This window comes from Adelges cooleyi, unplaced genomic scaffold (assembly GCF_023614345.1).
Source record: "Adelges cooleyi isolate 19-005CV unplaced genomic scaffold, UGA_ACOO_1.1 ACOO_flye_CR_arks_rails_tigmint_CR_PRNA_247, whole genome shotgun sequence".
Classification (NCBI taxonomy): domain Eukaryota; kingdom Metazoa; phylum Arthropoda; class Insecta; order Hemiptera; family Adelgidae; genus Adelges; species Adelges cooleyi.
Genome location: NW_026095912.1, coordinates 313,438 through 457,616, shown reverse-complemented (window position 1 = coordinate 457,616; position 144,179 = coordinate 313,438). Strand labels below are relative to the sequence as shown.

At 30.9% G+C, this 144,179-nt stretch overlaps 10 protein-coding genes across 50 annotated transcripts; 6 read left to right on the top strand and 4 right to left on the bottom strand.

Annotated features, from left to right (window-relative positions):
* Positions 1 to 38,026: 38,026 nt before the first annotated feature.
* Positions 38,027 to 39,031, bottom strand: LOC126836917 (metalloendopeptidase OMA1, mitochondrial-like). The gene has a single exon (XM_050570638.1). It carries the CDS (start codon positions 39,029 to 39,031, stop codon positions 38,027 to 38,029), a length of 1,005 nt encoding a protein of 334 aa, XP_050426595.1.
* A 1,139-nt stretch (positions 39,032 to 40,170) lies between these two features.
* Positions 40,171 to 44,650, bottom strand: LOC126836629 (NADH dehydrogenase (ubiquinone) complex I, assembly factor 6). Of its 2 annotated transcripts, XM_050570199.1 has the most exons (6): positions 44,111 to 44,649; positions 43,168 to 43,390; positions 42,936 to 43,095; positions 42,624 to 42,859; positions 42,353 to 42,540; positions 40,171 to 40,962 (listed from the first exon to the last, which is right to left on the bottom strand). In XM_050570199.1, the coding sequence occupies exons 1-5, from the start codon at positions 44,236 to 44,238 to the stop codon at positions 42,361 to 42,363; spliced, it is 927 nt and encodes a 308-aa protein (XP_050426156.1). In that variant the 5' UTR covers positions 44,239 to 44,649; the 3' UTR covers positions 40,171 to 40,962; positions 42,353 to 42,360. The 2 variants fall into 2 exon arrangements, with proteins under 2 accessions (XP_050426156.1, XP_050426157.1); XM_050570200.1 differs by lacking the exon at positions 40,171 to 40,962 and having other exon boundaries at positions 42,281 to 42,540; positions 44,111 to 44,650.
* A 159-nt stretch (positions 44,651 to 44,809) lies between these two features.
* LOC126836628 (uncharacterized) lies at positions 44,810 to 58,472 on the top strand. Of its 2 annotated transcripts, none has more exons than XM_050570198.1 (8): positions 44,810 to 46,010; positions 51,537 to 51,639; positions 51,716 to 52,086; positions 53,160 to 53,285; positions 54,392 to 55,016; positions 56,181 to 56,388; positions 56,624 to 57,084; positions 57,710 to 58,472. In XM_050570198.1, exons 1-8 carry the CDS (start codon positions 45,456 to 45,458, stop codon positions 57,766 to 57,768), a joined length of 2,508 nt encoding a protein of 835 aa, XP_050426155.1. In that variant the 5' UTR covers positions 44,810 to 45,455; the 3' UTR covers positions 57,769 to 58,472. The 2 variants fall into 2 exon arrangements, with proteins under 2 accessions (XP_050426155.1, XP_050426154.1); XM_050570197.1 differs by having other exon boundaries at positions 44,811 to 46,010; positions 54,392 to 55,049.
* Positions 58,473 to 60,424: 1,952 nt separating this feature from the next.
* On the bottom strand, positions 60,425 to 81,215 carry LOC126837047 (myosin light chain kinase A-like). 4 transcript variants are annotated; one of them, XM_050570770.1, is made up of 9 exons: positions 63,917 to 64,289; positions 63,711 to 63,832; positions 63,458 to 63,631; positions 63,119 to 63,385; positions 62,915 to 63,039; positions 62,719 to 62,811; positions 62,309 to 62,512; positions 61,968 to 62,179; positions 60,425 to 60,840 (listed from the first exon to the last, which is right to left on the bottom strand). In XM_050570770.1, exons 3-9 carry the CDS (start codon positions 63,594 to 63,596, stop codon positions 60,507 to 60,509), a joined length of 1,374 nt encoding a protein of 457 aa, XP_050426727.1. In that variant the 5' UTR covers positions 63,597 to 63,631; positions 63,711 to 63,832; positions 63,917 to 64,289; the 3' UTR covers positions 60,425 to 60,506. The 4 variants fall into 4 exon arrangements, with proteins under 4 accessions (XP_050426727.1, XP_050426728.1, XP_050426730.1 ...); XM_050570771.1 differs by having other exon boundaries at positions 63,458 to 63,615; XM_050570773.1 differs by lacking the exons at positions 63,711 to 63,832; positions 63,917 to 64,289 and adding an exon at positions 81,097 to 81,215 and having other exon boundaries at positions 63,458 to 63,615.
* Positions 72,314 to 84,428, top strand: LOC126836451 (uncharacterized). 36 transcript variants are annotated; one of them, XM_050569854.1, is made up of 23 exons: positions 72,320 to 72,436; positions 72,515 to 72,775; positions 77,005 to 77,095; positions 77,517 to 77,654; positions 78,112 to 78,255; positions 78,374 to 78,517; positions 78,635 to 78,778; positions 78,897 to 79,040; positions 79,159 to 79,302; positions 79,421 to 79,564; positions 79,683 to 79,826; positions 79,945 to 80,088; positions 80,207 to 80,350; positions 80,469 to 80,612; positions 80,731 to 80,874; positions 80,993 to 81,136; positions 81,673 to 81,807; positions 82,113 to 82,256; positions 82,701 to 82,838; positions 83,156 to 83,281; positions 83,698 to 83,832; positions 83,923 to 84,215; positions 84,334 to 84,428. In XM_050569854.1, the coding sequence occupies exons 1-22, from the start codon at positions 72,376 to 72,378 to the stop codon at positions 83,975 to 83,977; spliced, it is 3,012 nt and encodes a 1,003-aa protein (XP_050425811.1). In that variant the 5' UTR covers positions 72,320 to 72,375; the 3' UTR covers positions 83,978 to 84,215; positions 84,334 to 84,428. The 36 variants fall into 36 exon arrangements, with proteins under 36 accessions (XP_050425823.1, XP_050425833.1, XP_050425831.1 ...); XM_050569866.1 differs by lacking the exon at positions 78,635 to 78,778 and having other exon boundaries at positions 72,314 to 72,436; XM_050569865.1 differs by lacking the exon at positions 78,374 to 78,517 and having other exon boundaries at positions 72,316 to 72,436.
* Positions 84,429 to 84,627: 199 nt separating this feature from the next.
* Positions 84,628 to 85,356, top strand: LOC126836916 (zinc finger protein 239-like). Its single transcript, XM_050570636.1, has one exon. The coding sequence runs from the start codon at positions 84,628 to 84,630 to the stop codon at positions 85,354 to 85,356; it is 729 nt and encodes a 242-aa protein (XP_050426593.1).
* Positions 85,357 to 87,867: 2,511 nt separating this feature from the next.
* LOC126836904 (ER membrane protein complex subunit 4) lies at positions 87,868 to 90,344 on the top strand. Its single transcript, XM_050570624.1, has 4 exons — positions 87,868 to 88,139; positions 88,455 to 88,605; positions 88,763 to 88,880; positions 89,813 to 90,344. The coding sequence occupies exons 1-4, from the start codon at positions 88,090 to 88,092 to the stop codon at positions 90,007 to 90,009; spliced, it is 516 nt and encodes a 171-aa protein (XP_050426581.1). The 5' UTR covers positions 87,868 to 88,089; the 3' UTR covers positions 90,010 to 90,344.
* A 3,110-nt stretch (positions 90,345 to 93,454) lies between these two features.
* LOC126836557 (protein CutA homolog) lies at positions 93,455 to 96,769 on the top strand. Its single transcript, XM_050570083.1, has 5 exons — positions 93,455 to 93,681; positions 94,904 to 95,009; positions 95,283 to 95,332; positions 95,431 to 95,473; positions 95,997 to 96,769. Exons 1-5 carry the CDS (start codon positions 93,488 to 93,490, stop codon positions 96,060 to 96,062), a joined length of 459 nt encoding a protein of 152 aa, XP_050426040.1. The 5' UTR covers positions 93,455 to 93,487; the 3' UTR covers positions 96,063 to 96,769.
* Positions 96,770 to 99,974: 3,205 nt separating this feature from the next.
* LOC126836558 (transcriptional adapter 2B-like) lies at positions 99,975 to 106,341 on the top strand. Its single transcript, XM_050570085.1, has 10 exons — positions 99,975 to 100,012; positions 100,883 to 100,983; positions 101,154 to 101,213; positions 101,305 to 101,446; positions 101,522 to 101,718; positions 101,796 to 101,865; positions 103,046 to 103,190; positions 103,277 to 103,482; positions 103,548 to 103,618; positions 105,919 to 106,341. Exons 2-10 carry the CDS (start codon positions 100,894 to 100,896, stop codon positions 106,042 to 106,044), a joined length of 1,107 nt encoding a protein of 368 aa, XP_050426042.1. The 5' UTR covers positions 99,975 to 100,012; positions 100,883 to 100,893; the 3' UTR covers positions 106,045 to 106,341.
* Positions 106,342 to 107,147: 806 nt separating this feature from the next.
* LOC126836665 (dual specificity protein phosphatase CDC14C-like) lies at positions 107,148 to 110,433 on the bottom strand. The gene is made up of 12 exons (XM_050570261.1): positions 110,250 to 110,433; positions 110,024 to 110,176; positions 109,730 to 109,932; positions 109,554 to 109,637; positions 109,364 to 109,443; positions 109,109 to 109,241; positions 108,963 to 109,050; positions 108,530 to 108,874; positions 108,322 to 108,460; positions 108,003 to 108,261; positions 107,615 to 107,934; positions 107,148 to 107,550 (listed from the first exon to the last, which is right to left on the bottom strand). Exons 2-12 carry the CDS (start codon positions 110,082 to 110,084, stop codon positions 107,484 to 107,486), a joined length of 1,779 nt encoding a protein of 592 aa, XP_050426218.1. The 5' UTR covers positions 110,085 to 110,176; positions 110,250 to 110,433; the 3' UTR covers positions 107,148 to 107,483.
* Positions 110,434 to 144,179: the final 33,746 nt, after the last annotated feature.

Genomic DNA, 144,179 nt, shown 5'->3' with positions numbered 1-144,179 from the left:
GTTTATACTACCATAGGAAAGAAAGATCTATTTTGATATTTAATTTTTCAACGTAAATAGGATCTATTTTTGTACAAAAACATATGTTAGTGTAAATATGCAGGTGTAGATATCCCCTCAATCAATAAAACACTATTATAAGTGTAAGTAATAAGTATCCCTCTACTCCTCATCCAAAGTACCAACTAAATAAAATGTATGACCTATAGACAAATTATATGATCTCCATATCTATTCTGTGTTCAGCGTCTAAGCTAAAAACAGAAAATATCACACAGGCAAGAGATACATATCTAAAAAATATTGTTTCATTATGATATGTCTTATTGGTAACAATGGCGACGACTTTTTAAAAGTACTATAAAACAATTATTAACACATTTAAAGTGAAAAAAGATTTAAATTTAAATAATTTTTACGAAAGTAGCTGCAGGTTCGCTTTGTCTTTTTTTTTCGTTTATTGTTTTCAAATATACCTTTCCAATTATTGTCATCTGTCATTCCGTTAATTAAAATAATGATTGGCGGCACAACACGTTTAAGTGCTTTGATTTCTAAATTAAAATTCAAGAAACAACAAAAAGTGATTTCTCAAACGACAAAAGTGAAAACAGGGTTTTTTTTTCAATTCCAAAGTTATCAAATGCTAATTTGTCAAGCGAAATCTAGTTTGAATCGGAAAAGATTTTAAAGAAGCCGAATTATGAAATGTATTAAAAACAACCATCACTTGGACGCGAATTAATATAGTTTTTTGATAACCGTTCAATTCTATTTATTGTTATTTAGCAATAAGAAACACTTAATATAAGATAAGGTAGAAATAAAATAGTTTTTTTTATTAGCGACTTAAAACATCTAATTAAACCCGTCCAACGGTTTTCTAACCCTTTTAGGCCTAATCCAAGTAGAGCATTAATTTTGGAAAAAACTAAAAGAACCACTAAAGATATTTGTTATAATATGAGCATTATCTATATTTAGGAATTACTTATCGAATGATCTTATGTCCAGTTCAAATATTTTACTTTTTATCCAGAAATCTGAAACCAATGTATTAAACAATGAGTGAATATTTTATGTATTTAGTCGGTCCCATAAAAAATAATATAAAGTAACTCACCGATATTTTTTTCTTTAATAAAAAATATTATCCAATACTAAAAAATATAAACTAAGCTAGCTATTATTTTTACAAAAATATGTTTTTTTTTTGTTATTTAAAATTTTTGTATCTGCATCCTCGATATTATCTTTTAATAAAAAACCGAACCGATTTCTTTATTCACCAAGTTTATAATATGTAGCTCAGAAATCGTAACTATAGGCTAATTTTCTTGGCCAACGATTTAGTTTAAAAAAAAACCTAGGGCCTAACGTTTAAAAATTAGACTGAAGATAGAATTAAAACGACAATTTTTCTCGAAAATTTAAATTGAAACTTTTTTTATATGGAAAAGTTAAAAAAAAAAATGGAAAAATTACACTTCCGGTCAATTTCTAGGTGGCCAAGTGTAAGTAAACAATCAACTCTGATAACATTGGCAACAAATTATCAAAGACAGACAATCAGCCTTAATTTTATCGCCCACCTTTACACTAAAAATACATTATTGTCGTTGCAATGCTTTTAACGGTATTGGCACTTCCACTGTCTACAGATTCGCATCGAAACGTTTATTCGGAAGAGATTTTATCACTTCCAAATAAACAATTTATTATTCCTATACGCTGTGATAAAATTTTAAGTATGTGTCCAATTCGCACGAGTTCTAAACTTAGTTTTTTGTTGTCTTGGTTCTCAGTAACGTGTAATCGAAAATCGAAGTCCAATTTGCCATGGAATAAGTCTTCCTCTATCCAACAAAATAAAAATGATTGTAATCCGACCAATCTACGAGGCGTGAGAATTTTTTTTTTTTCAATGCATGTTTCACCACTAAAAATAACTATATCTTGAGCAGCGAAAAATTCTTCTTCTTCTTAGGCTTATTACAAGTAGCAAAAAATGTAGGTTAAAAATTGTACCTACTAGGCAATACAAATAACCGTTCGACCGTACAATTCGGTAATTTTAATCTAATCGCTTGTTCAATTGTTTCATTGATACATCATTATATATCGTCCTCGCTAGTTTATCCAATCCATTTTAAATTACTATTAAATTTTGGCATTTTGATTGTTGAGCCCTACTGGAATATGAACAGGTCGACCCCGTCCTGCCCCTAACAGAACCTCCCCTGCGTCCCCCCCCCCACCCTTCCATCGTATACTAGCGATAGTACACTTGAAATACACTCACACACACACACAATAATTGTATGCAGTAAAGTAGTGTCCGTACAGCGCGAATGATATTAGTCTCGGCGAATCACAGGCTCTCGGGGGTGGTAACAGGTGGAGCCAGTATTTAGCTAGCTGTGGCCCTCCGCGTGCACTGACATTTCAGATGCTCGCATCTAACCTAACCAGCAGCAACTAATGGTACATGGGTACATGTAGTATACACAGTATACAGACACAGAACGTACGGGACTGTCCGTTCTGCTCATCGCCGTCGTCGCCGCCGCTTCGGTGGTCTTGTGAACACCGCAATATATTTCTTTTAGCGCTTTTTTCGTCGCACTTGACGTTGACCCACCGCCGGTTGCACACCATCGTCGTCGCCGCCGCGGTCCGCTGCGTTCTCCGGCCGACAGGTAAACGATACACAAAATTATAATATCTATACATAATTTTTGTTTTTTTTTTTTTAAATATACCAGACGATTGTACACACTAGTTTACTCTTAAATTAAAAAATTAAATAACTTGCGAAGACTGTTAAAAACTGGTTACCGCGACCAGTGGAAATTTTCGGCATATTATTCTGAATTCAAAAAATTATATTAAAATATATTAAGTTACTATTTGAGTTTTTAATGTTGATAGAGTCTTAGAAAATACTACAAATGTGTAAAAATCTGAATATTGCCTAATACAACGTGAACAAAAAAGTTTTCAAAAAACTACAATATATCAATTATTTTAAGAGAAAACTGGTGTAGGGCGAAAAAAAATGTTTTCATCAATTAATTTATAATTAAAAATACCGTTTAAAAAAAAGGAGTACTCCATTTTTGCATTTATCGAGGAACATTGTACAATAAAGGTAATTTATCAATGAAAAAAAAAATATGATTAAAACTCGAAGTCACTTTTTCAAAGTTTAACGTCTCCTCTTTTTTTTTATTTTTACAAGTGTTCAACATAAACGTTTATAATTGTAATTGTTTTGTTAGTATTGCTAACAAATCTAACTAAATTTCTAATATGTAAATCAACTAGCAATCGGCTTCTTCAAAAAGTGACTTCTAAGAAAGTAAATTTTTTTTTATCAAATTACGACCATATCTCGGAGAAGAGTAACTCTACAGATATAATACGGAGGCCTCTTGATAATGCTATTTCTGTGGTAACGTGACAGAAGCTGCGATTTGTTGCTTTTTGTGAATTTCACAGATGAGTTTTAGGTAAATAAGTATTACACAAAGTGTTATTACAAAATACTATTATGGTGTGGCGGGATGCTTTCGTTGTTAAGTTAATACACGGGAATACATTTTTAAGAATAGTGAAATTGTATTTTCTTGAAAGTCAGAAGAGGGATATCAGCTTATGCCATTATACCGCAGAACTTTGTGTTTATTTAACGGGTTACATTAAAACAGTTTTTTTATTTTTAATTGTATTGATGAGACCGGCACAAAACGGATTAAACCGTTAATAGTTGCAAATAAATGTAAGGGAAATGGTTAAGGAGAATTTCAAAAAAAATTGTTTCGATATGAAACCGATTCCATAAATTCCAAAGTTTTTTATATTAGAAAATATCTTGGGCGTTAAACAAAAAACAACATAGAAGAGTATAGATGTTGTTAATTTCTTTCTCCTAAAAAATTAACTATAGTTTCAATTCACGGTCTCGTCGATTCAATTAATGGTATCTTTATTAATAATAAGTTTTTTATAGAAAAAAAAGTTGCATGCATAAACCTAATGTTGTAGAAATTTCAAATACAAAAATTATTTTGTTTTTTGTGGCACCGATACGGCTTGTATTTGTTAGAGGGTAGAATGTGGGCAATAATCGACAAACAGTTACTTGTAGGTATTATTAAAAATCAATTTCACATCTATACTGGAAAAACAATGGTACAATAGGATCTGCCATTGAATAAAAAGTCTTTTTCTGTAGATAATCCCATAACGATATAGAACTGTAGAGTCTATGTCTGGAGCTAAAGTATTTTAAACGGATATAAAATCAAATCAAACATAAATGATAAACGCACAGGGCGAATTTAAGAGTAATTAGTTTTCATACAGAGAACCAGCAATGCCTAATGTAATTATGCAGTACATGAACATCTTGTATTAGCAAAAGTGTTCGGATTCAATTGAAATTTGTCAAATTTTGTTTTTATATAATCTATTTTCAATTATTATTTCATAGTTTTTCTAACGAAAAATCCAAAATTATAACATTATAACGCAATGGATTTTATTATAAATAATCAAACTTGAAGGGGATATGAAATTTCTTACCTTACAAATAGAAAACATAAACTTGACGACGATGACGACTTCAGCAGATGAAAATTAATTTCGCCGGAAATGAAAAAATGACAGTTTTTTTTGTTAATAATTGACACTATTGTTTTTGAGTTAAGTAGAAGGACGGGAATGTATACTAAAACAAATAATATTAATTCGGATGCTTATTAAACTAAGAAAATGAAACGTCGTTAGATTAGATTTAAATTCAGAAACAGATACAATTTAATCAAACATTGTTTGACATTTTCCATCAGAAGGTTCAAATCATTTAATTAATTTCATTCACAACACTCATTACATCGAGTAGAAGGACGGGAATGTATACTAAAATAAATAATATAATGTCTGATGTTTATTAAACCAATTGTAAAAAAATGAAACGTCGTTAGATTTAACTTTAGAAACAGTTACAATTTAATCAAATGTTGTTTGACATTTTTCATCAGAAGGTTCAAATCATTTAATTAATGTCATTCACAACACTCGTTACATCGTCTTAGAACCATCCTTTTTCTAATATAGAAATTATTTCAGTAAACATTTTTTGTACTTAACCTTTTTCAAATGGAAGTGTTCGAAAGATTGATTATGTATGTAAAACATACATAATAATTATTATTTTTAAAAAAATGATTCGATAACGTTGTTTATTAGTGATATTTTGTGGATATTGATAAAGATTAAGTGAAAAAACACACAAATTTTCCAAAAACAAATCCAGGAAAAAATTGGGAAAGTATTGTTTGAAAATGAATCTCACTTTGAAGAAATGTAACAAAAACATAATATTTTCAAATTTGTTGCTAAAATATTATACCAAAGCAATACAAGCACGTTTAACGTGTATTACAAAAAATGTATTCAATGTTTCATTGTTATTTTAGGTAATGTTGCATTATATAATATATTGATATTTTTATGCCTTCGGAAGGGTTGAATTTTCCTACTTGTTGCTCTGCCGTTGTCCCATTAAGCGATCCACTGTCGGTTTTCAGTGCCAATGTCATACGTGTGACCTACTGTCGAGTCAGCTTTCATTGCCAGTGTCCTGCTTGCATTGATCACAATAAACATTAAGTCTCGTTGCTTTTGTTCCAATAAATCCAATCATACCCCCACAGTTGTACAAAATAATTACTGATAGATGACTTCTTTTCTTTTAAATATACACTATAAAACACGAATCAAAAATGGATTTAAAAAAATAGTTTTTCATGTCAAATAATTAAAAGACATTAGAAGATCAAAGAATTGTAAAGTTAAAAACGATAACGTCGAATCGTCCAACCCTCTTTGCTCCACTTTCACTTTTATCTTTCATCCCATCCGACCACCCGCTAACCCTTACACCACTAACCCTTTACCGTCTACATCAACCCCTTCATCCGTTTCCCTCGAGCATTACGCAAATTTCTGTTTTACCCTAGGCCAAAAATCTTATCTCGTTAAAGTATCATTTTGAAGGGTAATTTTAGGTGGGGCTATAACGAAAATAATAAGTTCCAAGTGGGTTTTGTGTTGGACTTCATAAATTGTCGGATCTACCGTGTCTTAATATAACCGTCGGGCCGACTTTTGCATTGGTGACGTTTTCAGATTAAAATTATTAGGTACTCAGAAGGGCCAGCCAATTAGATTAAAAATAATCACTTTCAGAATGTGCCATGCTATTTGTGCTGATTTACAGTCTTGAGCGGTTAGTCTCGAAAATCGAGTTATCTCGAAGATCTTACCCCAAAATTAAAATGTAAAAAAGCGAGACTCGCCGTAGCAAATAAGGCCTAAATTAGTTTTAATTTTAACAATAATAAACTTAGGCAAACAATGTTACTACTACTGTAAGACTGCTATTTTCGACCATGTGTTATCTATGGAAATAAGAAATACTTTAATCGTTTGACAAAAATGACGGTAAATAATTATAACTAAACGACTGAAAGATTAGAAAAAAGGGCGTGGAAAAAAATGTTTTAAAAATTACAGTTGGTAAATAAATGCTATTATTAAATTTGTCAATATTGTACTTGATTTTCATTAGCTAAAATAAAAAATAACTGTTATCCACTGTAATTATTACCGTTGAACAAACAAAACGGTTATTGTCAATTCAAATAAAAACCGTCTCACTCATATTATATTTTCTATTGTTTAACGTAGTAAATCAACAACATACGCAATTGGTTGTCCGTTAGTCAAATCGACGATACGGTTTATTTCTAAAACAAACGAACATGTTATGGGCGGGGAGGGTGGGGGAGGGTACAATGAAATAAAATGTTTGTTAAATCAACCGTGATTTTTTTATAAGGGGTAATTTGTTTCAATGAAGTCTCCGTCCGAGACGATGCGAATTCATAACGAAATAATTAAGTTTTCATTCGGAATGAAATTACCAAACTCTGGTAGCAGCCTCTTAATTATGGACCCTTCAACGAAAACGGCCCAGCATAAGGAATTAGCCCGACGTTTCACTCGTTCGCCTTGAAACGAACACCGTCCAAAAAGTTGTTTTCCTACTTAAAAAATAATTCCACAATACTGGGTGATCGTTTCTCAAGTGAACCGCCCAAATATCTCGTGGGTTTTAGTAAGAAATTAAATTTTATTTTTTTTTTCATAATGTTTTAGTATGTACTATAAAAAATAAGTATAAACGTGAATAATTCAGTTATCATTTAAACCTAATACCTTGTATAGTCCTCGGTAAACTGTCTCGACGGTGAAATAGAGATAATAATAGAAGAAGAAAAAAACCGCGCGTGCCAATTGTGCAATGGTTGATTTCTGCTGGTTATAAAAAAGCAATAAGATTCGAAATAGTAGATTCGTAGTAAGTGGAATTTGACAAATTGTCCAAGTAGGAATATTCAGCCACGTGGATTGTAATATTTTTGCTTTCCCGCCACGAAACCTTTAAGAAAACGTGATAAATTTATAATCGTGTCAATTTTATCATCTCCACAACCGACGAAAATAGGTCATAGTAATATACGTTTCATATTAAAATATAATACAAATTGCACATTGTTGCATGTTTTTTTATTTCCTAATCGTCGACGATAACACAACGTGCCCAAATACATATTTAGTTAGTTTCAGATACTATTTTGAAAATGATATTGTGGATACCTAGTAAACTAGTTAAACATGATCCAGGATTAGGAGCTAAAATAATTTCAGACAACCAACGACAGTAATCATTTTTTAAAAGAACTATTGCCTTTTTCTTAATATTGACCTATCTAGTTGCTCCTTCTCTTGTTATTACATTTGTTGAGACATTTTTTTAATGAAAGCCGTCACTTTGTTCAAAATGAAAAGTATTTTGCCACTTCATTCATATTGGGCTATCTCAATACTGTCATAGTCTATCACTAATAGTTTAATCACAATATACTGTAAAATATAAGTATTTCGGAAGGTAATTAAATTAAGTTGTTTAAATTAAAAAAAAAACAACGCTCAAAAGTCTTATATTAAAGTGCAAACGAGAAATTCGTATTGCCACTTGAAAAATCCGTTTGATTCTCACACCCGTCCGTAAAAGTGCTACAGAGGCATTTTCGATTGAATGCAAAAGCAAACGCAGACTTCCGAAAGCACTCGGGATCAATGGCGAGGGTTACATATGTTTTGGGAAAGGGTAAACGAAAATCTTATCACGGCCAACCCCATTAGGTACTTCAAACCGTTCCAACTAAAATTTATTACTCAACAATGGTAAAATACGGATAGGCAACATGTATTTGACTTTTTTTTCCCCGGTCGACGTCAAACTGTTTTGTAAACCAAACACTTTGCCCCACTCATGCAGAGTACTTACCATTCAGTCGGCTAGACATGATTTCTATTGAAACTCCAATCAACCAACACAGCTATGTAAAATTCCGAATTTCGAAATGTTCTTCACTTAATTAGTCAAGATTTCTAAATCGGTTGTTAAAATAGTGTCCGTAAAATTTTAAACAATGCCTCACCCACCCTTCCCAATTAACTCGAAATGAACACGAAAATATCTTTCTAAAAATTGATTTTTTACTGTGTTAACACACAATAATAGAAAAAGTGTACACTTGATTCTTGAAATCCTTGAAATCCTTGAGATTCTTGAGAGAATATTCTAACAATTAATGAAGCTATACATTATATGTAATACAATGCCAGTCATGAAATATACCTAATGAGGGTTTTGAATGTTTTTTATTAACCAAAGTAAATTATTTCATAGAAAAAAGAAAACCGTGCTCCGTGGGACGGAGCTCATTGGAATCGGCAAGGTCACAGGCTTTTCGGGAATTATTATTACAGCTAAATGTCATAAAATCACTTTAAACGAAGCTGTAGACCATAGGAATATTAAATATTATTATTTACTAGAGATAATCTTATTGATTGAAATATTATTAACATGATAATCTCCGGATGTCTTTGGACAGTGTGAAGGTTGAAAAATGTACAAACGTTTTTTGGGTATTTTTCTTATTAACTTTCTATGGGAAGGCGGCGTGGACTTTTTACATTATCCGCCTAATGATAATAATCAAATTTCTGATCTATAGACTTACCGTACACGGAGGAGTCGGTTCAGTGGTTTGGAAGGTGTGGGTGACGAAAACAAAATAATAAAATTAAAATTCAATAAAAACGCATGGTTGTAAAAAAAAAACACCACCCTCTTAGCTCAGGCACACTGTGCTAAAGTTATTGTAACGTGAAAATCGAATAGCCCTCTGTATAATATATCATAATATTGTACGTTCATGGCCCGAGGCTTTGGACCAGAACGTTTGGTCTGTCGGTGTCGCTGTAAATTAGACGAACACGTGTCGATTGATGTTTGCGCAGCACGTTATTATGTTATATTATTCACAACTGTTCAAAGTGTGATTTCACCGGAGTTTATAAAGGCTAAGGGCCGTATGCAAATACAGCAATATCAATTATTGTTTGGCAATCCGAACACGTAATGTGTGTTAGTAGGTTAGAGAGTGTACTTACCTAGAGACTATGTGTGTTTTTTATATGTGAAAAAAATATTGAAACAAAGTGTCAATCCCCGGACAAAGCCAATTAATTATTCGACGTCACGCGTTCATTAAAATTCATTTTGATGCATTCCGCTTAATCAGACTGAGAGAGAGAGAGAGGGAGAGAGAGAGAGGACACTTCGAAATGCACGGATATTATGTTGTTTGTTCATTTCATCTGCCCCCTTCATTATTATGTCAACGGTGTTTTGGTGACGATTAAAGCCACCGCGAACCATTCGCAATAATAATAATAATAAACACAGTGTATAGTAGCAATAATTCCAATTTACATAATATATTATTGCCATGTTTATTGCGCACACTGCGTTGACACAGGGGGGACAAGCCACGATTGACAACATATTTTCTACAGTCAGCGTGTCTCCGGTTTAGAAATGTTAATAAAAAAAACAAATATTTCAGCACACAACATCATATACCATAGATACTGAATATAACTATTTTATTCGACTTGACTATAAATTATCGATTTTCTAGTTTCAAGTAATAATAATAAGTCAATTTTAAAATCTAGAAAAAACATTACCCTTTATCGTACAATTTATTCTTATTTCAGGTTATAAGTAAGGGGGAAAAAAAGGTCTTGTTGGGCTGAATTGGCCGGAAAATTTATTTTAAAAAAATGCCATAATTTTAAACTCGTATCCATAAAAAAAATTTTTAAAAGAAATTGCTAAAACCCGGTTTGATGAAAAATTTGCCAGAGAAAAATAAGTTTAATTTAAAAAATGTACAAGATATTTTTAAAATAAGAATAAGATTTTTTTGTCGATACAATTAACGATAAAATTTCAAAAAATAATTGCAATTTTGTTGTTTTTTATTTTTGCAAACACTTTTATGTCTAGCTCTAGAATTTACCAAAAAGTTGAAAATTGAAGAATAAACAGTCTTAAAATAATTGTACAAAATAATTAAAAGTAACTTAAGTGATATAAATGTTTTTTATTGGTCCCGTTAGCTTACTTTTTCAATCGAAAGTAACTTATTCAAATAAAATTTGGAATTCCTAAAATTTCAGATCTCTAGCTTAACCCCAAGTACCTAATTATTTTTTTTGCATTTGATAAAACTGGGAAATTTAAAATTTATGTTTGAAAAATTATATTTTGTCAACTGGTTAAAGTTTTTCCAATATTAGGAAAGATTCTAGAAAAGCTGAAACGAAGTTGTTTAATATAGTTCAAGAGAACTATATTATGTTTCATAATAAAAAATTGTTTTATCAAGATACATCCCATTGAAATTGAGCTTAAATGGCTGAAACTTTATAGTAACTTGATCTTGAAATATTTAAGAAAGGCATTTTGAATAGTTTTCAACATTTTTCCGAATGTTAAGTTAATCAAACAAAATCAAATTTCACAAGTATGCACTTCTTTTTGATTGTTACTATTGACTGAGTGGGGGTGGGGGGGGGGGTAAGCACAAATTTTTTTTTTAACACGATCTAATAGGTACAGTATAAGTTGATTTATGAAAATTACTATAAAATCCGTTTTAGAATAACAAAATGACGCTATAATGTTCTACAAAAGCAATAATAAAAAATTTAAAAAAACAAGAAACTAGAAAGAAATTAGCCAACAAGGTAAAAAGTAAAAAAAAAACATATACAACTTAATCGATTCGGAAACGGTCATTCCTTATTTTTGCAATTTAAGCGATTGATAATGTCTGTTAAGGCGGATGCAGCTGTCGAGTCGGATTTGTATGCTAACACGAAATGACGTATTCAGGGTGGCTTTCCGGCAACGTTGTTTATTGCTTCCTGCCGCCACGACGAGTCAGATCCTATTGGGCCTTTGACAGACGGGGGGAATGTTTTTTTTTTTTGGTTTTTGAATAAAAGTTTTTTCCCTCCGCAAAGCTATTCTTGCCACAAATCCTAATCCTAGTCCATCTAGGCGTTGCACACAACAAACATATATTTGTTTACGTCAACAACTTGCACGTGTATTAGGTAGGTATTGGACGGACCAGAGGCACGTCGATACGAGTTTTAAAAGCTTAAAAAAAACAAAATCCTACAAAAGTCTACTTGGACGGTTTGTTTTCCACACTCACACACAAAATCAAAATGAACAAGTCAAAATTTGTACGAAATTTTACCTGTCTCGCTGGCAAAATTTTACAATTCAATTAAAATTAAACGTTAATTTCTATGCTTTATTAGTAAAAAGAATTGATTAATAAAAAGGTATGATAACAACCATTAGTACTTACCTAAGTTTAAAAGTCCCAAATAAGTTTTCGTTAAGCAAAGTTTTTGGGGAAAAAAATATTTATCGGTTTAATTCATAAATGACACTTATAGGCTTATTAATTGATATTGATATTTGAGAATTCGTCTAAAATATTTCAAATTAAAAATGATGTCAGTTTGATGACCTTAAATAATTTGTCTAGTTCATCTACACTTTTTAGACCATTATCCCTTAATTTCATATCCATCTATAATTTTTGTAAGATAAATAGATATCTCTTAGATAGGGGCTTTTCCAGCAACGTGGGAGAATCACATAGTAAGGCAAACACTAAAACTAACCAAAACCAACTAAAACTCTTGTGGTAGAATAATATATAAAAAGGTAAAACTATTCTAGATGTTATCATAATTAACAATATCAATCGCACTTTAATAATGTTATAATTTTAAAAAATGTAAACAGATAAAAACAGATGTCACAATTAATTATTTTTCGAGGGCAAAACATTGTGTAGAACGAGACGAACAAGTCAACGCTAAAAAACAGACCTATGAAAATTACATTAAAAACATTTTATTTTATTTTCACCAAAAGAAATGAAAATGAGAGATGAATATGAAAATGAGTTTCATATTGTGATATAACTAGTGATATGATATACTAGTTATAATTGGATTTCAATTATAATTACACGAGTCCACAATAAAGTTTTCTTTACAATTATTTTATCAGCTGTTATTCATTTGGATTGGGTGTTTTTTTTTGTCAAATCAACCATTTTTCATTCGTCGAAACGCTTTCATTTTCAGTTCCATCGTGTTTTTCTTATTTCACCCAAGAAGGGAGTCAGTCCACCTACAAAATTAGTACCCAAAAATCTGCCATGTACTATCAAATTTTTCTGATGTAAGAGCAAAGTTTTAATTTTTCAAAATATTAGCGTTTTTTTTTTAGTGTTCTAGTTATTAAAAAAAAATATCTGTAGTATAATCAAAATTTTATGTCTTAGTGATTATTCCAATAAAATAGTTATGTAAGCTTAAAAAATATTATTTTTAACGGTAATTATTCTGAAGGGTCAAACATATCTCAAACAATAAACATACACACTTATAATTACTTATAAAATATATCATAATGATTGTAATGAAAACAATGTATAACACACATTTTTCACATTAAAAAATGTCTTCTATTATCATTTAAAAATTTGTTTGGAATGACACGTGTCGGAGCTGATGTCTTGATGAACTGGTATTCAAGCATTTTAGATATTTAGGTCACTCCGAAGTGATTATATAATTATGCTAACATTATATAAGTATGTCTATATATTATATTTATATAGAAAAAGGATTGGTGTGAATAGAAAATTTCTCGGAGACGGACTGGAATGCCTGGATTGTGCTTGATGATAATCCTTGTCCGGAAGATTAGTAATTAAAAATTCATAAGACAATATTCGTTTTAAAAACACTTTTTTTTTATGAATTCCGTGTAAAATTCGTTTAAGTCATAATACCAAAAAATAAAAATGTTTATGTTTCCCAAAGTATTTTCAACGCCTTTCGGGAACGGTCGGCGAGTGCCAAAACCTGTAGGACGGTCATAAAAAGTTTGAACACTCAAATCGTACGTCGTTATACATTCATAGATTCCAAAAGTTTCAAAAACCATTTCGATGAATGCAAAATTATTAATAACTTTCGTTTTACACTGAAATATATTATTATTATATTTTCATAATAATTTCAAGTGTGAATTGTGTGCAATTTAAGCGTGCGCCTCGAGTCTTTAGAGGCGTTATTGTTATACATATTTTAATCTCTAACGTTTTATAATTTAATCCCTACATCAAACAACTTAATAATAATTTTAATAATAACAATAACAATAACTACAGTAAATTATATACACAACAATCGAACAATTTAAAGCCGGTGTTTATAAAACAAATATAGCATCTCTGTTCCGCATCGAAGCTAAAATGGAACGACAAATAATTATTACAATAATGTTAGTTATATTAATTTCGCCCATTATTTTTATACAAATAGTAACCTCAAATGGACTTTCTGCATTTGTGTTAAGTGTGGCCAACACTAAAACCGATTAAATTCAATAATTCCGGACATTATTAGGCGACGGATTAAAAATGAAATCGAATGTCTTACCGTTTCCGGCTTGAGGCGAGGGAAAATAAATTTACACACACCACCAGAAGGGTTCTTCTGTACTCCCTTTGGGCTATATCTCGATTCGCTTTCTTTGACCGCCTACTGATTATATTGTACTTCAGACGACAGACCCAACGTTTAAAATCAATCTCACCGGAGTATATAACGTAGAATTTGTAATCAAAACTCGATCCCATAGCCTTTGGCATTGGTACAGATATTTTCAATGTGGCTATTAAAATATAGATTGGGAGAAAATGTTGTTCCGGAATCTTAAAAAGGATTGGTGTAAAAGTCCACTGAAATATTATTGGACTTCTTATATTTTATCAATAAATAAATTACGGTTAGCACCACGTCGTCGAATAAATTTCTTCGAGTCACTTTGTAGTATATGTGACAATTCACTAGTAGTTTTTTTCTTTTGACCTCTTGCTTTTTCTCTGTAGCGTTTTACTTTTTTTTTTTTTCACCAAGTTCGTTAATTTTCAGTTGTGTTGAAACTTGTATGGATTTCATAACATAACAAGCGATACAAAAAAAAAAAGTGGATGGTCGGTGTAAAACTTTTCCTTTTGTAGATGTTGGCGCTCTCTTAGAGGTGACACTAGAAGTCAGTAAATTCTATACAAGTTTTGAAAATATAATCACAAAACCTTATCACGTCTCGAAAAAATACTTATATGAATTCAGCTGAACACGTACTCGTATACCAAATGTGATAATCTAAAAAAGTCGCTTATTTCAGAGTTATTTTGGTAACGTACTTGGTTCTCGAAATTTGAATGGATTGTATTTTTCTCAACCGCGTTGTAGTATACAATAATTTATGGTATATTGTAGGTATACCTACATTTCTTTGCACAAAAGGTAAACGTTCTATCCGCTAATGTAGTATTGTATAATATAGTACTTAAGATAGGGCTGACAGTTTGGTTATTGGACAATAGCGGTTTTCTGCATTGCATTACCGCCGGCTTTAAAATACCGGGCCGGTTCGGTTTATTTTCCATTGGTCCGGATAACACTCCAAAGCAATGGATAAGTTAAATATATTTTACGAATGGGAGTTGTTGCGAACTACACTTGCACTTGTTTGAAAGTAATTCCAGAGCACCGTCATATCCAGGTTTGGGCTTAAAAAATCAACGAATCCAACGCAAAAAATTATTCCTCTACTCTAGTTTTAGTTTTAGTACTTGCCATTATCAACATAACTACCAACGCGTTTTATTATTATTACTATTGTCGTCGTTATTAAAACAAAAGTGGAAAATAAAAAATGCCAGTACAGTGGAGTCGAGGGGCATAGTTGAGACGGAGCATATTGCAAGAGGGAGAGATAAAGGGGAAAAACACATCATTGTACAACCGCAAAACCTTCTCAGCTCCGCATCGAGGCTAAGGGCTACTGTTATTACTCTCTTGTTGTTAATAATATGGGGTATACATTTTTCTAATAGATAGAAGTTATATTAACTTTTGTATTGTTACTTAATTTTAGTCATCCGGTAGATAAACAAACGAGACGACTTCACGGGTGTAGTATTTGTTTAAAGGCGATTACACCGAAATAAGATGGGGGGGGAAACACAACAATTGAGTTTAACGGATAAATTCGGGTCTTGGAAATACTACTCGAAGACGACGGTAATAATATATGTATAATACATAACGATTGAAGTGTTTGTGTGGAGAGTTTCAAATGCATCGCCGTAGGACGAGTGGTATTGTTACGGTGGCGAGAACAAATTGAATCGGCAAGTGGTCGCAGGGCGGAGCAGAGGTGGAGGTGAAAGGGAAAAATCACAAAAAGATTCGTTTGGTCGGTGGCCGCTTCGAGAGCAGTAAGGCGAATCGTTTAAGGGAAATTTATATGCGTTACGCGCAACGAGGTTGTGACTTAAATAATGTATAGCGTTATTAGTGTTAGGTGTGTGTAGGTACACATTGTAGTTGTACGATTTCGACATGTACCTACCGTTCGGATCGAATTGTTGTTGATTCCTCGGAACCGTCCTATGTGCGTAGCTATAGATTTAGAAAAATAGATTAAGAAGAAACGTCACACGTACGGTTTCCCAGTCAGACGACGTGTGCACACACATTTATCGCAAACACATGATTTCAACCAGAACGGTGACTTTATTCGATCTGAGTTCCTGAGAGGGAAATGGTTTTTATAATGATGATTTTTAAACAATTTTTTTATGTGTCTGCACCTACAGTGTCTTCTAAAACTTTAGAGTGCAGGTAGATCTAGACTTCCAACCATAAAACGTCTCCATGTTATAAAAGAAGAGAACACATTGATAGGGTCGAGATGGTCAAGAGTGTTATTAGTCACTCAGATAGATAGCGATACATTACGACACTTCTCAAAAATAGCTAATACACTAAATAACGAGTTGTGGATACAACGATCAAATATAAAATTTTAATTTTTAACTAGATCTCTGAATTTATTCTGATTGAGTTGCACGTTGACTGGTTCTCTTTTGATAAATGCCATCCAAATGTGCTCATAATAGTATTAAATTATGATATTTCGAGTAAAAATAAGTTGATTTTTTTAATTTTGTTATAAATAATGACAGCATGCGTTAACTTTTTTAAGTTAAGAATAATCTACTGGAAATTTTGAATAGTGATTTCCAATCTATGCCCACTCCGTCAAATTGCATTCCTCGGACTGTGTAAATTATACGTTTTATCTGTGTAATAGCCATCATTGTGGTAGACTACCCGCAGACCTTTCGCCGCGTGTTGATTGAAAACCAGTCCAATCCCTATTGAACCTCTTGTTGTATTTTCACCCTCTTAAACACCGTATAGTTATAAGAAATTGCTTTGTGCCCGTCACACGAATGGCGGCAAGGGAGGGTTGCAATAGTTAATCGAATTGTTTTGGCATCGAAGACGTACCTTGAGCTTGCGCTTGGACCATCGGTATTTGCATATTATTTGTCTTGTCACAACCAAAATACCAGCATTTGTGCACTCATTAGACGTTTGGCCCGGAGGCAAATTAGATATAATTTCCCTTGTCCAGGCACACCAAGGGCTTTGCGTCACACTTATAACCCTCTTACATAATAATGGTCTTTGTTTTTGTATTTTTGCATTAGAGAAAACTTTGTTTAATATAATAAAAAAATTGAAAAGAAATAACGTTTTTGAAATGACCTATTCGACTTTATCCGTTATCCTAATAATAATAATAATTTTCTGTGTTTAAGTGTTATTCCAGAAGATACATAACGGGTGGCCGGAGAAGGGACTACCGCGATGGATGGATGTGTGGGCCATCGATTGGTTCTTTGGAAACCACCGCCAATTGTCTTGCCTCATCCTGAGTACACACTGTCTACGCCTAATGATACCGAAGACGTCTGGATACGCAGATCGTTGGTCGACATCAACGCAGCTTCAACATTACCGGCAAAATCGAAAGCAAAAAGGCCTCGCTCAACTGTGGACAATCATTTAGTTCAATGTAAAAGCCAATCAGTTTCATTACCCCCTGCGGCGTTCATACCGTCCACGTCGACTGAACCTAAAGATATCTGGCAACGCACATCAGTGAACGGAGTAGGAGCTACCTCATTTAATGAATGTAGGGGCAATGGTGTAGTTTCTTATAAAAAAAACTCAAATCCCTCATCGACTCGCTCTTTTACTCGGCAGCTCAAACCGTCTACGTCAACTCAAACCAAAGACAACTGGATACCCGGATCGTTGGTGGACATCAACGCATCTTCAACGTTGCCGTCACGGCCTAAAGCAAAGAGCCATTCGGTTTCGTTTTCTCCTGTTGCGTTTATAAATTCTACGTCTACTGAGTCCGAAGATATATGGCAACGCAGATCAGTGAACGGAGTAGGAACTACCTCATTTAATGAATATAGGGGCAATGGTGTAGTTTCTTATAAAAAAAACTCAAATCCCTCATCAACTCGCTCTTTAACTCGGCAGCTCAAACCGTCTTCGTCAACTCAAACCGAAGAAATCTGGATACACAGATCGTTGGTCGATATCAACGTATCTTCGCCGTTACCGACAAGGTCTAAAGCAAAGAGGCCTAGCTCAGCTTTGGACAATCGTTTAGTGCAGTGTGAAAGCCCTTCGATTTCGTTTTCCCCTGTTACGTTCATAAAGTCTACTTCTACTCAAACTGAAGACATCTGGATAGACAGTTCAGTGAACGAAGAAATAACTACCTCATTGGATGAATATGTGGACAATAGTGTAGTTTCTTATAAAAACCACTCAAATCCCTCATCACATGTCTCTCTAACTCAGAAGTTCAAACTGTCTATGTCAACTCAAACCGAAGACAACTGGATACCCAAATCGTTGGTGGGCATCAACGCATCTTCAACGTTGCCGACACGGTCTAAAGCCAAGTGGCCTAGCTCAGCTTTGGACAATCGTTCAGTGCAGTGCAAAAGCCCTTCGATTTCGGTTTTCCCTGTTCCGTTCATTAAGTCTACTTCTACTGAAGCCGAAGATATCTGGCAACACAGATCAGTGAACGGAGAAAGAACTACCTCATTGGATAGGGACAATGGTGTAGTTTACTGTAAAAAATCGACAAACTACTTATGTCCTCCTCCTCTAACTCAGCATTTCATACCGTCTACGTCTACTGAAACCGAAGATAACTGGGAACGCAGATCAGTAAACGACAGGAGGACTACGTCATTGAACGAATATAGGAGCAGTTTTCGTTGTAAAAAATCGTCAACATCATTGTCTCCTGCTAGGTTTATACCGTCTACTTCTACTGAAACTGAACACGCCTGGACTCGCAGATCGATGATCGACATCAACACACGTTCACCGTTAGCGTCGAAGCCGAAAGCAAAGAGGCCTTGCTCGACCGCCAACTTGCGATATTTGGCAGTGGACTCGGCGGACGCTGCCGGTCAAAGGCCAGTGACTTTGCTTAAAAGGCAAAGGCCCCAGCTGAATAAGGAGCTCACTCAGTATGATAAGGAACCGAGAAGTTTAGGCTCTACTCCGACAGAAGGAAACCAGAGCTGTCCGTGTTTGGGAGAGGTTAGTAACTACATCCATTCGTTCCATCATAACGACCGTTTTGATTTCGGTTTCTCTATCAGCAAATAATCATGTTGCTAAGGGTTTCCGAACTCGACAGGGTAATATGTATTTATTTTGTGGTTTTCCAATACAGAAATGGCCGCAGCAGAATGAGGAGTCGGTGAAGAACGAGCCCACCAGGAATGGAAAGAAACCGAGTTGTTTGGAGTTTACCTCGAGAAAAAGATATCCGATTTTACCGTGTGTGGTTAGTGACCTATTCTTCACCTATTCATTCCCTCACAACGACCGTTTTAATTTTGGTTTCTCAATCAGAAAATAAGCAATGTTGCTTAGGGTGGACCAATCAATTTTTATTTATTTTTCTCTCCTGATCTTGGACGTTCCTTGGATTAATACATTTTTTTTTCTGGTTTATAAAATGATAATTAGAGACTGCAAGCACCATTTTTCGGAAAATAATGTTTGTTTCCTTTGTGCTTTAACTTTTTCAACGTATAAATATTAATTTCAAATAGATACTTTTTATATATAAAAAACCACTATTAAACTAAATTATTTTATTTAAAGTTATTAAAATGTTACTTTAAATACAGGTTACAATACGGGAACCCGAAGCTATTAGGAAAGCCAGTCCGATAAAACCGAAACCCAAACCGATAAAACCGCGACTCTCTCCGAAAAATCGTATTCCATACAAATTTGACAAACACACCACTGCCGATATGACGGATGTCAAACGAGCTTTGGCTGCTCTTCCACCAGTTGACGACAACGAGGCACCGCCAGAAGACGTTTCCTACGACGAGGAGGATGTCAACAGTTGTTTGGTAAGTACGGTAATAATTATCGCATTGCTCGTGTTCGTAAATGAAAATATTGTAAAGTAACCGAGTCCAACGACAAATTTTCAACCACACGAAAACTTAAAAATAATATAACGTATAACATAACTTAATCAAGTCAATACCTGTCACTGAAAATGTCTGTCCGTCGCTATTTAACATAGTACATTTTTCCTTTCGTCCACCACTACCTCAAAACCATTTACAGTCACAATGGTTCCAAATTGGATGAAAAAAAATTGAATAAACGGATATTTTTGTATGTAATATGTAATTTAGTACAACCCAACGGTTCCAAAGAAATATCGAGTTTTGACAAATTTAAGGGAATAATTTATAAGTGCTATATTACCCTAAATTCTGTAGGGAGCCAAAAGGTGAAAAAATGAAATTTTGAGATTTGTGGGTAGCTGTTAAAGGTGTTAGTTTTGTTGTGTCAAAATATTGTATCAGTAGCTACAATATTAAAGAGATATATTTTAATAATGTATTAAAACAGTTATATAGTTTTGTATGGTTTTTAATATTTAAAAATTACTCTCCTGAAAATTATATTTTTTCACATATCAACATATTGGCTCTTAGCCAACTAATTAATCGACCATATTGAATAAGAGTAAAGCGCTCTTTCACGGTTTTAAGTTGTAGCAATCGGTTAAATTTTTATTACTCACAAGTAGATTGTCTTAACCATAGTCAAACATAATATTTGATTTTATACTGGCTGTGTCCGTGCTCCTAGCGAATTAAATAATAATTAATATTATTTTAATCAATACTTACTAATCTAAATACCTAAGTGTTGTACAAATTAATACATGTTATAATAAATATACAGGGATTAAAAGAATTTTCTAAAATCGTTATCCAAAATATTCCATAGTCGTTAATCACGAACATGATGATCTAATGTTTTTTATTTAATAAGGTCAGATCAGATAGTTAATGATTTAATCAGATTGACAATTTTGTGTACCACCCACATTATTGAGTGAACAGACTTTGATAATAACAGGTATTAAATACATTGTTATAATATTACTGCCGAAAAAATTGTATTCAATAAAATAGTATTAATTTGGTAAATATTTATGCTGTTCGAGTCGACTGCTTTCAATCGGAGAACCAAATAATAATATTCAAGTTATTATTTACTTTTAAAAAACTTCCCAACAATATTACACTTTAAAATTATTTAAATATATATTTTTTTTGAATTTCTGATCTTATAAATTTAAGCAAAACAAAAATCTATTGTCCATGTTGGAAAAGTGGCCAACCCGTTTTTCCAGTCCGAAAACACGTTCGTCATTAATTGACAATATTATCTGATAAATTATAAATATTTTAAACATATTTTAATTGGAAATAACTTGATAGTTCTTCGGCAACGAAAATGTTTTAATTAAATTCGAGAGTTGCGGCTGATGGCGATCCATTGAAAGTCAAAAGAAAATGCAAATAAAATTCATTTAAATAAACATCACTTAAGTCATTTAGACGCCAATTACAGTCGGACCGATTGCCGAATTCTAATAGTTTTTTTTATCGAGTAGCCATTGAAAAACAGTAAAAACGTTTAAATGTAAGAAACAAGATATTTTTTTTGTTTAAAATTTGTAATTAATTTTTGGAATCAGAATTTCGAGTATATTATGTAGGTACAATATTATTAAAACATATTTTTCTTTCATTCTAACTTCATTTATCATTTATCATTCATTCTTTAAATTTAATTTCAAAACAAAATAATATAGTCAACACAGGCTGTAGGTAAGATTAGGATAGGTCTCTATAAGTCTGTACACTTACACACATATATATATATATATATATATATATATATTAACTAGACTTTTAGTCAAGGCTAAATTGTTTTATAAAAATATAATCTGGTAGTAAAAAATATCAGAGTATCTATGAAAAAAAAATCTAGAATATAAAAATTCTGCACCATAATCAAATAAAATACTAAATATGCTGAGTTGCATAATAACTCGAATGGGTCATTAAAATATAATGGAACAATCAAGGGTCACTAAATTATGTTTAAGGGTTCCCTTAAACATCTGTTGGTTCATTAAACGTTTAGTAAACGTTTGTGCAGCCTGCCGTAAAATAATTATCTTTGAAAATAATTTGTCGGTTATTAAAACTAACCGTCATAATAAATATCAAATAATATAAATGTGCATTATAACGTCGAACGTCACCAGACATTGAAGTGGAATTTTGAAGTGAAAATTCCTCATTTTTGGTTAGCTACTTTAAATAGTAATTTGTATGAATTTATTGTCTTGTAATAATAATAATTGTTGTACTCGTTTGTATTTTTAATCCGTTAGAGTACCCTAAGACGAATCCTAGAAGAAAGGTTGAGTGAATTGGAAGCCGTCCGAACATAATTAGTTTAGTTACAACGATTTAGTTAAAATTTAAATTAGGCTTATTATATTTTTCAGAAAGTAGGTGTTTAAATTTTCCAATTATTATGAGATAAACGCCAAAACTCGTGTTTAACCAAAATAAATCATAATTGGGAGAAATCTAAGTTTTCGGCCAATTTCAATGCGGGTGCTATAATATGCTGAGCGTCGGTTGAAATAATTGAAATGGAAAATCTGTTCTCTTTTTCTTTTTTTCCTCACAGCTACTTAACTTATATAATATTTATATTTAGATTATGATAAACACTACGAGGGGTACACACGGAAACGGAACCGAAATCAGGATTTTCTCGGTACAGACGAGAAACAAAAAAACAAATTTACATTGAAATTGTTTCCCGCGCCACTTTATTATCGTCGTAGTTGTTATTGGCGCTCATAAAACAAGCTTTCCGTATTTCTTTTCCCTCCCATTGCTCGACTAATTTATTAGCGATAATAAATATATATATATATATATATATATACATTTATACATACAAATAAGGTTAGGTAATACAAAGCGAAAAATATATAAACATAAGGTAGTTCATAAGGCGACAAGCGGTGTTTTTCGACTTTGACTTCGATGACTTCCGATTGCATTTCGATTGTTTTATTAAGAAAAAAAAAAAAAAAGGATAAATATAAAAATCGTCACGTTCAAAAGGCAACTATTATTATTATCGTACGGTTACGGTTTTAGCATTGAAAAAACCGTTCGAGTGTGGCTGTCTTGCGTTGATTTTCTACGTCTGTCATTGTGCATGTGTTTTTATTGGCAAATTATTTAAAGTTCATTAGGTGCACGCACCGGAAAAGGTTTCTCGGTATTTTCTTTCCGCCTCCGGATCCGAATAAAAGCCGAACCGTGTAGAAAATACAAAGAAAACATTAGGTACAGCACAATAATTCCATCAATATCGCAAAGACCGACCGATTCCGGCGCATTTAGAAAGCATATTGTACATTATGTAAAACAATTATATCATTCAAGCGCGATTGACATAATTAATAATAATTATAACATTCGAGAAAATGTCGTACGTTATTGCCCCTTTTTATAGATCTACCTTTGGTCTAATTTGCAGACCTTAAACCATAAAATTTCACAAAAAAAAATAAAGAAATAGTTTCCACTCCTTAGATGATGTTTTTTATTTTTGGTTGTCAACGTTTATCGATCTAGAACTATGTCGAAAGAACGTTCCATACAAACTTGGAACTTACTATACTGTTTTTAAAAAACACATCACAGTAAAAACAATATCTTCTCAGTTCCGCGTCGAAGCTTACATCAATAACCAAAACATTCTGATAAACGAAAATAAGCAACAAAAAAAATACGTTAAGCAAATCATAAACGATAAGATTGAAATAGTTAATATAAATAAATTAATAATTAATAATGATAAAAAATTATTAAATTTTAAATGCTAAATTTATAGATAAGATATTTATTAGGCATTTTATCGAAACAGGTATGTAGACAAAATTACTTTGTAAAAGGTAAACATAACATAATATAGTTTTGCGCTTCTCATAACCAATCAAAATTTAAAAAAATATCTTTCCTTCTTTGTATTCCACGCGGAGGAGCTACTAATTAAGAAAATAGTAAGTAATGTAATGTTAATTTATATATAGATACTAAATTTATTATTGATTATAAATATTTCAGATAGTCCACTGGCCGATTTCTCAGCAATACTTAATGCATCGTTGTTTTTAGTTGAACTTAACAACTTAGAATTGTTAGTTTACCTGGGTAATATATTTTAGTCCCTTGTTTAACATTACAATATTTTGTTAGGAAATACACTTTTTTTAAGATAGATGAAAGATTTTTTCGATTTTAAACATAAGGGGACGTATTTTGATACTTGAGTATGTTATTGAACTTACATATTATATACTATATTAAATAGTGATACAATTTTAGATCTTTACAATCGTTATTTTATAAGAATCAAATTAAAAGAAATCAAGACTAATATTTAAAATAGGTAGGCATTATTTCATAATATATTTTAAATGTTAAATATAATTAAGGTATTTTCCTCGTAACTTCATCCACTACAAAAGAAAACAGGTAAAGCCTCAAGTAGAATTCTGGTGCTACCTACCACAACCCTACAATTTTCGATTACTCTACACAAAATATTGACACTCGTGTTTGAACCTTCATACATATAGAGGATATGCATCAAACTAATGCAAAATACTTGAACTCTTTTCTCATTAACCATATCAATATCTGTCACTCGCCTACTCTAAATCTATAAAAACCATATGAAGCTTTTTCTTCATCTCTCTTACACAAAACGTCGGTTCGGTCGCCAATTTCCATACTGGGTTTTAGATATCGACGTATCCCCAGAAAACCGAGCGCTAAGTAAATCTTTAAAAAGGCGTGATTTTTATTTTTTAGGATTTGAAGACCATTCGACCCCTGACTTGAGAGATTTTGTTAATCAATTTTGATTTTTAAAAGTATTTGTGAATTTTTAAATCCAAATACCACCGCAGTTGTTGGCTTTTCTTATCTGATCAGCATGTGCCTTGTGCTTGAGTAAGTGCTGGCAGCGGACTTCGCCTAGTGGATGCGTCGACATCCACCATAAAAACTGTCGAGCCCTTGACTCGTGCTCAGCCATTTTAGCCCAGAAATCCATCGCCTGACTATAATCCACGCACGCGGCCGCTATTAGCGCCTGGCCGTACCTGTCAGCTTCCAGTTCTATGCGCCTGCTGCGAGGCAGATCGGCGGCCAACCAATAAGCCACCCCGTGCATCAATTTCACCAATAATATCTCGACGAAGTCGGACGGGCACGCGTAGGCCACGATCAACGGCAACAGTTTGGCCACTCTGTACAACCGTTGGTGACTCATCGAGTCCATTGTGTGCCGGAAAATGCAATGAGCCATTTCGTGGCCCACGCAGAAGTACAGCTGGTCCTCGTTGGGCGTCTCGTCCAACAGGCCACGGAAGAAGAACATGGAGCCGCGTGGCAGAACGAAAGCGTTTACCTCGGGCATGTCCAAGACGAACACCCTCCAAGGAATGGTGCCGGCCACAGTGGTGTTGGCCGAAACGATCCTCTCCACCATGCCGGCCACTTGCCGTCGACTCGCGTGGTTTTCCGGATAAACGAGCGAGCTGTACTTGTGGAGCAAGATTCGGGTCACCCAGTCGTCGATTTCCATCATATCGCGGTCGGTGTACAGGCTAAGGGTGGCGTGCCCCGTGCGAGGGTCCATCACGGTGTGGCGATTGTAGAAATCGACGGCAGCCGCCAAAGAGGCCACTGCGGCGAAGCCCAACAACGGTGCCGAGTTCTTCAATGTCTTCAAGTGACGTGCCCGTTGGTTGTCTGTCAACCGTTGCCACCAATACCGGATCCCTCTGCCCGCCAATATGGACGTCAGGTGCACCGCTATCGATACAAGTTTGTCGCGGACTATGAAGGCTGGCATATCGAACAGCTCCGAACAGGTGTCGTCGGACGCTAGGGCAGCCGTCACGCCCGTGGCCGTGGCCACCACGGCCATGCCTCCGTGCCGAATCATGGGCCATTTGGCAAACAGCAAAGGGCATGCTTCGGCCATCAACCAAAACGCAGTCCACTGCCACGGACCGGCCACGTTGATCCTGTACAAGAGAATTCCACGTGGCTTAGTTAATTTTATTGTTGGTTACCAACTTAAACTTAAACACGAATGCCAACTTAACAAACGATTTACCCATTTATTTCAAAGGGAATGTTTGCGATCAAATCGGTATAATACGTCATTCCCAAGTCCGACGCCGAGGTGAAATTTTTTTTTTAGTTTGTTACTGGTCAATTTTTGTTTACTCGCCATGCTTACACCCGATACGAGGTTCGTAGCCAGGGAATCATAACAATCATCAGATATTCCAATCGTCTCGACTAGACTGCAGGCGGTTTGTATCAGGCGTTCGAATTTTGATCTTAAATTTTCATAGTTGATGTTGACGCATCCACTCATTAGCATGTAACTAAATAATTTTATCGATATTTTTTTTTAATGAAACTTCAATATTGTTTAGATTTTTGGTTGTCATATTAACATAACTAAAAAAAAATGTTTTGGAGTCTACAAATTTAAGGTAAATTCGTCTGATAACAGCAAAATTAGTCTTAACTTTTACAATTATTGATCTAGAGAGTCGAACAACAATACTCGTCAAAACGATATACAATCAACGCCAATTTTAATCAGTTTATTGAGACAACCGAACAAACATATTGACCCACTATTCGAACACTTTTTTTCCAACGAGCCGTAGCTTCTTATTTAAGGAAGCAAAAAAAAACAGTATAATATGTAACAATACTCAATAGAAATTACTAAGACTACACAAAACAATTATAGTAATCATGAAATATGATTTTTGGTCAATTTAAAAAGCCCCATTGTGTAGAAAATATCAAATATTTAATATGTTTATCATGATTTTTATACATATTCTCTTCTGAAAACTGTCTAAAGACTAAGCCGACCAAGTCTAACAAGCTTAGAAAATATTCATGAATTCTATTATTCACATTCAGTTTTTTATTCCCAATTGGAGATTTTGGTATTCCTAGTTTTTTATAACAGTGATCACAGAGTGATAGTTCATTCAGTGATGTGTCAGCAGTTAGATGCTCCCAGCAGATTTCTTGTCAGAATATATTTTTCATATGAATGAAAAAATGTACTGATAATTTTCCTGGAGATGTACGAAATAAAACTTGTCAAAACTATTGTAGTTTAGGGAATTCGGGAAAAATCGTCATACAATTTAAGTTAAGTTTATTTAAACTGTCAAAAATATTTAAAATACTTTTCTTTAAAAACTAGGGTCAAAAGAAACTTGTCAAAAAAAAGGTTTGTATATTTTAATACTAAGTAAAATTTTAATAAACTAGAGTAATATAATCGTGCTTGTTAATATTATAAGCAAGATTTTATTTTTATTTGATTTTTTTACAGTAGGTACCTAAGCAATATGAAGACTTATTAGGCTATTACGAATAATTAACAATATGGATTATATACTATTATACTGGTCTATTACTCTGACACTTAACTAATCATGATCCAATTGTATTTTTAACAAATAAGTTTACTTTGTTTAGATAAAATTTGTTATAATTCTTATTTTATTTTATATATCATGTATTTTACTATTGGGGGTAAGTATTTTCATTTTACACTTTTTATTATTTTACAATTATTACAACCATAAGTGTGGTATTATTATCTGAAACATAGTTTAAATGGTAGTTTTTGATGATGTTACAACTGTTACATTATAGAAATCTAATATACAACGAGGCCAATAAGTAATGAAAACGGTTTGATGGAATTTCAAACTGCTTTCCTGAAAAACATCACAAATGCACTATACACATCTATGATCTTAAGGTTTCGAAATAAAATTTATCAACTAACAACAAGGTAAAAACATTATACAATTTATATTATAGAACCCGTGAAATAAAGGCGACAAAGCTATTGTGACAACAATTTAAATAATAATATATACGGTTATCATATTTTATATAAAATTTACAATCATATAATAGAACATTGTATAGTGTGCTTTGATTTTTTCTACTTGACATCGCAGTTGTTGGCTTTACTGATCAGATCAACATGTGCCTTTTAAAACAATCAAACAATTACTTTGTCTCTCCTTTCATCTTCTTATCATTGCTATTTTTACCTTTTCCCTCTTTTATGTGCCACAAAAGCGTCACGCGAATGTTCGGCAAACCAACCCATAATCATCAGACATTTTAAAACGGGGGGAGGAGTAGATTTATTGCCCCTGATTTCCAATCACGGTAACGCGTCTTCTCTTCTTCTTCTTTAGATTAAGGTCCCCAAGACCATCCAGTCTTACATCTAAGACACCGTCCTTCTCTATCTGTTGCCCACTCGTTCCAGTCCATACCTCATCCTACTAACTTAGGACCAGGTACATACTTCCATCTCTCCATCCTCTCTGGTCACCGGTTGTAATAATTATAATAACATATTTTTTTTTCTCGTTGTTGTTGACAGCCGAATTGGATGGCCAAACGGGTGGCGCACTTCGCCTCGAAACCGCGAATGTTTGTGCCAAGGTTCGTACGGCAATGGCTGTCCAGATGTTGCAGATACCAGGACGAAGGAGTCGTACCTTTGGACTACAAAGAAGATACCGAGTTGAACAGAACGCCGTCTTGCCGACAACGCCGGATAAGATCTGAGTGTTGTGATTCGGCGAGGGGAGATATTGGGTGTGTTAGCAACTGTAGTCTTAGAAATGATCACCGTCAAAATTGTTTTTCATCCCAATACCATGAAGATACAGCAGTGTAAGGATAGAGGATTTTCTAATATTTCCAGACCTTAAAGCACCCTCCCCCACCTCTCTTATTACTTAAATACTTTGTACCTCTGCGTGATTCGCCGCCGTCTTTTCTGGTTTAAGACATCCCTCGCCGAACTTAGCTTTTTATTTTAGCTGTTTACCATACATAGTTCTCTCTCTCTCTCTCTCAAAACGCATTGGGAAAAAAAATGAACAAACCGCCTAAACTTAACTAGCAAATAATATGGGACTTGATGAATTTAAGAGTACTGTGGTTCTAATCTCGGCAGAGGTTTTAAAAATAATGTTATTTTATTCAGAACGTTGCAAGAGTTAAGTACCTCAGGTTAATCTGACCGACTCTTCGGTACTTTCAAACTTTTCAAAACCGAAAACTTCAGTCGTACTTACTTGAATGTCAGGTCGAGTATGTTATCCGGATATAAACCGAAACCAGAAACAGTACCCCAATAGGTACAATACTTTTTTTTAAATATTTTTCTTAAATTCCATTTTTTGATTGAGTGAATAAAAATAGTTAACAAAATGTTGTTTAAATATTTTATTGATACTTAAACAATAATTTGTGAACAATGATGTTAAATTTCTGTATAAAAAATAATATTATAAAACTATACAGATGTGACTTTCCAACAGTTGGGGTAATTATTTAACTGAATAAACTATTTAAAACACTACTCCACAATATGTAAATATTTGCCACAAGAATGTTCGTTGAATGTAGACAAGACCATATGGGTGGTATTTCCAAGGTACGAGAACGCCAATTATGTATTCTATGAATTTCTATAAATAATGTATTAGGTATAATATAATATTGTACTATAAAACGTCTAAGGATAATCATGATTCGTGATGATATTTGTAAGATATCATTGGTCCTGTTTTAAATAAAAAACAATATTATAACCATCTAATATAATATTCTAAATTAATTTTAATACCTTTTAATAATATTATAAACGGAAACTAAAGGTCCAAATGGATTACACAGGTGTATCAAACTTGGTAGGTCTAATCGAATCCAACCGTCAAATGCTACATACAACCTTTGTACATTTTTAACCACTTGTGCTTCGAGTTTTGGTACATTTTTAAAAAAAATTGTCTTCATATTATGCAAAACCAATTATAATCGGTTCAGTTATTTTTCTTTGAATCTAAAACAAAAACGATTAATAATCATTTACTTATTTATTTCTCGCACGTTTCTCCGGCAGCCAAAAAATTGGTCTTTGATACAATATTTTTCATTTATATTTTTGCTGCTAATACATTTCCACCGGGAAGTCAGATATTTTATTTAAAGATAAAAAATAAATAAAAATTAAATGTTCCGAAATTAGAGATTTTTTTATAACACTACTCTCACAAATAAGTGTCTTTTGTTGGTTTCTTCTTTTATAGAGATAGATTTTCAGATATAGATATAGATTTGCATAGTTAAAACATTTTTTTTATCGTTAACACATCTTAATTAAAAAAATAATGGTTTTAATTTAATTTATTGATTTTTTGTTTAGTTTTTTTAGGAGTATTTTTTTTTGTACAATTTATAGTTAAAAATAGATTGAAGAATAGACAAGTGCAATATTTTTGTGGCCTAACTAAGATAAAAGAAATTTTATGGAAGACCTAGACCTAGTCTCAACCGATTTATTATATACTATTTTATATGACTTGCCGGGAAATCGTAAGAAATTCTAAATATTTGAGTTTGTGGCATTTGACGGCAATAATATGACATCAACATTAAAAAAACAAGTTCAATCATTTAATATTGCACTTATAATTATGCTTAATAACTATCACTATTATTACTTATACTTATTTATTATAATAATATATTTCTTCGTCTAAAATTAAGTAAGAAATTTAACTTACCAATACTTTAGTGTTTCCAACTAGGTTCATTTAAATATAATATTTCATTTTAATCATAGTATGGCGATTGTTGAACAGATTGGTTACTGATTATTAAATTTTACTTCTTTTCGGTATAAATATTTTAAGGCATTGTCATAATAAGCAATATACAAATATATATATAAAGGGTGTAACAGAAAGTTCTACTGAGCAAATGAGACATATAGGATGCTCTATGGGTACAATAAATGGTATTCATTTTTTTTTTAATTTTAAAATTATTTAAATAGAACTCGTATCTCATTAAAAAATGGTCTTACGAAAAAAAATATTTCAGATTTGAAATCAAGAGAAAAAATCTTGTTGAATTGATATGTAACATGATTTTTTGGTATCTGGCCACACATACGTCCACAGGGTGGCCACCAAATGGCCACTGAGTGGCCGGCATGTGACTAAAACTAACATATGGCATGCGACATATATTCAAATATAAAATAATACTAAGAACACCACTGAATTGAGAATTGAATTCTAACCCAAAATGATGTGTCACATTTCATAAGTTGGTTTTTGTCATATGCCGGCCACTCAGTGGACGTATGTGTGGCCAGATACCAAAAAATCATGTTACATATCAATTCAACAAGATTTTTTCTCCTGATTTCAAATCTTGAATTATTTTTTCGTAAGACCATTTTTTAATGAGATACGAGTTCTATTTTAAATAATTTTAAAATTAAAAAAAAAATGAATACTATTTATTGTACCCATAGAGCATCCTAAATGTCTCATTTGAAGCTCGGTAGAACTTTCCGTGACACCCTGTATATATATGTATATATATTAAAGTAAACTTAATTATTGTAAGTTACCGTTGAAATGATACAGGTTGTGATTTGATAGATCTTGGATGTTTATAAGAGATGGTTTTTGTTTTAAAGATATATCATTGTGTTTTAATATATAGCTACATTATATTCTATAGTCTATACAAACAAATATAGTTAAATATTACAATTCTTTCTAATGTTAACCATTTTAATGGTATTAGATAATTTAGATATAGACAATTATATTATATGCTTGTTTAGTGACGAATATTATTATATCAAATTAGTGCTATTTATAATATATATATATATATATAAGTGTAGTATATTTGTTAAGAGATTTACAACTGGTATTATCTAAATTGAATGTCACATTAAAAAATATATTATAATATTGAGGTGTTAAGAAAATAAAAAATTATTTCTTTAAATTTTGTTAAAATTAACACTCCCGTAACATATGTTTTACTAGAACAAAACAGACTGTGTTAAATAAAGCAGGTAAATATTTTTTTTAATCATATTATTTCAAATCAATTATTTTTATGTGGATATTCTACCAGTAAAATATGTCGACATTATACAACTAAAAAAAAATTCCAACAAACTACTCATTATTATCATTCAAAACATTATAATATGTGATATTCAATTTAGATCGGTGTTTGGCATAGTAGATAAATAAATAAGTAAGATAATGATAATAAAATATTGTAACAGCCGATTATATTCAAAATATTTAAATAATAGATACAAATTTTTGTTGTATAAAAGTAAATAGGGAAATGTTTTTTTTTATTAATTACAAATTACAAGTATTAAAAATTAGTATTAAAATAGTCATTTTTGAAGATTTTTCTTTATTATTTAAATATTAAAAAAAGTTCTTTTAAAATTTAATATTGATTTAATTAACTTCATTACAAACAAAGTAGTATTTTGTTTTTTACATTGTATTTTTTTTCAAACTGATTCAGATACAAATTTATTATACAGCTTGGGTTTCGTTACTAATCGTCATAAAATCGTCTACGGCTAATGTCATAACTCTACAAAAATATCATTAATATATTAAATTCTAAAACATTGTAGTCTATTGATAAATTATACCTCTTGGTTATATTATACAAGATTAATCATAATATTTTACACAAAATTATACCAAACTATAATCTATAAACATATATACATATAATACATTTATATTAATCTACATTATTGTTATATAAAACAATCATACATATATTATAATATTTACTTTAAATGTTATAACTTAATAAATTACACTTCTTTGAATTGAAAAAATATAAAAAGTCAAAAAAATTAATTGAATGGTTTTTATTATGATTTGTGATAGTAAATAGATTTAAAGCAGACCAACCCGTTTGAGTGAACTTTACATAAAATATTATCACAATTAGTTTACGGTAAAATTACTTTGTTTGTCATTTAGTTGTCATTTCACTAACGAATTCCAATGGCCAAAAAAGGTAACAAAATAATTATTATATACAATATAATATAGTATTGTAAAAAACACAATGTTCACTTGCCGAGAGTTACGCAAAACAAGATTGGTCTTTATAAACAAAAGATACAGTACCTAATACATTTAACAAAATATATATATCATTAAGTTTAATTTAAATCTGTAATGTATTATCGTTATAATAGTATTGTGTTTTTTTTCAAACGTTTTTAGTTTTTAACTTATGAATCGATTATTCGAAGGAAGGAAATATAAAAAAAAGTTTTTCAGCCGAGTCTGCTACCACGAAAGAGCATTTTTCATGTCTCGTTGAAGTACCGAACAAATTTAGAGTTGTGGTGGAATTATAGATAATGATATAGTATATTAAGAAGCAGTAACAAGCTAGTATATTAAAACATCAAGTTTCTGTCTAATATTGTAGTGTTTAATATCTGGCTTAAACAATTCATAGAGAATTTGGGCCCTTAAACTATTTTGAATTTATCATTTAGTTCTAATTTGAACGTTAAACGTACATCATATCTCTTATCTCCTATATCTTACCCTAATATCCTACCCCTATCTCCTACCCCTATCTCTCACCCCTTATCTCCCACCCCAACCTCATCTTCATCCCTATCCTATCCCCATTCCCACCCCCAACCCCACCTCTGTGTGATAACGCTTTTTTCGTTATAAATTTTTCAGTTATGTGCCAGAGCTAAGACATGAAAATATCAAAAAATATCGAATGTTGAGAAACCAAAAAAAACTGTTTTTTCTTTAAATTATTGTTTCACCGAGGACTATAGTAATGAAAATAGTTTGATGAACTTTCAAACTGCTTTCCTAAAAAATATCATATGTAAACTTAAGACATTGAAATAGAATTTATTAGCTAACAACAAGGTACAAACAATTACAAAAATCCATATTACTATATTAAAGCGGTACAATAAAGGCAACAAAGTTATTGCGACAAAATCATAATATATACGGTTATCCTATTTTTTGGAAATTTACAATCGTTCATTTGAACAAATCGTAGTGTGCATTAATAGTAAAAATATATTTAAAAAAATATAAAAAGTTTTTGTAGCGATTGACTTTACTGATCTGATCAGCATGTGCCTTGTGCTCGGTTAAGTGCCGGCTGCGGACGTCACTTAGTGGATACGGGTAATTCCACCATAAATACCGATCCACCACTGACTCCTCCTCGGAGAATTTAGCAAACACATCGAACGCCTGATTATGGTCCACCCAACTGGCCGCCATTAGCTCCTGGCCGTACCGGTCAGCTTCCAGTTCTTTGCTCCTCATAAGAGGCAGTTTGAAGGCAAACATATACACCGTCCAGGACACCAAGTCCACGACTCCCTCGGCCCATTCGGGCGTGCAAGCGTAGGCCACGGTCAACGGCAGCAGTTTGGCTAAATTGAACAATTTTTCTTGACTGATCATCTCCGCGTGGTGCCGCAGAATGCAATGAGCCATTTCGTGGGCCACGACAAATGACATCTGGCCTACGTTCTCCGCCATGTTCGACATTAGGTCGCGGCCGAACCACATCGAGCCGTGGGGCAGCGCGAGTGCTTGTACGACGTACGGCGTGTCCGCGACGCACACCTTCCAAGGGATGTGGCCGGCCACGGTGGGATTGGCCGCGACGATTAAACTCACCATGTTGTTTATTACCTTAACGAGTCTGTCGTGAAAGCCGTGTTTGGGATAAACCGACGAGCCGAATCTTCTTCGTAAGAATCTGGCTGCGAAATCGCCTGTTGCCTTCATATCGCGGTCGGAGCAAAGGCTAAAGGTGGCGCGTCCCGTGCGAGGGTCTTCCACGGTGTGACGCTCGTAGAAATCAACGGTAGCCGCCAAAGCGCATACTGCGGCATAGCACGACCACGGTGACCAGACCTTCAATGCCTTCATAATTCGTGCCCGTTGGTTTTCCGTCAACCATTGCCACCAACACCGGATCCCTCTGCCCGCCAATTTGGCCGTCTGGTGTATCGCTATCGACAATAGTTGGTTTCGGATTATGAAGGCCGGCATACCGAACAGCTCCGAACAGGTGTCGTCGGACGCTAAGGTAGCCGTCACGCCCGTGGCCGTGGCCAGGATGGCCATGGCTCCGTTCTGCATCATAGACTTTTTGGCAAACAGCTTAAGACATTCTTCGGCAATCAACTCAAACGCAGTCCACTGCCACGGGCCGGACACTTTGATCCTGTACAACAGCATTCCACGTGGCTTAGTTAATTGCATTTTTGGTTGCCAACTCAAACTTATACTTGAATGTCAACTCAACGAGCGACTTACCCGTTTATCTCAAATGGAATGTTTGCCATCAAACCGGAACAAAACGCCATGGCCGAGTCTTCCAGTTGAATTTCGTTCGTTTGTCAGTGATGAATGTTTGTCAAAATGAATAAAAAAAAAATGCTTGCACTCAGTCTTGCAATCATATGCGGTTTTTTTGCCAGGGATTCAAAACCGTTTACCGTTTGTGTTTGGCCAGCCGCATCTGTTTGACAAGACAGCCACTTTCGGTATGTTGACCACATGGCGACATTTTTTATTTACACAAGAGAACACTGGCATCGACCATTATGACCGATATCAGTTTAAATAAACAGAGGATCACGTACAAATGGTTATTCACAATTGGTGATTTTAGTATTCCTAGTTTCTTAGAACAGCGATCGCACAGAGTGACAGTTCCCTTGATGATGTGTTCTATGCGCCCAGGAGATTCCTCTTTAGAATATATTTTTTATCTAAAATTTTTCTTTTAGCTATTTGTCTACTTTTCCTTATAAATTTGGTCTGTATGTATGTCAATAATAAAAGTACAGACACAGAGAAGAGATTATCTTAAAAATCGATGGCTTAGTTCACAACTGCGACAGGTGCATTTTTGGTAAAAATGAGTTTAGTGCATAATTGTGTTAACCACACAAATCACGGTGAACAGTATTTGGTACAAATGTGATTAAGTGAACACCTAATATTTAGTCCACTAGATAGCATTAAAATTAGTGGTGTGTGTGTACGGACACAAATAATTATTGTGTCAAAACAAAATGTGTTAAACACACTTGTAATATCTTTGCTCATTTTGGTTTTAAAAACTGTGTGTGTTAAGTGCACTTATGACAATTTCGTGCCAAGTATTGATGATATATAAGTGTTCTTACCACAGTATTGTTTTTTATCGTTTGACGAACAATATAATATTATTATTATTATGGTGATTAACTGTTAATTGTCCGGTAGCCGAAATTTGGTTAATTTGGTATTTAAAAGTGATAAAAATTACCAAAATATTGGACCACGTGAGTATAATTTTATTTCGTTTTACCTGCTTACTGCAATTTAAAATTAGTATTCACAGAACTTACATTTTTCAAATAATTAGGTTTTTTCTTTCAATGAAAATCAACCTGTTGAAGTAAAAACTGACGACTGCTACACGTTTGATATTCAATTACTAGAATTGAAAAATATAATCATGGATATATTTTTATAATATGTACTTTGAATGTTAAAGCTTAATAAAAATTATAATATACTTCTTTGAATTGAAAAAAAATAATAAAAAGTAAAAAAAAATGAATTGCATGGTTTTTATTATGCTTTGTGATAAAAATAAGATGTAAAGCAGACCGACCCGTTTGAGTAAACTTTACATAAAATATTATCACAATTAATTAACGATAAAATTACTTTACTTTTTATTTTTTAAACATCTCACTAACGAATTCCAATGGACAAAAAAGGTAATCAAAATAATTGTTATTTATATTATAATAGTGATCCAAAAAATACAGGTCTTACGATACCGAGCCAAAATTATTAATAGTTATGACAATAATTTAATATAATATTGTAATTTTGCAAACGGATTTTGTGTAATGTGTAATAAAATGACAAAAATCAAAAAAGTTGTGAAGAATTTTCAACTTAAAGGTCTTGAAATTACGACTAAAAAACAAAAAAACTGCCCCCCCCCAGAGGAGTGAGAAATGGATATAATTTAAATTTGATACAACTGACGTGTGCGGGCATACCATATGAATATTTCTTATCAATTTCAACTCGACCGACTCTTTTTAATTTACAGAGTTGCTACTCGAACGAATTGGTCCAGTATTAAAAAAAGGTTACAGTGTATACAGACACAAAAAAAAAAGCCCACACTATAATAAAACCAAAAGCTTTGCAACGCAGCTAAAATGTTTTACCGTGGGCACGTTTTTTGTCAATCATATAATAGAATGAACGTTAAAGTTGAAACAAATACTCTCCGACAAAAAAAAAATAATAATAATGTTGAACGTAGATTAAAAATAACACAACATTAAGCAAAATATACAAAATATAACTTTTCAATGCGTTTAATTAATGTTTTTTTTTTTAAGCGCAAATTTAATATTGAAATTTCATTCAATTCACTTCGAAACAATTAAAATTTAAGAGTATTTCAACATTACCGAAAGTATAGGTTGCTCTAATTAAAATTTAAGTATAGTTGGTGCAATTCGCCATTAATGATTAATTTATGGTATTTAATCGAACAGATGGAATGCATTTTAGGTTTTCTGGATGCATAAAATTTGAAAAGTAACAATCGTCATTTTGTTTTTAATATGTGTTCTTGTAATATTATCACAGAATCAATATACTGTGCATCATGCAATTTACTATTGGGGGTGTAGTTTTTGATGATGTTACGACTGTTGAATTATAAATATCTACCTTTGGTTTGATGGTTTAATGAAATTTCAAACCGCTTTCCTGAAAAACATCATCATAAATGCACTGTCCAAATCTATGAACTTAAGCTTTCGAAGTAGAATTTTATCAATTAACAACAAGGTACAAACAATTTATATTATATTAAACCTGTAAAATAAAGGCAACAAAGCTATTGGGACAACATTTTAAATAATAATAAATACGGTTATCATATTTTTTGGCAATTCTCTATCATTAGTTTGGACAAATCGTAGTGTAATAAATTTCAGTGCATCCAAACTGGATTAATAATAATTAATAAAAAGAAAAAAGTAGATGCAGTAGTTAGTTGGGCTGGTCTGATCGGATGGCCGCTATTAGCTCCTGGCCGTACCTGTCAGCTTCCAGTTCTCTGCTCACGGTGAGAGGCAGTTCGAAGGCCAACGAATACACCATCGAGCATATCGGTTCCACGACAATATCACCGGATTCAGTCGTGCAAGCGTAGGCCACGGTCAACGGCAGCAGCTTGGTTACGTTGAAAAGTCGTTGCTGACTGATCATAACCGTGTGGTGCCGGCGAATGCAATGAGCCATTTTGTGGCCCACGATAGAGGATATCTGGTCGTCCGTGTGCCACCACAGGTCGCGGCCGAACAACATCGAGCCGCGGGGCAGCGTAAATGCTTGTCCCAAATCCACTTTCCAAGGGATGTGGCCGGCCACGGCGGGATTGGCCGCAACGATTAAACTCACCGTATTGTTTATTACTTCAACAAGGCTGCCGTCGTGGACATCGTACTTGTGATAATCCAACGAGCCGAATTCTTTGAGTACGAATCTGGTTGCGCAGTCGTCTGCGTCCTTCATATCGCGGTCCGAGCAAAGGCTGAAGACGGCGCGTTTCGTGTAAGGGTCCACCACGGTGTGATGCATGTAGAAACCCACGGTGACCGCCAAAACGGCCATTGCCGTGATGCCCAACAACGGTACCGACTTCTTCAATGTCTTCGTGTGGCGTTTCCGTTGGTTTTCCGTCAACCCTTGCCACCAATACCGGATCCCTCTGCCCGCCAATTTGGCCGTCTGGTTCACCGCTATCGACACCAGTTGGTCACGGACCATGAAGGCCGGCGTATCGAACAGCTTCAAACAGAGGTCATCGGACACTAAGGCAGCCGTCATGCCCATGGCCGTGGCCAGCATGGCCATGGCTCCGTACTGCATCATAGGCCATTTGGACAACAGCCTAAGACATTCTTCGGCAATCAAACCAAACGCAGTCCACTGCCACGGGCCGGACACTTTGATCCTGTACAACAGCATTCCACGTGGCTTAGTTAAATGCATTTTTGGTTGCCAACTCAAACTTATACTTGAATGCCAACTCAACAAGCGACTTACCCGTTTATCTCGAATGGAATGTTTGCCATCAAACCGGAACAAAACGCCATGGCCGAGTCTTCCAGTAGAATTTCGTTCGTTTGTCAGTGATGAATGTTTGTCAAAATGAATAAAAAAAAAAAATGCTTGCACTCAGTCTTGAATTCATATGACGTTTTTTTTGCCAGGGATTCAAAACCGTTTACCGTTTGTCTTTGGCAAACCGCATCTGTTTGACAAGACAGCCACTTTTGGTATGTTGACCACGTGATAAGATTTTTATTTTTACAGACGAACACACTGCCATCGATTTAAATAAACAAACTGTCGCGTGAAAATGGTTATTCACATTCAGTTTTTTATTCACAATTAGAGTTATTGATATTCCTAATATCTTAGAACAGTTGACCGCAGAGTAACGGTTCCCTTGATGATGTGTTAGATGGTCCAGCAGATTCCCCGTTAGAATATACATATATTTCACTTAAATTTGCTTTTTAGCTACTTTTCTATTTTTTCTTATTGATTGTGTTTGTAGACGTGGCAATAATAAAAGTACAGACGCAGAAAAGAGATTATCTTATAAAGCGATGGCGTAGTTTACAGATGTGGTAAAGTGCGTTTTTGGCTAAACTAATAAATCTGGAATGACATTTAACAAAAAGAACCTGAAACAGTTGATTGCTCTAAGCGTAGGCTAGTATTTTTTATAATACCCCATCGCACTAAAACTTCAATGTCATAATACTTGATTTAAATAATACTATTTTATAATAATAATTATTATAAATAAAAAATTGCTGACAATATACGCAGTACAATTTTTCAAAATTATTTATGTTTAGGGGATTCGGTGAAAAATATTATACTATTTAAGTTTTTATTTTAACTGTCAAAAATATTTAAAAAAACATTTTTTTTAAGCACAAATTTAATACTGAAAATATTCAAAAATAACCGTTTTTATTTTAAAAAATATATATTAAAATAGAATGTTTTATTAAATGAAATTTTAACTAAAATAAAACTTAAACGAGAAAAACTAAATTCACTTTGAATCAATTAAAATTTAAGAGTATTTAAACAATACTGAAAGTATAGGTTGCTCTACTTAAAATTTAAGATAGCCGGTGCAATTAGCCATTAATGATATATTTATCGTATTTTATTGAGCAGATAAACTCTAAAATTGTATACAGAATTATTTACGTTTGTTGTTATAACTACATTGAATTTTTTTAAATCTAACCTAACCTATGTGAGAGGAAGTTCTAAGAAAAAATCGTTAATTGCCTAAGAAATTGAATTTAAGAAAAAATGCACATTTTTCGTTGAAAATATCAACTTAAAGATTTCGGTACAATTATATTAGGTTTCTAAAATAAATAATTAAAAAAAAAAAAATTAAATTATACATTTTTAATGACAACTTGAAATTTCTTTAAATCTAATATAACGAACAATGTATTATCGTTATAACAGTATTGTTTTTTTCTTTAAACCGTTTTTAGTTAAATTTATGAAACTTAATATTTAATTAGTAAAAACTAAACTCGCATATGGTTTACAAGACTGGAGCTGAATTATTTTTTCCTCGTTTAAGTCGTACTACTGTTCAGTGTGGAACGGTATGCCTTCGTTGCTGGGAAACATTTGTTCGGCTCTATACACTGGCGGTACGGTCATGGACGGTCCGTAACACCTTCTGACAATGCGAAACTCATTGAAAGGTGGCCGCACTCGTCTAGGCCTGCCGAACACCATCGTTGAGTTTTGTTTGAGAACTTTGGCGTCCAAAAACCGTTTTGTCCATACGTCCACATCGGGCCAACACTGTACATTGTTTGTCGTCGTGTTCAATGAGTTAATCGTTATTATTGCTGGTGTTGTGTTCATGACTAGTTTAAAAAAATAATAATAACAATTTATTTATACCGTTGTCACGATACTGACAAAAAAAAAACACATTGGAATTGATCATTTAAATTTTTTAACTAAACAACAATTAAAAATTATCAAATGATCGTATCGATTTAATTTGTATTCGTTGAGATACATTACGAGTTCACAAAAATATTATGTCTCTAAGGGCCTAACTTTTTTACTGTTGCACGATAATATTTAAAGTAAATAAGTTATCGAATTAAAGAAAATCAGATTGTTTTTTTTTTTTTAATAATAATAATAATTGATAAAATAAATTGTATCTGCTTAAAGATAATAAACACTAATAACCAAAATTTAAATGAAAATATGGCTATCAATTTCAATAATCTCTAAAATATTTTGGCTAAACTGTAATAATTAATATAAATAAAGTAAATACAAATTTTACACATTAACTTTAATAAAATGAAAATTAGAAATTTTATTTTTATTTAAAAAATAAATTTAATGGTGTCCAAAGCCGTCCAAAGTTTTACATTTTAACACTTTACTTTAATTTATTTTGCGTTTTGTTAAATTTAAAATATTTTTATTTTAAATTAAAAAAAGAAGAAGATAATTACTTTTAAAAAAAATTAATTAATTTTCATAAACAAAAATTAAATTTGTAGTAAAATAACTTATAAATTATTATAATTTAATTACACAAAATGTAACAACCGATTTGACCGTCACTTTTGACACAGTTTACATTGACATTACACAAAGCGTGTAATTTTTTAAACAAATTAAAACATATTATTAAAATCATTCATCCGTCTCAAAATTATACAAAAAGATTTATGTGATAGTAAAATTATATACAATTATTTATAAAAAAAAAGTAATTTAACTGTTAACAGCAGAAAAAGATCATAATCAAAAATACTTATCAAATTAATTTACTTGTTGTGTTAAGTGAAAATATCAAATAGAACTGACGGTTATTATACACAATCGGTCGTTATAATTAATTGTTTAGATTTGTTTCAAAAGTTTATTATAAAAGTTTTAGTATGAAAAAAAGATATAATTTAATTTCCAGCTGATACTATAGAAAATTGTAATAATTTTTTTATCGGGTCGAAGAACGCCAATGTCACTTTCGGTAAACGAGTTATTAAGTTTGTCTTTTCCAAATAGAACAAGTCCACGATATATTTGATATAATTTAGACTAGAAATGAAATTTGGGATCGACTCAAGTTGTGGTACAAACAAAATAACTTGCGTTATTAGTTTTTGTAGGATAACGTAACACAAATTTTACCAAAGAAATAAAAAGGCTTAATAAAAACAACTGCATATTTTAATAACTAAATCGATATCGATACAATTTAAACTAGATTTTCTCAACACTTACAAACAACATCATCTTATTAATTTTCTCCACAAAAGTTTTATCGGCAACAAGCTGTTACGCTGTTGCAACTTGCTATCAAACACGTTGAAATCGGATTTCCTAAGTTTTTCAAGATACGATCCAAGCGCGACGGCGGGTAAAAATATAGATTTCACGTTTTTGTCCAAGTCCTTTTCGATCGCACAAGCCTGTGTGAACATAGAACATTTATATTTTAATTTAGTCCTAATCAAATTAAAAAAAAGAAAAAAACTGGTAATGTAAATGTCACCTTGGTTAAATGACTATTGGCTCTCGAAGCCACTTCGAAAATAGCGTCACGCACGTTTTGTTCGTTGGACTGTCGTATTATATTTTCGTGGGAAACGTTGTACTTCAACAGAATGTCTTGTGGCATCGATATGCGTCCAATTTTATTAGCGTACGGTAAACTTCTGATAATGTTGACGATCCCTTGACACTTTCCCAAATGACTGACTGCGTGGTCTGCGTTGACGTTTTTAATATCTAAAAGCATTACGTTATGTAATAAGTTTACGACTTAGGGTGAAGTCAAGTTTAACAACTTCAAATACTCACATACCCATCGCTTCTAAGAACAAGTAATTGATAGGTGACACGACGTTTTCCGCATAAGTTTCCAAGTGTTCGATCGATTTCATCGAAGAGCTCAACATGAAGCTTTCTCTCGCCGTGATCAACCGTTTTAGATACATTTTACTTAACTTATGACTTTTTGCCGCCTGTTGAAATAATTTTTGGTAGAGTAATACCTAGTAGATAAATACTATAGAAAAAGCAATGCAAATACTTACCACATAAAGTTCTATTAAAACGGGATGTTTAGGAACTTTATCTTCATAGATTTGAGCTAGAGAATTTTCCCAAAATTTGCATCGCATCTGTCCAATTTTTGTATCAGTAACTTGATCTTGAATGGTGGCCACCTCGATATTGAACGCTCGGACAGCAACGCCGGTTCTTCGAATCTTCTTGGGTAGCAACAACGTGCATAGATAGTTTTCGAAATCATGTTTTCTGAAAGATGTACGACAATTTCCTTGAAATGGAATATTAATTATTTCTTTAACGGTAGGGTAGGCGACATGAAATTGGGACAAAAACATCAATTTTAACCTCTCAACAATAAACTCAAATATTAACACAGAAATCTAATTTCCTAATAAGCCTATTTTTTAGTTTAATTATTCCTCTAAAAGCGTAAATTAATTCCCAAAAGTACTTATTTACTGAATCATTTCTGTAATTTGTATATATTTTTTCCATCATTGCGTCCGACATTTCTTTGACTAATATTAAAATATTTTCAATGTCAGATGTTGATGGCAAATTTTGTAAATTTTATTTTGTTAAATAACAAGTTGTTGTAATATTGGCCGTTATAAACACAAAAGTAGCTCTCCCCAAGCATATTTTTCGTCTGCATCGCAAGACTTCTAATGATCAGAACAAAACAGAACATGTACTATAACAGAATGTTAACAGTTTTGTTCTTTCGGATGCAACCTATCGTTGAGCGTGTAGTATGGTACATATCAAAAGCGTTCAGTGCCGTGTCGGTTGTTTTGAAGCGAATCCTAGATACGAAGCACAATCTAACGCCTCTGGAGTGTAAGATAATTAACTTAAGACCACGACGACCATACTGCGCCTCGATAGAAGCAAGGACACCGCCGTCATTTGACCGTTTCAGCGTTAGGTCGATAAAACTTCACTATAAGCTTTTTGCCCGGTTACCTGACTAAATCCATGCAATACTCGGTGGAAGTCTGCTTTTTCCGCACCCGGTCGACGGTGTAGAAACTGAACCGGCGTTTGTGCGGGTAACACGAGCCGACCAATCTCAAGAAGTCGTGCCGGACCATTGTTTCCAACGTACAGCCGTCAAACAAGTCTTATACTTCTCAGACACATCGTGACGGTCGGGCGAACTTCTTAGCCGGCCGACCGTTTTTGTTATCAGCGTCGCCGTTATCAGTAGGCGAGCCCGCGGCAAAAGATCCACAGGTACGTCCGCGGTCGGCGTCCACCGCGAAATGGCCGTCGGGCGGCCGTGTATTTCTAACGGGACGGCGCTGCCACAATGGACGACATCCGAGCGGCCGGCTTACCCTTGTACCGCGTTGGAAAACCAAAAAAAAATTATATCATTATTGTAACATCGCGACTAAAATAATAAATAATATATTGTGTACACAGCAGCTGGGTAGACCGAATTAATTCAACAGACTAAAATATTATTATTAATCTTTACCGTGGCGATATTCGAAAAATAGGAGAAGGAGGAGGTGAAAATGCGGCTGTCTCTAGGGGATCGGTTGACGTTTTTGTCCCCCTCCTAAAAACACCATGCTATCGTCCCCGGGAATTTTGATCGTCGCCGCTAATCACTCGGCTTTGTGTTCAACGTGATATTATATTATTATATTTCGGATCGATCGGATCGGACTCGGACAGCAGGCAGCAGCAGCAGCAGCTGTAGTAAAATATAATATATAGTAATAAAAATATAACAATAATAATAATAATTCTCCCTTCTCGCCGGGCAATTGTGTATCGTCCGTCGTGCGTCCGCTCCGGAGGGGTTAACGCGTACACGCGCGCGATTCTTCTTCTTCTATTTTGTTTTTTTTTTTCATTCTCTGGGGGCTTTTGTTCTCGCCGCCGACCTATCCGGCCGTCCCTAGTCGCCGAGCGTTCGCCTTTGTGGTGGTCTAATCGATTTTTATTATTATTTATTATATTATATTATTTTTAGCCCGCATAGCGAGTTTCCCGTGTGTGCACACTCACACATAATATTCTCGGCCAGCAATCATACCGTGTGTGTGTGTACTGTGTAGGCATAATATATAGTAATAATTATTACAGCGGCCGTTGCCTTCTCGTCGTCGTCGTTTTGCCGTTATTTATCGCCCGGTACCTTACCTACCCGTAACTACCTGTAACGAAATAAGGAAAAAAAAAAAAATCACAATACACGCGCACCCGTTGTGGGACTTTCGATCGGCTCTTATCGTGATGTCGCGCCGCTGCTGAACCGTGTAGTGTAGCCCGACCGCATTTGTGATGTTGCCCGAAAATGGTTTGTATAGACGAAGTAGTTGCTTACTTCAAAACACTTAAGAGCTACGAACGGCTTTGGATGATGTGCAGACTCCAGAGCCACTGTCTGCCGATCGAATTGAGATACCTCGGCACTTGTCTGGATAACCTGTCCAAGAGGGACGTGCACGTATTGAAGAAGTTGGAACTGGAAGCCAACGACCCGGCCAACGTCGGCCAAGTAGCTCGCAAGTGCATATGCGACAAGACCGTCAGGGCAGCGGTCATCAAGTATCTGTCCGTGTTGAACGCCAACAGCGCCAAGTGCTCGGAGCTCATCTACAAAGCGCTCACCGACGACAAGGCGTTGGAGCGCGTATTCAAGAGTCCCAGGGCGTTCTTCAGCGACAAAAACGCGTTCGAAGAGCTTATGGTGTTGTACACGTTGGCCGTCAATCATCCGGCGTTTTCGTTTGAACAAAAGACGCAGCTGGACAGCATATTCAACTGCATCAAGAAGGAAAAGGAACGGCAGGCGTCCAAGAACAAAGACAGCGACAGCGACAGCAAAGACTCTTCCAAGAGTTTCGAGGTACGTGTAATCTACAGCCAAATTTACAAACCTGCCTAGGTACCTACACTCATATATGTGTAAATAATATTTGTTTTTTTGTACATTCATATATGTTTGTGTGTGTGTGTTCTCTAAAAAAAATATTTTAATTTTATAGATATTTAATAACGTAACAAACATGTCGATGAGACTAAAATTAGGTTTATTTTGATGACGACTGTCCAATGCAAAAGTTTTGAAACAATTTAGAAATAGGTTTAAAAAAAAAACATTTAAGGCATCTAACAAAATTGTTTTACAGTAGAATATCAGTTAGCTACTAGGTAGTCTGAATAGGTACAAAAATAATTTTTATAACTGTATTTCGTTCTACTGTTGACAACAAATAAATACTTAAAAAGGCTGTACTTTCAATAATTAGATAACTATTGCTAAATTTTGAGTTGATTAAATGTCAAAAAGTATTTTGAGTAAAAATGTTCTCGTACTGGTATTCAAATACTTAAGTAAATAATAGATATTAATTCTAGAAGTCATACTAACATATTATAAACTGTAGATACTAAATATGCAAATTAATTTTATAATATTTGTATTTAGATCATTTTGTATTGTGTTATTTCTCAAATACTACATTTTACTATTGTAATCGAAAGCTTATTACAAGGCTAGGGATAAATTTGTAAATTATATTCTTCGAATAACAACACGATCGAATGTCGAACTTTACAATAATTGACTTAAATCCCGAGTTACAAATTATTTCTAATTTTTACCATTTCAATTGCCAAATTTTCATTTAAAATTAAATTGCTTAGAACTATTTAAATTATTAAGTAGTTTTATACTTGTATGTTTGATAGGGATGCGTATAATTAATAATACATTATTATATTATGACCGTTTTTTTAAATTATAAAAAAAATGAGTTCCACAGCGGGATATGCGTGTTGGTTTATTAATTTGTATTATTTTTCTAACCCTAACCCATAATAATATAAATGATAAGTGGACAGTAGCATTTACTGCTCCAGCGAAACATCATAGGTGGGCGTGGTCATATGGGTGCACAAGTAGGATTGACACCAGAATATATGTTCAGAATCTTTTGTGAGCGCTGATGACGGTAAATTAGTTTTAAATTATTTCAACTCTTTGGGTATCGATAAGTTTTTTTTTTTTAAAGGAGTGTAAATGGAAATAATGTTAATTACCGAATTAATGCCCGCACGACGACAATAACATTAGTAGATCAATAAAACATTAGAAACAAATGGGTTTGTTTTAAACTTTTTCCAAGATGCTCGGATCTTGGGACGACATAATAAACTTACCTTTTACGACTCGTTTGTTTGTTTCTTCAAAAACATAGAAGGTGTAAGGCGTTTTCACAACAAAGGTATCTGATGTATCATAAAAATATTACATAGTTTTTTTCCTGTTTAATAAAACGATCGTTACTGTTAAATTGTTGTTAATATTATTATTATCAAAGAGGTTTTTTTGCTTTTTTAATTTATACGAAAACACATAGTGTAATTACATTTCATATTAATTTTGAGCTGTAGTACAATTTTGTTGTTGTTATTACTGTAGTAGGACTTTGCAGATCGCCTGCCCTCTGGTGGGTGGTGGGTGAGTTATTTCGTCAATAATATACATATTGTACAATATTACTGTAACATTGCACCCTTGGTACACCTACTTTGGGGGTAATCTGCATCACTGTGGCTTTTGTTTATCACAGCTGATGATGTGTTGTAGGCAAGATTCTTTTATGATGTGTTCGTGCTTGTTGGTGTTGTATTTTATTACTAAACGCGGTTAATTTAAATCGATACAACAGTTTCAATCAGTGTCAAAAACAAATCATCGAACTTGTCACAAATCGATAAACCTATAACTGAAGTTTGTACAGATGTTGCCGACGCTATCGACCATGGACGAGTATTATATCACTCACATTGAATGCATCGTATGTATTCATTGGGTTTGGCTTACTTAATTTACCTGTTTTTTACATTATTTACGCTAACAGTTCAACTGCGAACATTTCTTAGGTGTTTTTTGAATAGAAATGTTTGAGCGCAATCTATTAATTTCCATTTCGTTTTGTAACGTGCCGGCTTTGCTCTTACAGACATGCATGTAACATATAGATATAGTATCCGAATGGAAAATTTCTTTGATTATGGTTTATATACATTTTCACTGTATAAATCAAAGTTAAAAATGTTTTCTCTGTTTATAAAAAACATTTCATTCAAACACTTTTCATTTTGTGCGTTGGTGCCAATTTTAGTATATTCTAAAATTAGATACAAGATAAGTGAACTATGCTTTCGACGTAAAACAACAATCACTCAATACATAATATTATTAACTTAGTTAAAGTTGTTGTTGCTAGCCTTTTTGGCTGTTAGGCTTTTTGTTCGGCAATAACGTTATTTGTGACTCTAAAAATAAAACATAATTGCTTTATTTATTATTTATGAACAAAAAATGATTGTTATTTTTTATTTTATCTTAAATACCTGGGGGGTACTATTTGTTTGATTTGTTAGGTATAATTTTTATTTTTTTTTTTACGTTGCACTATTTAGTTCTTGTCTATTATATATTTCAAACGTACAAAACATTTTTTTAAACTCATTAGAAAAGTAATATATTATTAAAAATTCATTTTTATTTCTATTTTTATCAAGGTTTAGATTATTATTTAAAATGTCCGACATCACATAGGGTGATATGATTAATCTTTTGAACTATCAAATTATTACTTATATAATAATAATATTAGACCTAATTTTTCTATGATAAAAACCTTATCTTAGCCGGTTTTGTCAATGTTTACATAATAAATGGGCCAAACTTCAGTTGAAAAAAAATATATATTACTTCTTTTTTTTTAACATTAACTTGAAGTAGTTTTATTTTAAAAAATGTACATAACACAACAGCATTTTTTTTAACAAATAAAACTACATCCCATACTCTATTCAGAATAAGAACAGGCTTCGGCGGCCGACTTGTGCGCATGGGCGTGGCTTCACTACAAGCAACGGACCTCGAACACTGCCGCCGGTGGGGGCTATGGACGAAATGTAAAATGGGCGGGCGATGCCTGACCGCCGCCCGACTAAAACTGGTCGGCCGCCGAAGCCTGTTCTTATTCTGAATAGAGTATAGAGGTTACGAATTTGCAATAAATTAAACGATGTGTCTTTTTAATAAAATATATTATTTATCGATAGAATAGGAATATTGTGCAAGTTTGTTTTCATATTATTGAGAGTTCGGTGCAAATTGAACCAAGTTCTTCACAGCTGATTTCCAGTAATAGGCTCTTAAATTGTTTTTACGGCATTGCGATAACTTACGACTTGGTTTGCTGTCGCACTAAAATATATTACTTTTAAGTTTTACATACTATTAATCGTTTTTAAATCAACATTATATTATGCTATACTTAAAACGAATAGTATTGTTATTTTTGGCTCGTAAACATTTACAATCTCTGAAAAAAATCCATAAGTATTAAAAAGAAGAAAGAAGCCAAAAAAAAAAAAATGAGTTTGTTGGTTCGTTATGTATAAATAGTAAGGTACTGGGATAATTTTAGAATAGAACGTGGATTGAATGTTGAAGGGGAAAATATATTTAAAGACTAAGAATTTCTTACGTCCATAATGAGAACCAAACATTATATATTTAAACTGCTCAAGATGTTTAAAAAAAAAACTATTAGATGCTGTGTTTGTTTTTTGACGCGACTGTTTATTTTGTTTGTTCTTGAACTGAAATTATACTCGGACTTTTACTATTTCAACTTTTTTTTTTAATAAATGCACAAGGTCTAAACATTTTTATTTATAGATTTTCCAAATATTATCCTTGGCAAAATTTATTTATAATATCGAAAATGAAAACAAACTACTGTCATTTTGATAACGTCAACCAATGTTGAGCTTCGTTCGTGATTTATTATCTAAATAAATAATGAAAAAAAAAATTCACTTTTTATTTGAGCATTTATTATTTGGTAAGTTATCACAAATTTTTTTTTTTTTTCATTTGAAATTACCCAGTCGTTATAGTATTGTAATTTGTTGAACACAGTTATTTGTTATTTACAGATAATTGGTATAAATACTAGATTAGGATTTTTTAACAATTACTTCTGTGTTATTTAAACACAAGTATAAAAATATTTAAAATATGCAATTTTATTTTTAAAGAAAATTACTTAACATTTTTTTTTATTAAAAATTAAAGAAATATTTTATTTTTATTATATATGGAAAGTATTTAAACAAATAGTTGTACCAGATTAGGATTTTTTAACAATTACTTCTGTGTTATTTAAACACAAGTATAAAAATTACATAACATTTTTTTTTAAAAAAATTACGAAATTTTTTTTTAATAAAAATTAAAGAAATATTTTATTTTTATTATTTATTATTTATGGAAAGTATTTAAACAAATAGTTATAATTATTATATGTGGATCTTTTTTAAGAATGTTGTTGTGTCGCAAGATGACTCGTGTAAAGAGTAATTTGCTTTTTTTGTCTATTTAATATCTCCAGTAAACAAATTAAGTAATTCAATTTTGTATTGTTTAATAAATCTTTTATTTTTAAAGTAACGAATAAAGTTTTTTGACGGATTAAATGTTATCATTTGTTAGTAAATAAGTACTTGTTCATAACATTATCTTGTGTAATTATTGACACTGTTGCAAGCTGTTGAACTTTGATAATTATTTATTCTAACCTATGTTACACCCGTGTAACTTAAAAATATCTTATTTTAATGACTTGGCTTTCAACAAAAAAAAAAAATTGTTTTACCTACTGCTTGGCGCTAGCATTTCAGTAATGACGTTCAAAACAATTTAATTGGCTTTTTCTAAAAACAATGAATTTGTGGTTTAATCTATTTTAGCTCTTTATGGTGCCTCGATTCTAAAATGACTACTTTTTAAGAAAGAAAATAAACGTCCCGTGTTTATAGATAATTAATTTTCAGATAGAGTGGAGATTTTTTTAACAAGGCGTTAATTTACTATTATGTAAAAAAAAAATTTTTATTTTTAGTTAGTTATTTACTATAAGCATATTTTTTGGAGTAGAGATGACTAGGAATTAGTGAACTTGCTGCGCTATAAAAAAATCAAACTATAAACATATTCAAGCATAACATTTTTTTGGTTATGTATAAATTTTCTTCTCTTAACTTAAATTCCTATTTATTTTATTAGAAAGAGAAATCGTTGTTGGTATTTTTACTTGGTCTCAGTATCCCACTTAACCTAGACAACCATTTAGGTGTTTTCCTACAAAAACGCTTACTCACGGGTTTTTGGTAACTGAATAGTTTTAGCATTTAAATTAAAAACTGGAAAACTAAGTTAATCTATCAAACATACAATTTTCCAAAGAATTATATTTATTCAAATCATTTTTTTTTTTTTTTTTTGGCAAAAACTATTTGTTATAGTATTTTTATTGAAACCAATTTATAATTTTTTATTTTACAGAGCATTAACACCATGATACCGCCGCCAAATTACTTGTATCAACAAACTCACGGAGGATCGAATTTCCCTCTGAACAGGAACGGCTACGTTTATCCACGCCATTGTAAGTGAACGTTGAACCGCTGTTATTTGTTCTCCGTTTTTTCACTACCTAATTGGTGGTTATTATTGTTTTTCAGTTTTTCCCTGTCCCCCGATGAATGTACCTCCGATGCAGGTCTGTCATGATTATCCTCCTCCGGCAGGCCCTCCGCCGCCACCGACTCCGCAAGTGATATCGGCCATCAGAGGACCGCATCAGGCAAGTTTCACAAAGTCACCTAGTCCGGTTTCGTGGCCTCCTCCGCGTACATTCCAAATAAACAATCCGCGCAGCCAGGCTCCGCCGCCACCGCCGAATAGCGCTACGAAACAACGACATCCGACGCCGCCGAGATTCCGTAGTCCTCCCGACGCTGGTCTACCATTCCCACAGTCCTGGAACAGCTGGAACATGTACCAAATGTCGCCTCAAAACATGTACACCAACTACAACTTTAGCCCCAGCGTGGTAAGTATCGTTGACTCGCATCCAATTTTTTTGCCACGGTTGTTAACGATATTTAATTACTCTTTTTAATGGACTAAAATCTATTCACAGAACGAGCGGTAATTTGTGATTTTTTTATTATCGTATACAAATTTCAATTTAAAAAAATACATATTATTTTTCAAAATAGATTTTTACATAGCAAAACTTTTCTCTTTACTCGAGTGGTAATTTCACTGCTTTTGTGATTAGTATATTTTATTTCATCACATAGTATTACTTTATTTAATAAGCTAAAAATCTCAATTATTTTGGCGTTAAAATTGAATTTCAACACTATTTTTACTCAATATATTATCATTCAAATATTCAGCTACAAAATTTTTTGAAAAGTTTGCTTTTAACTTCCCTCTTAATTGTTCTTTTATGTATAAAAGTAAGTTAAAAAAAAAAATGTTGGCTTATACTAAGCCAATTAACTAATTTATTTTTTACTGTAGACTGATCATAAACACTTAATATAGGACATATATTTCTTCAACATTTAAAAGTTATCTCTAAAATACAAAATAAAACATTAAAAAGTTAATTTCGAGCCCAACCCAATCAATCAAGTTCTTATGTTATGTAGGACAAGTGACTGAAGACGTAAGGCAGCATTGCGTTAGCGCTTGTTGTCACTTGTTGGATACTCCGTCACAACAGGCACTCTTTCTAAGCAGCAAAATATCTAGAAAGAGTAAAACAAACTGTCAGAGTTGACCGAACTAGGCCTTATAGCAGCCTATATATCTGGTTAAGAAAGCCAAACTAGTTATAATAATTTATTAAATCTCAAAAAATTATTATAAAATACCGGCTTGGGATGGTAGGCCAAAAAAATATTATTTTTAAATTTACTTATTACTATAAAGAACAATTAAGAAAGGTTGGTTAGAGCAAAACTTTTCCGACAAAATTTAATTTAAACAACCCTGTTGGAGATCTTAAAGACTTGTGTTTTCATGTGGACATTTAAGATATTGTTATATTTTTTATTATGTTTCTGTGGATAATTGATTGTCATAAAAATCTATTTCATTTGTTCTATTCAGGTTCCTCCTTTCTATCATGATAACGCTGCGGCTCGGACTTTCCAAGGCCACGGAGCAAAACCTAAACACGTACCTCTTACGAATAGATCTCAAGACCAGTTCAAAGCGCAAACACCAGTTTCGGTGGTAAATACTTTGTTTACCTAAGTCATTATTAGTGTATGGATTTTTTGGTGTAAATGTATATTATAAAAAAAAAAATTAAAAGATTTCTATCATTAGTTCTTTTTAAAATAAGGAAAACATGTAACTATTCAGTTAACATTAAAATATGCTTTTTTAAGCAAAATAATTTTTTTAATATTATGGAGGTTATTTTTTTAATGATACATAGTTAAGTAAAAACTTTAATTTAAACTAAAACGACATTAATAGAACAAAATATATTAGAGCCTAAAGTGAGTAAAGTTTACCTTACTTACATTTTAATTACATGATGTATCCAATTAACATGAAATATTTATACATCTAAATTAAGTATTATATTTTTTATAATATCATTAGATAAATTTTCCAAAATCAGACTATCATTTTGTACATTAAAAAAATAAACAAGATTAAAACAAATTTACATTACTCAAGTTATTTTGTTAAGTAAATAAAAAAAATGGTTGTTTTTATGTGAGAGTAAAATATGAATTTTAATCCAAACTTTATCCGATTAACTTATGTTGTTTTATCACGTTCATGATGTATTTAATTGTTCGCCCATACAATTTACGATTAATTCTAAAAAACATTGTACCTATGAGCTTAACGTTCTCTGAAATATGCAAAAAAGACTTGGCATATATGAACAAATTTCAAACTTAACCTAACGAATAAAAAACTTACTCTAGAAAAAACTGTTAAGCAAACTTATAGTTAAATATATAGTAAAGATATACAATCTACTTGAACCCTAAATCATAAAAATTATACACTTCTTGCGTACACGTGTTACGACAACGATGTTGTCATCTTCAGCGCTAACAACAGACTGAGCTGTCTGACTCAGTCTGTTGTTAACGCTGAAGATGACAACATCGTTGTCGTAACACGTGTATGCAAGAAGTGTATAATTTTTATGGTTTAGGGTTCAAGTAGATTTTATATCTTTACTATAAACTTACTCTAATCTAACCTAACTGCAAAAGCTGTGTAAAAACCTAAAAATCTATATCCTGGTTGTTAATATTTTTATTTTAAACGATGTACGTTAACTATCGATACGTTTGATTTGTTTCAACTAGCCGTGCACACCACCACTGAAACAACCGCCAAGCGCTACCATCAAGAATGGTAAACCTCCTATGCAGATAAGTACAAATGTGGAAAAAGATAACGATTCCTCGTTGGATGCGCACGATCAAGTAGCGTCGTCTGATTGTTCCAAATCGAACGAAGTCAATCAACCCGGCTCCATTAGACCTGCGGTACCGCCTGCGTCACTGGCAGACAAAATCGCCTCCAAAACTTCAGTACAAACCCCTTATATGGGTCCCAAACCTATTCAGTATCAAACTCCTCCCCCTGGGGCCGCCAAACCGTACAATCAAAAAACGATTGTCGCTGACAACAAGAATAACACCGATAATGTTCAAATCCCGTCAAAGGTCAATCTGGCGGCATCGCAAAAAACGTACCCGCCCGCAAAGGTGCAGCCGGATCACGGCAAAGATACGCAACAACCCCACGTGACGCCCAATCAAGGCCATGCAATAAATGAACAAACTACCAATATTGATCTCTCCACCCTCTCGGCCGCCTTGGTGGATGAAAATAAGACTACGGATAACGCAACTGCCCCAACTATTACTAAGGACGCCAACGAAAAGTCGTCGCAGCCAAAATCTGACAACGTACAACAAACCACCAGTGAGTTGAAGAAATCGGTGGCGCAACAAGCGGGTAAATCGGCAAAGTGAAACTATTGGTTGCATGAATGGCTAATAATTTTTTATTTTTATTATGAACTGATATTAAAATAAAAAATTCCAAATAAAAACCGAACTAAATGTACATTTTCAAATAACAAAAAAAATAATTTATTTAAGTAAAACGCAAATAAAAAAATTACTTAAATAAAGTTTATTTAAAATTCCCAGGGTATTTGAAACAGTCGGATAAAACAAAAAAATATTATTTGAAATTACAAATAAATAATTGTATCGAATAATTGTAAATTTAAAACTGTAACTACAAATTAATTTTGATACATTAAATAAAAAATAATTTGATGGGCTAAATAAAAATTCAAATAGCAATTTGTTTTTAAAAAAAATGCCTAGGTTTGGGTGCAATCGATAACAAGTGTTATTATCGACACTAAATTTTAAATCACATTTTTCTGAACTTTATCTTACATTTTTTTCAATTTTTAGTACCAACCCTTTCTGGAAAATAATTTTTTCTAAAATATTGGCAGTACTTTTTTTCTTTTAAGCCTATAACTTATTTAGTAAGATCCAGGAGCCACTTAACAGCTGTGCACGGATATAAGATAATTCAATAAAAAGGTTTTCTTTTTTTTTTTAATGTGCTATTATTGAACAACATTACAGCACAACAATTCTATAACTATATACAATAAATAATAATATTACAATTTATGGGAATTTAGAAAGGAAGGATATTAGGAGGACGTTAACGGAAGGACAATGGAAGTTAAAAGAAGAGCTATAGATTAGGGATTTAATGAAAAGAATAAGGGGGGAAAGTGAGGAATTAAAGGGGTAGTATTGGAATTCAATACATCACAACTTTTGTTTAACATTTTTATAAATGCTTTTTTTCTATTGTTTCTCCGTGTTGGATATTGCTTTTTGCCGATGACGCTAAAATATTCTTTACGATATCTAAAAGTAAAGACTCTACAGGCTTATGATATGACATCCTTTTTGTTAGCTATATTTTTTTCTTATTATTTTGTATATTACAGTTATACATACTTAGGAAATATTGTTTGAAAATTATTATAAAATAATAACTTAAAATTTTTAAATTACTTTAATCTATATGTACGATTAATTTGATCTATAGAAATCGGACCGGCAGTCGAAACAAATCTCAAAGTTTGTGAAGGTAAAGAAACCGCTACTGGAGGTTCTATTAAGCCGCCAATCGTTTCCACTACGGTCGCCAACACTTACAGTTTGCATAACACCAAGTATTACAAAGGTCGTCCTATACAGTCTCAGATGAGAAATGTGGGACGTGACAACAACGGCTCGGCGTATAACTACAATCGGTGAGACTCCAGCTGTTGTGTCCCCTGTAACTGTTGAATTGTTTATTTTGTTTTATAAGTTTGCTCGTACTTTCAGTCCGTTATCTTGTATCGGTTCTTATAACAAATAACCAAGTAACTTATTTTTTTTTTTTTTTTTTTTTAACAAAACTTAAAAATTGCAAAATTTATCGATTAAATATGGTAAAATGTTTACATTTGATCGTTAATCGATTATAATTTTCTACGTTTACAGAAAATCTTTAGCAGCAGCCGTACCACCGTATAACGAGTCGCATCGAGACAACGCAGCGAGCAAACTTCATCCCAAAGGAGGTGTCAACAACAGTGGCTGCGGTCAGCATTATTACACCATGGCTTACGACAACGGCTCCGGACCCAGGCCGTACAACACACAAACGTATTACGTTCATCAGTCGCCCGGACCTCAGCCGATGCCCACTTACCAGTCGGTACCTCGGCCTTACGTACAGCAGCAACACGTCGTTCAGTCTCCGGAGTACCAGCCGATGTACCAGCCCACCGAATTCGTATACTACCCGTCAACATCTCAAACCTTTTACACGACTCCAGTGTTGATGCAGCCGCCGGTCTTGACTTACCATCCGCCCAAGGTGTCTTGTTACAATTGTGGCGGACAAAATCATACGGGAGCCGAATGCACCGAACTGACCATGGAAGAAATAACGAGTAAAGGTACGTCAGCCGTAAGAGTGCGTCCGCTAAAACGATACTATTATTAAGAAACAATTTTTATTACATTTTTGGCCTAGTACCCCAATCATAACTTATGTGTTTAAATTATATTGTATTGTATTGAGATATCTAAAATGTTACCATCAACTTTGTACAAAACTACTTTTAAACATGTTCATCAATTGAAAATCAAGTATTTAAAAAAATCATTAAATTCACAAAATCAACACAGCAGTTTTCCCTTTGCTTATGATAATGTTGAAAAAAAATTTAAATATTGTAATAATTTAATGGTATTTAATCTGACATTTTATTACAACTAGTATTGTTACAAAAGCAAGGCCACTTGGCAGTATATCTCTTTGGATACACATAAAATATAGACATTGAGTTTTGATAACAATAAAACACATGTTGTGTTTGATCGGTAAAAATGTACTTACCATAAAGCCTGATTTATACTTATTTGTTTTGACAGTTTTGCATTGTTAGTGATTTTATCACCTTTATTACCTCTTGACTGTTTTGGAGGCGATGAATTTATGCTTTTTAAAATACTCATTTTTTGGTGGAGGGATATATACTATAATTGAACAATTTAACAATTTGTATTCATCGATTGCAGGTTTGTATGAACATCATTACGGCGCTCCGACGTCTGATGGTAGACACCACCACAATTGACTGTGATACTGTGATATGAGAAAAACAGCCTTACCCTATTCACAATCACAACAACAACAACAACAACAAGCAGTATATGACTCGAGGTCCATATTATTATTATATGTAATCAAACTAGAAGTATAAAAAAATATCCTTTAGCGTTAATTTATCACAGACTTCGACGATGGTTACATTTCGAACAGAGCCCTCTCCTTTAGTAATAATTTTTAAATTTAATTTAATGATTCCTCGATTCGTTACCAGTTTTGCGTTTCCATATAAGACTGGCTAACGGTTTGTTTATTCTTCCGTATTAGTAAATTTTTTTTTTTTTTTAATGTATAACGTTAGCCGTAGAATAAAATAAAAACCTATTTAAAAACAAAAAAAAAACAAAAATGATTATTATATAATTAGAGAAAAAAAATATATCAAACAAAAATAATTCAACAAATAATTTTTTTTTATCGTTCTCGATCAGTTGTGCCCAGAGTGATTTTTTTCTTTCATTCTACCGTACGCTCGATTCACGTTGACCGTTTTTCGGGTAATATTTCTTTATACTTTAACTTATTTAACTGTTTTTCATCCTAACGCCCATCACCTCCCCTTGCAAACCCCCCTAAATTTATATATTTATATAATATATTATACGTAAAGATCTTATCACGAATTAAAAATGTTTACAACAAAGCAGCAGTCGTGATATATCAATTCGTATTATGTTTTTTTTTTTTATTATTATTATTATAAGTTTTTTTTAATAAGAGTTAAAAAAAATGGGTTTCTGTTGCTCTTGCGACCATCCTGACGTTCTTTTTGACGCGTTAAATTTTGTTGTTTTTTTTTTTTTCTTGCATGTTTTAGAAATTGTAATTTTTTATTTTACGAAAAACCATACGTTGTTTTTGTTGCCGGAGATTATCGATCGAAAAGAAAAACCGTTACGATTGTCAAAAAAAAAAACGATTTTAACCTTACGTGGGTTTTTATTTTTGCCATTACCGTGGTTTAGTATTTATTGTGTGTATTAAAAAAAAAAAAAAAATTCAACAAGAAACAAGTATGAGATTTTTCAGTCGAATCGTGCGCACTTTTGTAGTTTTTTAGATTTGACAAAAAAAAAAATAATAATTTACTATTAAGATTTATAATATATAATGTATATTAATACCCGTATGACTAATATTATTATTGTATAGACCTGATTGATGCCAAAGTTTTCGGTTACGTTAATACTGTGCGAGGTCTGTTGTTTTTTTTTTTTTTTTTAACTTTAATGCGGCGTATACCATTTTAATACTGATGATCGACTCGTTGTTATTTGTTTTGATTATAATGTTTTTTACTTTGTTAAAATAACAACGAGGTAAAAGAATAAGAAGAAAAATTCGCCGGTCTCGCACAATTTTACGAAACGTTTGTGATAAAATGTGTTTGTTTTTTTTTTTATTACAAACGAGTTGATCTACCGTTATCGAGAAAAAAATTCATACTTTTATTCTCCTATAAGACGAGTGTTAAATTTGATACTACAAAATATTTAAAAAAAAAACTCTAGTCATCGATGAACTATTTTGATAATTAAAGACTAATGATAATTTTTAAAAAGAGATTTCTCAACTAAAACAAAGTACATATGTATAGTAGTCACGTCATTCAACGAGAAAACTTTAACATCACACAACACAAGTGCGTCTTAAACGGTGTTGACGGCCAAAAATTACAATTTGACTGTGTAAATTTCGGCGGGTAAATATCGTTTAGACGAGTATATATAGGATAATGTATAGCGTGTGTTCGAAAGAGAAGATAATATATTACTATGTAAAACCAATTGTTTTTACGATGACTATAATAATAATTATGATTATATTGTAAAGTTGTATTTTATTGTTTTTTTTTTTTTAAATAAGAAAAAAATTATTAATGTTTGCTACGACGTTTGTCCCCAATCGTGTAAAATAAAAAGAGTTTGGAACGAGAAACGTATTCGAGTTAGATTTGTTTTAGTCGAATGCGCAATTCTCAATCAAATATATCCACGTTGATGCTGATGTTTTTTAGTTGCTCGTACTTTTTTTTTTTTTATATATATATAACAAATTTTCTCACTGCTGCTGATTTATGTTATGTTTTTTTTTTTTTTGTATTTATAATTTTATTTATTTTTTATCTTTCACTTTTATTTATTACAGAGTTTAAGTTCTATCTAGTTACTTAAGACGACCCTTATTTTATTGTAATAGAATACACTCGACGTTTACGATTATATTAATAATTCTGTCAGTGTACGCATTCCCCCGTCGACAATCCCTTCTCAATGATCCCAAGTAAATTATATATATATATATATACATTTTTATTATACGACAACGATTTGTGTAAGACTTTAATATTGGTATTTAATAAAATACATTTTATCAAGAAATAAAAACTACTTCCATTTTATTAAAATTTGTTTTTGTTTATTTTTTGTAAAACATTTTTACGATTCGGCTCGAACAAATAATAACAGGACGTAGTATTAATACGTCGCTTAACATTTTCATATTATATGTATACATAACAAAAAAGAACAATCAACATAAATAATATTTGTAAAAAAAAAACACGACACGTTCATACATATATATATATATGTTTTTTTTTTTTTTAACAGGATCTAATAAATTATGGTTAAATTTTTCTCAAAATTTATAAACGGAAAACAAATAACGTAACAATAAAAAAACACAAATGTTTAAAAGTCCCAATTATGGACTAATACTGTCGGACAAACGCGTCCTTTTGTCGTACATAAACAACGGACCGTTATAACTATTGTCGTCATTGATCGTGTCACTCTGACTTTCAGACTCCGAGTCTTTCGACAGTTCCGCGACGAGGTTCTTCATCCTTTTGTCTTTCAACCACGGATGTCCGATGACGTTGTGAAAATTGTACCTGTGATACGGATCGATGACCAACAACTTTTGAATCAGATCCAACGCTTTAATGGACGGAAATAACTGCGGCGATTGTCGGTACGATAAAGTTTGTATTTTCAACGCTAGATTTCGACCAGAGAACGGTTTCGACAAGGTCAAACTGTTGACAAAAAACAAAACAATAACTTATCATAGCACTTGCGCTTATAACTTATTTTATACAAATTATTAGAAAAATTCTACTACCAAAAATGTATATTTCAAGTGTATAGTAGTAATAAAATGATTATTGAAAATTTAATTTTTAACCAAAATGGTGTACGTAGATATTTGATATCAAGAAACAGTACTTTAAAAATAATCTCTTGTTTGGTAGTAATAATTTAAATAAACAAATTTCCTATGTCTAATTAATTAATGCACAATAATTTGAAATAATTCAATATTTATTCTAGTATTTATTAGTAATATTTATTTATAGTATTTATAGTATTATTCAACGTAAAACAAAAAAAATATAGCGTAACAGCACATTTTTAAACGATATACGATGTATCGCTTTATAACCGATAAATATCCATTCAGCTTAGTTTCACGGTTAGTTAGTATTTCAATTGAAGAACGGGCCATAAAATTGATTAAAAATATAATAATATGCAATTTTAGACCTGTTCTTAAAAAAAAAGTTTGGACGAATATTTTCAAAGGGTCTCATCGTTTCAACAGACAACAAATCATTTTTTTTTTAATACCATATTTAATTTTCCTTATTTTACACAAATTATATACAATAACTATTTATAATAATCACTAACACAGGCGATCAACACTTTACACAGTTCAAAAACTTCAAAAATCTTGGAAGACTCAATCTTTAAAAATTTAAAACATTTCCAAAAGCAATTGAACTATTAGCACTTAAAATATAGCTCTCAAAAAAATAAAAAATGGCCTTGTTTAAAAAGATTACTTTTAGAGAATTATGAAACTAAATTACAATTTATAGATTTTAAGTTTATTACTATATTACTTTATATTTTTTTACATAGACTTTCATAATAAAAGTCACACCAATTAAATTGACAAGGTTTTTAAGCTTTTTAGACTTTAAAGTATAAAATAAAAAAAGTTGGTAATAGTTAAACAGCAATAGTTATTTTTCTATAATTGATAAAATTTCTAAAATTATATGGGCCTTACTGAGACTAGCGTTTAGGCACATGCCTGCCATCATCTAAAAAATTCATTAATAAACCAACTAATGAAACGCAAATATTATAACAATACCATTCATATAAAATTACTCCGTAGCTCCACGTATCCACTTTGTTAGTGTACGATTCATAACATTCTAGGTTCAAAATTTCCGGAGCCGTATAAGCAGGTGATCCACAACGAGTCATCAGCAACGTGGACTGATCGATCATTTTGGATAAACCGAAATCGGCTACTTTCACGATACACCTGGCTTTTTTCTCGGTCAGTAAAATATTTGCTGGCTACATAATAAAAAAAAAAATAATAATAAAAACATACATACATACCTAATGAATAATAACCGTTTGTTAACCGGATTTATGTGTACACTGTACACATTTTGTATTATGAATAACGTTAAAAATTGTTACTTTCAAATCTCTGTGCGTTATGTATTGATTGTGTAAATAATACATGGCATGAGCCACTTGATATAGAATAATTTTAACATCAAATTCGCACAGTCTGTCGGTGTCTTGTATGAGCTCTCGCAGCGTGCCGCCAGCCATAAGCTCGAGACCCATAAAAAGTATATCGGCTGTATCGATCACATACAACATTCGAACGACGTTGGCCTAAAACAAAACACATTAGACACGTCGTTATTGTAAATAGTTTTTTTTTTTTTCAGTTCACGCAGCCCTTTTCTGAAAAGGTTTCTCAAGACATTCACTTTGTTGGGACGGATCGTTTGTCTGTCGCCGCAAAGGTGAATGGCCGATCTTTTTCACTGGCAGGTTTCTGCCCTAGTAAACAGAGACGTTCATGACAATATACTAACATGGTTAACTTTCTGCAATATACGAGCTTCTGCGTGAACATCAACTTGACGGTTTTTCTTCACCGTCTTCAATGCAAATCTAGTTGTCGTCTTCTGTTCGGCGAAAAAAAAATATGCATTTTTAGTACATAATTTATACAGTAAAATTAACAGCAAATACATTGTACTTGGGTAGAAAAATATAGTGTACATTTACTTTGTCAAACGCTAAGCGGACTTCTCCAAAAGCTCCGCGTCCCAATACTGATAACACTAAAAATTGTTTCATTATGTCTTCCGGAAAGCTTTCGTTAGCTTTCTTCAAGTCTGAATATAGGTAAACTGTAAATTGACAACAATAATTTAGAAAAAAAAATATTTTGAAATGTTAGCACAAAAAACAAGAAAAAAATGCAAGTACCCAAATAATTATGTACAATAAGAGATATTGTGTCTTTGTTGGACATCATCCTACGATTTCCTTTACCGACTTTTTCTCCGTTTAAATAAGTGCCGTTTACACTTAAATCCGTTAAGTACACTATGTGACGATTATTGATGACTTCACGGTCTATTCGAAAGTGTATCTTACTGACGTTGTGCGCGATCTTGTTGCTTATACACTGGTCGGAAAATATGATGTCGCAACCAGCCTGACGACCAGCAATATACGAGCTGTCTATCAAACCTAAAGTGTGTCGGGCTCAAATGAAATAAAAATACATCCATGAATCAATTAAGATGAAAGAAAAACACTCACATTGGACTTTTAAATCTCTAACCATGGGGTAAAGTCTGCCCCACACTCTCTCGTCGTTCGGCAAAGTCGCAAAATCTTGACTGCTCAATTCCTCTTGGCTGTCGAACAACGGTGTTAAAACATCGTTTTCCGATGACATTCTCAATCGCTAAAATTGACTATAATATAAAAACACTATATAACATTGAACAAACGGTTACAATACAAATAAATATATTGTCTAAATAAAAATAAACCTAGTTCTCATAGTTACCTGAAATCTACATATACAATTTTACTTGTTTACAACTACAACTACTACACTTGTGTATAGTCTGATGTAATAATTTTTCAAACAAATTACACTACCGTGTTTTGTACGTTGCAAAAACGTACCTGAGCAATTAAACAATACATATTGTAATACAAACTAATTTTTTTTTTTTTATTAAATATATTATAATATTAGCGTTTAATTACCAATCTACAGGTTTTGTGCGTGCGACATTAAAATTACATAGTAATATAATACAGGTACTCGTCTACCGACTACACTACGGTTTAAGTAATAATATAACGTTAACATCCTGCAAGACTACGAGATAGATAAAACTAGACTAATAATAATTATAAACGGGTTTGTATGGACAAAAATTTAAAAACCACTAAAACATTATGCCGAGACACAAAATATCACAGAAAATTATCGTTGTCGTTCAAAAAAGAAATCTTACGCGTAAACGGCAAGTTGCGACGACGTAAATACTCATATTTTTATTTTTATTCAACTTTGAATAAATAAATAAACTTTGAAACCGGTTCCAAGTACGAAAAACGAACGGTAATAACAGCTAATAACATTATTTTTTTTTTTTTTACAAAAAGTTGTCGTCTACCGACTACCAGCAATAATATCGTGAAGAGAGGACACTCCGATCGTTGTGAGCAATGATTTAACGGATGGAGGCCGTCATCTTCGCGTTTGGCCTAATATAATTATATCTGTACACGGTTAATAGCGAAAGATGGCCGCCATGATTCTCTTTTTTGTGATAAGCTGTATAATATCCGGAACGGATTCCTTATCACCGTTTCGCCGGGTTCTCGGAATTCACCGGAACGCGACGCGAAATTTCATAAATAACGTGACAAAAGCAACAAGGTAAGCGCGCAGCCGGCGGCGGCCGCGTAATGGCGGCCGTGTGTGTCTTACGGAGGTACGGCGTCGGCCATTTTGGCGATCCACTGCGGGCGTACCTGTTTGTTTTTCAACCACTCGTCGCGGTAGAACCAATAGACACGCCAGTTGGGGACGGTCTATAAGTTTAAGTATAATATTTTCTTTTACAAATCACTGTCAGGACCATATCCGGCTTCAACCCAAAACGTACTTTTTCCATTTTTATGAAAATTGAGATGTACATTGATTCTTATGGTAAATTGTATGGGGAGTCGAATGGTATAGTCATTTTAAGGCAAAACGCTCTTTTTCCATTTTACTTCAAAACGTGCCATTTCCAAAGTTATCAGCATATCTTACACATAAATTTATTGCATAATGTACTATTTCCTTCAATATTAGTCAAAACGTTCCATTTCCATTATTCTTCAAAACGCTCCTTTTCTCATACAATAGTAATGGGTGAATAAATATTTTTTTCCAAAATGGACTTATTTTTTTTTGAACAATTTATACTTAAAAAATTATATTTAATCATGAAAACATCAAGCAAGTACCACAATAGAAATTTGGGTCTGATGCTGATAATATGTTCTATAGCATGTTTTGCCACAGTTGAAAATGTCGCTGTAATATATATATTTTTATCGTTTTTATTTATGTCTTATATCCGATTAACAGCTAGTAAAGCTATAACAGTTATCATTTGTTGACTCGATACAATGTCGACTGAATTCTGCAGACACTCTGTTAAAATATACATTCAGGAATTATTCGTCCAGTTTTTTTTTTAAATTGTATATGCTTAGTTTAAAACTTATATACATTTTACAATAATTTATTAAGTTGTTTTTATGCTTGGTCCTTTACTTTTGGTAAATAGGTCATAGTGTTAGTATTAGAGTATTTAAAAAAATCGTTTTGATATTAAGATAAAAAAGAAATGATATAATTATTTACATATTTTACTATTAAATAGAAGACTTTTACATTTTATTATAAAATTTATACAATTATGTTTCCATTGATTATTATGCTAGGGTTATTGTCAAATGATTACATGTTATTTTACACATTTACATTTTTATTTGATTATTGTTGCGCAAAAAGAATCGAAATTTTCTTATTTGTACAATATAGCCATATTTATTTACAATTGATTAAAGTACAAACATTTATATTAATATAACTATAAGAAAAATAGTAGTAGCATGGTTTTGTTTTATCCATTATGGATTAACAAACACACACAAGTTACTCTATTTTAAAATCATGTTTTATCTGTGGTACCATTAACTTTTGATCAACATTTTAGTGAATTTAGAGGAATATGCTATGACTTTTCTTAAGGGTTGTTGTTTGTTCTCTACATTTATGTTAAAAATTATGCTATTTATTATGGGTATACTCTATCATCTATACCTATTTAATAAATAAATAAAAGAAGAAACGAACATTTTATTTCTATAATAATAATCTAAAATATTGTGTGGAAAAAAGTGTACCTATTAAATTTATATTAAACGTACACAATATTTATCGAGCATACAATTTTCATTAACGCATTGATACAATTTTGAAAAAGCTAAATACAAGAAAATTTATTTATTTAAAAAAAAAACAATTTACTCTTGGCGGGTTTTTGTGAAATTTCCATTGGCACAACAAATAATTTGAGGTTATGTATTTTTTGGTTTCTATCACGAATTATCAGTTGTCAGATAAACTGCTTTTGTCAGTAATTCTTTTGCAGATGTTTAATTTTTTTAACGAATAACGCATAATATATTTTTACCTACAATATAATATTTTGATTTATAAAACGTTTTCATATGTATCATTTTTCTAATTAACTAAAATTAAATATTGAATGTTGAATGATCGAATGAGCTGCAAAACGTTGCGCAAACTTCATAAAAATAAACGGCAAGTCTATCTATTAATTGTGCGCATCCCTATAAGATTATTAAACATTTATGCTAAAACCACCTTGTTATGTTTAACTATTCCAATGAACATGACTTCATTTGTTATTTTTAAATCATATCATGTTATATACTAATTAACATTGGCTAATAAATTTCATTTTTACAATGTATTATTATAAACGCAAATCAATAAAATTTAAGAAGTATCTTTTATGTAATAATTTTTTGAAAAATTACCTTTTTACAAAAAAAAAAATTTGATTCTCTAATCACATTTTCGTACAAAGTTAATATTTCAAAAAAAAAGTTCTAAGAACTATACGATTTTTTTCAACGTTATTCGAATAATTTTTTTTCTTTTAATATTTTAATAACTTAATAAGAATCCGTTTTATATCAACAATTTGTGTTACTCTTGTAGCAAGTGAAAACAATTGAATGGCCTTACATCATATAATACAGACTGAGTATATGTATACTTAATAAAAAACCATTAAAATTTATGTTATGATCTAAAAAGTTGTTTATTTTTGTTGCCCAAAGTTTGAGATGTTTTCCAATTTTTTGTTTATGAGCAGAAAAACTTCTACATAAAATGTGTGTTTTCAATATGAGATCTCCATAAAAACGTCTAGAAACAGATAAAAAGGGGTAAAAATTCAGGTCAACAAAATTACCATTGTATTCAAATATTTGAAATAATTACATACCAAAGCTCATTTCCCGTTTTTTCGATTTTTCTATACATGTTTCCGAAAAAAACATCATAAGAAAAACAACTTTTTAGATAATAAATTTAATTTTAATGACTTGGTTATGCGACTCGATATTTTTTCAGAAAGCAGAGATTATTTTACTTAAGAAACTGATTTTTAATTACTTTTTTAATAAAAAAGAGGTGTTAAGAAAAATTGTCAATACACTTTTTACGAGCATGGCCAAATATATGGCTAAATATTTGTGTTTGTTATTACCTAATATAAATGTTAAGAATATTATTATATAATTTATTTTACTTGTTTTTTAAAGTTTTGTTGGATCAGACATCGACACAACGAGTATTAAAAATAAAAAGACATCAGTTAGAACACCAAAGACCGTGACTGTAATTAAACAGGAGGTCGATGGAGTGGACAGTGATTGTTTTTTTGTATCTGAGATAGAAATTGAAAAAACCAAGATTTAGCAGTTATCAAGGACGAAAATGTGCATACTGATTTCACTGAGTAAGAATTGTAGAAAAATGTTTCATTAAAGATTGACTACTATAAAGTTATTATCATAATATTTGTATTACAATTATTTTTAGCAATACATTCTTTAGTACTATTAAATGCAATCAAATTAAAACTGAAGAAAATCTGCCCAAATCATTAAAAAAATACATTAGGACACACACAGCCGAAATACCATTTCAGTGTGAATTAGGCTTGAAGACAATTTCATCTGGGGATGAAAATATGCACAAAAGAACACACACGAGCGAAAGGACTTTTCAATGTAAGACATGTAAGAAGCCATTTTTACGATCTGAAATTCTTAAAATTCACAAAAGGACGCATACAGGCGAGAGGCCTTTTCAATGTGAAATATTTAAAAGACATTTTCACAATCTGGAAATTCTAAAATACACATTAGGACACATACTGGTGAGAGGCCTTTTAATGTCTAGTCTTAAAAAATGTCTTAAAATATGTATTTTTGTGGACATTTTACTATATGTGTTATGCAGTTAATCAATAAAAAACTTTTAGTTACTTTTGTTAACTCTATTTCCATAATTTTTTTTTTACTATTTGCTCAACACAATTTATGCGTCAATGTTTTTAATTTATTTCATTTAAATAATACATTATATCATTCTATCTGTTTCTTTCATTTTATGTTTTTTAAAATGTTGTAGTTTATTGGCATTAACTTTAGTTAAAATATATACTCGACCTGTCATTATTTTTAAATAAGGAAACTGATTATGAATCTTGAATATATTACTTATTTATGAATAAATTACCAAAAGTATGATATATCTTCAGTTAGACCTTGAGTATAATCTTTACGTTTGTATGCAATTCACAGTTTTAATGTAAATAAAAATACGAATTTAAAAATTTAGTTTCATACTACATTTTTTATTTAATCTACTATTATAGCGCAACGTATTGTTCAAGAGGAATAACTATAAAGTTATTTAGTTTAGGGCAATTATAGAATTTTATTTCTAATCATCATTTTTAGTAGTTATAAGTCTAGTTTCTTTAGCCAACTTTACATAATTAGAATTCTATGTACTATTAGTTTATAAATTTTGAACATAATGACAATTATTGATAACATTATGAATATAACAAAAATATCCATCAAGTGTTTGTGGATTTTAAGCAAGCGTATGATAATATAATTAGGAGTAAGTTATGGAAAAACTTGATAAATTTAGGTTTCCCAACTAAAATAGTAAATTTAATAAAATTATGCAACAGCAACACAAATTGTGTGGTCCGGGTACAAGGTGAGCTATCAGATCTTTTTGAAGTAAGTAAAGGACTAAGACAGGGTGATGCGTTGTCACCGGTGCTATTTAATTTAGGACTGGAAAGTGTGATAAGGAGAATGCCACAGCAGCAGATAATGGAAGTAAATGAAAATCATACCTTACTATCCTATGCTGACGATATAATAATTTTGGGCGATACGAAGCAGGATACCGTTAACTGTATGTCAAACCTAATGGAAGTATACAAACATATGGGGTTGTCGATAAATCAGGAAAAAACCAAATATATGTTCACGACTAGAGAAGTACGAGATGCTGAAGATGAATCCGACTTGGAAGTTAATGGGATACTGTTTCAACAAGTACAGGACTTTAAATACCTTGGTGTCAACATAAATAATAGAAACTGTATGCATAATGAAATTAATCTCCGTCTAAAAGCTGGAAACGGATGTTATTTTGCTATGGCACATCTGTTTAAGTCAAAATTATTGTCCAGAAAAACTAAGGAGAAACTATATATTACGTATCTCAGACTAGTTGTGTCATATGCATGTTGTACCTGGGCTACAACAGCAGGAGATGAAAATAGGCTAAATACCTTTGAAAGAAAGGTGTTAAGGAAAATTTTTGGTCCCGTCTATAACCCTGATACTCAAGTGTGGGAGAGAAGATCAAATGAACAGGTACAACAATTATATGGAAAAGGAAGTATAGTACAATTTGTTAAAGGAGCTAGACTGGAATGGGCAGGTCATGTCTGGAGGGCCGACAACAGTATTATCAAAAAGGTACTTGTGAACAATTTGAACAGGGAAAGACCGCGCGGTAGACCGAAGCAACGGTGGTTAGATGTAGTCAAAAGAGACCTGCAGGAGTTGAGACCAGACTGGCATGGGGACTTAAATCATGCGTATAATAGAGAGGAGTGGAAGAATTTAGTATTGGCAGCAAAGGGCCTAAATGGTCTATAGTGCTTAAAAAAAAAAAAAATTAGTTTATAAATTATACTTATAGAACAAAAATCGTACTTGGAAGGTATTTGACTAACCAAATTAATAAAATAACTTTTTATAGTATAAAAATTAATTTTATTTTTAAACATGGATTAAATACATGGACCATCATACAATCCGAATAATTTGTCAATTGTTTATCTGGTTATCCGGATATTTCTATTTAACAAAAATGGACCTACCGTTAATATGGTTTTTTTACCAAATGGTAATTTTTATGTTTTCTTATACCTACAAATTTCTGTCTATTGCCTTCTTCTATCTATATGAATGAACGTTTATTTAAAAAGTAAAGCGGTCATAATCACTTTTATTTGTTTAATAAGTATTTTTATTTAACGAGTTAAAGACTATTTTTTTCAAATGTAACATTATTGTTGGCCATATGGTAGGACTAATAAATCAATAAGTTCAACCATTTTTTTTCCTTCAAAATGTAAGTACAGCTATAAAATATTAAAATTTCATACATGTAACAATTAATTTATTAATAAATATGATTTAAAAAATACAAGTTGTAGCCTACCCTGAGTAGTAAAATGTGTGTCAAGTTTTTTGGTCTAAAATGTTTAAAACAGAGAACGCTTTCAATCCACATAATGTTGTAATAACAATTACAAATTCATGCAGAATTTTAAATTGTGAAATAGTTATTAAAATAATTTTTTTGGTAGCAAATCGTATTCTTTTTTATTTAACTGGGCGTTCAAAAGCCCAGAAACCCATTTGTTCATTCAGTATTAAACGTACTTTTTACAATTGTATTTAAAATATAACAAAAATTTATAAAAGCTATATGAAGAATTGCAGATTACAAACTCAAGGGGGAAAACATTGAAACTAGAACTAAAAAAAAATGTATAAATAAAATGAGTAAGTATTTTATTTACCTAAATCACTATTTAACTTAATTTCCTTAAGTAATAATCAGTGATGTACCTAGTCCTTAAAAAATGTCATGGGTACACTGTATGGAGATATAATGGTTTTGAATAAGTAGGTAATGTGTATTTAATGTTTATGTTTTTGTTACAATAATTTTTAAACCACTTAACTGATTTTTTTATGATTTGCCTAATAAAAATTTGGACACCAAAAGTACCTAGGTACCTACTATTATAAGGACAAAAGTATAAACAGTTCCGGCCCGTCTCAGTTCCCCTTCAAAATGGAAAAAAAACATAAAATATGACACGCTCTAACTTTCAGAAAAATAAATCAAAATAATCAGTGGCGTAGACAGGAATTTTTTATGGGGAGGTTCATGATTGGAAAAAAGAACTCATTAAATCTATTTCACTTATAACAAAAGATCTATTTTTCTTGGTTTTTTGGCAAATTCATCTCGATAATAGCTTAGAAGATCTAAGCCATTTAGACGATCCTGTTTAAAATAAGTTAGATGATTAAAATACAATTAAATTTGTGTATGATTACAATTTACCTCTTTCATAGTATTTCTAAGTTATGTTTTTACTCTTTTTGAACAATTGTAATTTTTATATTGATAACTGATTTGTGATAACAATTAAAACAACTAACGGTATTATAAAATTTAAGTATTAAGCTAAATAAGTGTAAGGGTGTATACCCGTTTTTAGAGATTTTGTCAAAGGTGCATAATATACGAATGTGCCAAAATATGTTACACTTATTCGTCAAAAACAAAAGGGCAAACAAACCTTGGTGAAAATGTAAAACATATCATTCTATTAATATTCCTATGATCCAAAAAAAAAATATGAAAAACAATAATATAATCTACGCGCACAATATGTGTGGCCAAAAACGCCTGTGTGACGTGTCCAAACAATTATTATTCAGTGCAAAATAGCACGGGTGCCAACATGAGCGGATAACCACGAGCATAATCATACTGTGTAGGGAGGTTGTCTACACTGTAGACACTTTCTCTGAACATCTGTTTGGCTGTAGTATATTGTGTTTATCAGTCATTCGGTGAATAGGTACCCAAGGACGGGTGTACTGCGACTTGTGTACAGTTTAACGATATTTATTATTTTATATTAAACTATTTTTTTTTTTTTTGTAGTATAATGTTTGTTGTTTTGGTTATTTAGTGAAGTGTAGATTTTGTTATTTTTAAAATGTCAGCTAAAAAAAAATCATATGGCAACAAATGTTCAGTTAAATACTGCAAAAATAAATCGGGTTTGACTAAGAATGTGAGTTATTTTAATTATCCAAATAATGTGCCGATTCGAATCATTTGGATACACAATTGCAAGACTCAAGGCAAAGTCGATTCAGATCCAAACAATCAGCGTAGCCAAAAAGTATGTTCTGATCACTTTGAAGCTTCTATGTTCATCAATAATGCGAGGAACCGATTGGCTTTTAATGCTGTTCCAACTATATTTAACGGTAAGAAATTCAGTTAAAAATAATTTTTTATTTATTTATGAAATAGTGTTTAACCATAAGACCTACTAAACATTTTAGATGAAATATTGTCGATGAGACAAAAAGAGGAAATGTCTGCAGATAAACAACCACAGACATTGACTAATGATAACAACGTTCACATGAAACCGACTTTGGGATCAAGTATTATTACGGCTACTCAGACTTCATTGTCTGAACCTTTTTCAGACCATTCAACAATCGGTAATTGTTCGTTGAGCCAGTCATCTTCACAAACACTTCAATATTTATACTTAAAAACACCAATGAAACGGGATTCACAGAACAAAATTAATGAAAGTAAGGTTAAAAATTCATTAATTAAAAATAACAAAGAATTTTTTTATTTAAATATCCTAATAATGCCTTATGTTAAAACTGCATACCAATAATCATAGACAAGTAGGTACCTATAATAATTACTAGTGTATTGAAAAAAATACTTAACAAAAATTTGTATTTATTGAATCGGACAAAAAGCCTTAATAATAAAGGTACAATTTAATTAAAGTCGGATAAAGTGTCCGGGTGGCATATTGGCTACTAAGGCTCCTTATCACTAGAAAAACTATGTTTATTATAGAACTGTTATCTTTGTTTATTATGTACAAATTAATGTTAGGTATTACCTATAGAATATCAAGTGCATTGTGTAAAGTGTAAAGTTGTTGTTTTTTCCTATAGAAATCATAGGTATTTGTAGTTTTAAAAGAAGAAAAAAATATATATAGCGTTACATTTAAGTTAACAAAAAAATGCTCGGGGGCTTAAGTGACATCCTCTGAAAATGATAAAATTTACATTTTTTATTACAATTATTTTGCGACAAGAAGTACGGGTCGTAAAGTCTAAAATAGCACTACAGGCGACAGATAAGCCAAGTAAAAAAAAAAAATCATGTAGCTACAAAACTTGTGTTCTAGATTAATTAATAATATGATAACAACTATTGAATTTAAGGACTCATATTTTAATATAAAAAATATTGGTATTATTTTGTATTGTGTACTATTTTAATATTAAAAATACCTTATTTTTTAATATTATTGTAATCATGCTTGATACTATTTACTGGGCTAACATTTATATTTTATTAAATTATTATTCATTAATTTTTGTATGATACAGAATATTATCATTGGACCTTTTGTCGGTACTTTTGATATGCTATCCGGATTTTTTTCAAATGTGACCCTTTTCTCCAAACTATTTTTACCGTTTACCCAATATATTATATTATCAAAAAATTAGGGAGTAATAAATATTATTTATGAACGGTCGATAATGTTAACATTGACTACACTTTTAAGTGCGCCATCTGGTTTCATTTAATCTGTAATAGAGATTTTATTTTAGTCTACGACACTGACCGTATCCAGAGATTCCAAACCAATGTTCTATGTACTATTTGTAAAGCCCCATATTATGTGACCAATCACTCTGTTACACACACAAAGACCTAAAAATGTCTATATTTAGGATATAATATTTGTAAGGCTAAAATAGTAACTTGTCTTATTTAGCCTAACCTTAGGGTGCAAACCGTATTGAAACCCCAATCCTTGATTTGCACGCATACGATTAATTTTAATAATGTACATAGTATATAATATTCTGTTTAAATTTTTCATTTTAGAATATTTTTATTTTTAATTATTTTATTTTATACCTAATGGTTTGAAGATAAGAATTATGTTTAGTCAGCGGTACATAATTTTAGCACCCCATTGAAATATAGGTGCGGTAAATCATAGTTGCGCCTATGATTCTACTTCAAACGTACAGTTCCTAAGAATACTCCAATTTAAAATGTGAAAAATGATTTGAGTTCTTTATAACATTTTATAGGCATCGATTGTGGCATAATTTTAGAAATATTTTTTGTTAATTAATTATTTCAGTTAAGAAAAGTTAAAAATTGGTTTTTTTATATTGAAATAATTAATTAACTAGAAGTAATTTTAAAATTGTGCCGCAATCGATGCCTTGAAAATGTTATGAAGAATTCAAATGTTTTTTTTCAAAATTTAAATCGGAGGATTCTTAGGAACAGTACGTTTGAAGTAGAAACATAATATGTATTTGTACAAAAATAGATCTTAAATGGGTTATAAAAGATAAAAAAAAAATTTACTTCTTTCCTGTGGTAATATGTAATATGTAAAATATAAACAACTTTATTTAAAAAAAAATATTGAATATAAAGCGAGAGCTGCACATATTTTGTGTTGCCGGTCGACACAGCGTACTAATCAATCGCGTTATTGACATAAACACATACAATTATTAAGTACTTTATTAAAAATATTAAAACTCAATAATAAATCATTGTTAAACGCTAATGCTAATGCAAAATTTCCTATACAATGCCAGTGTAGAGGCTTCTTGACTTATAATTAGGGCAAAGGACGTCTAGCATTTGCATATTTGTTTTCCGCAGCCGTATAAAAAGGCCAACCATAAAGATATTTGTTTTAGGTTATGACAAAGCCAAATCTGTAATTTCTATGTTGCATGTTTAGGTCTTTTTTGCTTTTTGAGACATTTTTAAGTTATATATGCTTTTTAGGGGAGCGCATAAGTGCTTGCATATTTAATGTTTTTTTAGAGCTAAAAGTCCTCTGCCCTATTTATAATATATATTGTTATATTCATATTTTCATGTGATAATAAGGTTCTAATTCCCACAAAGATGGCGGAAAATGGTACCTTCGGATTATCTCTATAGGCAGCATGTACAGTGTACACTTAGCAATCTAGTTTATTATATCATATGACATATATAATATATTATAATAATAATATATCGTTCATATATCTGTGCTGCAGCATTATTGAACTAACTATACAAGGTTATTGCATTTGATATAACAATTATTCGAGACGATGTGCAACACCCTGTATATTTCAACAAAGGGCTGTGCAGCTGCCTGCGCACAGAATAATAAACGTCCCCCTATGTACAACCCTCCACTACACAGTTGCTGGTTGGTGCCTGGCAAAGCAACGTTATTGATTTACTAGCCTATGCTTATTAACACTGGATGGAGCTTGTGTGCAAACTGCTGCGGTCCGGCTCGCACTGTGTATGGTTGTTGCTGTTGCCTGTTGTTATTATCTGAATAATTCTAATCCGTTATTCTGTGTGGCGATTCCCGCCGACCGCGTGAAGCTCGTCGTGACTTGGCCGGTGGTTGTATGTGTACATGCTATTATACTTCCTTTGCTTAAACCGTTTTAAAATAAATTTCCACTTCATTTCACAACGAACAGTCGATAAGACGTTTAACTGTTCGTCCGGCAGCAGCGGTTGATTCGTCGATCATCGTCATGGACGGTAAACCGATTCCACCAAATTCAGGTAAACAAAAAAATCCTACCAACGACCGATTTCAGTAATAAATAAAATAATAATAATACAGGGTGTTGTATATTTGTATTGGTATTCGGTAAGCGTCTTGTCGAGCAGTGGTTAGCCCAATTACGAAGGTTCAGAGGTCCTAACGCAAAGTATCGATGACTTCGACGCATTGCACCCCCTTTGCACTCTTTGAATATCATCGGCCACTGTCGTTGATCGATACCACCATACATTGACTACTTTCCTCCTGTTGACAGCACTACCCTTTGAGACGTATTTCTACTATCGGCCCCACCCTCGGAAACGCTGATTTGATGTAAATCGCGCATTAATAATAATCTTATTTTATAACCATAATTATTTATAAGAAAAATTAAAAAAACTATACTTATAACTATAATCATATTAGTATGTACAATAATAGTATATAATAATAAACGTGGTTTATTCGCTTAAAGTGGATTTAAAAGCAGTATTTTCTCTCTGTTCATCTAACGCGTACTGCAAGAATTTAGATGTATATTCGTTCCAACGTACCGATCAATCTGCTCATAAAATATGTGGTGACAAATTTGAATGCCTCAGAATCTCTGCTCTGGGATATGACATACCCACTTTTTTTCATTTGATTTTAATCCGGACAACTTAAAGTGCAATATATGTTTCCAGAATCCTCATCGCATAAGTACGTCTAAATTCCTATACATACTGTGTGTCTGATTGACCGAGAGATGAAATAATATGCCCTTCCAATGCCCTTAAGGAAAAAACAGAGTTTCTTATGTACTTGTATGAAAATACAGATTATAGAATTCATTAAGTAGACTTGTTAATAGAAATACGGCACATATCCAAGTTTTCAGCGATATTTGTATTACAAATGTTACTTATGTATTTGTTAAAAATCTCATGATTTATATAAACGTTTATTAGAGTCTGTTATTCTTTTTATTACGATAGCCGTAAACATCGCTGTTTAAAATAAAGAATTAAGATGTGGCGAAACATTTAATTTAAATTAAAAAAAAAGATAATATGGATATTGCTGATAATAATTGACTAAATGTCGGTAAATGTTTACACAACTTGAAGGTTTTTTTTTTTTACAATTTTCGTTCACCTTTTAAATGTTTTTTAATGTCTTCATTGTCAATTTGTTTTTATCCAGATCGTTGCATCCAACCAAATGAATGTGATATGATAAAACTAGAATGCGACTCAGAAGAAAACCATATCGCATCAGAAGCATTTACCTCAGAGTAAGTTTAGTCGATATGTTAGTCACTTACTACTGTCAAATGTGAATTTAACATACATATTTCTTGTTTTTAACTTTTTTTTTTCTAGTTTAGTCATAGGTTTAAGACATAATATACTCATATTAAAAATATTATATATTTTTGGATTGTATATAAAATATAATTTGAAAAATTCAACTTAAATTATAATTTGTATGTAAATGTAGTTCTTATTTAAAATTTGGTACTTAGCAGAAGTTTTAATTAATTTTTTTTATTATAAAAAAATAAATAATCGCTTTCCTGTAGGTAATACACACAATTAATTCTGTAATAAGAACAATACTGTTAAACCATTTGCTGTGACTATTGTTAATTAATTATATAAAAAAATGTACAAAGTAATCAAAAAATTTGTATATTGTGTATTTTTTATTTTTAGTGATGTGAAACTCGACACGGATACACAAGTTAAACATGAAGTTGATGAAGTGGGCGAAGGTTTATATTTCAAGAGTGTGATAGAAATCAAGGATAATCTCATAAAAGACAAATTGGAGGATAACGCTCCTTCTACAAGGTAAGTTTCTTTTTTCTTTTTTAAAAATCGATTTAAATATTACACCTATGCTTTTAATAAAAATATGCAGTAGAAATAAAAAAAGTAATGTTAATGCTGTAGGGAAATGTAATAAGGGTTATGGATAACTGGTGTTTAACGATCGATGGAGGGTAAGACAAATAACTTTTATTTGGCTCTTTTAAAATGATATTATTTCCCTAACACATATTTATTCCATAAATCTAACTATCTTGAATTTATTAATTAAAATAGTTCAGATGATGCAAATTTTCTTGAAATGATGACGACAATTATGGTTTATACGTTAATATATTTTTTAACTCTTTTTCATAAAAACTGTTGTACAGTGTACAGTTCATTTTATACAATTAGCTAAAATAATTTTTTATTATAGATTTAGTTTAGAACACTTAGCTTAAATACATTACAATTTTTTTTTTTTTTTTTAATTTAGCCTGTTAATCACCAAATCATACAGTTATGAAGACAAAGAAGATGGAGTGAAAGATGATTCTTTTCTTAAGTCCGACGTAGAAATAAAAGACGATAAGGATTTAACTGAAATAACAGACAATGTTGAACAGCATCAAGCTTCCGGGTTAGTATTATTTTGTTATACGTATTTTTTTTTTAAAATCATTTAAAATAACAATTATCATAGATATAGTTTTGGACACTTAGCTTAAATACATTACAATTTTTTTTTTTTAATTTAGCCTGATAATCACCAATTCATTCAGTTATGTAGACAATGAAGATGGAGTGAAAGATGATTCTTTTCTTAATTCCGACGTAGAAATAAAAGACGATAAGGATTTAACTGAAATAACAGACAATATTGAACAGCATCAAGCTTCCGGGTTAGTATTATTTTGTTATACGTATTTTTTTTAAAAATCATTTAAAATAACAATTATCATAGATATAGTTTTGGACACTTAGCTTAAATACATTACAATTTTTTTTTTTTAATTTAGCCTGATAATCACCAATTCATTCAGTTATGTAGACAATGAAGATGGAGTGAAAGATGATTCTTTTTTTAATTCCGACGTAGAAATAAAAGACGATAAGGATTTACCTGAACTAACGGACAATGTTGAACAGCATCAAGCTTCCGGGTTAGTATTATTTTGTTATACGTATTTTTTTTTTTAAATCATTTAAAATAACAATTATCATAGATATAGTTTTGGACACTTAGCTTAAATACATTACAATTTTTTTTTTTTAATTTAGCCTGATAATCACCAATTCATTCAGTTATGTAGACAATGAAGATGGAGTGAAAGATGATTCTTTTCTTAATTCCGACGTAGAAATAAAAGACGATAAGGATTTAACTGAAATAACAGACAATATTGAACAGCATCAAGCTTCCGGGTTAGTATTATTTTGTTATACGTATTTTTTTTTAAAATCATTTAAAATAACAATTATCATAGATATAGTTTTGGACACTTAGCTTAAATACATTACAATTTTTTTTTTTTTAATTTAGCCTGATAATCACCAATTCATTCAGTTATGTAGACAATGAAGATGGAGTGAAAGATGATTCTTTTCTTAATTCCGACGTAGAAATAAAAGACGATAAGGATTTAACTGAAATAACAGACAATATTGAACAGCATCAAGCTTCCGGGTTAGTATTATTTTGTTATACGTATTTTTTTTTAAAATCATTTAAAATAACAATTATCATAGATATAGTTTTGGACACTTAGCTTAAATACATTACAATTTTTTTTTTTTTAATTTAGCCTGATAATCACCAATTCATTCAGTTATGTAGACAATGAAGATGGAGTGAAAGATGATTCTTTTTTTAATTCCGACGTAGAAATAAAAGACGATAAGGATTTAACTGAAATAACAGACAATATTGAACAGCATCAAGCTTCCGGGTTAGTATTATTTTGTTATACGTATTTTTTTTTTAAATCATTTAAAATAACAATTATCATAGATATAGTTTTGGACACTTAGCTTAAATACATTACAATTTTTTTTTTTTTAATTTAGCCTGATAATCACCAATTCATTCAGTTATGTAGACAATGAAGATGGAGTGAAAGATGATTCTTTTCTTAATTCCGACGTAGAAATAAAAGACGATAAGGATTTAACTGAAATAACAGACAATATTGAACAGCATCAAGCTTCCGGGTTAGTATTATTTTGTTATACGTATTTTTTTTTAAAATCATTTAAAATAACAATTATCATAGATAAAGTTTTGGACACTTAGCTTAAATACATTACAATTTTTTTTTTTTTAATTTAGCCTGATAATCACCAATTCATTCAGTTATGTAGACAATGAAGATGGAGTGAAAGATGATTCTTTTCTTAATTCCGACGTAGAAATAAAAGACGATAAGGATTTAACTGAAATAACAGACAATATTGAACAGCATCAAGCTTCCGGGTTAGTATTATTTTGTTATACGTATTTTTTTTTAAAATCATTTAAAATAACAATTATCATAGATAAAGTTTTGGACACTTAGCTTAAATACATTACAATTTTTTTTTTTTTAATTTAGCCTGATAATCACCAATTCATTCAGTTATGTAGACAATGAAGATGGAGTGAAAGATGATTCTTTTCTTAATTCCGACGTAGAAATAAAAGACGATAAGGATTTAACTGAAATAACAGACAATATTGAACAGCATCAAGCTTCCGGGTTAGTATTATTTTGTTATACGTATTTTTTTTTTAAATCATTTAAAATAACAATTATCATAGATAAAGTTTTGGACACTTAGCTTAAATACATTACAATTTTTTTTTTTTTAATTTAGCCTGATAATCACCAATTCATTCAGTTATGTAGACAATGAAGATGGAGTGAAAGATGATTCTTTTCTTAATTCCGACGTAGAAATAAAAGACGATAAGGATTTAACTGAAATAACAGACAATATTGAACAGCATCAAGCTTCCGGGTTAGTATTATTTTGTTATACGTATTTTTTTTTAAAATCATTTAAAATAACAATTATCATAGATAAAGTTTTGGACACTTAGCTTAAATACATTACAATTTTTTTTTTTTTAATTTAGCCTGATAATCACCAATTCATTCAGTTATGTAGACAATGAAGATGGAGTGAAAGATGATTCTTTTCTTAATTCCGACGTAGAAATAAAAGACGATAAGGATTTAACTGAAATAACAGACAATATTGAACAGCATCAAGCTTCCGGGTTAGTATTATTTTGTTATACGTATTTTTTTTTTTAAATCATTTAAAATAACAATTATCATAGATATAGTTTTGGACACTTAGCTTAAATACATTACAATTTTTTTTTTTTAATTTAGCCTGATAATCACCAATTCATTCAGTTATGTAGACAAAGAAGATGGAGTGAAAGATGATTCTTTTTTTAATTCCGACGTAGAAATAAAAGACGATAAGGATTTACCTGAAATAACGGACAATGTTGAACAGCATCAAGCTTCCAGGTTAGTAGGTTATTTTGTTCTTTATGCTTTATTAAGAATTTAGATTTTTCATTTATTTGTTGTAAATTAAAAATAAAAGGTTTTATATTTTTTCGAATAATCCAAACGTGTTGACAGCATTACATTTTTTTTTCTTAAATACAACACTATGTTGAACGAAATGAGTGTTTTAGGTTAAATCAATCATGTGCCGTTGGCATTTTATGTTATACACGTCAACAGAAAAGATTTAAGAAACTCATATTATGTCAGTACTCTTGTTATTTAGGATTGATTCTGTTATCATTATGCTGTTATCAGTATGAAGTTCATGTTGCTCATATGTAGTTTTTTTTTAATTTCTCAGTTATTATAATATCCTTATGTTTTGCTTAATTATAAAATATTGATTTTTATTTAAAAGCTTCAACTATAATTAGTCCATACAAACAATAACAGACTCGACTAGCAGTTCATAAGTTAATTTTTTTCTTTTTTTCTTCTTAAATATTGTTATAAGGTAATTCTATTTTTTCTTGGTTTATTATTTTTTTTAGTTATATCAAATTCGACCCAGACTTACAAATTAAATATGAAGTCGATGAAATGGGCGAAGGTATATATTACAAGTCTGTGTTAGAACTCGAGGAAAATCTCATAAAAGACGAATTGGATAACGCTCCTTCTACAAGGTAAGTTTATTTATTGCTTTGGTATTATTTTTTCATAGTACAGTTTATTTCATAAAGCTAAATTAATTTAAATGTGTATAATTTCCTATAACCTTTAAATAACCTCGGATGATGCAGATTGTCTTGAGATGATGACGACTATTAAGGTTTATACATTTATACGTTAACGGTTCATACATTGGTTCTCTTATTCCACAAACCTGTTGTGCAGTGTATAATTTATTTAATAAAATAATCGGAAATTTTAGTTTTGTTAGACACTTACCTTAAATTTAAATTACAATTTTATTTGTTTTTTTTTTTAGTCTGTTAACTACCGAATCATTCAGTGATGAAGTCCAAAAAGATGGAGTGGAAGATGATTCTTTTCTTAAGTCTAGTATAGAAAAAGAAAACAATAAGAAATTGACTAAACAAACAAACAATGCTGAACGGCATCATTCTTCCAGGTTAGCATTATTTTGTTTAGAATTGAGATTTTTCATTTATTTGTTAATTACCTAAAATAAGACTTTAGTGAGGTGTGCAAAACTGACCTACAGGAGGTATGAGTTCATGGCATTTCTTGGGCCCATTCACGAACCAATTAAAACTAAAACTATTTAACGGGTTCAATAGGATTGAGTTTTTTTTTTTTTTTTAATACAACTTATGTTGGAACAAATCGACTGTTTTGGGATAATTTGAATATGTATAATTAGGACATTTTGAAGTATACAATTTAAAAAAATGTTTAAGAAACACATCTTATGTTGGTACTTATAATTTTATGTTAGGATCGATTCGACTTTTAATGAGGTTTTAGAATTTTGAAGTATAGAATTGTGATAGGTTTTTTTCCCCCATAAATTATTGCTTAATACTATTTGGTTAATACAGAATTTTTTTTTTAGTTTTATCGAATTCGACCCAGATTCGCAAATTAATTTCGAAGTTGATGAAGTGGGCGATGGTTATTATTTTATGTCTGTGGTAGAAATACAGGAAAATCTCATAAATGATGAATTGGAGGATAACGCTCCTTCTACAAGGTAAGTTTATTTTTTGTTTTTTAAGAATTGATTTGAATATTATACCTATGCTTAAAATACAAATATGCAGTAGAAGTAAAAAAAGTAGTGTTAATGCTGTAGGGAAACTATCTTGATTTTATTAATTAAAATAGTTCAGATGATACAAATTGTCTTGAAAGGATGACGACAATTATGGTTTATACGTTTATATATTTTTAAAAATATTTCACAAAAACTGTTGTACAGTGCACAATTCATTTTATACAATTACTAAAATAATTTTTTTATAGATTTAGTTTAGGACACTTACTTAAAAACATAACCTTTTTTTTTAGCCTTTCAACCACCAAATTATTCAGTTTTGAAGACAAAAAAGATGATTCTAAGTCCAACATAGAAATAATAGACGAAAAGGTTTTAACTGAAATAACGGACAATGTTGAACAGCATCATTCTTCGAGGTTACCATTCTTTTCTACATATTTCATTTAGATTTTTCATTTATTTTTGTAAATTAAAATAAAATGTTTTTGTACAGTACCTACTTTAGCAAAATAAGGTATTATGAAAAATGAGTTTTAATGAACTTTTCCTTGCCCCTTTTAAAATTATAATAGTTGCCTCCCTGACACATGTGTTCATTCTTTAAAGCTAACTTTCTTTAGTACATTAATTTGAATGTTTACATTTTCTATAATCTTTAAACAATTCAGATGATGCACATTGTCTTGAAATAATGATGAAGTATAATATACTTTATACATTTTTTAACTCTGTTCCACAAATCTTTTGTGCATTAAAAAAAATTAATTTGTATGGATTTAGCTTAGTTCACGTACCTTAATTACTTTGCAATGTTGTTTTTTATTTAATTTAGCTCGTTAACTTTCGAATCGACGAGTTGTGAAGTCAAAGAAAAAGAAGAGGAAGGTTGTAATTCTTCAATGGAAACAGAAGACGATATGGAATCAAATAAATTAACAGACAATGTTGAACAGCGCATTTCTTGCAGGTTAACATTATTTTATTTATATAATTTAGATTTTTCATTTATTTGTTGTAATTTTTTTAAAATTATTATACTTTGTGTTGTACAATTTAGCGATATTGACAAGAATGATAAGAAGAGTCGGAAGATTGGTCGAAAAAACCATTAAACGTAAAAAAACGTACACTTGCGATAAGTGTCTGAAGAAGTTTAGATCAAAGACAATGATCACCAGTCATTTGTCGATACCACACAGTTTTTCTGACGAGCACAATAATGATTCCTCCGACGAATTATTCACGTATGTTAACACACAAGATAAATCTGCAGTAGTTTTGTGTGGAGTTTGAATGTTTTTTGTTCGCTTCATTGTTACTTACGAGTATTTTGTTTTACCATTCATCCAGGTTAGCTTTATTTGGTTCTTATTACTTCATTTAGAATTTTGATTTTTCATCTATTTGTTGTAATTATATTTTTTCTTCAAAAATACAAGCTTTTATAATTTTGTGTTGTATAATTTAGTGATATTGGCAAGAGTGATGAGGACAGTCAGAATGAGCAAAAAACCATTAATAAGGGTAAACGTAAAAAGACGTACACTTGCGATAAGTGTCTGAAGTCGTTTAAATCGAGGAAGGCAATCATCACTCATTTTTTGACCCCACACAACAGTTACTTAATGGCTGAGAAATGCGCCGATGATTCATTCACGTAAGCTAATAAAAAAAATCATAAATTGTGAATGATTTTTGGTTTGCTTCATCGTTTGCATTTATTTTATTTTGCAGCCAGAGTGAACTTTTAAAAAACAACAAAATGCCGTACAAATGCCCGGAGTGTCCTAAACGTTTCCGAAGTGTACACAACGCTACCATACACCATATTAGGGCACACGCTAAAGCGGCCAAACCGTACAAATGTGACAAGTGTACCAAGGGTTTTATACGTCTGTACGAGTTCAAACAACATCAGACCGTCCACGCTACCGTCAAACCGTACTCTTGCTCGGTATGCAAGAAAGGTTTCACCAGGCCGTCGCACGTCGAATTGCACATGAGACTGCACACCGGCGAGAAACCGCTGGAATGCTACCTGTGCGCGCAACACTTCATAAGCAAGGCGGCCCTGAAAATGCACGTGGCGAAACACACCGACACGCATCCTTTTGCGTGCAAACACTGCGACAAGAAATTCAAGCACTCGACGACGCTGGTCAGTCACTTGAGAACGCACACCGGCGAGAAACCTTACATATGCCCGGTGTGTTCCAAGGGTTTCACCACGGCGTCGTTCCTCACCACACACAAGCGGGTCCACACGGGCGTCAAGCCGTACGCGTGCGAAATTTGCAAGAGACGTTTCACGCAGTCGTCCAACCTGGCGACGCACATGCGGTCGCACACCGGTGAAAAACCGTATAAGTGCCCGGCCTGCAGCTTGGAGTTCACCAGTGCATCCAATCTCAACAGACACCTCGCAACTGTACACAAATGCCACAAACTACCGAGAAACAGGACGAGCGTCAAAAGAAAACGGTCGAACTAAAATTGATCGAAGCAACACACGTAAACACCGCCGCGTGCTTGTGAAATCCAACTTCAAAACAATCGATACCAAAGCATGTAATCTCTTTATAAGTCCTGCGTTTTTTTTATTATTATATGTTTTATCTATATAATAATTGAACCTCTAAAACGGTGAGATCACCTAAGTCTATCGCATTTTTTGTGTTTTATCTATATTCCTTGCGCGTGCGTTACCTAATTTATTTTGTTTTTCTATATTGAAATTGTGTGTCTTTTTAATATTGCGATTGATGTTTAGCGATCATTGGTATTATTACTTATATTCTACTACTAGTCGAAACCAGTGTTCATTATTTTTTTTTTTTAATATTTATTATAGTGTTTGAGATAATTTGTTAAACCTTGGTTTGGAAAAGTAATCATATTCTGGACAGTGTTGGGCAAGTTAAAAATAACTTGATAAATCATTGGTTATCCGTACGTTACAGCAGTATATTTGCAAATCAAACTAAAGAAAAATATTATACAAATTGCCTCAAACTCTTAATGAAAAACTGTGTTTATTAAACATAAGTCAACTCGATAAATACATAGATATTTGCACTTGTAAACTATTACACTGTATAATAACACTATTTAAAGCTTTTTTTTTTTTTAATAAAAACTAATAAGAAATGTAATTTGTTTGTTGAATCCTAATCGCCTAACAAATCTTATCACGTCAATTTGTTTTTTTTTAATTGACTCAAGTTTGTCAAAGAATTCCACACCAGACAGACAAAATAACAGAAAATAACAATTTTTTTTCTAACTTTTCAAAAAATGTATTATTTATTTTAAATTGTGCCATGATCATTACCTTGTAAATGTTGTCAAGAATTTAAATTGTTTTTTCTAACTTAAACGGATAATTTTTAAAAATATGTTCTGTTCGAGGTAGAAACATAATATGTTGTTTTTGTCCATAACTAGAGCCTGTTGAAAAGAATGTATTTATTTAATTACAAGAATATTATAAGTGAAAATCGGTTTCTTGTTAAGTGCTAAAGAACTCTTATCAAATTGAAATCCGACCATTTTTAAGTATACGTTTAGGTAGAAAATAAAACAAATTGCTTTTACTCGTAGAAAAAAATTATATTTAAATTAACAACAATACCAGGCTTTTATGTATAAAACGTCAAAAAATCGGTCCATCTTTCGATTCCCTTACTATTAGAATTTAGTGAAAAATTGCCTAAACAATGCCCCTTGTTAAACACTATTGTAGAGGAAGACATACATTTTACCATTAATACAAGCACTAAAAAAAAAAGTAACTAGATGTAAATATTGTGAATGTTGGGATAATAATATTTAAAAAAAAAAACCCAACCAAAAAATGTTTGATAGTTTTTGTTGTTGCTATTATGTGAAAAAAAAGTGTCCGATTATTATTTATTCAATACCTATTAGAAAATATGAGTAGCTATGTTTAAATGAATTTTTTTTTTTAATTGCCGTCAAGGATGCTAGTGTGATAGTCCGGAAAATAACTACCTAAAAAAAAAAACAGTCCCAATTATAACTAATAATTACACTAATAATTACACTTCACAGTTCTTAAGCGATAAATTAAGATTTTACAAAAAATTGCTTATAACTCCTTAATAAATGGGACTTTGAGTTTTCTATGGGCGATGTTTATGAAAAAAAAAAGAGGTTTTAATCAATTTCGACCATGTTAATTAGTTTTCCGGTTAATTTGTCTAAGCTTTAAGGTGTTATTTTTGTATTTTAGTAATTGTTTCCATGAGTAAAAGCCATTTTGGTTTATTTTAGACCAAAAAGCCAGAAAAAATTTCTGCTTCCTAGGATGGTCCCATTTTCACATCTGTCAAGACGTTCGAGTTCTTTGGCTGCTGTACTGTGTTATGTAGGAAATCGTTTTGCGTTTTAAACATTTCAGTTTGTTGTAATTAAATAAACGAAATTTGCAATTTTTTTAATATAATTGAAACTCTATTTTTTTACATAAAACAAAAGCAAAAAATCAACCCTCCCCCCCCCCCCGTTTCATACATAACCCAGTAAAGTTGCCATAGAACTCTAAAAAAAAGACATACCTCTACACAAAATTGTAATCGGACCATCCTAAGTAGTAGACATTTTGACTGGATTTTTGGTCTAAAACGTCAATCAGGAATAATTCCAACCATTCTAACCAAACCCCGTTGACGCCGTGTCGTGTGGTACGAGCAGCGCTACATCGTTTTTGCGAAGGTGCAGTTTGTCGGTAATAAAATATAATAATTGTTTGTCGGATTTTTTAATTATTAATAATATATTACGTTGTTCTCGAATCAAACTCAGAACGATTGCATTAATTGTTGTTATTTATTATAATATCAACAACGATTCGTATTGGTTTTACGCAAACGACGACTGGCACGACTCAGTGTCGCATGGTACAAGCAGCGTTACGCCGTTGTCATGACCGGGAGGGTCTTCGCCCATAGATAACATTATATTATACTTTATTATCATTTATCTAGCGTTTGCTTAATCCGCTTATCACGTCATACGTGGGTTAAGGGTTTAGGGTTCTTACTTCTTACTTCTTTTAATATATTTTGTCCAGCGAGACGACCTATTAAATTTCGAACGCGTTAAACAACAAAAGAAATAAAGCATTTCTTTTCTTTCTTGTAAAACCAAACATCGTCTAGTTTCATTTGTAAAATCTCCCCCTCCCTACAAAAAAAAAAAAAAAATGGGCACCGTCAAGAACAAAAGTTTCAAATGGGCACTAGACTTCACCAGGTAAATGAAAATCGATTGTATTCAATTCAAATTATCGTTGTTTGTTCAATCCGTTTTGAATTTTTACCGTACCGGTATGTGGCGTATGGCCTTAGCTCGCTCGTCGGCTGCTCACAAAATTCATGGTTGCGTAGATTTTGTCAACTCGATCGTACAATTACCCTTTTGACGTTTAATTGATTGTTCGCAGTTCTGCGTTTAATTCTTTTAAATAATAGCCGTATCGCGTTGAAGACTGACACAAATTGTGTCTAAATATAATTTTTTTTTCACATTGTGTAAGTCAATCTGTTTTTTTTTTTGTTCGTCGATTAGAAACAAACACGAAAAGATCTACGACAATATCAGTCCGCCCGGATACAGTCAGGCTGCCGGTCAAAATGGCACCGAACTATCCAAAGACAGCGAATCGAATAGACTGATTATAAAAAAGTCCTGGGATCTTGCTTTAGGTCCACTTAAACAAGTATGTAATATATTAGTTTGATATTATCTGCATAACGGTTACTTTCGATAACTTTCACATGCACAAACTACGACATTAGTAATTTTAAATTTGTGTTTATTGAATTCATATAGTTTTATGCGCGTAGTTGTTTACGTTTTTTATTTTTTCACATTAGGTTCCAATGAACTTGTTCATCATGTACATGGCGGGAAACTCCATATCAATATTCCCGATTATGATGGTTGGGATGCTCATCGTAAGACCAGTCAAAGCCTTGTTTACACTACAAGCGAGTAAGTTACAATAAAATCAAAAATTTCAAAGATATAATATTATTATTATATTATTATAATAATATTTTACAAGAAATGATGACGTAAGAAGTTGAAAAATTAAGTATTTCAGTCTACGCATACATTTAGGTATTCCTATCAAATAATAATATTTTTAAAATATTATTTTTAAGAAAACAAATACAGTTTTATTTCAAGATGAAATATTTTTCAAGTAATAATTGTCCATTGTTAAATTTCTTTTACGCGTAATGAACTGGATTTTTACTTTTTACACATAATGCAAATTATTTACAATGAAATTATTTTTCGTTGCATTTTCACAGCACATACATTTTTTGGATAAATATTTTAATCCAACTAATGCTAGTAATATGTTAGGCATTTTTTATTTTTATATTCAATTTAAGAGATTTTTAAGACGTACCTCTTCACAGAACACTAGTTTTTATTTTAATCAATAACTATATTCAAGTCATTGAAACAGCCGGTCCAAATATGTTTTCATGTACAAATTTTTGTTTTATTAAAATCAATTTTGTGAAAATTATTTGTTGAATCTTTATTTAAGAATCTAAATTTTAATTTATTAGTATTTTTTACAGAAAAAAAAAAGTCAAATTTTAACTCGTATTTTTATGGGAAATGTTTAGATTTGCTATTTTTGTAAATCTTGTTGTTAATAGAAAAAAAAACTTAATATACCACATTGGCTGTATTTTAATCCAATTTGGAGGCAGGGGAAACTGTTTTTTTTTTTTTTTTATAAGAACTAAATAAATTTAATGGGTGAGTTGAATGAGAACAATCGAACAAATAATACTTCAAGTATAAACCATGCCTATTTAATATGTATCCGATAATTGTTTAATATTATTTCCTAATAGCTTTAATTTATTTTTATTAATAAAACATCTTTACTTCTGTTCCAGCGTTCAAAACTATCGAAGGTATGCAAGCGTGGGGACAGAAAATTATATTTTTCATCGGAAACATAATCAACATTGTGTTAGCGTTGTACAAGTGTCAGTCGATGGGTTTGTTACCTACTCACGCGTCGGACTGGCTAGCTTTTATCGATCCGCCGACGAGAATGGAATACTCGGGCGGCGGTTTCGCTTTCAGTTAGGTATATAATTTGTAACTTTGTATAGCCGTTGCGTAACGGCCGCACGACAAGAATTTAAAACGCTTTGTGTGGATATTGTGATTTTATATTTGGTTCTTAGGGATTAGGTATTTTAGAAATTTTACATTTGTTTAATTTTGTTTGATAGTATCCCTCCCCCCATTCCCCTCTTAATTCCCAAATAATAGTATTTAGCTTGTATTCTTTTTTTGCTTCTCTTGAAATTTATAACGCCCAAAGATTTACGTTATACTATAATATTATCTAAGATGGCAGGTATCAATATATATTATATAAAAAAAACATCTACGTAGAACCTTTTCTCGTTCTATTTAATAATATTGTTAATTCCTTTTATATAGTTTTTTTGTTGTAAATTCTGCCAATATTGTAAGAATAATTTTTTTAAATTATACAAATTTGCTACAAATGAAAAAATGATTGTTTATTATTACAAATTTGTATTTTTACTTTATATTAATAACCGATAAAATTATATACATAAAAAAGAAAAATATGCTTTGTATATGCTTAATTTTGGTATTTTTTACATGTACTTAATAATATGTATGAACGATTTATACTGTTTTTGCTGGTCCAATTTTTAAATATGTTCAATTGCTATAAGCGGTTTCGATCTAGATTGATTGAACGCGTGTTTTTGACTATTCGACATTTGGTTTGTAAAAAAAAAAAACTAAAGCTCACAAACAAACTTGTTTTGTAGGGTATTTTTTTAATGAAATAGTTTTAATGTACGTTTAGTAAGTGTTTTAAATTTAACCATCTCTTATATTGTCTATATAGGATTTCTATTATAAATATTATTCCAATACGGAAATCAATCTGCACCTAATTGAATTTAGATTTTAGGTTACGTAAAGTTCTCGTAAGTCATACATAATAATTTTATAATAATACATTATTATTATATATAAATTTTTAAAATTAATAACACATTGTTTTGTAGCAATATATAAAATACATCAACTACAAACATTTGAAAAAAGAAACTATATGTCTTATTTTTTCTCTAGTCTATTACACAGTTTGAATAAACTAAATTAACAAGACACGCGCTGCTTACTTATGGCCGTCCGTTTTGATTTCATGGAATAAATTTAATAAAATAGTACACTGCTAGCAAATAACATGTTAATTATTTATGTGAGTTCAGTAATATTTTTATTACCAAAACCTAAAATCACAAAGAAAAAAAAATGGTTTAAGGTATTCTTTTACCTAGTAAAATGTAAGTAGTAAGTATCATTTTATAACACGAATCGAGGGCTATATTACAAAAAAATAAATTACATGGTATTTATAGATATAATATCACTCTTTATCTAACCCTATTACATGTTCAACAATTAGGATTAAAAAAAAAAAAAAGCAAGACTCCTTGATTGTTATTGTTGTTCATCATTTTGGTTTTTTTCTTATGGTTCTTTGGGCGGAAACATCTCCTCAAAACTTTTCTTTAGTTTCTCAAATAAAATTCTCGGTTCTTGTACTTTTGATAACTGTATAAAAAAATATAATTCGTTAAAAATATTTTTATATCGTTTCCAAACGGGACGAAGCCAAAAACTAACAAATAATAGTTATCGGACAGAGGAAGTAAGGATAGATGTAACGAGAGGGAATGGAGAATTGAATGTAAGAACGCAAGTGTTCAATTCGAGAGGGAATATCACGAGAAATTCCTCGAGGTGTGTTTTTGATGAAGCCGAGAAGCTCTAAAGCTTTAAAGCACAGGACAATTATTTGAACAGAGGAGAGGACTATCGAGGTCAAACAAGTCTTAACAACAAGGGACTGATGCTCGCACAATGTAATTATGTTTCGGATTGGGATTTTAAAAGAGATTCATGTCATGGGTAGTAATTTATCGCCATAGACAATTGAAAGACATAAACATATTAATAATACAATATTACATCAAACACATAACTCACATTATAGTTTTGAGCTAAATAAACCCCAGAATACACTCCTAAGCCATACGTTATCTGGAAAATAAAAAATAATGATTATTAAACTAGAATACAGACATAAGTTTGTTTTAACACACCAATCGTTTTGAATTTTATTTATTTTAAAAATAGGTTAGATTGTTAATGTTTAGAAATTTGATGTTAACTTGAGTTAGAAAACATTTAATACTTTATTATATATTAATTATCAAAACAAAAAAAAAATGTAAATTAAATAGAATGAAACCGTGAAATGAGCAATTTAAAAAAAGTATAACTTTTAGAAATGTTAGTTGCGTTTTTCGTGTGACACCTAGTAATACCTAAGTTTTAATAAGCAATTGACAAATGGAAAAACAAAACTAAGGGTCCATTTTCAAAGTATTACACAAAAAAATACTCACCAAGTTTGATATAATTCCCATTTTGTAGTCCTCTTGTATTGGGTACGTTTCTGAAATAACAAAATTATAGGCATAAAGGAATTACGGAAAAAATTACCATTGCAACTAATAACCGGAGAAAAACGTTTATCGGGCACAGTTTAAGAAAATACCGGGACAATGGGGACGGAACATATAGGGTTCAAGGATGTTAAAGGTCATCAGAAATTATTATAACTGAATATGATAAAATCAGTTTGAAATAAACCCCTCGATAAGAATCTGTAGACGGAAGAAACACAAATATCAATAAAAGCGTTGAAATTATTTTCAAAAAGTCATAGCGTGCCATAATTTTAAGACAAAAATATGTACATTTTTTTATAAGTTTTTCTCGATTTTATAGGAGGGGTGAATTTTTGACTCTATAAAGTAAATTTCCGGTATAATTTCTGTTCCATAGACTTGTTACTTAAAACAATGGTTTGATGGCTAAAAGATGTCATGGGGGTTCAGGCACAAATAATAATTTAAAAAAAAAACCACATTATTGTATAAACAATTGTATCTTTTTAGCTACGCCTCGAGGCTAAAAGTCAATTGAAACATAATTTTTGTGCATGCTTCCGACTTACCTGTACTAAATGAGTTACAGCTTTCTGATATTAGTGCGACAAGGCTCGAACGAATTATGTTTCGAGTATGGTAATTTAGTGTATAAACAAATAATAATTATTATAAACACAACTAGTTGTCTAAGATAATTCGCATGGCTTAGAGTGGATAAAACGTTTATTTTTTTTTCCCGCCGGTTGTTATCGAATTTTACCTATACCGATCAACCGAATGTTTTCAAATAAAAACTTAAGCCATCTTTAAACGAAAAAAATTCAATGAAACATTTTTATAGTTGAGAGCTAGAAAATTTTTGACACTAGGTCCTACACAGAAATTTATAATGATTAATGAATAATTATTAATTATTATGTTATCAGTTATAATATGATAAAAGACAAGTCTCTTATCACATTTTCCATATGTATTGTGTAAATTGCAGAGATAACAAAAACTGTGCACCGACCCTTATCTATTTTTCAAAAATTCGCCGACTCCTGTAATATGATGTACGAGCCTGACAGGTTAAATTGTTATTTTTTCAAGTATTTATTATTACTACTGTTAGTTTTAAGCACGACCAAGTCTGGTTCTTCTGGTGGAGTTGAACCGTTCGTCGACAACATGTATAAATCTGGCTTGCATTCCATTGCTTATGTCACCGCCCCGTCGATTGATATAGCAAAGAAATTAGCTCAGTAAGACTGAATTCAATTAGATATTATTATATTTCAATGTTTATTCTCAATACCAAACGTATATTAGACTTTTTTCTGTCTGTTATTATCGCTATAATGTATGCAATTACGAAGCGCTGTCGGAGAAGACGTTGTGTGTGCAGACTACTAAGTAGTGTTACTATGAGAGAGAGTTTTAAGAAGTTTATGAAAAAGACTTAAAGGTGGACTAATACGCTTGACGCAAAAGCTCTGGAGTTTAGTAAAAAAAAGTATAGGTTTTGTATGAGACAACTATAAAATTAGAGTAGTATAAAGAACGGTGAATTTCCTCACTAAGAAGCGACTGCAGTTTTGTGTGAACATTCGTTTTATGAAAATGTCGCGGGGCCGACCGATTTGTAATGTTGGGCTTTAGATTGATAAAATTGGAACGATAAAAATTGATGTGTTGTGAATGGATAAAATAAAAAATTATCTAGGTTAGGTTAGGTTTAGAAAGAAGCGGTAATGGAAATTAATTAGGGAGAAAAGAGAAGTAGAGGAAAGGCAAAAATTGACGTGTAGTTGAGAATAATAATTACAAGAAGCTAACTACAATTTGAAGATGATAACTAGCATGGCCATGCCTAAAAAGCTATGAGATGAAACGAGTTGAAAGAGAAGAGATAGTTGAAAAACGTTAATTTGAGTTACTTGATGTATTATTAATTTAAATAATCGACTCTTGTTTTTATTTACTGTTTGCTTCTCGTTACAATACAAAACGTAAATTAAATAAACAAATAATAGTATTAGTATAAATTTTTCAAAAATAGATTAGTACACTTGTAAAAATCATTGTTAATAAATACTAATATTATACGTAACGTGAACTATAAGGCATAAATTGTTGATAAAACAAAATAAAATTGGTATTTTAAAATGGAGAAAACGGTTCTATCGGTTTTTTTTTCATTATTTTTAACTAATTATAATTAAATTACTTCTTTTTTCATAAACTATGAAGTAAAAACAAGTTTTTATCGAGTTTAACACCAAATGCTAGTTATAAGTCATAATATTACAACATTGACAAAATAAAACAAATACATTATCATCATCAACGGACAATGTTGACGACGGATTATAAATCAAAGTAAAATAAAACGGTGTGTTAATTTTTAAATAATTTTTTCCAATAAACTTTAAACATGAAGTAATAACTTGTAAATATATGGTAATTGTTAATTATATATTTTAGCGGTGTCATTGCGCAAAAGTTAGCAGCTTGTGTCAACATAGTGCCTTCCGTAACGTCGATTTACGAATGGGACGGAAAAGTTAACGAAGATCCTGAAACTTTAATGGTAAAGATAATATCAAATTATGTGACAAATAATCATACAAATTTTTTTTTTAGCTTATGGAACAGCCTAACTATCTTTATTCAAATATTAAATTTTACCTTTATAAGTAACCTAATTTCAAACTGAATTGATCCTATTTAATAGCCAAAGAAACATGTACGAAATTTATTTATTTAAGCATAGCTATATTATATATAATATATAGTTTAGTTGCTCAAATAAATAAATGACAATTATTAATGAAATTTGATTTTATACATTTTTTTTCTTCAGATAATCAAAACTAGAACTTCGCGAGTAGACGATCTCACTGAATACATAAAGTATGTATTATCAACTAATTGAATTATGACTATTTGGTTTTTACCTTTAGCCGTGTACAGTAATGATTTTAATGTTTTCGATAAAACTTATTTTTCAGATCGGTTCATCCCTATGAAGTGTGTGAAGTAATTTCAACCAAAGTTAGTATACTTATCAGAGTTCTATTCATTTATTATTTTAATAACTACAATGTTGTATTAATGGTTAAATAATCAAATAGTATAAAAATAAAATACCAACGACAGGTGTACGTGTAGATAACGGCTTGACACCTTTACGTAGAGTTTATAGCGACGTGATCACCTGATTTGGTTCAAATTTTCTATTCTGTTTTCTCAATTAGTTGATGGAAACAACAAACAATACCGTTCTTGTTGTTTTTAGTTTTAATCGATCTGGCAAAGTTTCATCAAATTTGTTATCTTCGTTGATTGATTGACAAGATATTTTATTTTAATTTTTAAATAATATTTCAGTAGTTTTTTTTTAGAAAACTTATTAAGTAGCCGTACTTAATTCATTTAACTGTTTTTGTTTTTTTAAATTTTTAGTAAGTTTAAATATAAATTAAAGTATACATCTTATGTTTATTGTATTAATTTACCAACAATTAAGTACTGTAATAATTGATTTTGTTAACAATTATGTTTATGTGTGTTTCAGATAGAAAATGGAAATCCACCCTACTTAGATTGGATATCAAAAACGGTTCCAGAAACAAAATCATAGTTATTAAAACTCAATAAATATGTATTTTTTTTTCTCTAATTAAGTATGCCAACATATTAACCTATTCATTTTTTGTTAAAATAATATAAATATACAAGCCTACATTTAAGTTATCTAATTTTAATTAAATGTTCTTTTTTTTTTTGTATAATAAGATAAGAATCAGAGTAATTATGTCAGAAGGGCTATAAACGTCGTTGAGTTTTTTTATGACGCTGAGAGAGTCAATAAAAAAAGGAGGCTTTCTTGATATTATTTTCTATAATATAAAGATATATAGAGATTTTTTCTGCTGTATACATTAATGTAAAATAGGTTAGGTATTTCACTTTATTTTGTGTTAGGTTTGGTTATGTTAGTTGCCATTGTTACTATAATAGGCTATATCGTGTCAACAACAAAGTTCAATTATTTTCATACACCTGTTGGATGTTAAACCTCAGTATTTTGAGAAAACTGTTTATTATGTTATGGCCCTATTCAAGATCTACCTCAAGCTTTTAGAATTAAGTACATAAAAAAAAGCGCAATAAAGAAAAGTTTCCACCCCTTCTGAGGTTGTCTATGTTTATGCTGGCTATGTAACTAATATAAATATTTTTAAGAAAGTTTTAGCAGTATAAAGTTTACAATTTTAGGCAATACTGAATTTAAAAAGTGTTAACTTGCTTATAATTTAGAATAATAAGATTTTATTTAAGGTATTCTTCCAATAAATAAAATAAAACGCAACATTTATAAACCTGGTTGTAACTTTTTAGACCGTTAAAACTATACGTACAATTTTTAACGTACAAAACATGAAAAAATTAATTGAAAATAAAATAATACCTCTCTAGGTGTTAATACCTGTCTTCTTATGCTAATAAAACATTCCAATCTCTTGGCCAAACTTATTCTCTCTCAAATATGTATTGTTATTGTTGGGTTAATAATATTAAAAAAACTGCATATTATATAGTTCTATAGACATTATTTTAAATGTGTAAAAAAAAAAATGTTTTCTGAGATTGTTATTTAGTCAGTATTTAAGAATAATATGCTTAGCAATGTTCAGATGAAAAAAAAAGGTTTTCACTAAATCAACTACCAAGAAAGAGTCCTATTTACTGAACTGATAGTTACACATCACAACCTCCAAGTTGATTTTCCATAAAATTGCCTATACCTAACACCTTATTTTAGTAAAATTATACTGTAATAATCTTTAAAAATTGCATTTTTTTCCCAAAGAAATTATTAACTGATTAAAAATGTTTTTTAAAATTGTACCACTATCGATGCCTAGTAAATTTTTTCAAAAGAAACCAAAATATATTTCTTCAAAACACAAATGAGGTAATTTTCAAGAACGTCCTGTTCGAAGTGAAACATAATCTTTTTATGTACAAAAACAGTGCCATTATGCGTTATAGAATTTGAAAAACAAAAAATCAAATATTAAAATTGATCCATCTTTACTGTGTTATTGTAATATTACATATTGTTTACAAATTTTATAGCTAAAAGTCGTTTTAGGGAAAAATTGCCTATCCAATGCGCCTTAAGAAATGATAGTGTAGAGACTAGTTTTAAGGGCGTTGTACCGCCCATTTTTAAGGAGTAAAGTATAGGCAATTTTTTACAAAATCTTAATTCAAAGGTTAAACTGTGATGTGTAATTATTAGTTCAATAACTAGGACTCTATTTTGATAGTTAATTTATTTTTTGAACTGTCAGAGCATCCTTGAAAGTGATTTAAAAATGTTTTTTCATCTCAACTTGTTTAAGCAGACTGAAAATAACTCGCTTGATTTTGGATTTAGAGTAAAAGCACCGATTATAAAATTAAAAGAGAACAATATTTCGGAAAGCAAGACGGTGCGTTTTTTTCATTATTCTAAGGATAACGCTCAGTACATAGTTTAGAAATAACGACTATTTTAACATTTTTAAATGACTATAGCTTTCCAAAAAATTAATTTTTTTAAAAAAACGCACCGTATTGCCCTCCGGAATATTATTTTCTTTTAATTTTGTAATGGGTGCTTTAACTGTAAAACCAAAATTAAGCGAGTTATTTTCAGTTGGCGTAAACATGTTTTTACCACTGAAAATCACCGGTGCGACGCCCTCTTAACTTTTTTTATTTTAAGTAAATTTAAATATAAATTAAAGCATACATCTAAACTATTTCTTAATTTAAAGTTAATGTTGCCATATTTCCCATTGGGCAAGTGCGCATGGCCCTCAAATTAAAAAAAAGGGCTTCACTCTACACTTCACACTAAAGTTTTACCAAGTAACAACCGCAATCTACATTTTTGTACTTGTAAAATATTCACAAAAAAAAAAAACAATAAGTGAGAATACAGTTTAAAAAACTATATACATGTTAGAACGCTAGAAGGCATTCCTTAATAACGTTACTATAGTTGTGGGAAAAAATATCATTGTTCTATAAATATCATTAACCCTTAATTTGACAAGGGCTAATATTTTTAAATATCAAGAGTAATTAAAACAATAGTACTGTTTAGGTTGGCCATGCAAAGTTATGTATACATTTTTTGTATACTTAAAGATGCAATGCCAAGTTAAGGGTTGTTAGACGAAGCGAAGGGGTGGAAATACTATTGATTGTCTTATGAATAGAGGGATGGAAAACAAGGAAGGATTTCTAGAGTTATTGGAAGCAACAGCTAGTTTAATACATACATAAATTAGGCCAAGAAGATAATAAAAATACAAAAAAAAACCCACAGATGATTTTTAATATGCTTTGTGTATTTTTTTATGTATGAGGTAAAAATGTAAATGTGGTAACTATACTGTTATGGGTTGGCTATGTAAAGTTAAAATCTTAACATTATTTTCGTGTGCTGCTATTCTTTCTATGAAAAAAAAAAAAATCACTGTTATTTTAAGCGGTTTCTCTAATAACAGGTTTATTAGGTTTGTTTTGGGGAGGCATTTTTTTGTGTTGTATTTAACTTTAACCGGAAGGAGAGACCTACAATGATATTTCGCCCCTTTCGGTTCAAAATGTCTAAATCAGGCTGTGCGCAGTTTGTGCCGTGATAGTGCGAGGGTGGTAAATCATTGTTGTCAAGGCACTGTCACGGTTGCTAGGGACCGAAAATGCGCATTTATATATATAATTGTTCTATATATATATAAATAAACACAAGGCTTTGAGGGGATTGCTGCAAAACGAGGGTCGGAAATCGTGGCGGGCGCACTTGTGCGTTAAAACGTAGGGGGCGCGGTAAGATTGCCAGGGAAACGGGGATTGGTTTTTTTTTTAACCTTTCTAGTCGGAGGGTCAAAATAAAATAATATTCACCGACGTGGCCAAGCTGGTGGAAATACTATTTCTAGGTAAGTTAAAAGTACCTACCTACCTACCTAGTGTAAACTGTAAACAATTAAAAAGGTTGTGAATTTTGTCAAACAGAGGTGAGAATAATATTTTGCTTACTGTTGTTAGTGTGTGTGTGTGTGACTTTTTGGTCCGTTGGGAGATATCGACTGTGGCCGCAAACCGTGAAAGTGATAATACTAATCGAACGCACGATTAAAACATGTATATAATATTAAATAAATCGGTATTGTTTTCGGACTCGTGTAAAAAATAATATTTAATTCGTGTTTTACACGATAAAAAATGAAAACATTATAAATTATAATATTTAAAAAAAAAAGAAATGTAACGTTTGTCGCGTGGGGGAAGTGTCGTCGGCGCCGCAACAAAAAATTCTACGAAATCACAGCAGCTACGCTTGTTGTTTTGTTTTGTTATCACAACATAGTGTAGTTATTTTCTCAAACGGTTTTTGGCTGTTCTATGATAAAAATTAAGAAGAAGAAGACCGAAGTCTTGAAATAATTGTTGGACGGAAAAATAAAAATGTCTTATTGTTTGTATCGTTTACGCATCAAAATGAAACGTGTCATTATCGATTGATTGGTAAGTAAAATTTTGCGTTCAACAACGGAGGCTGCGGTTTTCACAGACTTGTAAGCCTCGGCAATGACTTACAGTATAACTAATTACAATTGATTTTCATTGCATTGTAAGTCATTGTAGTCGCCACCGATGTGTATACCATCGTAATGTGTTAAAAAAATACCACAGTTGTCCTATTCGGCGTACGCCATGTCCAATGTTTATAGTACAAAATATCGTAAACATCACTCTAGGGTTTCGTTGTTGTAAATTAGAATAAAAACTATACATTGTATACTACGTTCTGATTAAGTCGTGCAGGTTCACGCCGCTACCTCGCCATAGTCTTGCGCCGTCGGGTTGTAGCATTTCTCCCTGTAGCGTTTGTTTGTGAGCAAATAAAACGAGCATTTCGGAGTAAATTCAATAGTTGAGAAATCTCATAAGTCACCATTTTAGTCAAAATCATTTTTTTGTTGTTTTCGATTCCACACACACATTTTATGGAGAAACACCTCTTGTTACGGCGTTTTTTTCTGTTCTAAATAGGGATTTGGATTTGACGTTCACAAGAGAAACACCATTAGTCCCAATATTATTTCTGCAAATAATGTAAATTACTTCGATTTAGAGCGCTATATGTGTTTCCGAACGCTGTCAAATTTAGATTTCGTGACTTAAGGCATTTCTCAAATGACCAATTCGTTTTTAAATGACAGCTTTCGGCTTATTTTTTTTTTGTAAAATTGTTTAGTTTGGAAAAATTACTCAAAATTTAGTTCAACTTGAAAAAGCGTTTACGGGGGATTTTGTAATTGGTTATTGGGGATAAAAATTATTGGCAGATGGTCAATTATTAACTCGATGCTATATCTTTTGTTCTGATTTCAGTACATCTTACTATGGATAACACATGCACTTATTGCCAAGATGTCATTGACAGTTTGACTGTTGTGTGTTTGGAATGTTCCTTATTTCAATTGTGTATGGCGGTAAGTTAAATAAAATAGTTTCGTCATAAGTTTAAAATTAGACAGTTGATCAGAACTACTAATATTACTTAAAAAGTACTTACAAATTTTGTGATCTTACCGATTCAGTGCGAATTAAAAAATTATACTCGTTACTATTTGGTAATATAATATGTGATTTTGTTTTTCAGTGTTTTAGTCATGGAGCGGAAATCGGAGAACATAAAAATTGCCATTCATACAAACTAAAGGTATAAGCTTAATAATAATAATTATATAGTTAAATGTATTGTTTTGATTATGTAAAAATATGTACATATTGGTCGACTATTTTTTAAACAGAGTCAAAAGTCTGCTGGACAGTACTTCCTGACCAACGATGGTTGGACCGGCGATGAACTGTTGCAAGTTTTAGATTTCGCCGAACAATATTCGCTCGGATGTTGGGATGAGTTACCAAAGAGTGTAAACCGTACACCAGCTGGTATAGTTTGTTTATACATTATAATTTGCCAAGAATTCTAACGCTGTCGTGTTTAAATTTTGTCATTTTGTTTAGAAATTAAAATGCAGTTTGCCAAACAGTTTTTGGACGGTCCCATTGGACGGCAGACGTGGAACACGATAAACAAACCCAAATTGGAAGATCGTACTGTCCACTTCAAAGTCAATCAAACTGTCACTCATTTGTCTGCGCTCTCTAAAGCTCAATACGCCGAAATCGGATACAATCCTATAAGAGACGAATTTGAATTGGTATGGAAAAACGTCTTACAGTTCCATAGTGTACAGTAACTGTTTTTAAATTGTATTAAAACCTTTTTTTTTTATAGGAAAACGATTTCGACAACAATGCTGAGGCCGTCCTTAGCATTACATCCGAATGGAACGACCTTGGAGATGGTAATTTTTCTTTTCTTTCGTAAATCAATTTATGGTGTTTAACGAAAACAAGGCTACAACTCTATCACTTTTCTCACTTTTTGTCACTGTTTTAGTAATACAGTTGCTATTATCGCTCTTTGAGTCATTACCAAAACTCAAGGTAGTATTCAAAGATAATATTTTTATTTTTATTTCTCAAGGTAGTGATAAAAAACCTATCAACTATCTAACTGGTAAAAATTAAAAAATATATTATGTAAAATTAGTACAAGTACATTTTTTTGAATCTTTCAGAGCTTAAAAAAATGTTTATCCGCTTACTGAGTTAAAATGTTCAGCATATCATTCATAAATTTCAATTAAACGTTTTTAAGTTAATAGCGCTTTAGAAAATACTAAAAATAATGGCAAATGATAAGACATTTTATAGCCTTGTTAAAATTAAAAACTATAAAATTACTATTATTTTTATAGAAAAAATGTAACTTATGTTTAACGGTGTTTCTTTTAGATATTCGCATTGAAACAATCTAAATTTTATTTTATTTAGAAAGGGCATAACATTTTTATATTTTCATGCAGGGAATTAAAGATTTTTTTTCAAGCTAAAATCTCCATTATTTGTATAACTTCTACATAATAATAAATAATATTCTGATAGGTTAACTGATTTTGACCTTTCTTTTTCTTTTTGAAACTGTATAAAATATTGTTCTTGGAACGAAATGTTTATGTCGTATCATGCATAACTTATAGCCTTAGAATAAGCTAAAATCTCTCTAAATATAAATAAACAAAAGTATTAATGTGAATATAAAGAAAAAAGTTTTAAAATTATTATTGTTTCTTCTAAATCAGCAAGCTTTTGTAATATCATCCCGCTATTAGTAACCTTTATTAACATTTGCTCAAGGTGTTATAAACAAGGTAAATTTTGGTATTTTAGTTACTTTTTGGTTATACTATTTAAAAAATATATATTCTCTCTTCTTATTTACTTTATTTTGTATGTGTTAGCTTTGTATTTAATTTTTGTTGCACAAATTGTGCCGTTCATGAGAGTTACGTTCAATATCGCTCTTGTTTTTTTTGCAAAGGAGTACAATAATGTATTTATTTTCAATTTCTAAAACATCAATAATATTATACAAACATTTTATTTCAAAATCATGTAATTTACTTGCAATTATTTTCTCAGATTATAATCTTGCCTGTATCGATATGTACTGTGCCCGATTGTACGAACGTTTATTGGCGAAAGAAGTCGTGCACGACTATCAACTAATGGACAAATACTTTTGTTCCAAGGACAAACCCAAACGGAGGTTAACAATAGAGGAGAAGTGAGTTTACACTGTCTGTGCAGTATGCTTAACGCATCACTTAGTAGTAGTAGGAGTAGTAGTAACGTAAAATTATTTTGTTCTAGGAACATGCAAGGGATCGAAAATCAAATAAAAAAGTTTAGTAGGAATTTATCGGAGATAGAATCGTGGTCGTTGATCATTCGTTTGCAACAAGAATATTTGTTGAAAAAACGACGCGACGAACTCGTCTATTATAGGAAAAACGGAATAACGAAACTATACGATATCATCAAATTCAATCTTTTACACTATGGAATGGTTGTGGACGGTGAGTTCAAAATATGAAGTTGACCAAAAGTATCTAAAATGTATAACCCGTATTGTTATTTCTAGAACAATCCGAACAGTTGTCGTCCGATGTTCTCACGCCTGCACCTATGATAAAACGCGGTGAAAAGAAGAGGGTAAGTTTTCGTATGCGATTGGTCGTGTCAAAATGTATTGTTATCGTTTGGTCAATTTTACGGGTTAATGTGAATACCGCACTTGTTATTACCGAATCATGTTTTTCTTTCTTTTTACCACCAAAATTAATTATTGAGAATTTATAACAAACAATATTCGCCCCACCACCGTATAATACTTGTTTAATAAGTAATAAGTCTTCTTTGATAGGAATTACCTTTAAATTAGCCTTTAGGAGTGTCTACTGATCATTGTAAATATTTTATAATCTCTATTTAACTGTTTTTTGACAACTTGTTAACAAATGTGAGTGTTTCTGTTGTCTGTAAATGGTAGAGTCACTGTATTGCAATAACAGCGAAAGTGCTATTCATTTCTTTACAATTTTGCATGATTTAGGGCAAAATTTCTGACAATTTTATTACACCATTTTAACTTAATTTAATCCTGTCATAACAAATCTATAATCAAACAAATTAAATCAATATATTAGCATTTAGCTTTAAACATCTTTAGAAAGACCTCTCTGTTGATGCACTTAAATTAGCCAACCCAAGTGCCATCATAAAGCATTTGTTAAATGTAAAGTGTTGTGAAATAAATCACAGACTTAAAATATATTATCCACCTAATGTTATCAACATTCAGTTTTGATCTTGTTGGCGAGGCCAAATAATCATCTTCTACACTTCCAACCTTAAAGTTGAGCTGATTCAGTAATTATTTCTCTATATTAAAATGCTTGTAACAAAGTTGTTTACTCAAATAAGTCGAATACTTCAGTGCACTTTACATACTCTTTCCTTAAAGTGGCAAAATCAACAAATTGTTTATACTTAGTACAAAATCCAGAAAAATGAATCCTTTGGAAGAAATGCGTTTGAGTTCTATTTCTAATATTTTCTTTTTAGATAGCAAATTTAAATCTTTGTAAGCATTGGAGTTAAAATATTCGTTTATGTAATATCCAAAATTATAAATTAAACCGTTGACTTAAAAATGTTCTGTTAGGTCGATAATTATAATAATGTCATTATCAATTGAAATAGTTAAAATAGACTAATAACTGAAATTGTACACCAATCATAAATAATTTAAGTGCTTCAGAAATTTTACTTATTTTGCATAAAACAAACAAAACACAGGGACGTTATTTATTTTATCGCACAAACTTGTGAATTATTTCTTAAACACATAATGCCTAATGAACAACCATTAAAGATGCTTGTATTATTGGTAAGCACCAGAACCGCTGACTAGAGGACCAGAATACTTAACTTGACAAGAAGTAATAAAACTGAATCCCAACTAAACATAATATTAATATCGGTAATCTTTTACACAGTACTTTAACAAAAAAAAGAAAAATAATAATATTAATAATAATACTTTCCGTTGTTTTTGCATCGATTCCAATTTCCAATGGTGGATACTTTTATTAAATTTGAGCTTGACCGGTGTAGAATTTACACAAAGTAGGTAACTACGTACAGAAGTATTGAATTAAAAAAAAAAATTATTTTTTAACTGATTCAATTTTATTCAACGTTAAAGATATATTTTTAAAACATCTGTGATGTTAGAATATTTTATTTTTATTCAACGGTTGTGATAAATTATAAAATTCAAATTACATTTTCTATTATCTAAAGCAAAAATCACACTTTCCGTCAAATGCTTTGATGCCAAAACCATAAACAATTGAAAATGTCAAATATGAATCATTCTATAGATAATTAGTGTGTTTCCAAATATTTGATTTAACTTTTTTCCACAATTGTAAAGCTAGACTACAGATTTTTGTAATTTCTCAAAAAATTCTGGAAATTATGTTGTAATTGTAATATTTTATAATATTGTACAGAAAAAAACCTACAAAAATATTTAAAATTTGTAACAAAAAAAAATAAAAAAATAAGTTGAGAAGTAATTTAACAAAAATGTAAAGCGATTAACACTATTAGATTTTTTAGAATAATTCTGTTAGGTTAGGTTTTTCATATTTTATTAAAAGCCCTATTTTTGTTTCATTTTTTTCAGTGAATTAATTATTTCTATTTAAAAATTTCAATTGATTTGTTTTTACTAAAAATTAAAAATGAACATAGATTGATGCGTCAAGCGAGTACTGTAAAATCTATATTTGTTTTAAAACTACGGTTAAATTAAAAGTTTAACAAGCAGTCATTAAACAATTAGGTAGTAACGCAAGGTCTGTCATAAGAAAAGAAATCATTATATTTGGTGTGATAAATGTATAGTTTGTTGACCATGTCTTAATGTTTGTTTATGTTTTCAGAAAAAGAGAAAGCGGCCAAAATTGTTTCACAAAAAGAATCATGTCTATCATCGTACGCCACAATATATTGCCGCTCTCAACAGGGTATTGACGCAGAACAATGACTCCGAAGATAATTCCGATTAGTATACGACACTTAAACTAAATTAAATTGTAAATTGCCAGCATCGAGCCGTTTGTTGCGGGTCAATGCGTGACTGCAGTATATTATACTACACTAACGACAATGTTAGCGTTGTCATAATATTATAATACATTGTACAATGTACATAGACTTTTCGGTATCCGGTTTAGGTTAGATAATTTTATCGCTTTAATTACACAAAACTTATAATGCATGTTGTAAAAATTATTTTATTATTAATTTTTTTTTTAATTATAAAAATATTAGCATAATAGATTTGTCGCATATAAAAAAAAAATATATATTTATAATATATATATTTATTATAATAAATTATTAAATATGTTTTCATCGTAATAGTATTCGACCTTTTTTTTTAGCTGATATTAATATATTTAGTTTAGTAGAATTTTGACTTTTAATTGTTTTTCTAAAATATTATTTTATTATTATACATATTAGAATTTAGATTTTTTTTTTTATAATCAATATTATTGTTTGTCTCGCCAATTCTTCTCACATTGTGGTTACTATTAAAAAATAGAAAAAAAAAGTATATTTATTTATTTCCTTTAGAACATATTTGTATAAATACATGATAAATAGACTTTTGTTGACGACTTAATAATTTTATTGTTTTATTATTTATATTTGACGAAAAACAAATATTTCAATTGGCAATAGTGACTAGAAAATTTGTTATAATAACATAGTCAAAGGTTAATATTGTACGTATTACAAATATATCAAATGCTGAGTATACATTTTTTTTTTTTTTACTACCTAGTCAATTATACAAAAAAAAAAAATATATCAAACACTGTAATGTAAGACATAAAAAATTTGTTGTAAAACTTAAAATAATATATTATATAATTTTTAAAAACATAACACTGCAAAGAAATAATAATTGCATTTTAACTCTTGAAAACTTAAACAAATAATGGTAATTTTTTGGATATAAAAAAAAATCTAATCAGACGGATCGAACGTTAATTTAAATAAACTAAACGGTAAAACAAAAACAATCATCATCAATAACGCTTTAAACAATAGTAATAATAGAAAAATTAATAATAATAACAACAAAAAATCATCACACACACACACACACACTTGCACACAAAACCCGTTATGAGTAATAAAAAACATAATTATATAAGTATATTATACCATTTGTAATGTTTGTTATGTTAAAAATATAATAATTATGTTACAATCGTAAAATGTTGTAATTTTAAGTTTAATAAAAACAAAATATAAAATAATAACCAATGTACGTTAGTGAAGTGCTATCGGTTGAACAGACGCGTTAAATTATGAAGAATATTTTTTTCTCTATTAGAATAAAATAACACTTGTGTTAAAACTTATTTGTAAAATTTAAAACTTATCAATCAATCGATGCTAACGACTCGATCACGAGATGTCTGTGGATTTTTTATTCGGCAAAACCGGTTGACGCCACAGCGGCATACGCATAGGATTCTTTCTGGTCGTCCGAAACACTGAGAACAAAATTGAGGGTTAACTTAGTCATTAAGGAAAACTGTTTTGCACGTCTCGACTGACTTTGTCGGGTTAGTTAGGGCCGTCACGGCCGTCCTCGGGAAGCAGTTATGAGTTCTACCGGACACCACAACGTTTGTCCCTTTGTTTGCCGCATCGCAATCGTTTGACGAGTTGCACCTGGCCAACGTTACTACGATCGAAGGCGTGACTTGGGTTTTCTTCGTTACGTTACCATCCTGATTGGTCGCTTTACGTTTGGGGTCGTCGTTTTTGGAAAACATTGTCACTTGAAAGTGATTCAAATTCAATAAGTCGCTGTCGGCTTTGCTTATCTTCATTTTCTTTCGGACCAAAGTCAGACTTGGGCATTGATCATCGATCTGGAACGGAAAATAAAATTAATAATGTGTCCGGAGTGCACAATTATTGTTACGTGTCACGCGTGTACCTTGTTGGCTTGAACGCTTTCCGATGAACCATTGACGTTGTCACATTCGGCGGTGAGATTAGCTTGTTCATCATCAGGTTCATCCGTACCGGAGCTCATCGAAGAAAGTGGTGGAGGTTCCACAAAAGTGTACGGATTGCAAGTGGACTCGTGTCGTTTAATGCTGTTCACTCCATTCGCAAACCGTTTGTATTTGCCCGACGAATGTGTTATCCGCTGCCTCCACAGTTTTCCCATATTCCTTAGGTAATTTTGTTTTCTACAAGGATAAAACATGATTAACAATGGGTGTGCCCTTGATAAAAATATCATCACTCACAGGATTAGCCATTCATGTTGGGGGTCAGTTACGGAACCAGGCCGACATATTCGTATCCAAGCTATAGCTTCTTCGGCTGTGAACGACCAATGTTTCATAATGTAACAAGCTATTAGGCAGCCCGTTCTTCCCAAGCCGGCTGGTTGGAAGTAAAAAAAATTATAATTAATCAATCATATTCTTAAAGTGAAGTACTGTTATCAGTTACCTTTACAGTGTACGGCCACGGCACCTTTAGTGGATCTGGATACGTTGTTTTCTACCAAACTTTCCGATGTTGGAGATTGACTCGTCGTACCTTGTTGGTCCATACCATCTTTGGTGGAAAAATCATCCAAGAAGTCTTCGCAAAGACACAAAAACCGCAAAACAATAAGATCCGTTGGCGACGTGCCGTCAGGAAAAATCAAGTCCGTGTGGTCGATGTGACCAGTCGCCACGAAAGTACGTTTGGCATTGTACACTCTTTTGCTGTTCAATCTGATGACGTGCTTGACGTTGTTTTGTATGAAGTACTTGTAATAATAAGCCGGAGAATGCTGGTGGTGGCCGGCTAAAAAACAAAAAAAAAAACACCAATCGACAAAAAACAGGTAGTGTTGTTAACATAGTGAAATATTAACTGACGACAAAGCAATTACATTTGTCAACGTGTTCCCGAGCATGTGGAGACGAAAATGCTAACATTGTACCGGGTAGAATCCAATTGAAGTCGCCGTCGTTGGTCGCCTGTAATCGAATACATTTTTAGTAATAAAAGAGTCAAAACTCTGACTTTGGACCTAACCTCGTATTTTTCATATTCGTCCAAGTCGAAATCGTCAAAGTTAAAAAATCCAAACCATTTTGCCTTAAACAGCGCGTTAACACAATCTTCGACTGTTAAACCATATAATACTTCATTCGTGTACGAGGCATCTCTGTAAAAAAAGTTGATAAGTAATTTAATAATTGTAAAGAAATGTATCAAAATCATTGTTATGGTCAGTAAATATTTATTTGAGTTATGTGTATTAATTTGATTATGTATTACTATATATACCTGAATTCCATGAATTGCAACGCACAGTTTTGCGACAAAGTCATATACGCCTGATGAGCTGTCCAATTGTGTTCAATGATCTACAAACATGTGATAGAAAAACAAAATAGTCAATAACGATAAGAAAAAACAGACATTTGTTTTTGAGACAATCGTACAGTAAATATTTCAATAATTGTACTCCGCTTACCATATAAGCGCAAATTAACACTGCTGCGTTGGACCTTTTCTTAGGATTGGATTCGCTGGCCCAGTGTACTACTGGTTTTTGTTGCTAATCAAACATAGATAAATATATATATATATAAAACTTTATATTATATCGTAGTGTTTTAGTTAAAATAACTGATTTTCCAAGATACAGACTTTTAGTTTATCACGAACGATAACGCAATAGCGATACACCATGGCCAAGTTCAACGGTCCGAAATCTTTGTAGAAATGGTCGTAGATGAACGTATCGTCAAAGTTGAGATACGCCACATTGGCGTCGTCGCCCCAAGGAACAGTCGGCAGCAACGGTGACTTTTTGTGTAAGCTCACCGCCAACGTAGCAAAGTACAGCCGATCTGTACGGACAAACGTAATATATTTTTATTGTTAAACTATAGTGTTGATTTAAATTGTATCAGGGGGCGCTATGCAATCGTTCTGGATCACCTTTGATGAATTCGGTACATTCGGTCACCGGCGGCATGCACGCTACTACGTAGTCGGTCATCGTAAACTGCGGTTTTGCCGGATCTCTCTTTGCTAGCGACGGGTTGGGTCGTCAACAGCCGCCCGGTCGTGACTCGAACACAAATACACCTCCTACAAAGTACAAAATAGAAAATATGTTCGTTTAGGCGGTCGTCGGCATAAGTATAAGTACAATAATACTTACTCGGCCGGTTGTTATTAAACATCAACCGATAACGTCTGATATTCTCCGTCCGTCCGGCAGGCAGGCAGCGATTTTCGTAACAATAGACATCAGACAAGCGTACTGAGTTGCAAAACGGTTATTGATCGTCCCAGACGACGACGGCGTAGATAAGACCGGGTGAAGAGGCCGTGGCGAGAGACCCTTTGGCGGATAATCCCCGTCTTGGGGATCCGTGGGGCAGGCGCACGGCTGCGGCAACCTCCACCCAGAGCGCGCCGGTAGGCGTCGGGGTCCACGCCCGGCCGTTTTTAGCCGCATCCCCCGCGGCCCGCAGCGCGAGGTGCCGCCGATTTCGGTCTCATAATAAATGCTTGCCGGCTATTGATTTCTTATTTCTTTTCTTTTTTTTTCGCGTGAGAGGCAATGTACTTACAAACAAAACGAGCGTGGTGTTGAAAAAAAAAAATATTTAACAATATTTTATATGAAATAATTTATTATTTGACGATTACGGCCGGCCGGCCGGTCGTTGATAACGTTTTCCGTCTTTGTTATTGATTACGGCAAACCGAAAATAAGATTATTAAGAATCGTAGGCGGATAATTATTTTAAAGGGGCCAAAGGATATTTAATATTATATAATCTCGTACAGTATGATTAAAGATAATACTGTTTGCAAACACAAAGAACCGTAAAAGTAGATTTGGTCCAATAGTAGGTACACTGTAAAAGCTCAGAACAGATTGAACACACTACACGGTGTTACTTAAGGTATAATTACACTAATATGTTAATAATTAGACAATACTAAAGTGATGAAGTGTAAAAATATGTTACTAAGCAAGTACAAGTCGCTTAAATAATAATAATATGAGTAATAGGTACAAATAATTAAGTATACGCACACACAAGTGCCAAGATCAATACAGGGTATTGGCACTCTCTTCTCCTTTTTAAAATAAAAACCCTCTAATATTTTTATATATTAATTAAAAACTCTGCTTATAAAAATGTTTTATGTGGAAAAAACATCAAAAGCTTTTGGCCGAGTTGATAACGGTAAGTATATATTTTATTGTTCAGTGTGTTCAAAGTGTTAAATGTTAAACTGATTAAAAAACGTATTAACCCTTCAGTGGTCCATTGTGGCAGATATGCAACACGCTTAAAACATTATTATATTTTGTCTTATTATATAATGTATTTGAATTAGGTGGCGCTCTCTATTTATTTAAGAACTAAACCATCTGCTAGTTGTTATTAACACCACAGTGATTCGGCTAATAACCGATGTTTATAGATTCTATTTAAATAGATAACCATGGTTTTTATGTATTTTTTTTTTTTATAAATTATACTAAATCTTAATCATGTTGCATATATTTTGCTACAGTGGACAAGAAGGCAACAATATGAGTCATCAAATACTCAACGACAAAGAACTATTTCATTGATGTTTTATGGCCCATTGTTGCACATACGCTACATGTTATAAACTTAAAATTAATCAAAAAAGATTTATGTTTAGATTTTTTTACTTATTTTCCACGAATTCCCCGTGTTTTAGTGACTATAAATTAAAATTTTAAAACTTTTGGGCACTGAAGGGTTAAGATATTTGATTTTTCTAAAAGAGATCTCCACACAGAAAGCAGTTTGCTTTTGAGAACAAAAATATTAATTGCCAATAATTATAATACATTTTTTAAAAACAAATTTGTAAAGAATTTTTCCAACGTTAACCTACTTTTGAATACCCAATTAAACTTATGCATTGATTGAGCTAGTTAATAAAATACACGGCCGAAAACAAAAATGTTTGCTATAAAATGAATTTTATTCCGCTTGACAACATGGACGTTTATACAGCGAAATTGTTTATGATGATTTTGTTTATACTACACTTTTGGTAAAACATATTATCATTTAATAAATATATATACCTATGTAATTGTGTGTGTGTGTAAGTTCAAGAGACTTCAATGGCCAGTCCTATGGATGCGATGACACGGCGATCAAGTAAGTAACTTTAATTAAAAAAAAAAAAACTAAATGAGTTATTAAAAATGGAAATTAGATTGTAATTTACTGCTACTGCTTGAATATGTTTAAGGGTTTATTTGTGTAACAATTCTTTTTAATAAGCTGACATTTTTTAGGTAACCTGTTAAACACACAGTGGTCTGAAAGCTAATTTAGGTGGGATAAAGTGAATTATTAAAATTCATTAAAATAGGTAGTTTATGTTTTTAACCAACTATATATATAGATCCTATATTAGCTATAAGTAGAATTTCCTATAATATTGACATAACGATTGAATGACTAATATTAATGATATGACAATATTTTAATTTTTGAACAATTATACAATATTAAATATCTCTTTTTATTCAAACAATAAGAACATTTAGGGAGGAGGGGGGTGTTTTTTATGACATTTTTAAAGCTCTGTAGTGAATGCACTGATATAATTCTGAAACTCCAGTACACCAGTTCTACATGATAAAACCCCAAATAACAAAATCCGGTCATCGGTTTCTGAGATCTGAATGGCTAAAGAAAATTAACAACTTTTTTAATAATTGTAAAATACTTTTTTAGCTCTTTCTAACGACTGTCTGTCTCTTATAGTTTAAGTGAAAATTGATAATTAATCGTTTACAAGACATAACACACAGTCTTTTTTTTTAATTTAAAATTATACACCGCGTGGGTATGAAATCCAAACCACTTGTATATTAAAGCTAAGGAAAATATCTTCTCACTGTTAGTGTGTAGCATTTTTGTTGTTTCCTATTCACAACAAGCTCTGAAAGTTAGCTAACAAGAACAAATTGACGTTGATAACTTTCCTTAAAAATCAAGCAAGTAAAAAAACTAGTCAACATTTTTTTTTTTTTTTTTGAGTAATTACCGTGGTTAAAAATTAAATTAGAAAAATTTTGAAAACTAGAAAAAGCCTAAGCACACCTTGCCCAGTTTTTTCCCTGACGGTTCAGTTTGTTGTGAATGCATTTTTAAATTTTTAATTAAATTGAAGGTACCTACAAAACAAATAGTATAATTAAACAATTTTAACTACAATAAAAATCGTCGATACAAATTTGTATATATTTTTTTTTACTCCTCCATGCAATTATTCCTAAAATCTCCTTGACTTTTTTATATATTGTAATCGGTAGCTCTATGTGAAATTTGTGGTTTAACACATTTTGTTCATTATATTGAGTTACAGTAAGCTCATTTTGTTTGATTCCTAAAATTAATCATATTTAGTTTTAATTGTATAATTAAATTTGTCTTACTACCTTAGCGAAAGATATTAAAGCCAATAACCTCGAATAATTATGCAGAAACGATGGAAATACACACAAGTAATGTAATTTTAATCCTATTTTTTATTATTATTAACAATTATAATTGAATCAGGAAATCGAGGTAATCATACACTATTTGATTATTAGACTCAAATTATTTACATTTTATGTACTTAGCGAAAATAAAAAAATCTTTAATCAACGTTTATTTTTTTTTATTGAGTTAACATCAAAATCCTAATAACACGAATTTCAACAATCTCAATTTAGTGTTATTTATGTAATATTTCTGTTTCTACTTAGTTTCGGGTTTTATTAAAGTGCTTAAATTATTTATAAGAATCATAATAATTTCTAAAACGCCTATTAACAAACTGTGCTTATCTTTAAAAATCCCAAAAATCAAATATTCGCAGATTTTGAGTACAGGATTGTTTTTTTTTTTTGTATATATAATTTCTTGTTGCTATGTTTTTTCTCAATTCATATTTATTACCTTAGTAAATATTCGTTATATAAGCGGACTGTTTGCTTAGTTTGCTGTCGTGTATGATATTTAAAAAAAATTATTATTTTTATTTCTCTGCTATTTTAGACATGCTATTTGCTTAAAAACTTGGTCAAAGCGATGAATTGGACTCTTGAAACCAGCTTAACCTATTACCGAAGCGCAGATACAACTTGGGTTCCTTTGATTGTCAGGTCAGATTTTTGTTTTACTTTATACTTGTTTGTACTTTAATAAGATATTTTTAAAGAGTGAATTGAAAATAAATGACCGTATTTTATCGTTATTAAATTACTTTAATTTCATTTAAAATTTAAGTATTAACAGGAGTTGGTTTTGAAAGTGTAGGCAGTAGGATGGTTCTTATTCATTAGAGACTAATTGTTGAGTACTAACTATTTCAATCTAATAATAAATAATAATAAATATGTTTAAATTTACGTCCAAAATACACAAACAAGTGAACTACAAACTAAGATACAAATTAATAAGACATTTTAATCTAGTAAAGTCATCATAAAAAAAATCAAAATTTTTTTTTGAACTACCCCTAACTAACATTCTAATAATGTACAAACATTTTTATTATATCAAAAAAATGTCTAATGATCTAATAATATTATCTCATTAGGGATTTTGCAAAACTTGAATCTTTAAATATCACATATTATTTACATCATGTATACAATAGAGTACACATTCTATCGGCTTTTGTTGTCGAATGCGGATTGTGCAGCAATAGTCTTTTATGTATAGTATTGTAAATACTTAATTTTTGATATGATAATTAGAAAAATATATAATTACCAGCTACTTTTTTGTACTTACTGCAAATGAGTCATCTTTTTGTTGTTCTCTTCTTTTCCTCTGGTAGAAAAATAAAGAAAATTACCGAGATACAACGACTACTGTTTTTTTTTTTGACAATCTAAGAAATAACAATTTCAGAGCTAAATGTGTCAAGTGTAATGTGACATTCGTGTCTGAATTAAGCACTATAAAATACCATAGTCAAGGCAGTGTGACGAGCCTGCTCGACTAGTTGGCCTAAATAACTCTTAAGTATGCAACTATAACTATGTATTTACAGGGTGTAAAACTTACTACACAATATAATTAAATATTGTATACATAATACTTGGGTCCCTGAGAATGTCAGCTGGTTCTGGAGAAGCGGAGTTGATTCAATGTTGGGAATAGCGTGTACTTTTTGAGAATTACTTTTTGTTATAGATTACTTGACACCAAACTCCATGCTACCATTTGTCTAACATCACAGCTCCCTTCATAATAGATTTCCACATATCTGTCACGATGTGTTGTGTTCAAGGATAAAATAAAGGAGACCAATGATTTTATAGTAGTTTGACAAATAGTATAGTATAGTTAAAAAGAGAATTGAAATTATTACAAATCTTTGGCAACAACATAAACATTTTTAATTTAACTTTGATATTATAAAATCAGACGAGGAACTTTTACAAATTTTCGACGAATAAATTTATGATATTTTTAATTAAATTACATAAACCATCTACAATAATATAGGAAATCAATTTTAATTGAATATGACAAACATTATTATCTAACCTTATGACCGACCTTACGGACACTAAAGAATTTTCTGACGCAAACATCTCAATAAATAAATTAACAGACATTTATGTACTCAAAAAACCTGATCTGATAAAATTTGGTAAATTAAGACGCTTAAATGATAGTGGAAAAGTAGATGACTTAAGAGCTAGATTAGTTAGATTTTACATGGGAACCATAAGTTCTAACGAAATCGAACCTAATTTAAGTACTGAAGAAGTAGGAATAGTTTTTAAAAATTCAATTGATAACAAAATAGATATTAAAAAGTTGAAAAGATCTGTAGGTTTATACGATTCTAGTTATGATTCTAGTAAAGGGAAACTATTTGATACTTTAATAAAAGAAAGTTTAATTTATGAAAATTTAAACAAAAGTGTAGGGAGAACAACATAGAACATAAATCAATGCACAAACCTTTATGATAATCAAATTGAATCAATTAGTACATATGATAATTTTAATGAATTTGAAAAACCTGATAGTTCTAATAATTTAGAAACTAATAATTCGGATATTATTATTATTTTGGGGAATCTAGTTAATCATTCTGACAATATCTATGAAGATATCAAGAAGTAAACTCACCTAGCAATAATATTAGTGACGAACACGAGAATTTTCAACTTTTTAATAATAAGACAATAGACAATAAGGGAAAGATTTATACTGATACAAAAGAAGAGATAGAGATGAATACTAATATTAAAACTTGGATGGTTAGGCCAGATAATTTTTCGGGTACGGAAGATGTTTGGCATTTGCCTCATCATTTCGTATACTATATTTGGAGAATTCGGGTTAATTTTATGTTCGATGCGAATCTCGAAAGGTGCACTTTAACTTTACAACGATAAGTTTAATATTATAACATGTCTGTACGCACAAGATTGGCCAGTCTTCGTCCTTGTTATTCTTGATAAACCGCCTCAAATAATATGAAAAAAACGCTTTATTTTAGGTTTTTTTTTTAAAACATTAATCCAAAAACGAATAACCACCCAGAGTATTCAATTAGTCTGAGACTACGGTAAATTTAAAATATATAAATATTTTATAAAATTTCATTCTTTGTTATCCTAACCTAGTTTAATTTGCTTGATTTATGTTTGGTTTCCATGTAGTATTGTAAATATTTAATTTTTCATATGATAATTAGAAAAATATATAACTACCAGCTACTTTTTTGTACTTACTTTATTATCTCACTATTGATTTTGTGAATCTTGAATCTTTTGTTGTCGAATGCGGATAGTGCAGCAATATAGTGTCGTTTCTTCTATAGTACAGCAAGTAAGGCAGGTAGGTCCTATGGGCCGAGGGCCACACACAGGTTTGGTGCAACGACCAGGCTATTTGGGAGACTTTCAAATCATCCAGTGCACATAGTGCATAGATACCCTTTGGATAGCCAGTACGACGACCCTTATATACGAGGGCAGAGCGAGAATCGTTGGAAGAATGCGTCTGACCCTCTGTGCACTAATGCTAGAAGTTTTTCGAAACTGTATTTTAAGTAACACAGTTTCAGAAAAAATATTTGTCAATGGGGGCGTCGAGTAGTTGTATCACGTCCTGATGAGTAGGCCCTGTTAATTCCTGTATTATACAATATCATTTATCAAGTAATGCTTAAAATACGCAAAACAATCGTATTAAGATATATATTTTTTAAACACTATTGGTCAAATGTTGTTTAATTGTTATTTATTCCTTATACAAAAAATAATTAAAATATAATGTTTTAAAAACATATATTGAATTATAATATTAAAACATAAATGTATAAACATATATTTAATATTATTAAACCATAAATTTAAAATTATTATTAATACATATTATATTTGGTACGCAATTATAACATTTTTCAAATAATATTTAAATAAAAGTGTAATAATATTATGATTATGGAATTGCTATCTGGGTATATATTTTAGTTGTAACAGTTTGGCCGAACATCCCCTTGTTTCTTTACTTATTCGACTTTCTTTGATTAAAATTTATTCTCAGGTTAATGGTTAAATTTAGTTTCTATTGATATTTTGTTTAAAACAATTATTCCTAGTTTATTTATTTTTAGGTTTTCCAATCGCGGTATGTTTCTCTCTCCCGGTCTAGTCTATTTGCCGTCATAGTTGTATGCAGGTGATTTTTTATTATTTTTTAAAAAAAAAGAAGACAAATGGTAATGCTGTGATAATGTTATTAATTGTGACTAGATTATTTTGATTTTTAAAATGTTTTACGGAGCATAGACATGTTTTAGGCAGCTAACAGATTTATCTATTTCTAAATTTTCAAATCTCAGTCTCTAAATCTAAAACAATTTGAGCTCTACTGAAAGAAGGGATTTAAAAGCATTGTTTTAAAAACGTTTAAATTTATTTAACGTATTGCATTTGAAATTTTTTTCAAACTATTAACTACTAATATATTATAATCAGATGTAAATAATGAAAAAAAACACGTGCCAAAATATTAAACTTTAATTAGACAAACTTTTGTACTAAACTAAACAGTAAAAAAAAAAAATCCTTCTGGTGTAAATGGTTTTAATGTTTTTATGGGACCAAGACGTCACATGACCAAAATGAAATCAGTGTGACCACAGATCGACCATTAAATTTCGTGTAAAATTCAAAATTTAGTAAATAAAATGTAAGTAACAAACGAAAAAGGATTTAAACAAAAATAAAAATTGAATGTTAGAATGATTTTGTCGGTTGAATATTTATAAATAAGAAGACAGAAACTTGGTTTGTATTATTCTAATAAGTACAATTCAATGGAACCGTTTTCAAGGCCGCGAGGTTGTATTTTTATACTCGTGTGATCCAAATTGTAATTGGACTAACTAGGTTTTGTACGTTGCAATACGTGCAACCGGTTAAAGAATCAAAAGTCATTGAGTGGGCTACACTCGGATGAGTATGCTGAAAGACATGCCACCGGTAAGCACGCAAGACAATATTGAGTGTATTAGTAGTAAAGTATTAGACTTATATTAAAAATTCCAATGGATTCTACATTCAATAAAATGGTTTGAAGTATAACCATTAGGATTTAAAACGTGGCAATATTTACATTTCATACAAAAGTCAAAACACAGGACTGTTTACGTGTTTAGATAGTATATCAATAGATACTGTTTTGTCGCCCGTCAAAAAATACATACATAGTAAAATAAAAAAAAACAGAAATGGACGCAAAATAATATTAATAATATACTTATTAATTAGTGACTAATTATTGAGTACTACCTACGTGTAGGTTCAAAAGTCCTGTCAAATCGTTAGGAGGTGCATGTTCGTGTAAACATTCCAACATTTAAAAATTTTTAATACCAAGGTTGGCCTCAGCAGTAAAAATCCTTACCGCGCAATTTTACAAAAAGAATAGTTCCTTTTAAAGAAACGAGAAATCTAGAGACACACAATTGCTAAAAATTCAAAATTTAATAAATAAAATGTAAGTAAGAAACGAAAAAGGATTTTAATTGATTTAGTAACCTCTGAGAGATACTAACACGCTTAATTAAGGGTTCCATTGCAGCTGTTTGTTGTTTCGGATTTTAAATGTGGTCGTCGTCAAATAGTGTATTATCATGCGTATTTTATATAAGTTTGCGACATTTTAGAAAATTTACAATTAAAAAATATAAAATATAATTTCTTTATATACTTATAATATAGCTGTATAGTTATAGTTTTGGTTAAAAACAATACTACATTCTCAGGTTCAACCAGGGGCGGACTGGGTACGGGTCAGGCCAGTTGGCTAATTTTTATTTTAGGGCCATGCCTCCTGAGATACAAACATATTATATTATAATCAGATGTAAATAATGAAGAAAAAAAACGCGTGCCAAAATATTAAGCTTTAATTAGACAAACTTTTGTACTAAACTAAACAGTATTCTAATAAGTACAATTCAATGGAACAGTTTTCAAGGCCGCGAGGTTGTATTTTTATACTCGTGTGATCCAAATTGTAATTGGACTAACTAGTTTTTGTACGTTGCAATAGAATCAAAAGTCATTGAGTATGCTGAAAGACATGCCACCGGTAAGCACGCAAGACAATATTGAGTGTATTAGTAGTAAAGTATTATTAGACTTATATTAAAAATTCCAATGGATTCTACACTTCAAACCATTTTATTGATTTTTAAGTGTAGAATCCATTGGAATTTAAGCCTAAACGTGGCAATATTTAATTATTGTAGATTTATATAGATTTATTTGTCGTGGAGTTGAGCTGAATGTTGTGAGCTTTTTTTGTATTCGTGTTCTTACGTTTTTTTTTTCAACATACTGAAGTATACTTTAATATATGTTGTATTTGTCGGAACCAAATAATTAAGAATATTTATTTTTAATTATGTTGTTATATTACACAATATTATACAATATTAATCAGGTTTTCAACCGCAGAAACTTGCAGAGTACGTATATTAATAATTTAAAAATTAATTGAGTAGTCTAAAATCGAAAAAGAGGATAAAAAAATATGATATGCTGAATTCTAGTTTTAAATACCGAGAAGCAGTCTATATATTTTTGGCAGAGATGTTATTTTTTATTATTTTATAGTCGTTTCTTCTATAGTACAGCAAGTAAGGCATGTACAGCGGCTTGGGTTGGCCATCGACAAAAAAACACCCGAAGAAAATGCAACTGTTTCTTATCTGCTTTGTTGATTGGCGGTCTTGCACAACGAAAATTATTATTATTAGGTTAATTTCACCGTACAAATGATTATAGTGTTTATTTTCATACTTAAAACAAACGTTTTGTTTTCGACCATGTACTTGCAATTATTGTATACCTATTATTTATGTCTTATAAATAATATAATAATAAATTATATAAATAATCTTCAATAATATATCTTTCAATTAGCCACTTCGAAGTGCAAACATAGGCAGACAAACGTTATTGGAAATCCTCTTCGAACATACATTTTTTTCAATTTTATTGCGACATTCGTTATTTTTTTTACATTAAAACATGGTTAACATGGCAAAAATACAATTAATTATTCTTTGCTTTTTGATTTTTTAGAGTCATATTTTTTAAAAATTACAAGAAAAGAAATTGAAAAAACTATTGTAACAATCGGTTGTGTAAAATGTATATTCAATTTTAGATAATTTGTATTTTAGTGAATTTTTGATAAACGTTGTGCATTTTTATTTTTTTGTCAGAACCCACAAATTCTTCTAAGCTATTGAAACGTATTTTATTTATTTAAGGTACAATTACATTATTTAATTAGACCAAAAAAATTAAAAATTCATCCCTTTCTGCTTGAAAATTGAGAAAAAAGGTAAACAATATGTTTTTCAGCATAAAACTATGACGTACTTTAATCATATAAGCACAAATATGAATTGTTACCTAAATAATGAAAATAAAGTCTTAAGCACATTTTTACTTGTAATCTTATAAGTCGTATTAGCTTTTTGGAACGAGCACACATGATGTGCAGTATTCTCGATCGAACTATCCTAACCTAACCTATCTAGAGGCCCACATTTGGGGTTTCTTATTAATAATGTTATATTTTGTACTTTGAATAATTATTGTTGTATGCAATGCGTTAGTAAATTATAATGAACGACAAAGTGTGCTAACAGCTTATGTACTTTTTTTTTGCGTCTCATTTACCTTAAACTTGTATCGATATGAAATAAAATAGCAAATTTTAAAAGTACCATTTTTTTCATTGTTTTTAGCGCCTTATTTTTCTTAGATTCGTATCGTTGAGAATAATAATACAATCAATACAAAACCATAAAAACCATTTTACAAGTTTTGAATGTACATAGCACGCGAAACATAATTTGAAATCAACGCGCTTTTCAATTAAAAATATGTAAGAATGATTTATGTACCTGTATTGTTCTTTTGTAAATCGTATATCCAATAGGGTTGGCTAGCCAGGGTTTTATTCTTTCAAGTATTATGATATTATTGTCGGATTAAATATTATTTTACTACCATGCCAAAATCTCATTGCAGTTGGTTTATAGAGAAGGTTGGGCAACAAAAGTCTTATTATCATAATGGAAATTAAATTTGACAATTAAGACACATATTTTTGCGTCTCTGTATGGCTAGGCAATTTGTTTTTAGTAATGTTATTTTTTTTTAACTTAACATATATAAAACTAGGCAGTATTAACTATTTTAGTCGTCTCTCCTTATACAATGCTCGACTTCGGTGTCATTTTTTCGTTTCATGTAGTTTGCCCCTTCCCGTCCTTCTAATACTAAAGAAAATAATTTCTTATTTTTCTGTCGACTGAATTTTTGTTACAACATACGGGGTGATCCAAAACGGATTTTACAGGTACATTGAAATTGGGTTTTTTAATTTGTTTTTTTTATAGAAAAACTCCGAACGAATGACAAGACGATTTTGAAACAATGATGTACTGACAATTTTGACTGGTCCTTAGCCGGTTTTGGATAATTATTTTTAATGTTATTGAAGTTTATGGCAGGAGGAAAAGACGTGGAGTGATGTATTATTTTTATCTGCACGCACTTTCCCTCCCATCCTAACTTATAAAATCTTATAAATTTGCTTATAAACCATTCAACATACTTAGTACATTATTTTTAATTTAAAAAGTTGCTATAAAAAAAAAACTGAGTTAACAGCAACCATACTATTTAAAATTTGTTTTTTACAATATAAAAAGAATTTAATAAATAGAATAAAAAAAAAATATCACAAAAATACCAGGTACGGTTACGGTATTTATTATTTATAACCATTTTTTTTAAGGTAAGTCAGATTAATTCTCTATAAATCATAAATCGTACCAGAAAAAAAAAATCCAAAAAATTTACATATTTTTCAACTAAAAATTAAGCTACTATAACACTTTCTATAAATACTCCAATTAGTAGCATAAATAATTTTCCATCATCAAGAATGATATAGAATTTATTTCTTTAATTCACTTTTTCAAGCAAAGCTTTAAGAAATAAGATATGAAATATACCGTGGGTAGAGCTACAATGGAACTATTACGTTGTACATATACATTTTTTTTTCGAAGAACCAAAAAAAAAAAGGAAAATTGCACTTTGTTAACTGATGAAAACCATTTAAGGCAAAAAACTATTTTATATTAATTATGCAAATATTATAAGGAAAATATATATATTGTTTGAATTGCATATACATTTATTACGTAGATACCCAAAGAACAAACAAAGGACAACACACAAAGAATTTTTGGCAAACATTTTAAGACATTTTGAGGTCAAATATAATACAAATACTGGTCAAATACTATTACATGCAAGCTTCAATTTTATACATTTTAAAAATGTATGTGTTGATTTTAACCTAAACCGATGCTACCCGTTAATATCTAAATGTAGATCCAGTACATTAAGTTCGTTACCATTGCCGCTTGGTCCAGCGTCCGTTTCATTTTTGAAGTATTCGTTTGCAGTGGTTAAGATAATTTCGAATTCCATCTGGGCTTGGAAGATACCTGATATTTTATAGATTTTTCTATATATGTTAGTACTCACTAAGTCCATCATGTTGATATATCGTTCATTAAACTCCATTAATGCACGAGTGAAGAAATTTTTTCGTGCTTCTAATGTCGTCGTTGTCATCCTTAACACTTTGATGGCCTCTTCTATTTGACTCACCGGCGCAGTCGATATTAAATAACGTTTAAACTTGTTCTTAATGTTTTTTATTACATGATCGATTCTATTGAAGTGAACATTAACTTCCTCTTGTGGTATGTGCTCTATTATTATAACTGATACATTACATATTCTACCTAACATAGAAATGCCTTCACTTTCGATCACGTTCATAAACCGAACAAATGCCTCGGCGTAACTTTCACATTGATCCATCACATTTAACAATTTTTGATTTACGGCACGACCGGTGAACGGCCGTAAAAAAGCTATATAACTTTCTGCATATTGTAAAATGGTTGTTAGCGAATTTCCAGTAAATGCAATATTATTGCTCATAGCTTCAGTAACCGTGAAAGGTGGTATCACTCCGTATGTTCCATAATCCACCTCAACGTGCGGAATACTAACACATCTTTTCCACGGGCTTTCGGGTTCGTCAGTAGTATAGCACGTATCGCGTGAAAACACCAAATCCATAAATATCGACTCGGTTTGTTGCAAATGTTGAATGGTTTCCAATGTGATAATCGTTTGACAACAGCGAAGACTGCATAGAGCAATTACACAGATTTGGAATAAAAACATTTTTTAACTTCTATTTATTATTTTTCGAAAAAAAACCAAAACGGGTAACTACGATCAAATAAAGTTGTATAGACTGAATCGTCGTTATATCGTGGCAATCCAAAACATTTTTTACAGTTACATTAAATTTGTTTCTAACTATAATATATTTGGTAGGTTGGTAGGTTGAATTATTGAAAAAACTTGAACAAATAACAAGACGACACTGGTGAGGGCACGATGTTTGATGTTCGTGTACTTTACTTCCAAAAACGAAAAAAACAATTTTTTTTATGTATTTTTTACCGTAACGTTAATATTCAAGCATTGGCAAAGGCGTAAAAAGTTTGAACTATTTTTACATTTCAATGTAAAAGAAAAATATGGTTTACGCATGTTGGACTTGATTTTTGTACCATCTCGCTATACTCGGTTGGACTGATTTAGTTTAAACTTTTTTTTATAAAAAAAAAACGATAATCAGATAATGTTGACGGGAGGAGGGGTGTGAAAAATGGGTATAATTAGTATGTAAACGATTTGTATCTGAAAAAATTCTGTTGATACATCTTGTAACCGTTTAATTTTCAATTTTTCCTAATCTATAGTTGATATCGAAGGGTATTGGGTGTGTCTTAGTTACATATTTTTCTCGCTATTTTCATGTAAACTAATAATGTATAACATGTCAAATTAATCACTCTATCTGTGTACTTTATATTTGTATAAGTCTTTAATTGTTACTTAAGTGTATTTCTCTTAATGAAATATTTCTTATTCATTTCACTTTATTTTGTCTTGGTCCACACATATCGTCGAAATGCAACGCTGTTTTTCTGTATGTTTTTTATTTTTTTTTTTTATTTAGCCTATTTTAGACTTACCAAACCGGTGTCTCGACTTGTGCATTTTTCGGCGGTGTGATCTGTACGGAAAAAAGAAACCAGTTACCAGAAAGTTGTTATTTATTATTATTTCACATATCAGTTGGCTATCACTCAGTTATTATCTTGTTATAATAACAAGATAATTGTATCGTAATTATTATATATACTAATATAATTGACTTTTAAAAATAACCATTGTTGTTTGTTCTTATAAAGACTACCTCAACCACAAGACTGCACAACTTTTGCAGCTTTTCTGCTTTTAGCCTGTACTCATAATAATAATAATAATAATGATACTTAACTATTATACGAGTAAGATATATTTAAATATTAATTTCGCTTCGTTTGCGTTTAGGGTGAAGTTAAAGAGGTAGTTGAAGACGGCATTTTCGATGTAAACGTACAGCCGGACGTGCTAGAGAACGTGGATGTGGTCAGTAACACAACGTCGATGAAAGTCGAAGACGAGATTTTGAATAATATAGTAAATTATTTAAGCATTAAATATAAATTATTATCAATCTCGCAGTACACGGACAATATTATGTAATATTTGAAAATATTTACAATCTGTATCAATATGTACAATAAGTAAAATAGCTATACTTTACAAAGCTGGATGACTTGAGTGAACTATCGAATTTGTATAAGGCTGCTTATTTATTGAACTTATAGCGTATTATTATTATTATTCGTATTTTTCTCATCATATATATTATATATCGCTTGTTTGCTACAACAACGACATAACACAAAAAACATGATTTTGAAAATTACAATGAAATTATGATAAAATCATGTTTAATATTTATATTGCTTTAAAACTTTTTTTATTAGAAGTAAAGTGTTATAACACACTATATTCTTGCTTTCTTGCTAATATTATTAATATAAAATTAGGAGTTAGTTTAAGATTTTAACTTATAACGTCACAACTGCCACCTAGCGGCTAATTTTGAATGTTCACTTATGTCGTTCTTGCAGTATAAAGAAAAACACAAAATTTATTATTATTTGCAAACAACTCAAAAATGACGATTTTTGTGTTATGTCGTTGTTGTAGCAAACAAGCGATACATAATACACTCTTTAAATTTTCTTATTTACAAATCAAATAATCCCCCTTGCCTACTGTCAGGTACATCTTCACATTTAAAATTCCCTCCAATCTAATCATTGTATATATCTCGTATGATAGAATTCTTACCGTCATTTATAAATCACTGCACCATAATAGTATATGCGTCTAATTTTCTTTGATCGCTTGCCTGTTGTACCTCTATATTACTGTACAATAAATCCGCATGTCGGGTTCTAAAAAAGCGTAAAAAAACATCAATGTTAATATATTATATACATACCTACAATTTGTTATTACCTATTACGACCTATGTAAATTAAACTTAACTAGAAAATGTGTAACAAAAGTGTAAATTTTCATTATAAGTAGCAATTTATTTGTGAAACCACTTTATTTAGGACATCGGAATAGATTGATTCACAAGTACTTTGATTACTTAGGCGTGTAGGCCTAACAAATCTACAGAGATAATAATTGTAACACTTTCTGTTATTAAGACGGTTCAGCAACTTAAAAGTTTTAAAAACGAGACGGTGTACAAATCCGATAATAGGATTAATCTACTCTAGAATTAATCTACGAATATTATAATTTACCTTTGTTATGAATATTTATTACTGAGGGTGCACCGTTGTTTGGAGGCGTCGAGGGTGGACCTGTGACCTTGAACTGTGTTGAACTGTGGGTAGCTCTCCAACCCACTGTGAAACAAATTATACATTCCTATATTAATATATGTATATATAGCTTTTTTAAAATTCATTTTAGTTCAGTTCTAGTTTGCACGTTGGGAGTACAACATATTTGACAATAATATTTAAACCATATTCATCAGCAATATTGTCCCTACCCCGATTCTCAATTGTTAAAAAAAACTCTTAAAAAATGTTATCTTTGTGTATTCTAGTATTGAGAAGTATGATGCATCTTCCCTGAAAGCTATTATGTATTATTATTATTACCTATTAGCAAGCCCCCTTGTTTTTTATTTAGAATAAAACGTTGATATATTTATATTTATATATACACTACTTAAATGACCTGAAATACGATTTACGAAAATATACAAATTGTTAAAATAAATCGATAATATTGTAGAGTAAAATCCATTTATAGCCTTCAAGTTTTCAAAAGCTATATAACTAATATAATTTAAAAAATGTAAAATTATTCTTAATTAAATACTTAACAAAATATTATAAAATTTGCGTACCTTTGAGACTTAAGAGCATGAAATATTTTCTGTAAATTTGATTTGGTGAATATAAAACATTTTTTAGGTCTTTAAAAAAATCTTCCACGAAGTAGAAACAATCACTTAGATTGTGTTTAATAAAATGTTAACCAACAATGGCTACATAGCAACTTGAAAAATAGTAGCCAATTATTATTGCAATTGACATTGATTTAAAAAATATATATATTCCCATAGAGTTACAGATTACATGGAGCCAATACACATATTATAATTTGTATCATGAGTTTTTGTCTTACTGTGATTATCTATGATTCTACAAGTGCAGCTGAATATTCCAATATTCTACAATATTTTCATTTGAGTTGTAGTCTATGAATATTGTTAGTGTTTGAGATTTGGCAGCTCCCTACAACCGAATGCCGTATCACCCAAATGGATTTTTAACAGATTTATAATTTGTAGAAAATTAGGTTGGTATGTAGCTTTCAAAGTTAGTGGTGGGCGAAGAAGGCGAAATTTATCGTTAAGTGACTGTATTTTTCTAGTCGTGTGGGGCAATCTGAAGTCGTCTTGGACATTAACAAAGTCATTAACCGAGGCGTAAGTTGAGATTGGCTAATCTGGGATAAGTTTAGGAGTGGAGGCGCGGTTACTGCACATTGAGGCACGCCTGCATTTATTTGTTCTGGATGAGAAATAGCAAAACCTACACTAATTATATAAAATATACATAAAATCGAAACTCGTAGTTTTACTTATTTATTATTTCATAACAAAAGATACGCCACGCCACATCACTGTCGTCTTTGCTTTTTGATTTTTTAGAGTCATATTTTTTAAAAATTACAAGAAATGAAATTGAAAAAACTATTGTAACAATCGACTGATTCTGAGATGAGAGCTCACTACTATCCTTCCTTTTATAAAACAGGGTTGTGTAAAATTTATAAACAACAAAAATCCGAGACAAATAGTTAATAATAAATACTTAATGTCAGATAATTTGTATTTTAGTGAATATTTGATAAACGTTGTGCATCACAAATATATTTGATTTTTATCTTTGTGTCAGAACCCACAAATTCATCAAAGCTCTTGAAACGCATTTTATTTATTTAAGGTACAAAATTGTAATTTTACATTGTTTAATTGGGCCAAAAAAATAAAAAAATCATCCTTTTCCGCTTGAAAATTGAGAAAAAAGGCAAACAAATGTGGACAGTATGTTTTTCAGCATAAAACTGCGACGTATTTTAATCATATAAGCACAAATATGAATGGAATATTTAACTAATAATGAAAATAAAGTCTTAAGCACATTTTTGCTAGTAATCTTATAAGTAATTCCTAAAAATTGTCTTTTTTATTTCATTATATTTTTTTCTAGTTGTATAATATAGTGCATACTTTATACATTATAGTCAGCGCTCTATATTAGCTTTTTGGATACGAGCACACATGATGTGCAGTATTCTCGATCACACATAAGTTTTCCAATAACATTTTTTTTTGGGTCACCGCTTTACGTTTACAGGCGGAATCAATCATTTTTCATGGACGTTTAGGCCTAACGCTATTTGGAGACGTACAGGGTGATCCATCTAACCTAGGACAATCAATATCTCTTGAAATAATTGCAGTTTTGTAGTTAACCATTTTTTTTTTTTTAATAATATTGTTTATGTTATTTTACAATATTATGAAATTACTAAATATTTAACTTTCTTAAGCTCTATAAACTTTTGACAACTGTAACGTACATACAGGGTGATCTAGATGTACAGAACTCTTTATCCAGAGGCCCACATTTGGGGTTTCTAATTGATAATGTATTAGGTTATATTTTGTACTCTGAATAATTATTGTTGTATGAAATGCGTTAGAAAATTATAATGAACGACAAAGTGTGCTAACGGCATATGTACTTTTTTCTTGCGTCTCATTTACCTTAAACTTGTATCGATATGAAATAAAATAGCAGTTTATGTACTCAGATTTATTGTACTATTTTTTTCATTGTTTTTAGCGTCTTATTTTTCTTAGATTCGTATCGTTGAGAATAACAAAATATGAGTAATAGCCCACGTAACAACACTACTTTAAATCAATACAATACAAAAACATAACATTTTTTTTACAAGTTTTGAATGTACATAGCACGCACTAATATACTGAAAAATAATTTGAAATCAACGCGCTATTCAATTTAAAATATGTAAGGTTGACTTCTGTACCCTGTATTGTTCTTTTGTAAATCGTATATAAGCCAATCCAATAGCTAATACTAATAGGGTTGGTTAGCCAGGATTTTTATTCTTTCAAGTAATTTGATATTATTGTCTGATTAAATACTATATTACTACCATGCCAACATCTCACTGCAGTTATACTGTACTTGATTTAGAAAGAAGGTTGGGCAACAAAAGTCTTATTGTCATAATGGAAATTAAATTTGACACATATTTTTGCGTCTCTGTATGGGTAGACAATTTGTTTTTAATATTGTTATTTTTTTTAACTTTGTGGTGACAAAGTAATTTTACTAGGTAAATTCAATAAATGTTGTTTTGTTTTTTTGGGTTTACATCTTAGTAGGGCATTGGTGTGTACCTGACAAGTCAAAATTATTAGAAAAAGCATAAAAAATAACACATCAAAATATGTTTTCTTTATATTTCAATAAATAACACGACCTAAACCGTGTTTTCAGGACGTTTCTGTGTAGGAAAATAAATAAACAATTATTTAGATAAGTAATAATAATGATAAAACCATGCATTTTCAAAAGGTTTTAAATGAGTATAAATAATAAAATAGTAAAATTAATAACGTCCGGATGTGGTAAATAATAGGTTCTTCTGAGACCAATAATTGCAGCAATATGGATCAAAATAAAATATATTTAAAAAAACAATAACATTATTATATTTACCTAATACTTGTTATCGATCAGTGTTATTTATTATTTATAAAGTTATTTAGAGAACACTTACAGAAAACGATCTGTAAAATAATTTTTTTCTTTATTATTTATAAGACAATGCAATAGACTTGTCGCTGCCCAGTCGTTTAGCTACACTTGTCTGCTATTTACCAATAATTTAATTGATAATGCACGGTGAGCGAAGTTAACCGATTTTCTCGTAATTGTTTATGGTTTGACTCGGCGTATGTTTAAAGTCTTATGCACAAACAAAACATTGTGTTAATTTATTATTATTTTATCTAATAATTCATTTATTTTATTATAATTTAACTATCTTAACATAGTCCGAGCAACTGCCCCGGTTCATTTAATTCTCTTGTTAGCTAAGGGAAGTCTATCTGAGTAGTGACATATTGAGTAAGGTTATATACCGACCTTCGGGTTGGTTGCTTTTTAATAAGACAGAACTTCTAAACGAACTGAACTTCTATTCTTCAATGTGTCATACGGAGCTTTCATTTCAGTCACGAAGGACAACTGGATATGAAAGAAGTAGGATATATTAGCAATACACATATACACACCATTTACCCCCTTACATCATGAGAATTATTTTATCATAAAAAAGTATCACAATACATTAAATTACCCCTCCTGTCCCTGCTTCCTACCTTATTTTAAATGACTACTGATTTCACTAAGGGTACCTAGGGTTAGGGTTGTATTAGGACATTTTGTGCTACTAGGCAATATAAACTATTTTAACCGTCCCTCCTGATTAACCTTTCAAATGAGTTAAGTATAAGTAAGATGTAAATTAATTTTGAAAAAACTAGACATCTGACTATTATAATATTGTTAAATATTGTATCTGGATGTATGTGTATATTATGTAAAATAACAAAGAGTCCTAATTACTTAACTAATAATTACACATTACAGTTTAACTTTTAAATTAAGATATTGCAAAAAAAAAAAAATGCCCAAAATTTACTCCTTAAAAATGGGCGGAGTGGTCCCCTTAAAGAAATTTTGTTAACGTTATAACATACCACATAGGTAACACAATACTTATTTTACAGTATTATAAAATGTCGCTTATATTTCGGTAGTACGAATATTATCTTTTGCAGTAAAACTTGAACAAATAACAATACGGCTTTGATACAATGCTCGACTTTGGTGTCATTTTTTCGTTTCATGTAGTTTGCCCCTTCCTGTCCTTCCAATACTAAAGAAAATAATTTCTAATTTTTCTGTCAACTGAATTTTTGTTATAACTTTCGGGGTGACCAAAAACGCATTTTACAGGAACATTAAAATTGGTTTTTTTTTGATAGATAAAAGGTATAAAGTTTCTATTTATTTTTTTTTTAGAAAAACTCTGAACGAATGAAAAGACCATTTTGAAAAAATGAGAATAATGTACTGAAAATTTTTACTGGTCTTTAACCGGTTTTGGATAGTTATTTCTGATGTTATTAAAGTTTCAAGTTTATGACAGGAGGAAAGGACGTGGAGTGAAGTATTATTTTTATCTGCACGCACTTCCTCTCCCATCATAACTTATAAAATCTTATAAATTTGTTTATAAACCATTCAACATTTTTAGTACATTATTTTTAATTAAAAAAGTTATTGAAATTTACGCAATACCTATTAAGTTTCAATAGTTGCTATCAAAAAAACTGAGTTGAAAGGAAAATAAAAAAAGTTGTGAAACAGTTGTGATTTAAATATCACATTGTATAAAAACAAAATGAAAAATAATAATTAGTGAAATGTGTAACTTCTTGTGTTTCTAAAAAGTTTTATCGAATAATTATAACCTAAACCTATGTGATTAGGCTGGCCGTAATATTGTAAATAGAGGAAACAGCAAAACCCACCATACTATTTAAAATTTGTTTTTTTCAATATAAAAACAATTTAATAAATAGAATAAAATTAAAATATCATAATAATACCAGGTACGGTATTTATTATGTACAACCATTCATTTTAAGGTTACTCAGATTAATACTCTAAAAATCATAAATCGTACCAGAAATGTACTTTAAATGGGGTAAAAACAAAATTTAAAAAAACCCAAAAAATTTACATATTTTTCTACTTAAAATTACGCTACTATAACATTTTTTTTTAAGTACTCGAATTAGTTCCAAATTTTTATGTAATATTCTTTAAACATAGTACTACCGGTAAACATTGGGAAACCAATAGCATAAATCATTTTCCATCATCAAGAATGATATAGAATTTATTTCTTTAATTTACTTTTTCAAGCAAAGCTTTAAGAAATAAGATATGAAAATTAGACCGTAGGTAGAGCTACAATGGAGCTATTACGTTACATACATATCAATTTTTTTTAAAGTTCTGTAGTCAAACATTAAGTCATTAAGGAGAACCAAAAAAAAGGAAAATTGCACTTTGTTAAATGATGAAAACCAATTTAGGCGAAAAATTATAATATAATAATTATACAAAATATATTATAAGGAAAATATATATATTTTTTTAATTGCATTTACATTTATTACGTAGATTTGTATTAAAAGATAACTCACAAGGAAATTTTGGCAAACATTTTAAGACATTTTGAGGTCAAATATAATACTAATACTATTACTTATATATATGTATGCAAGCTTCAATTTTATACATTTTTCAAGTCATACGTAAAAAAATGTGTGTGTTGATTTTAACCTAAACCGATGCTACCAGGTATATCGAAATTTATATCCTCACTTAGGAGTTCATCCAGTACATGGATTTGGTAACCATCGCCGCTTGGTCCAGCGACCGTTTCATTTTGGAAGTATTCGTTTGCAGTTGTTAAAATAGTTTCGAATTCTATCTGAGCTTGGTGGATATCTGGTATCTCATAGACTTCCCTATATATGTTCGTACGTACTAAGTCCATCATGTTGATATATCGTTCATTAAAATCTATGAATGTACGATTGAAGAAATTTTTTCGTTCTTCTAATGTCGTCGTTGTCATCCTTAATACTTTGATGGCCTCTTCTATTTGACTCACCGGCGCAGTCGATATTAAATAACGTTTAAACTTGTGCTTAATGTTTTCTATTACAGGATCGATCCTCATGAAGTGAAAATCAACTTCCTCTTGATTTTTCCGCGTTATTATTATAACTGATACATTACATATTCTACCTAACATAGAAATGCCTTCACTTTCGATCACGTTCATAAACCGAACAAATGCCTCGACGTAACTTTCACATTGCTCCATCACATTTAACAATTTACGATTTACGGCACGGCAGCTGAACGGCCGTAAAAAAGCTATATAATTTTCTGCATTTGGTAAAACGGTTGTTAGCGAATTTCCAATAAATGCAATATTATTGCTCATAGCTTGAGTAACCGTGAAAGGTGGTATCACTCCGTATGTTCCATAATCCACCACAACGCGCGAGATACTAACACATCTTTTCCACGGGCTTTCTGGTTCGTCAGTAGTATAGCACGTATTCGGTAAAAACTCCAAATTCATAAATTTGTACTCGAATATTTTTATATTTGTAATGGTTACCCGTGTGATCACCGTTTGACAACTGCGAAAAGTGCATAGCGCAATTACACAGATTTGGAACAAAAACATTTTTTAACTTATGTTTCTTATTTTTCGAAAAAAACCAAAACGGGTATCTACGATCAAATGATTTTAGTTTTCTTTTTTCAGTTATAAACGAACTGCAACACCGGTAATAAAATTGGCGCGGTATTAAATCATTTGCTCAATAAACAAGAAGTAATATTTGTAATATATAAGATTTCTAGCCAAATAAATAATTAGAAAATATTAAAATGTTTTTCCGAATTGCAAGATATAGTGCAAATATAATAATAACACATATTTCGGCGTCCAAAAAAAAAATACATATTATACAAATTTTTCAAACGTTGTGTTACGCTTTTCTCTAAAATCGTGACGAATTTTAACGCCAACACGAACTAAGGCTTTTTTTGTTCAATGCCATGTTTGAAAAGCTGTTGTAATTCGTGCGCGTTTGACAAAAACATTACAGTATAGTTTCTAGTATAATGCGATTTTGGCCGTAAAGAATGAAAAAAGACATATTATTTTTTTAAATAATTTTATAGTATTTAGTCCACCCAATTTTGATGTAGTATTATCAAAAATTAATGGATTAATTTTTAGATTATTTAAAAATTGTGAAAAAAAGGTTTAACATCTCATAAAAATTTGAGAGAGCCTTAGTTAACCAATCACCCTGTACAACGTGTATTAAAATATTAATACTTTGGAAAAATAAAATTCTAGTAACAGTATTGCTTTTATACCCACTATTGACTAGTATATAACTATGGCTGATCTAAGGATGATGATAATTATGGCGGTGCCTTAGCCAAAGACACGAATATTATTACACCAATATGCACCAAAAATAATCCTATAATATTTTATTAACACTGGTAAAATTAATTTAAAAGATGTTCAAACCTGAATATAATCTATAACATCCCAAATTACTCTAATCAAACATATTAGAACTTAATACTTAAGCAGAAAAATGGTATTCTATTTGTTTCATTATTTTTATTTAGTTCACAGGTAATTAATATAAGGACACCAATTTTTAACCCTTCAATGCGCCATGTTGCTTTCTTGCAAGAATCTTTTTTTTCTTTTTCATTAGTTCACCTTACTAGTGCTAAGTTTTTAATATGAAAAAAATTATTGGATCGGCCTATAATACTTTCGTTATCACCCACAAATTTGTTTAAAAATGATAAAGGCCATCAGTATTTTTACCGGCCTTTCTCATTTTTAAATTGTTTATGATAACAATTTAAAAATGAGCGATACCGTTAGAAAAATAATTATCGGGTCTTTATAATTTTTAAACATCATATACGGCTAATTACGAAACTATTGGCTGATCAAGACTTTTTTTTAATGAAAACTTAAATAGTAACTTGTGTACATATTTAATTTACTATTTAAACTGAGAATTATTTTCTGAATAGTATACCGGTCGATAACCAGTTTTGGCTAATTACTTTGGGAGTTATTAAACATTAAAATTTAGGACGGGTGGAAGGGTTGAGTGAATCATTATTTTTTTTCTGCTGGCAATACGTTTCTGTAAAAATACTGAGCTGTGAAAAAAAAATAGAAAAGGTAAATATTTAGTAATAGTTTTATAATAATGTAAAATAACACCAACTTAAGTGTCTCCAATTATTATAAAATCTACAAAAATGCTATTATTTTAAGAGAAAACTAGTGTCCTGTCCTTAATGAATCAATCAATTTTCTAGTGTATTTTTATTTATCGACAATAGTAGAATAACATGATTTTGTAATATACTCGAAGTTAAAATTAACCATTTGGGAGCAGGTTCAATCTTTAAGTTGTATTTCCTCAGAACTTGAGTTGTGGCAGTCTTGCTCCAAGGGTGCGACATGATTTCTACTAATTATATGCAATAGTTATAGGTTAATTTTAAGTGCATTGTCTTTACAGTGCTTTTATCAATACCTATTTATATTTTCAATATCTAAAATGCACTCTGGGCGGTAATATCACATTAACAATTTTATGCATTTTCCCCCAAAGTGATTTTATGAACCATGAATTGTTTTGTGATAAGTTTGCACTGTGAATAATCTTTAGCGACTGGAATAATGCTACTGTTTTAAATTCTTCAGGTTTTCTTTCCTCTAATCCTAATTAATTTTTATCACAATTGTTGCTATTTAAGTACTTTTTTTAAACACTATGGACATTTTAAAAGTAACAGAATTTGGTTTGTTTGATTTTCAAACCGCAAAAATCAAAATTTAGGACAAAGTGATACTAATTATAGTTTTTTTTTATATTTTCAAAATGTTAAATTAAATTCCTCCCGTTTTTCCAGAAACTCGCAGAAAATAAATACAGTGATAAATATCCAGTTATTGTCTGATAAATATGAATATAGTTTTTAGACAGGTTCAAAAAATTTGTTTTTTTTGCCTGCACAAGAAAAGTGGGTACATCTCAGTGAAAACAAGTATTTTTTGGCTAGTCGCAATTGTATACATCATTATCTATTTAAATAACACTACATAAGGACTATTTTTTTTAAATTAAGCATTACTAAGTACATTTTTAAGACTCGTGGTTCTAACTACTGGCGATTAGAAGCATATGAACAGACTTTAGGGATTATAGCTAAAGTCACGTTTTTATGGTTGTAAGTTTGTTGATTGCAATGAGTAAGAGTCAACAGCTGCTATCTGAAATATATTTGCATTATGATGCAGGTTCTTTTTGTGTCTGTATAATATGCAATTTTAACTTTTTTATTATTGGATCAATTCCTTTGAGTAGCAACTCTATAAATCGCAAATGTTATCAGTTGGCAAATTTAAGGGAGTAAAAATTGAAAAAGTTCACTTCTCTACAGTAAAAATTAAAAAAAATACCATACTAGTTTTTAAGTTTCAACTTTCACTGGCTATAATTTCGAGAAAAATGGTCGAGTCGAGTTGAAATTTCTAGAGAAAAATATTTACTTGAGATTTAAATTTAAGTTAGACCCATTTCCCACCCCCTTGCGGCGAGATACAAGTTGTTTAATGGGTTTTTAGGACCTTTTTGTTGAAAATTCGTCTGGAGTATATTTTTATGAATACTCCTTAGAGTGGCCCCAGTATGTTTTGAGTGCTCAAGTACCAGTTTAAGGTTTTAATTAATTTTTTAAAAAGTGAATTTATCACATTCAATCAGCTCGGCCCAACCCGCGTCCGACCCAAATTGTAATGGATTTTCCCTTGAGAATATCCGCCGATAGGCATACTTAAGTTAAGTATATCCGATTCGATAACATTTTCAAGTTTAGACGATTTGCTATGAGAAATTCGAACATTGACAATTTTATATATTGTTTTTGTCGTTCGATCGACGTATTTTTCTGCTTAAAATGTATGAAAATTTATCGATGGCAAAAAATAAAGTTGATTTGAAACAAAAGTTAAATTACATTACAGACGCTTTCTTTTTTATTACCAGGTGCGGGTGTCTCAAGGTCATAACATATCATTGCGTTTAAAATAATATTACATTTTCTTCAAAAGAAAAATTATTTAAGCGTACCTTCATCGGTAAAGTTTTGGGTTAAAACATTTTTTTTTTTTTATATTAAAGTATTTTTCGGCGATAAAGGCATAAACAACTTCAAGGACAAAGTCAGCCAGAAGTCGTTCAGTTTGGCTTTCCTATTGCAATAATATTGAGTATAAAAAGCCAACACAGTGGGGTCGGGGCATCGCGTTACTCAATTTTATTTTGTAAAAAGCGGTTGTGCGAATTTAAGGTAAATAGACGCAATAACATATTACAAACCGCATGTGTTGTTTATACACTTTATCGTTTTTTACAACACACTAGCGCATTACATACAACGCCAATGAGAGTAAAAAATAAAACCCAATTATCAATTGGAAACCCAAATTTGGGTCTTTGGATAAAGAAATCTGTAGACGTTAGAAAATAAAAGACAGTACAGTTAGGTCGGGTCATAATGGGGTCGGGGAGGTCACGGGTTAAATCAACATTAAATAAATCCTTCAATGCCAATCTTTGGATAGTAGGGTCAAACCGATACTAAATATTTAAATTCATATAAGAATGTATTAGCTAAATATTCACCAAGTATTTTACACTAGTGTATATATTTAAACAAATATTATTGACGCATTAATTATAAGTTATAACAGTTCTTTAACATTGTCAAATTGTCTAAAACGTTTACCTGAAAGTGAATATACTCCCACGTGAATAAGGGAAACCAATTTACACTTTCCAAAAACATTATTAAAGCCTCTTTAATAATAATTAATAATATTATTTACCTCAAATAATATCAAGTTAGATAATATTAGTAAGATTTCCGAACAGCCTGTTACATTTCAATTAGTAACCGGAATTTCAAGAAGCATTTAACCGTTTATTGAATTTTTAGAGTCGGTGCCGGTTCGCGTGATATTAAGAATGACTGAAGGGTTACACGAATTTACCGAACACGATAGAGAATTCCTAAGATAGATTGACTGAAAACTTAACACGATTTTGAACCACCATGAAATAGAAGGGCGCGAAAGCCGGACGCCATGTAGATCACAACTCTTTTCATATCTTTAGATAGAGCATTAAATAATTTTCAAGAATTAAACGATTTCGTTTGTTACTTACATTTTATTTACTAAATTTGGAATTTTTAGCCAATTGTTTTTCGTGTTTCATGAACCTATAGAACTCACGGAATAACAAATGTCTCAATAGATTTCTCGTTTCTTTAATAAAAACTATTAATTATTATTATAAAGATTGTAAGTGGTAGATATTGGTTTTTATTTTTGTAAAATTGCGCGGTAAAGATTTTTACGGCCTAGACCAATTTTTAAAACATATTTTTGAAAGTTTTCATGTAAAGTTATATAAAACCTAGTATAGAATTTCCTTTATCTAAACACCGTCTATACCACTCAAAAAAAAAAAAAAAATGAAAAAATACGCCACTGTATATATATTTTATTTGATTTCGTGTAAATTAACTGTAAATAATGTAATAAAAAAGAATTTGGTTTTTACATAACACGTCGGATGAAACATAATATAATTTTATTTTGCCTAATAAGATTGCGTGAGTTAAAGAAATGGACAGAGTTTTTCAATGGCCTATCATAAGAAAGCTATAAAATAAGTCGCATGAAAATAAGGAAGTTTGATAGTAAATTAAAATTTTAGGTATTACATAAATTGATAATCTCTATATATAGTTTATTTATATTTTAGATGATGTTGATAGCTTATTGTAATTAATTTCATTCGTGTTTAGTAGTAATAATGTTAATAATTCTTGTTTTTTTTTTTTGGGGGGGGGGGGGGTAATTTGACTTAAGCAATAGACAAACAGGAAAAAGGGTTTATACTCGGAGGCCCAGATGTTTGTTAAGGGTACATTATTTAAGGGTTATACATGTCAAGGCCAATACATTATTTGTATTTTCACTTTTTGTATCGTGCTGGCTGTATATTTTTTATTATATGTAGGTATTAGTTTGTTGCAACTGTTACAACGTCAAGCGACTGCGTGGTTTATTTATATCTAATTAATACACGGTCGAGTCGTGGCTTTTAGTTTCCATTTGGTAAATCCGTCAAATTACATTTTAGTTTCATATTGAATTTATATGATTTGAACTTTCTTAATTTCTCTTATATTTTCATTTTTCAAATTTTTACGATTTTTTGTTATTATGTTATTATCTTGGCTGCGTAATAGTGAAAAATGCATTATAAATGTAAAATGTATGTAGAATATGTATTTACAATCTAGCTGGTAGTTTAAAACTAAATAAGTTGATAATAATTATGTATTAATAATTATTATTAATAATAATATTATATTATAATATTTATTATAATAAATGCTTAATACTTAGGATGATATTAATTTTACGGTCTGTACTTTAGGAAATCAGGCGCCTTGCGCTGGTTAACTACAACCTACAAAAAATCATACAAGATTAGACACGAAAAGCCAATTCACGAAAAATGTGATTGGGAAATGTTGAGTTTTTAATTGATATGGCCAAATGAAAGTTACTGGTATCAATTTCAACGGTGTAAAAAATTTTACTAGTGCTAAAAAACATAAGACTTAAAAAATAATAAATAAAATAATATATATATATATATGTATATACTTAAGCACTGTCACACTTAACGTATGGCGGACAAAGTTTCAGAATGACCTCCAACCATAAGACATATCATCATGTACTCACCGCATACCGGCAGCATGTCTGTGAACACATACTCATCTAAGCCCAGATCGGTTTTCCATTGAATTATAATAAATGAGTGCAATCATTATTTTCGTTTTGCACGTACTGGACGGTATATGTCTTTCAACATATCTGACCAAGTACTACCAGCTATCATTTTATAAAATATAATAAATATAATATAATATTATCGGTTTACAACTTAGTTGTAGTTACCTCTTTCTATGAAAATATTATAGTTGTGCCCTGAAAAAGAGCGAAAAGCAAATTATATCTTAGCCTAACTTTTATGATACAAAAACAGCAAACAGATTCTGACTGTGTTTAATTACTGCCAGTCTCCGTCCAACAATTAGTTAATACCATTGATGATAAGTTTATCATTATTTAGATTTGCGCCATTCATAGAGATTGGATTGTGCTGGAATCTCAGCATTTCTAGATTCTCATCAAAGCGTTTTATTGTGATGAAATCACATTCAGTTTAATACAAATATGGAAATATTTAATGCCATTCAAAACAAACGAGTCAAACGAAAAAAAAATGTTTATACTATAATGTATAAGCCATTAGAACTAATTTGTAATACAACAGGTGAATGAGTATATTTAAAGTCGTAGGAGATGCATTTACTTTAATGATTTACTATCTATTGTACTACATATTAATTTATAATAATTACAGATGCTAATGGAACATAGGATCATAAGCAAATAATTTAATAACAATTAATACAAAAATAATGTACTTTAAACAAACATAAATGCATACTTCGAGTATGAATCCTTTTCCTGTTTTTCGATTCGGTAAAAAATAAAAATGTCTTTAAAAGTAATTATTAATATCAACCTCACATTGGATTGTGTTATATGAAACACATTAATAGAAAATACCTAACTGCGTAGCAACTCATACAATTTTAGCCAGTTATAATGCAATCAACAATATAAAAAGTTTATAATAAGTTTAATTACATAGAGCTTCCGATTACAACATAAAGCAGAAAAGAAAAATAAGTTATAGTAATTACAATTTGAATGTCAGTAATCATAATAAAAAAAATAGCTTTTAAACTAATATTGTTGATTATATAATCTAGGTATTATCACAAATTAGGCTTAATACAATCTCTTATAATAGAATCCGTTAATAACCAAAAAGTTTTATTTTTTAAAAATTGTGGCATTTAAAAAAAAATGAACATAAGTTATAATAACCGTACATTTTTCACTTCAACGTGCAAAAAAGATATTGTATTCAAAAGTAATTTAACTTAAGACAGCCGACAAAGAAAAGAGTTTAACAAAGTTTAGAGACTATTAAAAAATATGTTTATCTTACCTTATGCATTAAAATGTGTTTAGGGTTGACTATGTAACGGTAGATCATGATTTTCAACAAGAATGGACCAACGATTATCTTTATCAACCTTTTAGAAAAACTTTTAACGAAAAAAAAACCAAAAATCTTATGAAAATACTGAAATATATCAAGAAGCAAATATTCGCAATAGCACTCGTTGCTAAACTGACTATTGTTTAATTGTTTTTTATCAACAAGGTGATTTTTTATAGCGGTATTCGGTTTCAAAGACAAATTAGTTGTGTATGGTGTGACACTTAAGTATTATTTATAAATTAATTTGTAAAGGTATTCTCATCAGGTTAATATACCCGTGTTGTTAAGGTGAGATGACAAAAAGAAAAATACATTCATGAGGAAAAATTCCAAGCAACCTTTAAAAATGACAGAAATTTATCAAGAGATAAATGTTTGTAATAACACTCGTTGCTAAACTAAAGATTGTCTATTTGGTATCAACAAATGATATTGTCATTAGAGTCAATACCAGACAATACTGAAGGATGTTTCATTAGTCAACGCATAGTTGAATTCCTTATGGAATTACGAAAACGTTCGATCTTACCTTAAGTACGTTGAAGATGTTTAGGTCGGTTCTTTGAGTTTCTCAAAGAACCGACCGACGTTTTTCTACTTGGAGTACTCTTGGTTCGGCCAAGCATGGTGTATTTTCAGTAAACTTTAGACGGGTTTCCCACAAAACCGACGCAACATACTTTTGCCGAGTCCCTTGTCCTCTACAGTTGATTACATTTCTATCGCATACCTTTGGACATTTTTGATCTGTATTAGACCGTCGTGTGGTGTTTCCTTCAGTTCGACAAACGTTTTCCAAGCATAAAGCTATCACGAGAAAAAAATCTAAACGACTTTTTAAAATTACTAAAAGATTTAAATGTTTGCGGTAACACTCGTTGCTAAACTAAAGATTGTCTGCTTGTTATTTATCGCCAAGGTGATTTTTGTTACTACGATCTCCTACGTCTCTTAGACATGTTAGCTGTTGAAATATTATAATGTAATAATTATACAAAATGTATTAAAAGGAAAATTTTATATATTTTTTTAATTGCATATACATTTATTACGTAGAATTTTATTAAAAGATAACACACAAGGAATTTTCGGCAAACATTTTAAGACATTTTGACGTCAAATATAATACTATAACAATTACTTATATATATATGTATAAAATTGAAGATTTTATACATTTTTCGAGTCATTAATTAAAAAATGTGTGTGTTGATTTTAACCTAAAGCGTTGCTACCCGGTCATATCGAAATTTATATCCTCACTTAGGAGTTGATCCAGTATATGAGGTGCGTTACCATCGCCGCTTGGTCCAGCGACCGTTTCATTTTGGAAGTATTCGTTTGCAGTTGTTAAGATATTTTCGAATTCCATCTGGGCTACGAAGATACTTGTTATCTCATTGAAATTTTTGTATATGTTAGTACTAACTAAGTCCATCATGTTGATATAGCGTTCATTAAACTCCATTAATGCACGATTGAAGAAATTTTTTCGTTCTTCTAATGTCGTCGTTGTCATCCTTAATACTTTGATGGCCTCTTCTATTTGACTCACCGGCGCAGTCGATATTATATAACGTTTAAACTTGCTCTTAATGTTTTTTATTACAGGATCGATCCTCATGAAGTGAACATCAACTTCCTCGTGTGGCATTTGCTCTATAATTTTAACTGATACATTACATATTCTACCCAACATAGAAATGCCTTCACTTTCGATCACGTTCATAAACCGAACAAATGCCTCGACGTCACTTTCACATTGCTCCATCACATTTAACAATTTACGATTTACGGCACGACAGCTGAATGACAGTAAAAAAGCTATATAACTTTCTGCATTTTGTAAAACGGTTGTTAGCGAATTTCCAGTAAATGCAATATTATTGCTCGTAGCTACAGTAACCGTGAAAGGTGGTATCAGTCTGTATGTTCCATAATCCACCACAACGCGCGGGATACTAACACATCTTTTCCACGGGCTTTGTGGTTCGTCAGTAGTATAGCACGTATTCGGTAAAAACTCCAAATTCATAAATTTGTACTCGAATATTTTTATATTTGTAATGGTTGCCCGTGTGATCACCGTTTGACAACAGCGAAAAGTGCATAGCGCAATTACACAGATTTGGAACAAAAACATTTTTTAACTTATGTTTCTTATTTTTCGAAAAAAACCAAAACGGGTATCTACGGTCAAATGATATTAGTTTTCACAAAATTATAACTGCTCACTGCGAAGTATGTTGTATAGACTGAATCGTCGTAACAATCCAAAACACTTTTTACAGTTACATAAAATTTGTTTCTAACGATAATAATTTTGGTAATAGGTAGGTTGAATTTGTTGGAAAAACTTAATCAAATAACACTGGTGTGGGTACGATGTTTGATGTTCGGTTCGTGTACTTTACCCTTCCCCGTCCTTCCAAAAACGAAGAAAACAATTTCTCTTTTGTTTTTTTCACCGTAACGTTAATATCCAAGCACTCGCAACAGCCTATAAAGTTTGAACTATTATTTAAATGTAAAAGAAAAACATGATTTACCCATGTGTAGATATATTATACTCAAAAGTAACTTTTTATATAACAATCTTAAAAATAAGAATTGTAATGTACAACAAGACAACCACTCATTAAACGATTTCCCTAATATTAACCATACTCTCCAAAACAGACATATGCTCTAATGACTTCTAATAATCCTCTAATATTGTAATTCCTTCATCATCTTTAGATATAAATAAAGTCATGTCATCTTTTCTTGAAGACTTTAAGTCTCTAATCAATCCCCTTATATATCTCTCCTAACAAACGTTATCTCCAGCTTGTTAGACAAGAAAAATGACTAGTCATTATTTTACTAACAATTCATTAATAATCCTCCAGTTCAATGCCAATGGTTTGAAAAAACCACATTAACGAACTCCAAACTGTACTTCA

Bases quoted from the DNA above. Each gene is read 5' to 3' on its own strand.
- LOC126836665 (XM_050570261.1), bottom strand. From the start codon at position 110,084: ATGACCGACTACGTAGTAGCGTGCATGCCGCCGGTGACCGAATGTACC. The intron at 109,638-109,729 runs GTCTGTATCTTG...ATGTTTGATTAG, and splicing joins TCGTTCGTGATAAACTAAAA to CAACAAAAACCAGTAGTACA. The intron at 109,242-109,363 runs GTATATATAGTA...CTTTTTTTACAG, and splicing joins TTGCAATTCATGGAATTCAG to AGATGCCTCGTACACGAATG.
- LOC126836558 (XM_050570085.1), top strand. From the start codon at position 100,894: ATGGATAACACATGCACTTATTGCCAAGATGTCATTGACAGTTTGACT. The intron at 100,984-101,153 runs GTAAGTTAAATA...TTTGTTTTTCAG, and splicing joins TATTTCAATTGTGTATGGCG to TGTTTTAGTCATGGAGCGGA. The intron at 103,191-103,276 runs GTGAGTTTACAC...ATTTTGTTCTAG, and splicing joins AGGTTAACAATAGAGGAGAA to GAACATGCAAGGGATCGAAA.
- LOC126836629 (XM_050570200.1), bottom strand. From the start codon at position 44,238: ATGGTCCGGCACGACTTCTTGAGATTGGTCGGCTCGTGTTACCCGCAC. The intron at 43,391-44,110 runs GTAACCGGGCAA...TACATCTTTCAG, and splicing joins TATTGCATGGATTTAGTCAG to AAAACATGATTTCGAAAACT. The intron at 42,860-42,935 runs GTATGTGAGTAT...TAATGCTTTTAG, and splicing joins CTTGTTCTTAGAAGCGATGG to ATATTAAAAACGTCAACGCA.
- LOC126837047 (XM_050570773.1), bottom strand. From the start codon at position 63,596: ATGTCATCGGAAAACGATGTTTTAACACCGTTGTTCGACAGCCAAGAG. The intron at 63,040-63,118 runs GTACTTGCATTT...GTCAATTTACAG, and splicing joins TATTGTACATAATTATTTGG to TTTACCTATATTCAGACTTG. The intron at 62,513-62,718 runs GTTAGTATATTG...GTTTTGTTTTAG, and splicing joins TATTGCAGAAAGTTAACCAT to GCCAACGTCGTTCGAATGTT.
- LOC126836451 (XM_050569854.1), top strand. From the start codon at position 72,376: ATGTTCATCAATAATGCGAGGAACCGATTGGCTTTTAATGCTGTTCCA. The intron at 72,437-72,514 runs GTAAGAAATTCA...TAAACATTTTAG, and splicing joins TGTTCCAACTATATTTAACG to ATGAAATATTGTCGATGAGA. The intron at 83,833-83,922 runs GTTAACATTATT...TGTACAATTTAG, and splicing joins GAACAGCGCATTTCTTGCAG to CGATATTGACAAGAATGATA.
- LOC126836557 (XM_050570083.1), top strand. From the start codon at position 93,488: ATGATGTACGAGCCTGACAGGTTAAATTGTTATTTTTTCAAGTATTTA. The intron at 93,682-94,903 runs GTAAGACTGAAT...TATATATTTTAG, and splicing joins ATAGCAAAGAAATTAGCTCA to CGGTGTCATTGCGCAAAAGT. The intron at 95,010-95,282 runs GTAAAGATAATA...TTTTTTCTTCAG, and splicing joins AAGATCCTGAAACTTTAATG to ATAATCAAAACTAGAACTTC.
- LOC126836917 (XM_050570638.1), bottom strand. From the start codon at position 39,031: ATGCATTTAACTAAGCCACGTGGAATGCTGTTGTACAGGATCAAAGTG.
- LOC126836904 (XM_050570624.1), top strand. From the start codon at position 88,090: ATGGGCACCGTCAAGAACAAAAGTTTCAAATGGGCACTAGACTTCACC. The intron at 88,606-88,762 runs GTATGTAATATA...TTTTCACATTAG, and splicing joins CTTTAGGTCCACTTAAACAA to GTTCCAATGAACTTGTTCAT. The intron at 88,881-89,812 runs GTAAGTTACAAT...CTTCTGTTCCAG, and splicing joins CTTGTTTACACTACAAGCGA to CGTTCAAAACTATCGAAGGT.
- LOC126836916 (XM_050570636.1), top strand. From the start codon at position 84,628: ATGCCGTACAAATGCCCGGAGTGTCCTAAACGTTTCCGAAGTGTACAC.
- LOC126836628 (XM_050570197.1), top strand. From the start codon at position 45,456: ATGGTTTGTATAGACGAAGTAGTTGCTTACTTCAAAACACTTAAGAGC. The intron at 53,286-54,391 runs GTAAATACTTTG...TGTTTCAACTAG, and splicing joins CGCAAACACCAGTTTCGGTG to CCGTGCACACCACCACTGAA. The intron at 57,085-57,709 runs GTACGTCAGCCG...CATCGATTGCAG, and splicing joins GGAAGAAATAACGAGTAAAG to GTTTGTATGAACATCATTAC.